Here is a 144,179-nt window from a genome sequence, read left to right on the forward strand (position 1 = left end):
TGGCCAAGGTTAATGCTTAAAAAAACCTCCTTTGCATGTTAATGCAGGCAGATCAATGATGTTATGATATGCCTGTGTTACATGCGGTCATATTCGTGAGATGTTGTTTATGATGTTATTATTATTATTATTATTATTATTATTTTTTTTTTTTTGCATTTCCTTCTTTAAGTCAGTTCTTTAACAACAGCCAGAGCACCATTCTATCAATTTACCTGGATGCTATGGATAATGTTATTTCGTCTTGCCAAATGCAGCTATTGTCTCAGAAATATCTATTAATATATTATTTTGTGTTTCACAGAAGAAAGAAAGTCATACAACTTTGGAACAGCATGAGGCTGAGTAAATGATGACATGATGAGAGATTTTTCTTTTTTCTTACTTAAGGGTAACTATTCCTTTAAGTGTGTATAAAATCTCTAATCACATATAAATTATATGATGATTTTGTCTACTTTAGGTTTACTATTTCATTAACTATTAATTTAATCTTTCTTGTCAGGTTAAATATGTATGGATCAAATGTAGAAACATATTTTCTACTCTATAGTAAATAGTTGCAGATTGCAGAATGCCAGTTGTTTAAAACAAACTTCAAAATAAAGAACTAAAGACAAATAAGTGTTAGGGTTAAAGGTATAGTTCACCCAAAAATGAAAATTAACCCATGCATGATTTACTCACCCTAAAGCCATCCTGGGTATATATCACTTTCTTTTAGATGAATAAAATTTGAGTTATATAAAGAAATGTCCTGTGTTACCAGCCCCTGCTCTGTCGCTTTTTTTTTTTCTTAATTTCCTGAGTGTAGCTGCTAATTGGATGAGCATAATGTGCAATAATCCAATATTGCGGGGAAGTCGTGGCCTAATGGTTAGAGGGTTGGACTCCCAATCGAAGGGTTTTGAGTTCTAGTCTCGGGCCGGACGGAATTGTGGGTGGGGGTAGTGCATGAACAGTTCTCTCTCCACCTTCAATACCACGACTTAGGTGCCCTTGAGCAAGGCATTGAACCTCCAACTGCTCCCCGGGCGCCGCAGCATAAATGGCTGCCCACTGCTCCGGGTGTGTGCTCACAGTGTGTGTGTGTGTTCACTGCTCTGTGTGTGTGCATTTCGGATGGGTTAAATGCAGAGCACAAATTCTGAGTATGGGTCACCATACTTGGCTGAATATCACTTCACTTTCACTTTCATAAGAGTCTCATCTCCCTTTAAAAGCCTTTTGCCCTTGCACCATGGCGGATTCGCTATTTACATGGTGAAATTTGCAAGAGCAAAGGAGAAAGTGCACGAGCAGACCATCTACAGGGCTCAATAATAACCTCTTACATTGTAATCCTTTAATTTTTAATATTTTGCACGTTTGTGTGATGCTGCACGTCCCTGTGTGTGTATTAAGCAGAGTGTAGGAATGTTGTGCACCCGCCTATAGGCCATATTACTAATGCGCCTAAGTAAAAATAAAAAATAATAATAATAACACTGCACCATTGACTTAAGCCAGGCTTTAGTTGGTTAGTGGCACAATCATTTTCAGTTGCCTAGCAGCGTGCCAACAATGCACCTGAATGCACCTCATATTCAGAACAGATGGGCGCAAGTGCAATATATTTCTTCCACTGTAAAAGTGAAGCCAAAACATTCTCAGGCCCTGTCCCAAATTGCACCCTAATCCTTTGCAGTGTTCCTCTGAGTCCACACTTTCGTGACATATTGCCACTTTGACTAGAAGGTAGAAGTTGGCTGCGAAAATTAATTAAATGAATGCGAAAAGCTAAAATGAGGAAGGGGACACCCTACGGTCTCATAGACTTTACAGATACACACAAACAGCGACCATTATGTCCTCAAGACCGCAATTACACATGAAGTGTGCAATTTGGGACAGGGTCTCAATATGACTAATCACATTTGTCCGCGCAGTAGTGATTGTGAGGTGGAGCCGCAGTGTCAAACTTCTGCAGACCCAATTGCAAGATCACAATCATGACATCACCCCCCGTTTTTATAGCATCAAATAACTGATTAAAAGAAAACATATTAGATAAAAGCACCCTTGAACATACAGTACAAACATGATAAGAACTACCTAAAATTATGTAAACAACCATTAGAATTTTTTTTTTTTTTTAAGTTTAATTTGAGAATTTAATTATTCTCATGTCTCATTAGGTTACATGAAGAGGTTGAGGTTATTTTTAATAAAAGTAATGCTTTCATTATTATTAAAATCTTTATACAAAAATAAAACCTTCATTATAATTTGATTACAAAAATATATATGTTTATATTTTTTTATGCTTTCCCCTTTATTGTTCTTTATTGATTGAAAAATGATTCAAATAATGAATAGGCCTTTTTTAAATGGATTTGAATTTTTTTTACAATCGGTCACTAGATGGCTCCCATTTATTTTCATACTAGTATGAAATGTGACAAAAGGTTAGTTTAGGGAGATTTTGCTACTGCAGGGTGTTATATGAGAATGTTCTCCTTTAAGTATCTTCTGCTTTTGATGTATTTGGAAATAGTGATGTTAACAGTAGGCTAAATGTGATTTCTTTCCACAGTAAAGGAAAAAAGAGCTGACTTTATTTCCTTAAAGGGGGGGTGAAATGCTATTTCATGCATACTGAGTTTTTTACACTGTTAAAGAGTTGGATTCCCATGCTAAACATGGACAAAGTTTCAAAAATTAAGTTGTACGTTTGAAGGAGTATTTCTGTTCCAAAAATACTCCTTCCGGTTTGTCACAAGTTTCGGAAAGTTTTTTTCGAGTATGGCTCTGTGTGACGTTAGATGGAGCGGAATTTCCTTATATGGGTCCTAAGGGCACTTCTGCCGGAAGAGCGCGCGCTCCCGTATAGCAGAGCACTGAGAGCACAACAGACTTCACTGATCAGAGCGAGAGCGTCGCGAAATGTCACAAAAGAAGTGTGTTTTTGGTTGCCAGGGCAAGACAACCCTGCACAGATAACCAAAGAGAAACAGCATTAAGGGACCAGTGGATGGAGTTTATTTTTACAGAGCATCAACGGAGTTGTGCAAGTGTTTGTGTTTGTTCCCCTGCATTTCGAAGATGCTTGTTTTACAAACAAGGCCCAGTTTGACGCCGGATTTGCACATCGTTTATTTCTTAAGGATAATGCAGTCCCAACGAAAAAGGGTCACGATCGTGTGTTGGAACCGCAGGCAGTGAGTAAAACTGCTTCAAATATCTCTGTGTTGTTAACTTAGCTATCGGCGCTTAATCACATCAAGTAAACAACATGCAATGTTGTCATCAAACTGCACTTTCCACATGTACAGCTTAAAAAAAATAAATAAAAAAAAAAAGACGACAAAGTGGAACTTAGTTATTTTCCAAAACCGCTAAGCAAATATATACAGTTTAAGTACATACCACATAGAGACGTCGTTGTTGAGGCTGCTCTTGTTAAAGGGGGGGGGGGGGTGAAATGCTATTTCATGCATACTGAGTTTTTTACACTGTTAAAGAGTTGGATTACCATGCTAAACATGGACAAAGTTTCAAAAATTAAGTTGTACGTTTGAAGGAGTATTTCTGTTCCAAAAATACTCCTTCCGGTTTGTCACAAGTTTCGGAAAGTTTTTTTAGAGTATGGCTCTGTGTGACGTTAGATGGAGCGGAATTTCCTTATATGGGTCCTATGGCACGTCTGCCGGAAGAGCGCGCGCTCCCGTATAGCAGAGCACTGAGAGCAGAGGCATTCACTGATCAGAGCGAGAGCGTCGCGAAATGTCACAAAAGAAGTGTATTTTTGGTTGCCAGGGCAAGACAACCCTGCACAGATTACCAAAAAAAAAAAAAACAGCATTAAGGGACCAGTGGATGGAGTTTATTTTTACAGAGCATCAACGGAGTTGTGCAAGTGTTTGTGTTTGTTCCCTGCATTTTGAAGATGCTTGTTTTACAAACAAGGCCCAGTTTGATGACGGATTTGCATATCGTTTATTTCTTAAGGATGATGCAATCCCAACGAAAAAGGGTCATGATCGTATGTTGGAACCGCAGGCGGTGAGTAAAACTGCTTCAAATATCTCTGCCTCCTTGTTAGTGCGTCCGCCTCCCATGCCGAGACCCAGGTTCGAGCCCCGCTCGGAGCGAGTCGTTGCTGCTGCTGCTCTCGTTCAGTTTCAGCCTCGGGATCTGATTCTGGATCATAAATAAACGGCTGAATCTGACTGTTAGCCATGGTTTGTTTTGGCTGATGGTTTTTTCCTCAAGGTAATGTCACAGCTTCCAAACGCTTTCAACGCAAAAGCCTACTGGCGCTCGTGATTCTTTAGCTCCGCCCACACGTCACGCCTCCAGCCGGTCGTGTTTTTCCGGGAAAAATCGGTACAGACTATCTTTCTCTTATGAATATAATAAAACCAAAGACTTTTTGGAGTTATAAAGGATACAGTACTACTCTATAGGTACTCACGATTAACAGGATATTGAGTGAAAACGAGCATTTCACCCCCCCTTTAAAGTATTTTGCAAATATACCCAGGATATTAAGTAGTCAAATGTTAGTGAAATCTATTAACTATGCAAAATAATAATACCAGATATGGGTATCAAGTAAATATATATATATATGACTATAATGTCTTTTAATGTGAATTTAATACATTTCAGTTAAATTCAATTCAAGTTTACTTGTATAGCGCTTTTCACCATGCAAATCGTTGAAAAAAAAAAAACTTTACAGAAATGTTGTTTTTACAACATACAGGTGAATCTCAATAAATTTGAATGTCATGGAAAAGTTCATTTACTTCAGTAATTCAACTCAAATTAGGAAACTCGTGCATTAAATAAATTCAGTGCACACAAACTGAAGTAGGCTACGTCTTTGGTTCTTTTAACTGTGTTGATTCTGTCTCACAATTAACAAAATCCTAACAATATCAACAAATTAGAATATTTTATAAGACCAATAAAAAAATTTTTTTTTTCACATTTTTAGTGAATTGTTGACCTTCTGGAAAGTATGTTAATTTACTGTAAATGTACTCAATACTTGGTTGGTTCTCCTTTGGCTTTAATTACTGCCTCAATTCAGCGTGGCAACTTTTGGTTCTTTTGGCAGTGTGGACAGGAGCCAAATCCTGCTGGAAAATTTAATCAGCATCTTAAAAAAGCTGGTCAGCAGAAGAAAGCATGAAATGCTCTAAAATTTCTTGCTAAACAGATGCAGTTCAAAAAGCACAACGGACCAACACCAGCAGATGACATTGTACCCCAAATCATCACAGACGATGCTTTCCAAATGAAATACAAAACTTGCTCTCATCTGAAAAGAGGACTTTGGGGGACTGGGCAACAGTCCAGTTCTTCTTCTCCTTAGACCAGGTAAGACACCTCTGAGGTTAACACCTCGTCTGTGGTTCAGGAGTGGCTTAACAAGAGGAATACGACAACTGTAGCCAAATTCCTTGACATGTCTGTATGCAATGTGTCTGTACGTCTGTATTCCTTGACACGTCTGTATGCCTAACATTAGTGTTACGCATTAAAGTTAACATCGAAGCATTAACATTTTCGTGGAGAAATCTGTTACAGTGTAGGTAAGCAAAAATGGTTATATAGTTAAAGGGCGCCATATGACGTTGCTAAAAAGAACATTATGTTGTGTATTGTGTGTAATGCTTTTATGTGGTTTAAGCTTAAAATAACACATTATTTTGCACATATTGTAAACTTGTTGCTCCTCTATGTCCCGACTTTCTGAAGCGCATTGATTTTTACAAAGCTCATCTTTCTGAAAAGCGATACACTGATTGGCCAGCTATCCAGTGCGTTTTGATTGTGCGAATACCTCAAGTGTGTGACGGAAAATGTTAAAAGGCATTTGTAACATCCAGTGGGGACATAATTACTGATTATAATGACCTATACTGTGTTTTAACATGTTGCATTGCGTATCGCGCCACGAAAATATAAAACCATGTCTACATACAGTATGTGATCGAAGAAACAAAAAACAAGTTCTACTCTACATTGCTAAAAATTCATGTTTGAATCATCAGTGGCAAATTATTTAAAAATATAAATTTACTTACAGTCTGTGAGTCAGAAGTGCCAGACTGTCCTTGCAAAGTTGGAACTGCCCCACTTTATAAAACAGCCTTCAAGCACAGACCCATTATAGGCTATTCTGCAGGGTCAGGAAACAGTCCTACATAGAATGTGTCACACAGCATCACACACTGCAGGCTTGAGTGAGGAATGGCCGGTGGGCTATAGAACGGCATGGCCGGCAGGCTTGCGGCAACAACATGTGACGACCCCAGGCTGGACTCCGCTTCATCTATGGTGAATGCCGATTCGGCGATCCACAGTGCAAAGTTGATGTATTTCCTCAGCAGCTAGCACAGATCAGCTCTAGGCATGACAAATCGGATATCTACCTCTTTTGGAAGGCCAAAAAAAGCAGTTTCGCTTTCACAATGAAACACGCAGCATCTCCGCAACATGGTGGCAGCCGCAACAACAATACTACAGCAAGAATAAAAGTTATGCCTTCTTTGTGAGAAAATGTGTGTGGTGTTATGCAAATCTTCCCACACAGTGACATAGACATGTGGGGGTGTGATTAAACAAGCATTTTAGGAGGGTGTTGATGTCTTAACTTTTATAAAGAATATCTCTTTGCATTTGAGACTTTAGTCTTTGCAGCTTTACATATCTTCTTTATGCACCAAGAGCTTGTAACACTCCAAAGAGATTTTTTTTTTTTTTTTATCATATCATATTTAAAATACAATTTTGGACCAGCTCCAACACACCTGATCCAGCTTATCAAGCTCTTCGGGACAGTGGCCCTCCAGGAACTGAGTTTGACACCCCTGCCCTATAAAGTCATAAGAACAATACTGCACATACTGTACTTTACTTTGCAATCATTCACAGCTCTAAAACAACATGAGCCTGGTTTTGTGTGTAGAAGGTCTGTTGTACTGTAGGTCTGTTGTACATGTGAGCTTTCAGTGACATGCATTCTGATTTAAATTAGTAATTACTATGTTAACAAACTGACCTAATGTACAGTTCAGCATGCAGATGATTTATATGAATGTATGATCACAAGCTTGGATCTCAACTTTGTCTTTGATCTGTCAGTGCTTGAGGAATGAAAAGTAAGTGGGGAACTGAAAAAAAAAAATGAGCATAAATAGCACTCTCATATGAGGAAACTTCTGGTTAAGTTTGAAACAAAGCCAACACTGAGCTGTTGCAGGGGTTTGAATTATATTTTCTTTTGATCTGCTGCCAATAACACCAAGTTGCTTCAGGGGTTTGGTTAATAGCTTTCAAAGGTCAAAGTTGACAGAGAAAGTTCATGAGCTCCTTCGTGGCATCAACAATGCCTGATTGCATTGGTTTGGTTTTGTCAAATTAAAACTATTCTTGAAACCCTGAGTTTGTTCAGCTACCTTCTTGGTATAGGTCATTCAGCAGTTCAGCAGTCCAAGTCTTATTTCCTAGCATTTTAATACTTTAAGGGGGGGGGGGGTGAAATGCTCGTTTTCACTCAATATCCTGTTAATCGTGAGTACCAATAGAGTAGTACTGCATCCTTGATAACTCCAAAAAGTCTTTAGTTTTATTATATTCATAAGAGAAAGATAGTCTGTACCGATTTTTCCCGAAAAACACGACCGGCTGGAGGCGTGATGTGTGGGCGGAGCTAAAGAATCACGAGCGCGAGTAGGCTTTTGCGTTGAGAGCGTTTGGAAGCTGTGACATTACCGTGAGGAAAAAAAACATCCAAAACAAACCATGGCTAACAGTCAGATTCAGCGTATATTTATGCTGAAATTTAACAAAAGCAGCATCAGCAACGACGTCTCTATGTGGTATGTACTGAAACGGTATATATTTGCTTAGTGGTTTTGGAAAATGACTAAGTTCCACTTTATGTCGTCTTTTTTTTTTTTTTTTAAGGTGTACATGTGGAAAGTGCAGTTTGATGACAACATCGCATGTTGTTTACTTGATGTGCTTACGCGCCGATAGCTAACTTAAGTTAACAACACAGAGATATTTGAAGCAGTTTTACTCACCGCATGCGGTTCCAACACACGATCGTGACCCTTTTTCGTTGGGACTGCATTATCCTTAAGAAATAAACGATGTGCAAATCCGGCGTCAAACTGGGCCTTGTTTGTAAAACAAGCATTTTCGAAATGGAGGGAACAAACAAAAACACTTGCACAACTCTGTTGATGCTCTGTAAAAATAAACTCCATCCACTGGTCCCTTAATGCTGTTTTTTTTTTTTTTTTTGTAATCTGTGCAGGGTTGTCTTGCCCTGGCAACCAAAAACACACTTCTTTTGAGACTTTTTGCGTCGCTCTCGCTCTTATCAGTGAATGTCTCTGCTCTGCTATACGGGAGCGCGCGCTCTTCCGGCAGAAGTGCCCTTAGGACCCATATAAGGAAATTCCGCTCCATCTAACGTCACACAGAGCCATACTCGAAAAAAACTTTCCGAAACTTGTGACAAACCGGAAGGAGTATTTTTGGAACAAAAATACTCCTTCAAACATACAACTTAATTTTTGAAACTTTGTCCATGTTTAGTATGGGAATCCAACTCTTTAACAGTTTAAAAAACTCAGTATGCATGAAATAGCATTTCACCCCCCCTTTAAAAAATATATATATTTATAGGAATAGTCCACCCCAAAGTGAATATTTTGCCATAAAACACTCCACACCAGCATAGAGCCATTTTGGAGAATCTGAGCTGTACACAGGCAGAATACGCTCTTTTGTGTGAGCCGTGCCACAAGAATACACTTTCTAGGTATATTTACAGTTTGGTTTGAAATAAAGCAGTGCATCAGAGCAGCGTGGCTGACATTGAAGAAGGTAAGGTGCCTGCGTACTAGTCACATTCTCCAATAAAAGCTAATTTTGTTTTCCAATGATGGATTTTGACAACAAAGGTCTGTATCTTAAACCTGCACGGTTTTTTAACGCATATTTCACATGTATTTAAAATGTTAAGCTGATTTTTCACACGCAAACAACATTTATTTAAATGTGTGAAATACACATATTTAACGTGTTTGTTGACGTGTTAAAATTCACCTGTTTTTGGCCCTTTTGGCTTTCCACAGTGTCTGCTCTGTTTGAATGGTACGATGCCTTGTACCATGATCAAATATATACCAAGATTTAGCATTTTAACTAAAATGTATTTAGAGTTTTTTTATTATTATTATTATTTTAATTCAGTTATTTATGATTCAATATCTATTTAATATTTAAATTATCTGCATATATTGTACACTGTTAAATACTATTTTGACATTTTCCTCTAGTCCATACAGTATACTCAAGTAATACTAAAACCCCTTCCTCTAACAATACACTGATGAAGCACCAAATGACCAATGTAGACTTTAATGTCTTTGACGGTTTCCTGTTTTGCATCTGAACGTTCGTCAGCCAATCCCATACTGCATACTGTGTACTGTGTTACCTGAGTATATGCACTCGAGTAAAAAAAGTCAAGAGTCATTTACAGTGCACCATATTTGCAGAACACCCAAGTTAATATAAGGCCATTTCCTGATATCCCCAGGGGAACCAAGAAATACACAATGCACAAAATTAGAGTCAGCAATCTCCTGTTTAAGAAGAAAAGGATATATATATATATATATATATATATATATATATATATATATATATATATATATTCATTTATTCATTTATTTATTTTATTTATTTTATTTATTGCATTTTTTTTTTTTTTATCATACAATCTCAGAAAAAAGCCTTCACTTGGGCAGTACCCTAAGTTACTAAACTAAAAGGTTCAAAACCCCTAAATGTACTTTAAAAGTACATATAGCTTTCGAAAGGTACTGCCCCAGGGACTGTTTTTCTGAGTGTACTTTCTGAACATGTAAATGTGTTGATAGTTTGAATAATGCAATCTTGCAGATTTTTATTTAGGTTTAGGTTTAGTTTGCATAGATATGTGCCATAAGTGATTTATTTTTTTATTTTTTTTATTAGTTTTAATAATTACAAGGAAGGCTCAGGAATTTATGACTCATGCTTTATGTGCTTCTTATATTATGGAAGTGCTGATTTAGTCACAGAATTTCACCATGAAACTGAATTTGCCTCAGTTGACTGGAGGCAATGTATAATTAACTTTCACTTTCATTTCAGGAGAAAATATCTGTTTTCAGAATCTTGCAGGCACTTGAGTCACAATATTGAGTTAAGCAACAATAAATGCACAGACAAAATACTTTAATACGTGTTCTTTTCTTCACATGTTAACGTAGGCTGCTTCATTTTCCAAGGCATTGTGAGATGAGAATGGTATCAGATCACACTACTTAAAAAACAAAAACATACTATGTTACAGACATCTTAAACATTATACATTTATTGGTGAAATATTTTCTTTTAATTGTAAATGTTAAGGCACATGCAGTCTCCAGAGTGTTTTTATCAGTTTTAATAGCTACTGTAGCTGATGTGTGAAGATTCCTGTTATAATGAAGTATATCCAGGTTATTGAATTGCCCCACCAGAACCCATCGCAACTCTGCATGAATATACTGTCAGTTATCAAATCAAAGGTCTGAATAGCAATGATGACATATATCTTGTATAAACAGCCCTGCAATAAGTATTGTCACAATGTGTAAAATTAGCTGTTTTGTTCTAATTGTTGTGCCATTTAAAAAGGCTTTTCTGGATTGTAAAGTATGGTTTTGGTAATTGAAATGTAAACTTGCAATGACATTTGGCTTTCTCTATCAAGATTTATTTATTTTTATTTATAGTGTTGTTTTAACATGTTTCTGTATTTTCCATGTTATTGATATTCTTGATCGACAGAAGATCAGCACAGAATACTTGTTGATGTACCTCAGCAAGTTATTTTATGGTTGTTTACATCAAAGTGCTATGCAGGCATAATGGGAATGACTGTAACATTGTGGAGCTTGGACAAATTGTAAATGAATTTATTTACTTTATAAGTGCACATTTATTTGAGTTCGATAACTGTTAATACTGTAAGACATATTTTAACGCTTCCCTTTGTTTTGATCAAAGCACACAGGTTCTGAAGAGGAATTCATCAAGGACATGACCGCTGGCATTATAGTAGTGGGTGACCAAAGTGAGTACCATCAATCTGCAGTGATGTGGTCCTGGTAACAGAAGAATAAAATCTTGGTTATCTGTGGTTGTAACACATTAGTATTCAATATAGTACATAGAACGTACTGTATGTCATGATACACATTACATTCACAATACTAAAATAAAGCCAAAATAGTGTGAAAAGGATAGTCCACCCTAAAATAAAAATTTGCAAAGTGTAAGTGGATTTTTTTGCCTGAAATTGTGGTACTTGGTGATTCATTAAAATTCATTTTAATGTCAATTTATATAAGATATTTTATTTATTTTATTTTATTATGATTCATGTTTAAAAGTTATTTCACAGTTAAACTGATAGTTCAGTTACTCATCCTCATGTTGTTCCAAACCCATAACATTTTCAAGGTAGAGGTCTTCACAGTGCACCCGAGACCCGACACCCGGGACCAGCAAGGGTCTATATTTTAAATGAACAGCCGGGTCCGGGTCGGATCTGAATCTATTACTTTGGGTCCGGGTCTGTTTAACATTGTGTGTAATACCTGTGTGATCGGAGTCATCGGACTCGGAGAACATTCGGCCGTGATCAGACACTGCTTGTGTTCTGACGTGAACTGTCACATGAATGTTTTATATGACACTCAAATTGCGTTAAAAGGCATATTTTAGGTTGATCCAGCTAGCACGCATGTGCAGTCTCAAGCGCATGTCATGTTTCTATGGCAACCAGTGAGAGACACAATGACTTTGACTGCCAAATCGTGCTTTACATTTTCTCCCATTTTCCTAATATTATAAATGAACCGTTTAATCTTAAAGTTTTAGTGGTCAGATTCAGACTCGACGCAGAGCAGAGAGCACAGAGATGATAGACAGAACGGCCATGGAACTGAAAGAGCAATCGTTATTACAGTTCAAAAGGTCAAACAGTCAAAGTTATTATGCGAGTTAACTCGAGTCAGAATGTGCACAGTTTCATTTGTCATCCGTCACCGTGACATCAAGTGGACCTTTGAAGCTGAAATTGTCACGGTTCATGAATGCACCATCTCCTGCTGTGTTCATGTTAAGTCATGTTAATTGTTTCATGTGGGTGTTACCGCTGAGGTGCAGCTCATTCCAACAGCCTACTTAATGCCCTGTCTTTCGTCTCTTGTTTGTCAGATCGTTGTTTGAGGTCCTTGTGGTTCATTTCTGTTCGTCCTTCATTGTTCCTGCCCTTGCTTTATTTCCTGTTCGGTCGATTCTGGATTATCACCACCCTTCACGGATCTACCACCACCATCATCTCTACCAACGCACTCAAATCACCCACTCATCTGTCTGTGCTGCTGTCGAGGTCCCTGCGTCAATCTCCAGCATCCATTCATCACACCTCCATTCAATAAACATTGTTTACTTGCATTTGCCTCCTGTCCTCCATTAATAGCATCACAGAACGATCTGATCAACATGGAGGCAGTGAGTAATCAACCTTCCGCCCTTGAAGATTTTCTCAGCGCCAGTGTTCGGAGGATGGAGTCCCAGGAGAGGAATCTTAACGACACTGGTCGCGCGGTTCAGGCTTTGGTGACGCAGGTGTCCGAGCTCACCCAACAGTTCCAGCTACTACGAGCTCCCACTGCGCCACTTACACCGCCTGTTCCCCCAGCACCATCAGAGACCCCCTCCCAGCCGGTACCACGTCTCCCGATTCTGGAGACTTACTCGGGTGAGCCCAACTTTTATAGAGCTTTCTTAACCCGCTGTGACATGCACTTTTCCCTCCAACCCAGAACCTTCGCCAATGAGAGGGCCAAAGTGGCCTTCGTGTTAACCCTGCTCTCTGGGAGGGTGGCATTATGGGGAACAGCGGTGTGGGAGAACCAGGACCCATGCTGTGCCTCGTTTCAGGCACTCTCCGCCGAGATGAGACGGGTCTTTGATCGGGCCCTCGCCGGGAGGGAGGCGGCCAGGAGGCTTGCGGAGCTACGTCAGCATGAAAGATCCGCCTCAAACTATTCCATCGAGTTCCGAACCCTTGTGGTGGAGTGCCATTGGAACGAGGAGGCGCAGTGGGACATCAACCGAATCTGGTGCACACCAAAAGTGCTAGTGTTAAAGCACCCTTACATTCGTGAAATAACAGTACTTGTTGCAGTTTTTTTTTTTTTTTTTTTTATTAGTTTTTTTTTTTTTTACTGTTCTTCTTTATTGCTGCATGTTGCTTGTCCTTACCGATATCTATAATGTCCTGAAAACATTTATGCTCCTGATGGGTCTTCTTTACATCATTAAATTTTACTACCCAAAACACAGTACAGGTTAGGGGTGTCCAAAAAAAAAAAAAAATCAAATTTTGAATATTCATCCAATTTAAAATAAAACTCCACTTTTGAATGCAAAAACGTTGCTTTCGAATTTTAGGTGTGCGTTAAGGAGGAAGCCTTATAAGTGTTCCACGAGATGTGATGACGATATAACGTTAAGTGTCATTGCATTTTAATGTTTTAGTCAGCCAGTGTTGAAGCCACATCTCGCACCAAAGAGCCACACTGAAGTTTAACTCATAGTTTTAAGGCAACCGTGTAAACTTCTTAGTTAATTGTTACAACAAACGATATGTAGTTGGTGCACAAGTTAAAATCGTTGGTTTATATAATTTGGGATTACATATTGCATCAATTTATTCAAGCAATCAAAGGGATTACGATGATTTACAAATTAAAATTCACTCAATTTAATATTATAATATGTTTAATTAAGCTGAGTGAACAAATTTTTTTTGTTAATTACTTTAATATCTTTGCTTAAATGATACAATACAAAATAACATTAATTTAAAAAATATATTTAATTCTTAGAACAAAATATCAACAAAATCACTTGTTGTAATAACTCACATTTTTAGTTTCAATGAACTCTACATTTTAAGGCAATCAGGTAACTTACTTTTTTGAGTCAAACTATGATGTGTAGCTTATGAGAGAGTGACCGAGAGAGCGAGATCGTTGCCAGCGTTTTCTCACAACATACACTAAAATGCAGACTAAAACAACTAGAACAGATGCAACAGCAATGTGTATCATAATGCCTGTGAAACAAACACATATTTACAATGAATTATTTTGCAATAAAACAATGATAGAGTGTTTTAAAAAAGACTGAATATGAATTCTCACCATTTTGAGGAGCTTCTAAAGTTATGTAAGAATTTCCCAGAGTGTTATTGGCGAAGCACTGGACAGTCTCAGGGAAACCCAGCCAACCCTGGAGGGTGAATATGGTAAAAGACTCAGTTTGTTTAATGCTGGTGCTGGAGAAGGTTTCCAAGGAATCTGGACCAAACCACTTGACTTCACTGGGGGGGTTGGAGTCCACAATGCAGTCACAGACAGTCAAAGTCTTAGTCTGGCAAGAAGATTCACTTTTAATCTCAGGAGGATCTAGATAGATAGAATCAGTATTAGCTATCATAAATCATGATGATCTTCTTTTCACTAACGGTACCAATCTAAATGGTTGAACTGAGGCCTTTCACTTATACTTACACAGTATATTAAGTTTCTGTAAACCAGAACTGTTTTTTCCCTCTGTGTTAATGGCGGTACAGGAAATGGCCTCAGTATGTCGGGATACTCTCTCCAGTTTGTAAAAGGGGCTCTTTGCTAATGTTGCTCCATTTGAGCTGAACCACTGGTAGCTGTTCGCAGGAGGGTTGCTGTTACTAGAGCAGGTCAGTTCAACAGAGTCATTCTCCTTCACTGAAGGTTTAGTGACCACGTTTACATTATATGGAGGATCTGATTGGCATAAAAGATTGATAAAATTTCAAACATTCAGTCCATTTAATATGTGTTTTTACTAAAAGCCATTTAAGTTAGTATGTAGAAGTTGTTTGTGGCCATAAATGCCAATGAAGTTTTATTTATTTTACAAATGTAGCAGCCTTTTACTGATTCAAATGCTGCAATGAACACACCTTAAAGGAATATTCCAGGTTGACTTTAAACATTTTTTGGAAGACTGAAAAGCAGTATATAAAATGAAATAAAATAAAAACTGAAAAAAAAAAAAAAAAAAAAAAAAAAAAAAACTGTTGGTCCAGCTCCCACTCACAATTTCAACATTCACCTCACTTTGTTGCAGCAAGCAAAACGGAGGTGCTTTTTCCACGCTGCTGTGTTCAAACGAAAAACATTGAAAATATCCAGAACTGCGTATGTCAACTGTTTATTTTCTTGCACAGTAGACAGATCACTGATAACATTACATACATTAAAAACATAAAACGTGACCCTGGACACAAAACCTTTTTTGTCTTAGATGGAATTTTTTGAAAATTGAGATTTATACAGCATCTGAAATCTGAATAAATAAGCTTTCATTACACATGACGCTATTTGTCCGAGATTGAAAATCTGGAATCTGAGGGAACAAGAAAATCAAAATACTGAGAAAATCACCTTTAAAGTTGTCCAAATGAAGTTCTTAGCAATGCATATTACTTATCAAAAATTAAGTTTGAATATATTTTTGGTAGGAAATTTACAAAATATCTTCATTGAACATGATCTTTACTTAATATTCGATAATTTTGACCCATACAATTTATTTATTTATTTATTTGCTTTTGCTATTGCTATTGCTACAAATATACCCCATTGACTTAAGTTTACCCGAGTTTTGTGGTCCAGGGTCACATATTTGAGTAACTTCTATTTTTCAGTTCTTTCTACCACTTCCTGTGCACTTGTGGGTCCAGTGGGAACACAGACCACTAAAACAGATTTACAGATTAAATCAAGATGAACTTTGACTTAACTAATCAGCTGAGTCTGAAATATTTCTTTAAATTTGACTTGTATCTTCTTCCATGTAAAAAATATTTTCTCAAATCAATAAATTGCCAATCACACACACACACACACACACACACACACGCTCTACTTACACAGCACATTAATTTTCTGTGGACCAGAACTGTTTTTTCCCACTGTGTTAATGACTGTACAGGAAATGGCCTCAGCATGTCGGGAGACTCTCTCCAGTCTGTGAGTATGTTCGTTTCCCAACAAAATCCCATTTGAGCTGAACCACTGGTAGCTGTTTGGAGGAGGGTTGCTGTCACTGGAGCAGGTCAGTTCAACAGAGTCATTCTCCTTCACTGAGGGTTTAGAAACCACTTTTACATCATATGGAGGATCTGATTGAGACAAAATGTTGATAAAATGCTATTTATTACCTCAACAATGGTCTCATCAGGATTACCCTGTGCCAAACATTTATTTAATTTCATAAGACTGTGGTTTTTAACCAGGAGGCCTATGCAGGCTTTGCATAATTTGGCCACAGGATAATTTAAAAGTATTGATATTAATATATCAAAAGATACGAGTAAGCATCTGATAATTTATTTGTCTTAAACTCACATAGTCGACTTACATTTAACACTGAGTGTTGTGTAGTTTGTCACGGTCTTCCCTATAAATTCTGCAGAGCAGCTGAGATATTTATTATGGTCTTCTCTAAAAGGGGTGAAGGTCAGGGTGTAAAATGTAAGCCTCAACTGCCCTGGAATTTGCGGCTGTGATCGACTCGAGTGTGTGCCGTTGTGGTTCCAGGTGACACGGGGCAGGTTTGAGGGACAGGAATGATACACGGCACAGGTGGCAGTCACTGGTTTCACTGATGTCACTTCCTCTTCCACAGAGATAGGGATCTCTGTTGTTTCTGGTGAAGACACACAATAGTTTTTCCACCAGTTCACATACCTGACACATTGATTGAAATATTAATTTGGATAGTACACAACAAATCATTGTGATGAACCCTCATGTTGTGATCCAGTCATTTTGATCCGGAGAGGACTTTGTTCTTCCAGAAAATTCTAGTTAATGTTATGACGGGCCTCCAAACTAATTATTTATAAATGACAGATTATGCTACAGTATATTATTACCACTTACCATTTCCATTTAATCTTATCAAATAGTTTTCTTAAAGTAAGCACAGGTTTTGTATTTCTTTTTTGAACTGATTGATCATAGACCTAATTTTTCCTTCCTGTAGTTCTTACAGTAGAGCATGGCACTAGCATTAGCTAGGTTGTAGGTTTGATTTCTAGGCAATGCATAAACTGAAAAAAAAAAATAATAATACCATAAAAAGTATAGCATTGAAAGCAATGTAAGTTTTTTGGATAACAACATCTGCCAAATGCATAAATGTAAATTGGGTGTATAGATTTTGAGTGAATATTGCCCAAAAAACTGCCGATGCACAAACTAAGTTCCAAAAAATAAATGCAAAACCTGTTCTAATTGAATGAAAACATTGGCAAACAATTGGACACATTTCTCTTACCGTTAACTGTTACAGAAGTTATGTTCTTGACATAGGTGTACTTGTCCAGATCTTTAATCTCAATCCGGAACATGAATGATCCAGCGTCACTGCTGCTCAGAGAGCTGATTTTTAAAGAACAGTCGTTTTCACTCAAATCACCAGTGAGACTAGTGCGACCTTGAAATGCGTCACTGATTTCTGAGGCGTCTGTATGGTATACTGTTAATTCATAATATCCTTTGTACCAAATCCCTGTAAATTCTGTGTATGTTTTTCCATCTGCGGGGTAGCTGAAAGTACAGGGAATCACCACACATGATCCAGACAAACCCACCACTGATTCTGGCATTTCAGCACTCCATTCTGCAGCAGTCTGTGACACTAAAAGCAGAATTAATACATTTTTTTTTTTTTTAATTTTTTCCTTAATTTAATTGGTCACTAAATTGTTATTTTATATGTTACAAATTTCAGTGTCATACCAGTGATATTACATCATAATAATTTATTATTTATTTATCAATTATTTATACCTAAATTATTTTTCAAGACACTGTCAAATTCACTACATAAAAAGACTAAACATTATTTACAACATAAAACTGTCATGCATAACCATTTTTATGTAGTTAGATTTTACTAACCTCTGAGCCAGAGAAAGAGAGACAGTAAACAGCTCCAGAAAAGCATCTCTGCATCAAAGTTCAGCGCCTGGGAATAAATGTTGTCATTATTATGGGGCTTCAGTTCCTAGTAATCACTATGTAATGTTTTGGAATGACAGAGCATAGTTTCATTTCTCGCTGTTTACCGAGCATGTGCAGTGCAACATTTGCAATAAAGTAGCTATTTAATAAGGGATTTACAGTCACTGTGTAGAAAATAAAATAAATGAGTAACTAACTTAATGTTGTGTCCTCTAATGGTGCCTGAGATCATTAAAAGAAGACTGATGTGCTAAACATCCTAGAGCCTCTTTCTCCCTATATCTGGCTGAACGTGATGCTTGTGATAGTCTGGTCACTTCCAGGGCGGTGCTAGAGGTGGGCTAAGGCGGCTGAAGCCCCAGATATTTTTATTTCCATGACTTGTGCGCATCAAGACTGAGTGTAAATGCAGTGTAAATGTATGCAAGAGCTCCTTTAAAATATGTGTAGAACCCTGCCTCTATGCAAATGTAACTTTTAAACATATTTTATTTAAAGTGTATCCCCTGTATTCTGACACATGCATGGATTTCTCTCGACTCAGTTCCTATTTCAAAAACTGACTGTACACATTCAGCATAAAAGTGTCCAGAAATGTGTGCGTGCGTATGTGTAAGCCATATATATATATAAATATATATATATATATATATATATATATATATATAAAATATAGAATTTTTTTTTTTTTTTTTTTTTTTTTGAGTGAATGCATTTGCTAAATGTAGATTAATACGTTTTTTCAATCAATCAATCAATGGATTCCATTTAAAGTAATTGCTACCAGAATCATGAGGCATTGTGTTTGCATATAGGTGCCAAGATTTTGCTATTCGGTTGCTTAGGTGTACCTATTGGTTTTTACTACATGCTATGGGATTGCTAAGGTGTTTTGGTTTGTTGCTTGGTGTACACACAATTTGGTTTTTAACGCATTGCTGATTGGCAAGAAGGCTATTTCAGGTGTTTGCTAGGGATAGTAGCCTTAGGAGATTGCTAAAGTCTCTCTATAGATAGAAAGATGAATGAAGATGCATGGCATTTCCCTGTGTTTTTATTACACACTGTTATGTAATTCTACAAAGGTCAGATGAAATATATTGATTAAAACACCATTGAACAAAAACAAGATGTGTAGCCTATACTGAGGCTAAAACAGTATGTATCTGATAGAACACAGAAGGTAAATCTGAAGGTTTTTTTTTTTTTTTTATATATGCATCACGGTTTTAGTTTAACCACTGTGTGGGCTTGAACTTAACCTTTGTCTTCATTTTAACAGGATGTGGACTAAAAATGATATCTTGTCATGTGACGGTATTTAATGTTTGTTCTTAAGATGTGCATTATCCAATGGCCATAAATTGTATTTGCAACACTTAAAGACTGAATTTGGTATGTATTAGAGATATCAAACAAATTAATTTTGTAATAATAATTACATATTTAAATGTTTAAATGGAACGCACGTTTCTGAATATTTCCAAAAATATTTCCAAATCACATAGCCATGTAAATCTTTTAAGAGTTTCCACGAGGTCCTTACATTTCCATTAGGCGTCAGTATATTCACTGTGAACTGAACAAGGTCTGTCAGCTTTGTGGATTTTTCTCATCTACAAAGGCAAGGTTGCACTTTTCCCAGCTCTGCTTTGAAAATTGTTCCAGGTTAGACCGTGCTGAAGATAGAGGGCAGTAACGGATGCGATTGCTTCTTGGAAAATTTAATTTAACCAAACTATTGTCTTTCGTGGATGTCCGTTTGTCTTTCCGCAGGGCGTCCGCAAAACGAACTTCATCATCTGGGTCATGCTTAGTGAGCTTTTTATTTCTCCTTCTAATATTTTTTCTTGAGTCCTGGGTCATCAGAGGCCTTGATTTTCCATTGCCCATGATATATTGTGAAATGTAATGTTCTGAGAGAGAGAGAGACAGAGAGAGAGAGACAGAGAGAGAGAAGGAACACAATAAAATAATTAAACAGTTAATTTAAATTCATTCTTGCACAGTGATTATAAAACATGAACATACATACATTCAAAAGTAAAAAAGTAAAAGTGACTTTACCTGATTTTATTTTGAATTGATGTCTCTTTTGGTTTGCAGTCGGTTTTGGATTTATATAGTGTTGAGTAGGCTACCTCTGTTTATTCTTTACTTCCTGTATCAGCCCTCAGTGAGTGATTTGAACAGCTTTGTGTTAGATATGTTGTTTCTGCTCTTTGACAGAATTGTGAAAATTAAATGAAGAATAGGATTAAAGAGCACAATGGATCTTCTGATCGTTTACGTCAACTGGTCAGTGATGAAGCATTATCCTCACAACCATTGATACTGTAGTAACATTCATTTGAACTGACACTGATTTAATAAGCTCTGTCTAAACATTGACTGGCTGATGTGATTGCGTCTGAGTTTTCAGAGATGGTCTTATTCAGCAGTTACATGGTGTCTACTAACCTCAACTGAGCTGAACAAGGGAAATTTAGTGCAATTTCTTGCTCAGAAAACCTTAGATCAAGAGTGTATTTAATTAACTAAACAGTTTCTTATGAATAAATAGATGTTTCCTAATATTTCAATGTTTTTATTGTATATAATTCACTAAAATGTACAACTTGATTTACAACTTAAAGCAGCGGTCATGCAAACATAACCAATATCTCGTTTCATTTACAGTAAATAACTTCTGAGCCAGAGAAAAACAGACATTTATGGCAATTCAGTTGCTACTGTACTACAATTTCTAATAAGCATTGAGTTTCAGAATTCCATTGTTTTCATTTTTGTTTAATTTCTCACTGTTTATAGAGCACAGTGCAACAAGTGCAATGCATAAGTTGCTTATTAAGGGATTTGTATAGACACTGTGTAGATAAAATGTGAAATATTGTCAATTAATGCTGTATCCTCAAACAGTGCGGTTCAACAGAAGATGACTGATGCTCTGAATATTTGAGAGCTTCCTTCCTCTTGTGTATTGCTGAATATGACACTTGTGATCATTTGTGCACTTTCTATTTCAAAGGCTTCTGAAAGACTGGATGTACCCATTCAAACAAAAAAGTGCCATGAAGGGTTTAATTAATTCTCTAATAATACAATAAATTAATTAAATATATAGAGGAAGTTTATATATCCCATTAAACTTAGCTTTGCATATAAATAAACAATAAATATAAAAAATATATTGAAAAAATAAATAGAACTGTTTAGTGGTATAGTGGTTCTTTCATTTGGCACAAAAACTTTAACTATGTCTACTTAGGCCTTTGGAACTTCTAATGTTAGCAAAAACAGAGAAGCAAAATTTAGAAATGGTGTTCATTTAAGAAAACTGAACCTACAACTAGGCTACACATAATCATAATGCTTTATGTATGAGCTTAATATGTCTCCTTAATTAAATTTAAAGTTAGATCTGTACATGGATGGATTAAATTTACAAAAATAAAATGAAACTTTATGAACTTTTCCGATCTGATCCTGATTCACAGCAGTATAACTATAGGCAATGTGTCAAGGAGCCCATTGATACAGAACTGCATGATTTAGCAGCTGTAACTGTCCAGCTGGACAGAGCAAAAATACTTGAAGGGTCAGTCCTCAATTTAATCTTAATTATATTTTCTGAAGTAAATGTCGGTACGTAATTTCCAGGGTTTTGCATGAATTTCAATGAAAGTAGATTTTAAACTTGTATGTTGAATATAATTTCCCCAGCTGCAACTGTATCCTGTTCAGACTTCACTTTTTTTTGTGCTGTCTTATAATATATTGCCTAGAACACCAGAACATGACTAACTTTCATACTGATCTTGCCTGATCAGTTGGTTTCTTTTTTATTTTTCTACAGTATATTTCATTTATCTTAAAAACATTTCTGCTGTTGTTCACTGTGTGTGTCGTGGTCAGAGTGAAATTGCACAAAAATGGGTGGTACTCCACAAAACATGACTTGACGCTGATTGAACTGTAGACCCAGAGGCAGAACAAACAGTGATAGCTAGCATAACACCATGGCTGAATGTGATAGAAAAAAAATAACAACCTCTTTTGCACCTGGGTGGTGTGTCACCTTGTCGTCCTAATGAAGAAACTGCACAAGTGAAATGTTTTAGCATACACTGTAAAAAATTACTGATGCAAAAAGTTGTACAAATGAGGAAATACATGTTGGCTCAACATAATGGTTGTGTCAAAAAAGAAAAATATGTTTGGTCAATGAATGCATGATTTCCATGACTGTACTAAAAAATGTTCATCAAGAGAAAATAAATAATTGTGTTGGCAGAACTTTTAACGTTGCACAAAAAATATTATGTTGGCCGAGCAAGAGGGAGCGTCAAACGTCTGAGCATGCGCAAAGGAGTTCTACCAGGCAGGCGCCTCTTGGAATTCCCCCCACCACGAGTCACGACTCACGACATTGCAGCGGTGAGTGCTTTTTTGCTGCGAGGTAATGAGCAAATTTAGGTTAAGAATATATCAATTGTCTATCAACAAATTTGAAATCGCTTTATTGTGAGTACCTACAGTGATTAGCAGTGCTGGAAAATCACATGTTTAACTCATAAAGCTTAGCGTTCCTTTCCAACTGGCATGTGATTTTAACGTTGACCCTGACGGTTAAGCATGACATGTTCCCATTTAATATTTTTAATTGTCAATATTTTCAAATTCCATTTGCATTTTTGGCTTATGATATGTATGATAATTGACTGTAACAGACAGTTAGTCCTGACAACTTGCGCTTTTGCTATTACAGAGTTACTGATAAGTTAGGCTGACGTTAGTTCAAACAGTTAACGTTAGTCGGCATTCAAAGCACGTGTGCCTTCGTATTAGCAGGTAGTACTTTGCACAAAGCGCTCCTTTTGCAAGAGTGAAATATTTCAGTCCTATAAAAATAAATACAAAGTTGTGCTAACACGAAAACGAATAGCTGCTAATGTTACCGGAGTTGTAAGCTGTTTAACGTCATCAGTTTGCCAACGGTTAACGTTAAGCATTACATATTTCCGTTTAATATTTTTAATGGTCAATATTTTCAAATTCCATTTGCATTTTGGCTTATGATATATATGATGATAGACTGTAACAGACAGCTAGGCTTGACAACTTGTGCATTTGCTATCACAGAGAGACTGATAAATTAGGCTAGTTTTAACAGTTAGTTGGCATTCAAAGCACGTGTTCCTTCATGTTAGCAGCTAACGTGTTACTTTGCACAAAGCCTCCTTTTGCAAGAGTGAAATAACATTTTAGTCTGATAAAAAAAACAAAAAAACAGTTAACACTGTTAAACAGTGTTAACATGAAAACAATTGTTGTTAACCTCACCTGTTAAACCTTATCAGTTAGCCTCACCAAACCCCGTTAGCCTGGTACTCAGCTATATTTAGCCTACATTTGCTATATATTTAGCTATATTTGCGCCATTGTTAGGTTTAAGAAAAGCCTAAAAAAATACTTAAGTATGGTCGTTCTGTGTATAGAACTATGAGTTATTTATGCACTTGTCTTTGTTTGTATTTCAGGTATTTTTTTTCAGGCTTAAAGCTATGCAGTGCCGATATTGTAAATTTTCACATCTGCATCAAGACATTCTCCTTAAGCACTACAGGCTTCATCATTGGCAAGCAGGTAAAGGTTCTTTTCCCTGCATTCATCCAGACTGTGTTTGTATTTTTACAACAACAGGGGCCTTAAAAACCCATTTATGGAGAGCACACCCTAAAATAGACAGGCCCACTCAGACAGATACTGACCATGCCAGTTTTCGGTGTGAATTATGTGAATTCTCAGATATTTGCTCACTTACTCAATTTCTGAAACATTTAGGAAGACATTTGCAAAACCATGAGCGAGTTCACTGTCCATTCTCCAACTGTGATTTTAGCAGCAACAACGACACAACTTTCAGAGCTCACAAGTCCAAGAAACACAGAAAACAAACTTTGAATGACCTCTGCACATCTGTTTGTACAGTAGAGAGTGCAGGCAATGAGTTTGACACAGTCTCAGTTTCAAGTCCATCAGATCAAGCTGATGACATGCAGGCAGATTCTCATATTTCAGATTCAAACCTTGAGGAATGTCAGCCAGTACTTGAACACAAACTTGCTGCCTTATTCTTGTGTATGCAGTCACAGTTGCATGTGTCCCAAAGTGCCTCTCAACAGATTATTGATAATGTAAATGACATTCTGTCAATTGCTAATTCAAATACACTGTGTGCAATTCAGAATATTCTGCTGAAGCACAATTGCAATGTTAATGAGTCAGTTGTTGCTGACATTACTGACACATTACAAAAAACAAACCCGTTTCTGAGTGCCACCACTGACAAAGGTCCCCTTTCAACTAATCACAAGCGGAACATCTACTTCAAAAACAATTTTGGCATAATTGAACCTGTTGAATATGTGTTCAAAAGGGTACAGAATCACTCATTTGTTTATGTTCCTCTTTTGAAGACTTTGAAGTCTTTGTTGGAGAGACCTGACGTACTTGAGAAGACATTTCCCATAAAGCAGGGTACACCAGGATTTTACACCTCACCTTTTGATGGTCAGTATTTCAAAATAAACAAGCTTGTTAATGATCAAGATTTCAGACTTTCACTTGGGTTTTATATTGATGATTTTGAAATTGCCAATCCATTGGGAACTTCTAGAAAGAAGCATAAAATTACAGCAGTCTATTGGGTCATTTTGAATTGGGAATCACAGTACAGATCGAGTCTCCACTCTATCCAATTGGCACTGCTTGGGAAAAGTTCTGAAGTGAGACTGTATGGTTATGAATCATTTTTTGAACCACTTTTATGTGACTTAAGGAGCCTAGAGCAGGAAGGCTTGTATGTTGAACAGATAGGTGAGAATGTCAGGGGAACTGTGCTTAATGTGTCTGCAGACAATCTTGGTGCACATGGACTTGCAGGTTTTCAGGAAAGTTTTCGTGTGGAAAAATTCTGCAGATTTTGCTTGGCATCTTTGAAAGACATTCAGACCACAGAAGTTAAGCAGGGACTCTTTCCACTCAGGAGCACGGAGCAACATGATCAATGCATTGCTGAGTTGAAGAGCAATGAGTTTGTAACAAATGTGCATGGTGTGAAAGCTGAATGTGTTCTTCAGAAACACCTATCCTTCTTTCATGTCATCACTGGTTTTCCTCCAGATGTTTTGCATGATCTGTTTGAAGGGGTTATACCTAGGGAATTGGCTCTGTGTCTGCAGAAACTGATTGGTGCCAAGTACTTTACATTTGATCAGCTCAATAACATTATCCAAACATTTCAATATTCATATTCAGATAAAGTGAATCGTCCTCAAAGAATTCCAAAGACCTTTCACTTGAAAAAAACAGTTGGAGGAAATGCACATGAAAATTGGGCCTTAATTAGACTGCTCCCTCTCATGGTAGGTGGTATGGTGTCTGAGGATGAAAAAGCATGGCAACTTTTAATGGACTTAAAAGACATTGTGGAATTAGTGGTTAGTCCAAAGCTATCAGAAGAAGCTCTCTGTTATCTAGAGAGTAAAATTTCTGATCATCGCCAGTTGTTCACTGATGTTTTTCCCAATGAAAGCTTGCTACCTAAACACCATTACCTTGAGCATTATCCAAACTTGATCCGCTGTTTTGGCCCTTTGGCTGATTTGTGGACAATGCGGTATGAAGCGAAGCATAGCTTCTTCAAGAGGGTGGTGCACGACACCCGCAATTTCAAAAATCCCCTCAAAATGTTGGCAAGTAGGCATCAATCAATGATTGCTTTTGCTTTGGACGCCCAAAATTTCTTCAAAGCACCATTGCATGTTGAAAAATTGAAAGTGGTCAAATTGTCAGCTGTTGAACCACGGCTGCGGATAGCTGTTGAAAACAAATATCCAAATCTGAGTTCCTTGTCCCTGGCAAAAAATGCAACATTGCTTGGGACTTTGTATAGTAAAGGAATGATTCTTCCAGTTGGACTTAGTGATGGCTTTCCAGAGTTTGGTCGAATTCACAGCATTCTGGTTGTTGGCACAGAGGTCTCATTCATAGTGGAACAACTGTCTTCATGGTACTTCGAACATTTTAGAGCATATGAAATTGTTGGAAGTACTTACTGCAATGTAGCCATTGTCAACCCACAAGATCTCATTGATTTCTACCCTCTGGCATCATACAACGTAGGTGGAAAGACTATGGTGTCTGCTAAGAGATTTTTACTTTGCTAAAATTGAATCTCTTCATTTTCTTTCCCAGGAAACAATGTTATTTCGAGTCATTCTCTCACCTGACAACATCAGGAAGTTATCAATACCCACACCATCATCAATTGAAGAACTCTCTGCAGTTCTCTGTGAAAAAATGCAGATAATGGGAAATTTTGTTATCCAGTATGAAGACCCTGACTTCAACAATGAACTTTGTACTTTACATGACATCACAGAGCTTCCAAAAGACAAGGCTACTTTGAGGATCCACTGGGAAGTAGTTGTAAGCCCAGTGGTGGACGATGTTCACGTTTCAGATTTCACTGTGGATACAGCAAGCATGACATCCACTCAGTCATCAGCTTTATCACCCCAATCAGTTTCTCCTCTATCTACATCCAGATCTGAGCAGTGGCCAAGCATGTTTCCAGTGCCTTCATTTTCATATGATGTGGAGTTGAGGCTGAAAAAAGCTAATGAGGATCTTCAAGCAAATGGAACAGCCCTGATTGTTCCAAGAGACATGAAAATGCATATCTTGGAGAAATTGGCTGAAACTGTGTACTCTTACAAAGCCTACCCAAAAGACTCTGAAATAGAGAAAGTTGCATCTGCTCTGGTAGAAAAACACCCCAGTCTCAAAGACCCAGGATCTGACACAAGTGGATGTGAAGCATGGAAAGTTAGCCTGAAGTTTAAAATGGCTAATTATCGTCAGAAACTCCGCAATGCAGGATGCAGTGAGATGATTGTAAATACCCACTCTAGACAAGGTTCATCTCGAGGATCTCTCAAGAGACCCAGAAGATCTGAACTAAACTTTCTTCCCGACCATCCTGTTGGTTTGGATGAAGAAGAATTGGAGAAGGAAAGGTCATTGGTGGAGAAAGAAGTGAAAAAGAGAAATTTGAGCTTGACCATTTTGAATGCAAAAATGGAGACAACATTTTCCTTGAGGAGAAAGGAAATTGTGCAGGATCAGCCGCTGGTGTCAACAATCAAGCAAAGATGGCCAGGACTGTTTTTTGAGGAGGAGGTTAGTAATTTATTCCTGTCACCATTGGAATTGAATGTCTTGAAATAATTTGCTTTGCTTTTAATTGTTTGCTTCTGAATCTTTAATTACCCACAGGTTTGTGCTGAATTCTTCCGCATCAACCGTATTGACCTGAAGTCAACATTCCTGACATCGCTGGACAATCACACCCAGGGGTTGCTAAAGATGTACAGAGCCAAAGCAAGACAGGGAAGGTGGAACAACTTGGATGAACTTCTGGAACAACTGGATGCCCAGGTATGTTATTCATTTCTTTGTATAAAATATAACACTGTTAAACAGTGTAACATAATTTTCTGATACCTGTGTAAGAGAAGAAACTGCCTACAGCTCACTGCTCCACAAAAACTTAACTGCAAAACTCAACATTTTAATTTCAAGGTCTTTGTCAGTTGAGTTGATACTTTGTCTTGTGACATTTATCCATTGCTCATAATGTGAGCAATAGAATTACATTTATATGATCAGAATTTGTCAAAAATGTTCCATGTATACTTGATGTTGATGATCTACAATACATGTACAAATCCCGCAAATACATAATATAATGTATGGCATAAATGTTCAGAGATGATGGCTTATTTTTTGTATGTGGGATGTCACACGTATTGTTTATGTTATCTTATTTACATAGGGTGTACATGGAACCTCAGTGAGATTTTGATTATGGTGCTATTTTATTGTTTTAATTGGTATGGATAACCAAATAGGCAAAGCAGCCAGCTTCCCTGATTTAGACCTTGAGATCAACATGGATGCATTAGAGAGAAATATTTTGGTGTAGTATTAAGCTGTTTTTCTCCTATCATATAGCTCCATTTGACCAGCACCTACATACTGTGCAAAATTGACCAATTTCACCATTGGTTAATCTTGACCAACCTCATGAAAGTCACCTGACATGCTTGTGGTCAATATGACTGAACAAAAAACAGCCAACGAGCGCACAGCATGTTTGAGATCTGTTTTAGGACTGTTAGAAAAACCACTCTCAGTATCTAACCTAAGTAGACTCTGGGAATGTTATTCCAACAGTCTTAAAGGGATACCCCACCGAAAAATGAAAATTGTCATCATATACTCACCCTCATGTCGTTTCAAACCTGTATGAATTTATTTCTTCTGCTGAACAGAAGAAAGAAATTCATACAGGTTTGAAACGACATTTTTCGGTGGAGTCTCTCTTTAAGGGATCTGCGGACTTGCTGCACTTGTTAGCTGATTATCCCTCGCAGATTGTAATCTTAATGTATTTCAGGTAACTATTTCATGAAGTTGGTTGTAATGAAGCCCAATGGTGAAAAGAGTAGGTGATCCTAAACTGTTGGTAGAGTAGATGTGTAACCTCTTTGTTAATTAAGTGACTTAATAATGTCTTATTAATGACCTGTCTTTTTGGCAGACAACAGATCTAACTACTCATAGAAGGTCTGCTGTTCTTCGTGGTCTTCCCCTGTACTTGAGAGAGACAGCTTCAATTTCAAAGACTATTAAGGTAATTAATTTGAATATCTTTATTATGGTATTACTGTTTGTGATGCAGTAGTGATTGCATAAGACATTATGCTTTCAGTCTGACACTAAAAATCATTTATTTTGTTTCACAGGATACTGAGGCACTGGGGCCACACACAAAGGCCATGAAAATGGGGATCCTGGAAGTGACTGACAGTTTTACCAACTCAGGGCCATATCCCGCAGTAGTCAATGTGGCTGTAGTACTGGAGGAGGAAGTTGTCATGGACAATCTGGGAGACTTCACAAATGCCCTCATGATGCTCTTTGGTCTGCTGTATGCTGTAAATATGGAGTACCCTAAGGACTTAAGGTACACATTCGAGGCAGTCCAGAAGATTTTCTTAAACCTGGGAAAAGAGTGCACAGCAAGGATACAGTCCTTGAAAAACAAGTTATTACAGGTGTAATGGTCATGACATGTCAGTCATTAAGGTATTTTGAGGTATCAAAAGTTTCATGCAAAAGTTTCTGTTAATGCCAGTGACTTTTTTTGTTGTTGAATTTTTGTAACTGCTCAGGAACTTGATTACTTTTCCCCCACACAGTTTATTTGTGGGTAAATAGAATTTCAGTTCAAAAGTTTGTTTCAGCAATATCTGAGTGTATGCTGATATTTGATTTGTAAAGCAGTCATCCCTGAGAAATCGCAGAATATTTAATTTAAGCAGAGATTTTTTTTTTTTTTTTTTTTTTTTTTTTTTTTTGCCAATAGAACTGTTAAATAGTGACCATTGTAACCTGACAGTAGTGGGCAGTACTGTGTATTTTATTTTTATTAATTTTTTTTTTACATGTAATTGCACTTAGTCTTCGACTAACAGACAAAAAATTTCAAATGTTTACAGGCAAAGCCGTTGTCATGTTTTACATAGTTTCATTTTGTAAAGCAGATTTTTATTTATTTTTTTCCAGTACAGCAATTGACTAAGAGTGATATGTCATGCTTTCTTGAACTGGCAGATCTTGTTTCGGCACTGGTTGAATACTTGTGTAATATTTTACTTGAGCCTAACAGGCAATTTCATATGTATTTAATAAATGCATGAAATGTTCTTTATCAAAGCAAAGTGTGTAATTTATTTGTAATAATGAAAAATAGACTATTTTGACCAACGTTAATTAAAAATATACTTATTGGCCAACATTAAATATTTCATACAACATTTTATTTCTATTTGAGTCTGCTTGTTGGCCCACAAAGCTATGTTTAGTCAACAGAAAATATTTAATTGACACAACATTCTATTTCAAGTTCCGTCTACATGCAGGGGTTGTCAGCCCAACACAAAAAAGTTGGTTTCCGCAACTTAAATTGGGCCAACTAAAAATTTTAGGTGCAACGGGTCACTAGAAATTTTTATGTTGGAGAGGCATATTTTTTTTTACAGTGTAGTGACAAACATAGTGTGAGAAAAAGCAGTTAATCAGATTCATGGCTACTGCACAATGAAAAAGAGGAAGTTCCATTTTTAAGACAAACAGGAACTTCTCAGGATTGATTAAAAAATTTGAGTGAAATTTTCTGAAATTTATATTACACCTGACTAAATCTACAGCTTCGAGAGCTCCTCTGTATACTCATTGCTTTATGCATTTTTCTCCTTTACAAGGGCAAAGGGTTGCACATTTCCCAGCTGTGCATCGAAAATGGTTCCTGTTCAGTCTCTAGTGTTGATTTATATATATATATATATATATTAGAGGTGGGCATTGATTTATTTTTTTAATCTAGATTAATCTCACTGTGATCTTGAAATTAATCTAGATTAATCTAGATTAAAATGGCTGATTCGAATTCTGCCGACGGCATTCAGAATATGTGTGTTACCCAAATAAAATAGACAAACAGTAAGTCTTTGAGAAGGGGTTTATCAAGCTAGATGGTGCATTAGAAATGTACATCTCCTGTTTCCAAAATGCATCACAAACTGCTTGAAAAAGCTGTAAACTAATTCCACATTGCACAAGCGGGACCCGGTGAAGGTTGTACCAGTGGTCCCTGTTTGAAATTGTCTAATTTGTATGTTCGTTTATTTTTATTTATTTGTGCTATTTACACAATGTTTAAGGTTTTTTCAAGTTTGTAGGTCAAGGTACAGAAACTAAATAATTAAATGTAAAAAAGCACTGGATAGTCTTCAATGTAAAAATGAAATATACAATGAAACCTACATTTATTCAGACACCTTCAACATTTCTCACATTATTACAGTTTTGCTATATATATCAAAAAATATATCTAGTGTCTGAATAATTTTTGGTTTGAGTGTTAAAACTACAAAGTAGTCAAGAGCAGTGAGTGATTTTCATTTTCATTTTCTTGGATTAACATTACAGCAGCCAGTCGCTAAATTAGGCGCGGTCACTTTAAGAAACGATGAACGCATCCAATATAATACACATCCCATTTTTTTCCTCAACTGTTTTTTCGAGAATAATTTCCAAGGTGGACATTTTGACATATTTCGTATGTATTTGTCGGCACTAGAGCTAAAATAAGCAAATTCGATGTTCAAGTGTTTTGATCAACACACTTGAAAACGCTTGTTTTTAGCGTCTAGAGACGCCTTTCTCTGCGTGAGACTTGAACACCAGAACACCGCGAGTACTGAATCGCAGGGGCGGAGCCAGAGGGGTGGCTTGGGGTGGCCCACGCCACCCCTGAGATTCGATTGGCCACCCCAGGTGCCACCCCAAAATCCTACTCTACGATTGGCCATTAACGTGGTCAAAGGCGGAACCTTTGTTGACGCACTTTGCTGCCTTTAAATCAGCGCGGGAGCTTGGACAGTCAGACAGACACCAGAGCTCAGAAATGTAAGTAGCAAGTGTTTGATATAAGCTAACAAAAGATACACGACTTATTGTTTTTTAGCATGTGAGTTTACAGCACGCAAAGATATCTATTTACCTATCACATCTGCCTTGATATCTAATCACACACACAGCCCAGTATCACGTCTGTCGAATCACGTCATGTAGGCTAATTTATCTACTGTAAGTTACTTCCCTATTCTGCCTACTCAGTCGACATTTGCTAGGTCATTAACTGTTAACTGTAGGTTACTTTTGTAAAAAGCATTTAAAGATTTATCATTAGCAGATTAGCAGACGCAATTTTGTGCAAAAAAAAAAAAAAAAAAAAAAAACCGTAGCCTACATTATATTTTAACCAAATTAAACACGCCATAGCTTGCCCCTACCTTCAGTAAGTTAGGTTTTATTCCCAGATAAATTCCACGCAGGGTTTCGTTTTTGTTCGTTCTAATGTTTTCAAGCCCTGTGTTGCTAACATACCTTTGCTGTGAAATTAAGGTCTAGCCTACTGGTGGGTTTAGTTGAATTTGAGTAACGTTAATAGGATATGCAACCATTTACATCTGGAGATAGTTATTTGTGCTCGCCAAAATCATAGAAATTATCATTACAAGACACTTACAGTATCTCCTGTAATCCAAGACAGATTTTCTTCGAGTTGTTAGGCTTTAGAGCATTTATTTTAACAAATGACATGGAAAACATAATTTAGCATAACAACAATTTAGCTTAAACCGTGAGAATCAAGCAAACCTCACGGCCGTCAGGGCCTTAAAGTGACAGGCACTGAATTCGACTTGCACATCACCAATGCAGAAATGACATGAAAGAGTAGTCTATATCGTTTAAACTTTATAAATAGTAATAGTTTAGCTCACATGTCAGATGTGGCCTTTGATTACGCTTTAATTTTGTGTAATTAATTGTAAATAATACGTTCTTTGTTGTGCATTGTGCCATTTCATGTTTGTTTCATTTCAATTTCTAATAATAATGTAAGTAATAATTGCTAATAATGTAAATGGGGAAAAAAGTATTTAATTGGTGTTTATGTAGCCTAGGGGTTGGTTGGACTGTTCTGAAGGAAATCTGACTTCTTTACAGTATTAAAAGGAACCAGAATATCCAACAGTTCTTCATTAGCAAGAAAAGCAAACCTGATGAAGACAGTGAACTGATCAGAGCAGCTGAAGTTAGCAGTACCAGCACTGGTTCAGATAATGTTAGTGAGTCAGATCAGGATGATGACAGGCAGGGTGAAGCGACTGAGCTAGCAGCTTCACCTGATGACCTGGGTATGTAAAATCTAGAATTCAATTTTATGGTATCATTGATTAAATAGGCTATGTATTTAAAAAAAAAAAAAAAAATAGTAACAGCATTTTTATTTAGCCTACACAAAATAAAAATGTTTAGGCATCTAAGTGAAATCATGTGAAATCATTCTAAATGCTATTTCAGATTCAGACAAGGTTGCTGGAGACACTTCAGATCCTTATAAGGGTATGACATCTCAGCTATATCTGATTGAATTGCACTTGTTTTAGTTAATACAACAAAATGTATTTTACATTTAAATTTAGGTCCATCATCATCATCTTGTCTCACTGGTTGTCCACGTGCAGCTACAAACCCAACCCCTGGACCTCATGGTGTGTACTGTATGTTTTATCCTGGTTAAAATGTATACAGAAAACACGTTTGTATGATTTGCTGAATTGCTTTTGTTCTTTCCAGACATCTCCCAATCAAGGGCAGCAGATCCAACTCAACCTGTGCTGAGGATGTTTCCCAAGACCACACAAGGTCAGAAAAGAAGGGCATTCAACCCGCAGTGAAATTTGATGTAAGAGTACGGCCTTTGTCCTTCCATTTATGAGTATGGTGTTTGATGCATGATTTTATGATGCCACCCTTGAATTAATCAGTGCTCCACTAAGGCCACCCCTGTTAAAAAAGTCTAGAATCGCCACTGCTGAATCGGGCTCTTTCGCATCTTGTTGTTTGTTTCAAACTGCGATTTGTATTTGTTCGTTCCGGTGCAGGAGGGACTTTGAGGAGAACTTCGCAGAAGAGAGCTCGGTTCAGTGTCGCTGTCCGTTAGGCTGGCCTCAGCCAGTCGGTTATATAAAATATCAAGGTGAAAGTCATCAGAGCTTGCTTAGTATAGACCCAGCCCCCAACCCAACTTTGAGAATAGATTAACGGCGATATTTTTTTTATCGCCTGATAAGAGTCTCGCGTTAACGCAGCACGTTAACGGCGATAACGGCCCACCACTAATATATATATATATATATATATATATATATATATATATATATATATATATAGCTTTACTTGTTTTCTTGTTTCCTGTCTTTCTACAGGGTTTCCTCATAAGGGAATTATTTTGACACTCTTGGTGTGCTTTTCATTTGTTAAACTTATTCCTGGGTAATTTGTTTCATTACCCTTGATGTATTATGAAATATGATGCTCTAAAAAAATTACACAAAAAGGAGTATGAGTTCATTTATTTCCTTGCACTGTAATTACAAAACATGGACATGCTTAAACCATTCACTATGACCACACACTCATTAAATGCAAAAGTAAATAAGTAAAAATTATTCACTGACTATTTTAACATGGACATTTGCTTTTAGATTTTAAATAGTGTTGAGCATCCCAGTCGTAAACAGTGTCAGGGTTAAATGTCATTAAAAAAAAATGTCATTAATGATGAATGATCTCTATGGTACATATTTGCCTTTGCTAAACAATATTAAAATTTTCACACAAACATATATATATTTGCAGGCTGCAAAGAAATATAGAGCTGTGTATCATCAAAATAACAGTGTAAGCTAACACCTTGTTTCCTGATGATATCTCCCATGGGTAACATGTAAAGCATGAAGAGTAACGTCCCTAGTACTGAGCCTTGAGGTACTCAATACTGCACTTGTGATCGATATGATACCTCTTCATTCACTGCTACGAATTGATGGTGGTCATATAACTATGATTTGAACTATACTAATGCACTTCCATTAATGCCAACAAAGTGTTTTAAGGAATGTTGTGGTCAATAGTGTCGAACGCAGCACTAAGATCCAATAGCACTAATAGAGAGATACAACCATGATCAGATTATAAGTGCAAGTAATTTGTAACTCAAATAAGCAGAGCAGTCTCAGTACTATGATACGGTCTAAATCCTGACTGAAAATCCTCACAGATACCATTTTTCTCTAAGAAGGAATATAAGTGTGAGACTTCCTTTTCTAGTATCTTGTATCTTCTAGTATCTTTGACAACATTCGTGCTTACAGCTGTGATTCTACCAGTTTGCTATAGCTTATGCTCAAATAAGCACTACCTTTGCGACAAAAATGACAAGCACACATATATGCCTACGGTCATTGCTTACTATGTTTGCTTTGCTAGGACTTTCCAGTAAATATATTTGTGTGTTTTCTGCATTAAACTTGACCAATGTTTTCAATAGTTTTCCAACTAGATAAAAAAATTTGTAGACAAACTTTGAAGTTGGCTCTGACAAAGCCTAGCCAGAAAGTACTGTAGCCTAGTTTTAAGAGCTTAAAGTTTGAAGTTTTCAGTTTGAAATAGTTAAGTTTTAATTTAGCAGTTTTAAAAGATAACAAAAAAAAAAAAAAAAAAAAAAAAAAACTGGTGAAGCCAGGTAATTCAGCAAAATAACAATAATAATAATAATTAATTGTTATAATATTAATATTTATTATTTAAATTGTTTCTTTCATTGTTTCATATTCTCTTCATTTCAAAGTTTGTCAAGTCAAGTACACATTCATTGACTCTTAGATCTGAACTTATAAGCTCTGATGCTCTTCAGCACAGCATCCTCAAATACGAGAAATGAAATAAGGGTCTTAATTCTCAGAGGTCTGTGGTATTAAACGTACTTCCTGTTGTTTTTTCAGGCAGTTTATATCTCTGGTTTGCGTTAAAGTTCAGTCAGTCATTCAGTCAGTCAAGGCACAATAGTCACAATCTAACAGGTAAGGTAAGCTCTCTTTCTTTTTAATACTTTATGTATTAATTATTATCATGCTAAAATAAATTGAAATTTTCCTGATAGTAAGGATATAGTATAATGCTAGTTAATGCACTAGTTAACATGAACTAACTATGAACTAACAATGATCATCTCCACTTTTCAGGATTCAGTAATGTTTTGTTAATGTTAACATGTTACACATTTACTAATGCTAATGTGTACTAATGTACTAATGTACTAATGTGAATCTCTTCACATTCACAGAAAGTGTTACCAATAAATTATAATCTAGTTTAATTAATATAAGATGCATATTTATCATTCCTGCTTTTTCTTTGAAAATTATTGTTTGCTCACATACATATTTCTAGAGAACTAAAAAAAAAAATTATTTAAAACAAATAAAAAATAAAAAATCAGACTTGCTCTCCCAAGGGAGGCCCATATCTATCTTTAACCTGCTCTTGAATGGTGTTAGACTTGTACAGACTGTCTGACTCATTAGATCTCATTGGTATTCTCTGGATTCACTTCACATAATCACTGATTACTATTATTGTTATTCTTATATCTAAAATATCACTGGTCAAAATATTTTATTATCTACTGATTCCACTTGCATCATTACAATCAATAAATTATAATTCTTCAATTCCAATTTTTATCTCCAGGGAACCCGTTTTCTTTCTTTTTTTTCTTCTTTTTTTTATGTATCATTGAGACACTATTGTAGTTTTGAATTAGTTTAAAATAATGATAATAATAATAAAAAATATGTTCCATAATTTTGAAGTTACCGTGATAATAGTAATTTATGAATACATAGTTTTAATGAAGTTTTATGAGTTTTTTTTTTTATATCATTTTAGTTTAGTTAGCAACTGTGAAATCTTGCAAAATAACAACTAACTGAAATAAGTTAACCCCTTAACTGTCACTCACTCACTGTCACTCACATTTTTGAACATAGACTTTGTAGTGCACGATCCAACTTAATTTTTATAATTCATGAATTAATTCTTTTTTTAAATATGATATTGATGTACCATTTACATGATAATGCAATGTCTGATTTTAAAATGAGTTTTAAAGGATGCATTTTGAGATTTTAAGTTTTCAGTTGATATATAATTTCTAAAATGTGATAGAGAAAAAGTCAACAAAGAAGTCTTTTTTTTTAACAAAGGTCAAAACTCCTGTTATGATGTAGATTTTTGAGGGTGCACTCTTGTCATAAATTAATCGATTACTTTTCCTACATAATTTTTAACAAAAAAACATTGGTAAAATATATATTTGGGAGTCTTAGACCTTTCCAACAATATATAGTTTGTCAAGATTAGATTAGATTTAATTGTAATATAGTGAAGTAAATATAGGTGTGGGCACAGAGGGGACGGGTGACAGTTAACATTAAATAAAAAAGGATATGATATATAATATATGTATATAATTATATATAGTTCATAAGTGTATATTATTTATGTAGTAATAATATTTATTATTAGTTTTAGTTCACTATAGCGTCCCTGTTTAACTCAGGTTCAAGTATATAAACTCTATATAATTATCTGACAGGATGATTACTGTCTCTCCAGTGCCCTAGACAAAAATTATTGCAAGTGCAATTAATATCAATACTGTTTTTTTTTTCATCTTCAGTTTCTAGAGTCCAGTCCATCATGGATGTGCGGGCAGGAATTTTTCTCTACTGGCTTCACAGTATGTTAAAGCTTTCTTTCCATTCATTATATGAATAAATTATTTCAACAACTTTAGAATGTTATTAGAAATATTTTTTCTATTTCTTATTATTTCAATGAAAATGTTATATCCTTTACATGTTTTTTTTTTTTTTTTTTTTATTAAAGGAATATTTCACCCAGAAATGGAAATTTACTGTTAAATTACTCTCATTAACCCTCAGGCCATTCAATATTAAATTTTTCAGTGGAACAGTAAAGAGGATTTATTGTGCAAGTCCATGGCTACCATCACTTTAGAATAAAAAAAGGCAGATACAAGAACAATAAATGAATCCCCTTAACTCCATGAGATTTATTGAGGTCTTATGAGGCAAAAGGATAATTTTGTATGAGAAACTGAACATTATTAACAACATTGTTACATAATCCAGTCTCAGGCAAACGGTTCTGCAGGCTCTCACTCATTATGTACTGTACAGTACGTTTTGCATATGAATTTTTTTAAAAAAGAAATCAAAATATTGTTCTGTTTCTTTCTTCAATCAAAACAATCAAACTGATTTTTTGCTTCATAAGACAAAGTGACGGTAGCTCTGGACTTGCTGTTGTACTGAATGAAGAAAGTCACCTGCATCTTGTGTTGATTAGTAAATCAAAAGAAAAGTTGTTTTTTGGGGGGGATGAAATATTAGAAATCAGAAATTTTCACTAATTTTAAACTTATTATTTTGCAGTTTTTTGCGCTGGCGTGTTTGCTGATGTCTGGAAGGTAACTGTAGAGCCTGAAATGAAGGCTCTGGTCTCATCTTGTGTCGTGTTGCCCTGTTCATTCAAATACCCTGGTCAAGAACAGCCCTCTGATCGTATTAGAGCTATATGGCACATGAAAGACAACAGGAATGATATTATCTTTCACAAAGACTCCCCGAGTGTTAAAGACAGTTTCAAGGGTCGTACAAAACTGATTGGTTCACTGGGTGGTTTCAACTGCTCCTTGGAGATTGATGAGGTCAAAAACCACGACAACGGGCCGTATTGTTTCAGGGTGGAATTACAAACATCTGAAAAAGACAAGTACTCCTTTGTGGGAAACTGTGTGTCGATTAAAATAATCGGTAAGTAAGTGATCTTTTGAGCTCTCAACCTGTGACTACAACAATTAAATATGGCACAAAAAATAAGAAAACAGCCCAACATGTAAATCATTCCAAATGCATTTACAGAGCAAGCATCAAAACCAGAGCTGCAGGCCGAGCAGTCTGTGCAGGAGGGTGAACCTGCAGTCTTCACATGCTCTGTCTGGCACACCTGTCCGTCCCACCAGCCCACTCTCACCTGGAACCACACTGGAAAAGTCATCATGAGCTACAAGAACATTGGTCATGGAAACTGGGAAACACAGTCTGTACTGACCTTCACCCCTAAAAAAGAGGACGATCACAGCGCTGTCGCATGCACAGTCAAACACCATGGGAATGTCAAGGGAGAAATGACAGCGACTCACCGTATCTTTGTGAAAGGTATAACAATAAAACTATTCTGTGTAAATAATGTTTATATTAGTCGAAAATTATTTCTAGTTTTTTATTATTATTATTATTATTATTATTATTATTATTATTATTATTATTATTATTATTATTATTATCATTATTTCTTTTAACCAGAACAAGCAACTCTCAGTCACATCCTCATTCCAACCATCTCTGGTCTTGGAGCTGCTCTTTTGGTTGGAGTACTGTGTTTCCTCATTGTCAAGAGATACAAGTGAGTCTGGAACCGACTTATAAATAGCATAAATATCAGTTTATGTATATAAAAAAACACATTCTTAAAACTGTTTTACACTGTGAATGAAAACAATGTACAAATGAATCATTTCTGTTAAAATACGTCACTTGTATGTGAGGATTTGAGAATGAATTATGACATTCTTGTATGTTTCAGTGATTTTATTAATTCATTTATTATTATTATTATTATTTTTATGTCTTAAATCATTCCCAGGAAGCGCATTGCAGATCTCGAATCCAGAAATGAGAATGGGTGAGCATTACTAGCGGTTCTTCCTTGGAACATTATTGTTCCTCAGTCCGACTTTAAAATTCTTTTAAAATGAGATTGTTTTTTTGAGTCAATGTCGGTGAACTTTGATACACCAGGAAATTTATATATGATCACAACTTATTTTTTTTTATAGAAAATTAATAGAAGATACAAAGGAAAGGAATATCGAATTCATTGGTTTATTAATACCTGTTACAATAAAGCAAAATGTATTAGTATATTATTTTTCTGTTATAAAAATAGATAAAGACATATATTAAACTACGTTCTATGGTGGTGTGCTATTTTGAACGGGGTGGAGAGGGGAAGTACATTGTTTAAAGATGCTTCCTGCTGATAAAAGCACACAGATCTCTTTTGAAAATCTAATAACACAGTTCCTAATTAAAATAGTTAAAACACAACAATAAAACATGACAATAAGACACTGTACGTTTACAATGTGACTTAAAGTAAAATTCATCATTATTGTTTTACTAAGTCTTAAATGTTTTTTTAGAATGTGGGGTCGACTATCAAGACTGTCTCGCAGGTAAACAGTTTATATATGATTGTTTTTAAACTGCATTGCATTGAGCAGCCTCCATCAGTTATGAGTGATCTTGTCATCTTGTCATGTGATCACCAGGTTTCGTTCAGGTGACAGTAGCAGTGTTCCTGGTGGCAGAGAGCAGAGGCAAGTACACCACAGCTTCTAATGTGTTCTTCTGCCAAAAAGAAAAAAAAAAAGAAAAAAAGAAAAGAAAAAGAAAAAACTGGTTATAACAGATGCTCTCAAAATTCAAAATCAAAATATCAAAAATACAGAATCTATGGCATGTTTTGAGTTTTAGTTATGGTTGTTTTATACAAAGACATAGTTATGTGTTATGTTGAAAATTATTAGCAGGAGTTGAAGGTGCAGGACACACTAATTATTTGAGATTAATCTGTTCAGAAATTTCAGAAGCCACAAATTTGTGTATACAACTTTTGAGTTGTTCTGATGACAGGTGGCTTTAGAGAGAGTGAGTGATAATGTAATGTGTAATGTAATATTGATCAAATGTTATTACAATTATTTGCTTTTAATGTTGACATGTTGTAATTTTCAAAAGTAATAGCGCTTAAAATTTAAAGGGCTAGTTCACCCAAAAATGAAAAAAATGCCTTGAAGTCATCCTAGGTGTATATGACTTTCTTCTTTCATGCGAATCCAGTCAGAGTTATTTAAAATACTTGTCTTAGATATTTCAAGCAGTTTGATGCCACTCAGGGTGTTGCACTGCATTGGTCCATGGGAAGTTTAATAGAAAGCACATCCATTAAAAACCAAAGTGTCTAACATGGCTCCGGGGGGTTGGGGGGCTGAACAAGGACAAGGGCCTCCCGTAGAGAATTGATATGTTTCTGGGAGAAAAATATCCCTATTCAAAACATAATAATCACGTTAATCTAGCTTGCCCTCACTGTTGTAAAATGGAAGCAGTTCTGAGGGAATGACGGATGAGGTCAGCGCTGTGCATGCGAAGGTGAGTGCCGTGAAAACCAACATTGGTTAACAGGAGCAAAAAAGGCAAAGTTTCCTTACTTTAGCAAAGGAAAACAAGTCTCCTATTGGCTTATATCGTCATCCTCCAACATTCCTCTTTACAAATCCTCGTTTTGAGCTTCTATGTTTTGATCTCTCCGCTGTTTTTGTGTGTGCGTCACTTCTGCGCAAAGCTGACCTCATACGTCATTCACCAGGAACTGCTTCATTTACAACTGTGAGCGCAAACTAGATTCAAGTGATTATTACATTTTGAATATGGATTTTTTTTTTACAAAAACTCATCAATTCACTACAGAAATCATTTGTTCACACCTCAGAGCTGTGTTAGACACTTTTTTCTTTTAATGGATGAGCTTTTTATTAAACTTCTCATTGACCAATGCAGTGCAACCCCTGCTGGGTGGCATCAAACAGCTTGAAAGATCAAAGATATATATATATATATATATATATATTTTTTTTTTTAATTACTCCAATTGGATTCGTCTGAAAGAAGAAAGTCATATGCACCTAGGACGACTTCAGGGTGACTGATTTATGGCTTAATTTTCATTTTTTTGGGTGAACTAACTCTTTAATATTATATCCCATGTCTGTAGAATTAATCTATTTCTAGTAAATGTAATTTTATTATGAACATAGTGTTTATATCTGTGTGCAAAAGATTGTTTTATCATTAAATTTGGCATACAAACAGTTAAAAGCTGTTGCAGTAACACTTTATTTGAGGGTATCTTAATTAGTTGCTTTTAAGCATGCATATAACTAGAATATTAGCCATTTATTAGTCCTTATGAAGCACATATTTATGCCTCATTCCACATGACCTTATTATACATCCCTAATCCTACCCAATACCTAAACTTAACAACTACCTTACTAACTATTAATAAGAAGCAAATTAGGAATTTATTGAGGGAAAAGTGGTGATAAATAGTGAATGTGTTCCTTGTTCTAAACTGTTACCCGTGCTGCTTACAGTATTTTTAGTTATTGAAAAAGTCTCCCCAGTGCTGTTCTAAAGAAGTCTATATACAGCACAGAATACAGCATTAGTTTTTAAATAGATATAGAAATGTTTCACTACTGTTTCACAAGCTGTTAAATTAACACTTTTCGATGTCTATCATTGTAGCTGTGCGTGGTAGCTGTCAAACATTAATCTGTAAATGATGATATGACTAGATAAAATATAAAAATGCATATTTTTTTCTTTATTTGCATTTTTCTGTTCCTCTTTTCGATTTAGGAGGTCTATTTGGAGTCGATTTTCAAGGTACCCACATACTGTCAATGTTTCCAATGCCTTATATATATATATATATATATATATATATATATATATATATATATATATATATATATAACTGAAATCAGTTGTCATGGAAATATATATTTAGCTTATCATGAAGTCTAATATTTATTATTTTCAAGGAGAGCTCAAGGGCATCAAATTGACAGGAATTTTGACAACAAGTAAGTTTCTCCATAATTATTATAGATGACTATTTGTAAATGATATACATTTTTTCAAGAATTATTTACCAGATTTGATTTACCATAGTATTATTTGTTAATAAAAATGAGGTCTGGTGCCAATAAATGTTTTTGTGAATGTTGTGTAAAACGGTAAAGCAATGTAATGGGTTCGCTTCTCAGAGAAGAATGCTCTGCCTTTAACTCATCCAAAGTGCACAATCACAGCAGTGAACACACACAAACCGTGAACACACACCCAGAGCAGTAGGCATCTATTTATGCTGTGGCGCCTGGGGAGCAGTTGGGGGTTCGGTGCCTTGCTCAAGGTCACCTAAGTCATGGTATTGCTGGACAAAGACTCAAACCCACAACCCTAGGGATAGGAGTCATACTCTCTAACCACTAGGCCATGACTACCCTCCCCCCACCCCCCAAAAAAGCATAAACTAATGAAATGGTATATAAAGGACATGTGTGTATATATATATATATATATATATATATATATATAGATAGATAGATAGATAGATAGATAGATAGATAGATATTTATTTATTTATTTATTTATTTATTTATTTATTTATTTATTTATTTATTTATTTATTTATTTATTTATTTATTTATTTATTTATTTATTTATTTATTTATTTATTTATTTATTTATTTATTTATTTATTTATTTATTTATTTATTTATAAACTTCCTTATTTTTTGGTTATGGATAGTTACTTCAGTATACCCAAGTATTTTTTGTCATTCCTGGAGTATGACAGAGGTTTCTGAATCTTAACAGGGCAAACAACGTATGTACAGTGTCAGGAAACAAGCCTTTCTCCAAAACTCGAATGCCATCACCAAAGAGGTATGAAGCATCTCTTACTTATTGGAAAGAATCATGGCATTAAATGACTCATATTTGTACTCAGTACTCAAATATTCTCTTTAATACAACAGTCCAGTATCTTGTTTAAATTGATTTTTATCAGCATTTTATTTTTATTTTATTTTTTAAACACCCAACTGCTGTGATCAATGTATTTATTAATTTTTTTTTACAAATTCCTTTTCATATGATTCACCGCAGTGAGGCCAAATCATATTCTGTGAGTACATACTTTATCATAATCATTCCATTACTAATCTTTTTAGTATTGTTAATATCTGTTGTTTTACGGCTTGATTTCTTCTTGGTCATACATATAATCTCATTACTCTTAACTGTAATATGTTAAGTCCTATTAAATCTGATTTCTGTATCTCTCTTCTCCATTAAGGAACCCAGTTACGATGATGATTACACCAATACAGCAGACCTCAACTTATATGGAAATATCTGATGAATATGACACATTTTAGATGAACACAGTAGACTTGACATCAGGGGAGGAACCTGTTGTATAACTGAGTGTTGGATTTTTTACTTATTTTTATGATGCTTTCATTGCAAAGTTATAACAATTTACATAATAGTTATATATAGTGCTTACATACTTTTTAATATGTGAGAAACATTGGAACTTTTAGCTGAACTTAAGATGAAAGTTAAAGGTATCACCTAATTTCCAGTTGGTCTTTTGATATATCACAACCCAATGAACTATAAAAACATCCTGTAAGTTTCAGAACTTAAAACTTTCTCATTAGCTCAAAAACAGCTCTTATTGAAACATCATATAGTGCAAGGAAAGATCTCCTCTGCAGAAGATCAACAGCAGTTTCTATATTATTGCCTCTTTACACCCATGTAGTAAGAGAAGAGGAAAGTCTAGAGAGATGAAGACACAGGATTACTCCAACAAAACCATAGAGAGATGCCTTTGTGGATTACACGATGCTTTGTAGTGTTAGTTGTGAGAAAAAAAAGTTTTATTTTATGTTATGTATTTTATAAACTTCTGTGTGATTCTAACAGCATATTTAGCCAATCATACCAGCGAGCAATTACTTGAATGTCTTGAATGTCTATAAAAACAGACTGCTCTACAATAGCCTATTACTTCTAAATAGTTTTTTTTTTCTTGCTAACAAAATAAGTAGACCCTATTGAAGCCTTTTTCCGCCAATAAATGAACAAATATAAAACAAGGTAATTGCACCTTTTTTATTTCAGAATTGTGCGATGAAATTGTGAGTTATAAAGTCAAAATTGTGAGTATAAACTCTTTAAATCACGCAACTCTGACTTTATAACTTGTAATTGCTTTTTATAAAGTCACGATTACCTTGTTTTATTTTTTTATTCAGTGAAAGAAATGGGCTTATAGACCTAAATGAACTTTTAATTAATAGTTTATGAAACATATCGTATTTTTATTGTTGTTTTTTAAAAATCATTTGTGGGCCCTATTAGAACATTGCATATATGTTTTGGTGTGTTTATTTTAGTTAATTTATGGACTAAACAATACTGATATATATATATTGGCTCACAAACATCTTTACATTTAATTTGTACCATGTAGTCTAAAGGTTTAATAAAGCATGATGCAATATATTCACTGTTAATCTTTTTTTGAAAGATTTCTCTTTCAATTTCACATCTTCGGTTCATTTGGTTCGAATCTAAGGCAAACAATTATACATTGTAGCATTTTCCAGCTTTTTTGGTTCCTTTTCACACCACACTGATTGCTTTGGCCCGAACCAGTTGAAAAGACCCAAAATGCAGTCACATGACAACATCCACATCACTCGTTGGCCATGTCGTATTTCCTACACTGCTTTTTGATTGGTCAGAATTTACATGTGGGAATATTCCAAAATAAGAGAGAAGGCCAGCAAACAACACAGAGACAACACAACTATGGAGAGACGACTGCGCGGGGTGGTTTTGTCCTTGGCCATAATCTAGTACATTGTTCGTATACACCACAATATGCAAACAATACATTTCTATAATGAAGTGCGGATGCGGCTTGAAAACAACGTTCTAATGCACTGCAAACGGCGAGTGGGCATCGCTTGTAACTTCAAATGGGGGTGTGCATTAATTCTTCTTAACTCTGACATATTCATGGTTATCTGACCAAATTTCTATGAGGCTTCGCACCTCCTCACTACTCCAAGTTTGTCCACGAGCTGCCATGTTAAAGTGCAAACTGTCCATAGACAGTAAAAGAAATGGACACAGAGACCCCATTGGAACTCAATTGAGACAAGTGAAGCCCATTTTTAGCGTTTTTTTAGCTCTTCCGTTTCTGACGCGCAGACTCAAACTAAGCTTGATGACGTCAGCAACCTGTCTGACAGATGTATATCTTCTAGTAGCTGTGCGTGCAAACTGCCATCGTTAATCTTGCAGAGACAGCGAGCTTGAGTGGGGAGTTCTTGGCGTGAGTGAGCAGGAGTAAGTATTCGGATTTATTATTTTGTATAGTATTTTAAAATGTAACGCCAGTACGCCATATTAAGTTAATTGCCTGCCAGCTTCTCCTCCTGTCTGTACGGTAATGCGACTGAGAGTTGCATGGTTATGACGCAGTCGTTAGCCTATTTTTACAAAAACTGTTTCTACGGGGCCATAATGTAACATAGAAGGTACTGGAGCCCTTTATAAATTGTCGTGTATCTTTAGAAATAAATAATGGACAAACGGAGTCTTTAAACGCCTCAGATGTAAAGTTATTCGCTGTCAAAATGACACCAAAATGAATGGGAGTCAATGGGAATGCTAACACAAGTGAAGTTCTGCTACAAGATGGCGGCACCCGGCCGACTTCAACTTCCAGTCGACTTCCTTGCCGCCTGAAACTATTAAACAACAACTTCCTCATCCCATAATGCACAGCGCAGCTGGCTGAGGGGGCTTCTCTGGGTTCAGTTCCTGGTAGCAGGGGCGTAAGCTATAAATATGTGTATATGTTTTTGTAATTTTGGACACACCTGAAACGTCATACCATTGATATTACCTAAGAAGTTAAAATAAATAGGCTACATTAGAAAGCTGCCCACTTTCAAGGACGCGCATCTAATACATGGGCGGAATGTAGTCGCACACCAGAGAAGCGCCGCTCATTTAGAACAACTCACATGTATTGCACCCAATTCAAGAAAGTAGTCCAAAACAGTAGTTTACTTCAGGAATTAACAAAGTTGCATCGATGAGTTTGAAGTACGGTTATTGACAACAGAGTAAAGGGAAAGAGAAAGCGCAATCTTTGGCTATTATTAGCTCCCTATATGCCTAGAGCACGTACAGAAAAAGGTTGTGCGGAAAGATTCACAATATCTTCCAGCCTATGATAAAGTCATTATGAACATTACAAATAATTTGGAACAAATAGGATTTTATGATAAAATATGTAGCCTAAGTGGCACTCTGTGGTGCAGATTTGGAACAGTAGCCTATATCCTTAGGCGCCGAGGAAAGTATTTAACCTTAAATTAATGTTGTTCAACTGAATGTACAAATCAAACTGTTAGCTGAAATATCCAGAAAATAAAAAACAACAACACTGAAATAGCGTGCTGTTCATCGTTCAATCAGTTCTGCAAGAAAGTGTTTGTTACTACAGCAACAACGTGTCCTTTCAGAATCGCTCCTGGGTCCAATTCGATATTAAAATAAAGTGATAAGTGATAAAGACTCCCAGCTCTCTGATGCTGATGTTGGCTCACAAAATAAAAATTGTGCAATTATTGTCTGTTGAACAAAATTATTATTGTTTTTATTGTTATTATTATTATTATTATTATTATTAATAATTATTATTAATAATAATAATAATAATAAAACTGTTTAGGAGTTAGGAATGTGTTGGCAAGCATACATGGGGACATTTGGTGACGTGAAACTATGATCAAAAGTCTATAAAAAAATGTGAAAATGAAAAAAAAATGCGAAAATGACTGGGTGTTTAGTGGGCGGTGGGATGTAGGCGGAGTGGGCGGTATTTGGGGGTACTTGGGTTAATGTCCTCTCCAATGTAAAAAAAAAAAAAAAAAAACTACGCCCCTTGTTTGGTAGTTTAAGGCTTTATGGTGGACGGTTTTAGTATGACTGCTTTTTAGGAGCACGTGTATTTAATATAAAATACATCCGTGGGCGTTTGTGGAACTAGTATAGTGTGAGTCGGAGCGTGACCGTTTTTTTTTTCTCATCTTTACGGTCTGTTACTTTTCTTTTTTTTATGTGCATATTGTTGTTATATCTTGTTGTTTTGGTGTGTGAGTGATTTCTCAAGGGAAAGGCGGGTTTGGCTGGGTTACACAGTTATTTTTAGCCATTGATAGCTCAGTGGAAAAAGTTAGTATAGCCATTGGAAAAGCTGTTGGATAAGTTATATGGTCTGCATCAAGGATGCAGCATGCCTGTCTTCATTTTAGCAAATACTGACAAAGTAAATTAGGTTGTTGAAAAAGGAAGAACATTGAACGATAGCTATGTGAAAGTAATCCTCTTCTTAATCCAGCAAAGAAAGTTTTGTTGTCAAATGTCCTTTCATTATAGAAAGGAAACTTTCAAGACATGGTCTGATTGTCTCAGCCATAAAAAGATCCCTTTAATATGGCTGTAAATCGCCATTATTGAAACGTTGTTTCGTTTAGAAGACAAGTATACATGGTACTGAAGAGTGGTGAAGTGGTGATATGATGTTTTGAAAATGAAAAATCTAGCATTTGTTTAAAAACCTCATAGCACAACAGATAATGTAGTAGAGTGGCAAAAAGAATGGGATGGTCGTATCTGTCTTAGTCATAAAAGTGTTTTTACTGTAGGAGTTGGAATTGCATTTTCAAGGAAAAATAATAGAATGAAGATTATTAAAAGTGACAGTGAAATATGAAAAGATGACACTTAAATTGATTAATGTGTGTGCACCAATAATATGAATATTTTTTTTTTTGATTCACTTGCTAACACAACTCAGCAATGTGAAGATCATTATTTGATACCTGGTGGAGATTTTTAAAGGTGAAGAATGTTACAACTCATTGTATCAAATGAATTCTGTGATATTTGGAGAAATTTGCATAACAATATAAGACAGTATACACATGTAAGAGAAGATCGGATAGATTCTATTGTTATAAATTACCATATCAGTGTTTAAAAAGTCATATGTTTTACAGACCATTCTTTGGTGATTTCTTCTTTTTATATCGGTTCTATAAGAAATAAAAGTGCATATTGGCATTTTAATTGTGATCTTGTTGAAGATTTTAATTTTGAGTCAGAGCACAAGGGGCAGCTGTGGCCTAATGGTTAGAGAGCCAAATTCATCTTGTTCAAGTTTCGGTGCCGGCAGGAGTTGTAGGTGGGAGGGAGTTAATGAACAGTGCTCTCTTCCACCCTCAATACCCATGGTTGAAGTGTGGCACTTAACCCCCATTTGCTCCCGGGAACTGGATCTATAGCTGCCCACAGCTCTGGGTGTGTGTTCACTTCTCACTGCTCTGTGTGTGCACTTGGATGGGTTAAATGCAGAGCACCATTTACAAGTATGGGTAACTTTCACTTTTCACTTTCACTTTCACAAGGGGGTTTGGTGAGATCAACGTAAAGAAGTGTTTTGGACAGATTGTAAGAGAAATGATTGGAAAGAAATTTTTTTATGAAGGAGTTCGGAAATCATGGTGTTTGATGAAAATAACAAGGTCTATTGATGTAAAATATTTACATTGGTTGTTAGAACCATTTGATTAATGGGTCTAGGTTGAATATGTCTTGTGAGATACCATCATGGTTTGAACAAAAAATTAAAAATGCACAGATAATAATAATGAAGGACTTGGTGGAAGTGGCTGGAAAGGATTTAAGTAATATTTTTGCATTGACTCATGAACTTGGACTTCCTTCTGAATTAATAGATTGAGAGATGTTGGACAAAATGTTAAGTTCCATATCTGAAGAATGGATACTTCTATATGATTATTCAATATTACAACAAAGACCAGAAGCAGAAGACAATTTTCCAGCAATGATTTCTCCAGACTTACCATACACTGAAATTAACTGTCCTTTGACAGTATCAAACAATTTGCAGGATATAAATATTAAACTTATATTTGGGAAATAAAGTATGTTTAAAGTTGTTGAACAAAAAACAGCTGGCACTGTATATCATTCTGATAATTCATTGTGAAAGACATTTATGTGTTGCTTCTAATTTTAAACCAATGTGGGGTACACTTCAAAAAGTTTTTCAAGCAGTACGTCATGCAATTAATTATTTGTCTTTCAATTAAATTTACCATCATCTGTATGCAGCGGACAAAACTGCGCTTGAACCCTGTGTAATTGTTAAGTTAATTTTACTCATACAACGGAGGCGAGACGATGGTGGCATTAATATGGTGAGTGCAATAATGTAACGACCATGTTTAATAGGCATGGCTATTGTTTGAAAGTAAATTTAAAGTAATTAAGGGTATAAATACAAAATGTATAAGTATACATCTGTTCTATCTAGGTTCAGAGGCCTCTTAACGACTTTTTTGATTTAGAAGGAAGAAATGCTTTGGTAGTGTAAGTATGGTCCTCATAACTGTGAAAAGAGAACATAGCTAACGTTATATTAAAATTATCCCCCGGTTTCACTGACAAGTTTCAGACTAACATGCATGTTCAAGCTGCCTTAAATATCTTGTACTGGCACAACTTAAAATATGTCTGTGCTATTGTCGTTTTTCAAGATGCACACCAGTAAATTCTTAAGGCATTTTTATAGAAGTTATTTAAATATCCTGATATAACTAAGACCTATTCCTGGCTTAAGCTAAGCCCTGTCTGTGAAACCCTGTTTCTATGTTCAGACATGGAATTTATAACAATGTCATTGTTCACATCAGGCATGTTCATACTGTACATTTAAATTACTTGCCACCTCACAGCAGAACTCCAGATCAGCTGTATGTCGTGTGGGTGGACTGAGACCTGTTCTGAGCAGGATCACCTTATTGAAAGCTACACTGCACAAATAAATGTAAACCCTTCAGTCGGATGCTCTTATAAAGACTGTAACTTTCAAGTTTTTTTTTTTTTTTTTTTTAATTTGGGAATTTTCTGATAGTTTCTACATGTGGTACAACCACATGACCACTTTACCTGACTGTTGCAGATTAATTTAGGCCTCAATAGTGATTCCATAGAAACACACAGTTCCCGGTCCAAGGACATAAGCTGCTTTAATTAGAACATGGTGTGAACGGCCGCAGCATATTGTCTTGAGTATTTGCCAGCAGCATTATCTAACTGGCTTGATAATGTCTTTATCAATCTGTTTCTTCCATTGTTAGGATGCAGCTGAAAAGACAGACTCCATGTAAGCGTCCATCCTCAGCGTTGATCAAGCAAGTCCTCATCTAACACATCTAGAGTGGGAATCATCTTAGAAGAAACTTTGTAATGGATCAACCGACCGTTCTCAGGCCTTCTATGTCCATGTTTTCAGACTGATTTATGCCCTGCACCTGGACTAAGTGTTTGAAAAGCACTTTTATTCAGCAGGTATGCTAAACCTTGGAAAAGGTAAGTTAGCACCTAAAATTCAGTAGTGACAATACTGTGGAATAAAATCATATGGTTTTTGATGCCGTTTGATTCTGATTCTGAGATAATCTCTTTTATTTTAGTTTGTTAAACATTCTTTTTTTTTCATGTTTTATGGGGAAATGTTAGGGCTGTGCAAAAAAGGAGTCTTTTTTTTTAAGGAGTCTAAAGTAAAGAATTAAACAATTTATGAAAAAAAACTACTGGATTTTGAAATGATTTGGACAAATGGACTCTGTAAAGTTGAAAAATTATATTTTAATATTTAGTGATATTATAAAATGATATAATAAGTGAAATAATTTAAATGTATAATAAAGATTTTATTTTGTATAAAATAAATCTCATTCCTGCTCTGTTTTGACAGGTGGTTTCAGGATAGGATTTTCACCTAGCAGAATGTCATAAAATCTTAAATTCTGGACATTTCCGAGTCAAAGATTGTACCTGCTTTTTTAAAATCACAATTAAAATGAGTTCCAAAAAATAACGCATGAATAAACAACCAATCTATCATTTGTATATTCACAACTGTCTAGATCAAGACCAGAACATTTTATCTGTTTGATCATGATGCAAGACTATGTGTGACAACCTTATTTGGAAGAAAATAAAATATTCCTCTCTCTGTCACTCTCTGAGTCATAGTAAAGAGTGTTCACACCTCCTTTTATAGGTTCTTCTTCATATAACTGTAGTCTTTTGTCTTTTACAGTCTCCACATTCTGCAGCGCTTGGTATAGATCTTTTCTATCCAATCCATGTGTTTGTGAATAAGACTTCAATAAGAAGGTAAGAATGAAAATAAAAGTCTATTACATTTTATTTAACCAATGTTTTAAGGTTTCATTTTCCACACATTTTAACCCAATTTGTCTCAATTTGGTGGCTCCACTTATAGCATAAAGTGACGGAAAACAACAATTTAGCCTTGGGGGAAATTTGTTATAATCTGTTGGTCAGTTTTTTTTCTTTCCTTTGTTTTTGTACAAGTCAAACAACAGTTGTTTTTGTTTTTACTTAAGGGTTAACCCAGGAACGTGATGGGACCTCTGCTACTTAAATTGCTTTTGCACGGTATAGCATCAGTTTTCCCTCTCTTTTTCTTCATACATGTAGATGCTGTCGATAATACAGTACATAAATCTAAAAAGGCAATTTAAGAAATGTATTTAAAGGGGTGGCTTTTTTGTGAAGGCTTTTGTTCTTTTTTTCCCAAGTGCTGCCTTGTGGTAATTTAACTGTTTAAGATTGTGCATAAAATCTATGTTTGCAGATAAGAAGATAAGCTATTTACATTAGATAAGGCAAGGAATTTGACTTCTCAGCTTCTCAGATATTTCCAGACTGCAGACAAATGCTGATTCAACACTGGCAAAAACAAGTGCCGAGCAATGCCACCAGTTACTGATGAGGAAACAAACTGACACAACAACATCTGAAAAAAAGTGTCTGCTGCTGTTGAATTGACTTAAAATATTATGTGATGAATGCTATAATACTGATTAAATGTTGGGAAGTGTTCAAGATATAAGGTGGCATGCAATAACCAGTATAAATATAAATGCAGTAGTAAAAATTTAGTTTTGACCGAACCAGGCTAATAAGGTCATACTTCCTGGTTCTAGAGAGGACTGTAGCTGCTGTATTTTGGACCAGTTTATTAAGCATGCAGGGCAAATCAAAATGAGTAAATAAATGATTTTCTTTTTTTTTCAGGTAATTTTCAACCACCACCTGACATTTGTCATTTTTTTCTGTAATAGTTTTGGATGTGCACAATATTGAGAACTTGTGATTAAAAAACTACAAAGAAATACTTTTGAAAAGTTAGTTTAATCTCCCTGCCATTAATGTTCTCCAACTTTTGTTCCACAGGTGTTCTGCTGTTTGATACTTTGGCATGGTATGTGAGTATGCCATCGGAAATTCATGGCCTCAGAGGTTCTTGTCTGGTCATACCATGTTCTTTTTACTACACATCATACCCACCCAATGACCCACATAGGGTTGTGTGGTATCAGTGGGTCTCTAGAGGTTATCCTTTAGTTTATGATCCATGGTATCCAAATGATGTCATTGAGAAGTTCAGATGGAAAACTGATTTATATGGTGATCCATCAAACAGGGATTGCAGCCTGTTGATTAAAAACCTAGACCTGTCTCACCATGGAGAGAAATTATATGCATGGATTGACCCTGAAAATGTTGGATGGCGCACCTACGCATTTTATGATGTCACCTCAACTATTGTTGTTGACAGTATGTAAATATTCTTGTGGTGGTCAATAATAATCATAACAATAGACCCATTGACTTTCTTCTAACCAATTTTTGGGTTTAAACTGATTTGATTTTTTAATTCCAATATTTCTGTCAATTGTAGCACAGCCACAGCAGCCCAGCATTTATATTTATGGAGGTGAAAGGACGGGTGACAAAGTCACAGTAGCATGTTCAGCTTTCCACACGTGTCCAAACAGCAAACCAACAATAACTCTGAATGGTGTAGAAGGATCTGACAAAATCAGCGATGAGTCTATTAAAAACAATCTGTGGAAAATCACTCTGACACGCACAGGTGTCATAATGACAGAGCACTCGACTATTAAGTGTTCAGTAACACATTATGGTGGCATAACAGTGACAGCTACAGAGGACAAAAATGCAGAATGTGAGTAAACAGAAATTCAAACTGTTCACTATCAATGTCACAGTGGAACCTATTACAAGTTTTCAGTTCAATTTCAGGTGTTCATTATAAAATAACGATTGAGCCTGAACTGGCAGATGTCACAGAGGGCATCGCAAAAAACTTCATTTGTAGCGTCCATCATTCCTGCCAGAAAGAGAATCCAACCATCACATGGAACTATGAGAACATGCAGGTCACGACGAGGAACAAAAAACTCTCTGGTGTAAATCAGATCAGCTATTCCAATATAACCTTTCTGGCTGCAAAAGAGGACAATAGAAGTCAACTGATTTGCACCGTAAAATTTTCAAAAGCAAACTTTAACACATCTGTTGTTTTACGTGTACAACGTGAGTAATCTTACATTATGTGTCTTGTTTTGTTTTTTTTGTTTTTTTATTGATTCATTTTGAATATTATAAGGCCTGAAAAAGATATGCCAATGCAAGTATATGAACACAGAGGCTTCAAGCTACTGTATGAAAGCATATGTGCAACCAATTGTTCACATACTTGCATGACATACTGTATGTTTCTAGCCTAAAGCACAAATACAATATTTTATGTAAGAAGAACTCAACAATAAGTAAAACTCTATAAACCTAAGGCTATTTTTTCTACTAATTGTCTTACAGAGTATCAAAAACCAGCCAGTCCAATGCAGAATGAAAGTATGTATTTATGTACATTCCCAGATTTACAGTATGATTAGAAATTTAAATTAAAATTTCTGTGTAAACCCATTAATCCACTCATATCATTTTAGCCTATTTTCGACATGTGGCAGAAGTGATACCCAAGATCACTACACTGCATCGTTCATGTGTGGTAATACCGTGCAGTTTCAAGATGGAGGAATATGTCACTCGTCTTCGGGTTCTTTGGGTCACTGATGTAGGTGGCTACATGTTCCACACCGACCCAGTCGATGTCTTGGACAACTTCAAAGGACGCACAAGGCTCCTCGGAAACCCAAATGAACATAACTGTACTGTGGAGATGGATAATGTGCAATATCATGATAATGGGCCATTCTGCGTCCGAGCAGAAAGAGAAAATGAGAGATACAGCTTCAACAACAGCTGTGTGTTCCTAATAATCCGGGGTGAGGAAATATAAAGAATCACTTGGGTTCAAATACTGAAAGTGTTTTTCATCCATCACATTCCAGAACTAATTTAAACATTTTGTGATTTTTATTAAAAAGCATCTCCTGACAAACCTGTGATGTCATCCCTCCCTGAAGAGATCGAGCCCGGGACACGAGTCCCCATCAAATGCTCAGTCAACCACACATGCTCCTCTCACCCTCCCCAAATCACCTGGAGCGTCCCAACAGCCCGAGAAACTATCAGCCACCGTCACATGGGTGGAGGCGTCTGGGAAACAGTGTCCTCTGTGACCTTTATTCCAACTGGATATGAAGAGAAAGATGAAATTGTCTGCACTGCCAACTTTTGGGGCGGTAGAACACAGGAAAACACAGGCTTCCTCAGTATTAGACGTAAGTACAGACTGAGTAACATCCAATATGTTTTGGAGGATCTTTGCATGTTCAAAATGTTGATGTTACCGGCTCATACATGTTTTCATATCACTGGTCAAAAAGAAACTGTACTTCATGATTTGTAAGAAATGTGACTTTTAACATTTTCAAAAATCTAATTATCATAGGAGTTCAAGGGGTTGGAATTGGGCCTTATGTTATTGGAACGTCACTTGTGTTCATCCTAATTTGCATATTTGCTGGAGTCTTCATTTATAAGAGACAACACAAGTAAGTTTACTTATTTATTTTTGGCTTATGCTTATTCTTCAAAATATCTGTTGTAATTGATTCTGTATCTTAAAAAATCTAGCACCACTTATATTTCAGAAGTGCACCGTTTTCTGCTTATTACTCAAAAGTACACAGAGACCAATTTTACTACAGTTGTGCTTAGTTTCTGTTTTTATCAGTCAGCATTGACAACTTCTCGTTGTCTTCACATTGTCATTATCGATTGTAGACGGCCTCATCAGGATATGCAAGGTTCACGAACACGATCTGAGCCAAGGTATGTATGACATACTCATTTAATTAGTTTTTACACATTGATTCGTGTTCATGAAAGTCTCTGTATGAATGTCAACAGTAAAGATTTTCTGATTTGTAGTACACTAGCAATTTTAACCCTTTTCTTTAAAATAGGAGATCAATGTGGAACAGATTCTCAAGGTTGGACTTTACATTTTCTCAGCTTTGCATCTATATCTTTTATTTTCTTATCCTGAGACTATTTTAAAATTCTCCCCCAGTCGTTTTAGTATGCCTGAAGGGAGAGCACCTTGGATTAACAGGGGAAACAGGAGTGATACCAGGCAAGCAATTTATGAAAATATAATAGAAATAAAGTCTGGTTAATGTTGGTTCTCTCCAGTGAATTAACTAGTGTTATCTACAGGTACACTGGAGATGCTCCAGGAAGACCACCAAAGCCAGAGCAAAGGCAGGTTGAAAATGTATTTAACGTAACTAAAATTAACCATAAATTACGTTAACAATTAATCATATTATATAGTACATTAACTGATTAAACATTACATCACACACACATCTCAACAGACGGAGCATCTGGAGCCGATTTTCTAGGTAATCAGTATTCACCTTTTTTTAATCATTGTGTTTCAACAAAACCCTCAAATTTGTTCATTTTTTCTCTCTTTTTGTTTTAGACACCAATCACCCAGAACCAATACAAATCTGAGAGCAGAATACAAGTCAGTATTTTATTCTTAAAAAATGCATAATAATATCAGTTATATTTTACACTATAGAGTTTTAAAAATTAATGGTTGTCATTGTATATTAAACAGAGATGAGAAAGTATTTTCCCAAAGTGGCATTACTGATGAACCTTCTCTCTTCACAGGGCAAACAACACACATGCAGTGTCAGGAAACAAGCCTTTCTCCAAACCTCATATGCCATCACCAAAGAGGTACAGTGCATTTCAACCACATACAGTATGAATCCTTCAGTATTTACATCACACCACAAAATAATACTGAATAAAGTCAGAGTGTCAAATTAAACATCAATGCCACTTCAGGATTCCTTCCACTTGAAAACCTATCTTTATAACTAAAAAAAAAAAAAAAACTGATAGATTTTCTTTAAGCTGCAGTTTGGTCATTATAAATGTACCAAATGAACACAGTTTATTGTAATATCAATGTCTTCATACATTATAATACATAAACACTGTGTGTGCCGGTCTATGAATAGTCTATTAAATGCATATAGCTTAACGGTTGTTATAATTCAAATATGATAAATGTAAACATGTGATTTTTAAATTCTTATTTTCCCCATGCACTTCAGTGAGCCAAAAACCTACCATGTGAGTACATTTATTTATGTTTGCATGAATTTACTTATGTTTACAAACATGCTTAGTTTCTTTGATTTATATGCTATTCAGTGACTTTAAATTTTCCTTTAAGGGTCATGATTATGATGATGGTTTCACCAACCTATATGGAAATGTCTTATGAAAATGTTACATCAGGGCTGTACATGTGCTCTGACAGGTGGATGACATGTCCAGATTGCATAATTTCCTCATCCTGTTTCCACTGTTCAACATTGTTTAAACACAAAAAAATATTCTGAAATTAAAAAACAGGAAAAGTCTTTTTATTGACTTTAAAATACTTGTATGTCTTAACCACTAAACAGCTTGATTGCTAAATAAATAAATAAAAATAATAAATAAATAGATAAATTAAAAATCTTGAGCACTTAATCAGTCAAACTTAGAATAAAATAACTTTTCGGTAAAATGGCCAGAAAGTATAAAATAACCTTTGTTACTTAACTTTTCCAAAATACATAATTTTCAAAGTTTGGATACATTTATTTTTCAAATTAAATAAATTCATTGAATTACTTAAGAATATGGAATTCTAAATACCACAAGAGAGTCCCAAAATAGCCAAAAAAACTAGAGATGTAACAATCTTTATTTTTTTATATTTATTTTGCCCAAGCGTCATTTCATGTTGATTATGTGCAGATATAGTCCTGATCTGATGTTTGTATTTTCGTAGGGTTGTCTGATAACAGCTTTGTAATTTCAGGGCATTTAGTGGTAATGTAATGTCTTTTTGATAAAATGTGTTATTATTTTTTTCATTTGACATTTGAAAACTCATGTCTGAGGAATCAGTAATGAATTATTGTGTTTAACTGTATTGTGAACAGAGTATTGATTTTTTTTTTTTGTAAATACTTTGTGCCTCATTTGAAAACAAGGCAGCAAACTTTTTGTATCATTAAAATCAAATGTTATTGTTTTTGTGTAAGAATCTTCAGTGTGTTCATAAGCGACTAACACAATGTTCATTTATTTCTAAATGTTTCACTACATTTCTCCAGCTTGTGGTTCTCTAAATGAATGCTCATCGGAGCAGTTGTAGGAGGTGGTTATCACACATTCATCTGTAGAAAGATAGCTATGATTAAATGTCAAACTGCAATATTTACATTTTTCAGTTCCTCGTTTTGATTTAGAAAGTCTGTTTGGAGTAGATTAAAGTACACACACACTGCCTTGTCAGTTTGTTAAGGGCATTGTCTTGCTTGTGTCATATGCAAGAAAAGGCTTTCTATGTGAACCTGGTATCTGCTTCTAGTCTGAAAAACAAATAAATAAATAAATATTAAACACCGGGTCACTATTGTACCAAAAATGTATTTATTTAATTATGTTTAGAAATCAAATTAGATTCTAAAGCATGAACAATAAGCTATGCAGGCAGCCCAATGACCCTACCCGGAGAGTAAAACAAAAAACAAAAAAACTAATATAAAATATTGGTATAATTGAGCGAGTCTGATAACAGTAATATCAGTATTTTCCTCATAAAAAATATTTGACTTAGTATAGTTTATATATATATATATATATATATATATATATATATATATATATATATATATATATATATATATATATATATATATATATATATATATATATATATATATATATATATCACACTACTGTATGTACATACATATAAAGTCTTACATATGAGTTTGGTTCCAAAACATTTCATTTTGGAAATTTTGTGTTCTAATGTGACATGGCTGTTCATGTTCTTGTTCATGGTGAGATTGTCTTTTACTGCTATAATTAATTTATAGTATTAACAAGATGACCCGTTTAATTCATTTTGGAAGCGATGACTGATGGATGTATTTTTAGTCCAGTATCGATTATGATATATATATATATATATATATATATATATATATATATATATATATATATATATATATAATCAAAGGTAATGTAGAACTAGAATAAACAGTTCTATTGTATTAGGGTCGAGTGTGGAAAAAAGTGTCTTTAGCCATTTCTTGAGGATGCTGCAATCAGATCAGGCTGGTGGGTCAAGCCACCATCAGGGAAACAAACGTTTCACCTCAAAGCCTTCCTCAATGTCCAAAGCAATTGAAACCCTCCACCCCCTTTTTAAATCACTAATTATATTGATGTCATCATTCATTAGCCAATGTTCAATTACTAAAATCATTTAATCATTTCATTTAAATATTATACAATTTATCGATTATCACCTCCAAAATTACACCACACAATATATCTGTAATAAAAACTAACAATATCTGGGATCTTATATTTAGAACTATTGTAAATAAACAACCATTAGTATCTACTCCACAAATTGATTTTAATATGAAAAATTCAATGATTTAAAACTTTAGGGCCCATATTCATAAAGATTCTAAGAATCCTCTCAAAAAATTCTTAATTTAGCTTAAAAACTTTTACGTAGGAGTCTTAGGTTAAGAGCGATTCGTGGCTGATCTGAGAGCAACTCTGAGTAAGGAAAAGACAAAAACTTTCATCTTAGTGAGGAGGCGGGGTTTACACCGTTGCTATGTACTGTATGACACAATCTTTTGAAGACTGTGATTGGTTGGTTGTCCAAGCACTTTGAATTTACATGCATAATTTTTCCTATTTGACAGTTCTCTCTTTCTCTCTTTCACACACACACACACACACACACACACACATTATATGTGTGTATATAAATCCTTTTTTTTATTTAACATGCTTTTAATTTCCTATAAGTTATTTGATTGGCTTAGAATGATAAAAAATTTTCCACTCTTTCCAAGAAGGGCGAGAAAACCGAACTGGACAGAGGAACAGTGTTTACTGTTAGCCCAGTTAGTGGATGAACACAAGGCCATTCTTAAAGGAAAATTTGGGCCGGGTATTACAGCAAGGGACAAGAAGCAGATATGGGAGTATATAGCACAAACTATTAACGGTTCGTTCCCCCTGCTTGTGTGCACCTATAAGCCTGCTATATTCATAAATGCAGTTTTTTGGGCCTGCAAGGTGGGAATGTCCAGTGGAAACTAAATGAACTGCGACACAATTAGATGTTCTGAAAGTGCTGTAATTTTTTGTGTGATCACTATGCTTACAGAAGGTTGTGACAGACCCAAATCATCACTATTGCATTGTTGCATTTTCCCATTTGCCAAATATCGTAATGTAGTGATTACTTTAATTTCTGGCGCCATGGCATTTCTGTGCTATGTCGGATGTTAGCACATCTCTAATAAGATCAGTCACAAACATAATCCCTGCATGATCTAATCTATAGCGTCTTATTAACTCACTGTCATCCATTGTCTGCAACACATTTCTTCCGCCTCTTCGTCTTTCTGCCATTTTCTCCTCTGCTAAAGAAACTCTTAAGCCTCTTAAAAGTCCTCGTCTGTCCTAACAAGTTTGACCTTAAGACCTCTTTTAAGGGTTAAGATGCTTTCTGAATTACTTTTTTCTTCACTAGGATTTTTTCTTTAATTTTAAGAGTAAACGCCCACATTTCTAAGAATTTTCTTAGAATTTTGTCACTAGGAGCTAATTTTTGCATTAAGATTCTTTATGAATACGGGCCCAGAAATACATCGTCATAAACAATCATTGTTTTCCATGCTGCAGTAGACACTCAAGATTTATTGTACAAAATATTATTGATGAATTCGTCCAATTATAATTCATTAAAGGAAGACAGAGTTCCTCAACAGTGCAATTTGGGGTCAGTGACCTATAAGTTTCTGAATACAAAATGCTTCTCGTTTCAATAGTCCTTTATTTATATTAGCTGATCTACATGACCCCAAAACTTCCTTGATTCCTGTTTTGTTCAGTCCTTAAAATTTCTCAGTGCAGTCTTAACATGTCTGTCTCTTATTCATCTTAATAACAACCCAAGTTTGTTTTTCTTAAACCTTAATTGCTATGTATCCAACATATAACACATAACACAGTGTCATCTTGTGGCATCTTAGAGTAAATGGCACACTCACTTGATAGCATTACACCCCCCTTTTTTCAAAAAAAAAAAAAAAATATATATATATATATATATAAACAGTAGCCTTAGTACAGTATTATTTTGTAACATCTTATGTTGCACTCAGTATAACATTTTAACTCGAAGTTTATGTTTGCACATTTTATATAGTTAATACAAATTATTAATTACCAACATGAAATTCAGCTTTTTCTTACAGATTTAATTTATCTATTTTTTTAATGCCTCTTGTAGATCTAAGTGTGAATGAATGGCAGTTTGATGTTTGTGTGCACTGTATATGTTCGTATCAGTTTTGCAGTCATTTGTTGTGTACAATGCAGTTGATTCTGACTTCACATTGCATTGATTCGGGTCATTCACTTCTTTTTCAGTCTTTTAAAGATCACATCTATTCTGTCTATTTGTCCATCATCTGTTTTCACAGTGTAAAATCTTAGAGCTACTTCTTGCATAAGTGTGGCCTTCTTGCTCCAACTCTCGTCACTTTTGATTCTGTCAACATCATCCCTCACCAATGGCTGTAGATGCTTTGCAGCCCTGTCATAGTAGAACTTTTGTCACACTTCAGTTGCTTGAGTTCCTGCTTTACTTTCACATTTGCTTTTTATTTTGAACAAGAGGGCAGTGTAGTGCGAAGTTTCTGATTCACCATCATCTCGGCTGGGGCCATACCACACTCTACAATTCAGGGCAATTTGAGTAGTAATCAATCACCACTAGGTAGTTATTGACTTTCGGATGGAAGAGATCCATTCCCACCTTCTCCCAAGGTGATGTTGGTAAATCTGCTATTGTAATTGGCTCCTTAGTTTGTTTTTCAAAATATTTAACCTGTGTCTCACCATCTTTTTGACATCTTTGTTTCTTTCAGGCCAAAAGACTGTATCTCTTGCTCTCCTTTAACATTTTTCTACACCGAGATAACCTCATGAATTCTGTGTAGTATGTCCTGTTTTAAGCTTTGTAGAATAACAAAACAGATTTTTTTTTTTTTTTTTTTTTAAGAAGGATTCTATCCACCACACATAGATCACCTCTGATGTCTTGGAATCTTGGAGATGAACTTGTCGGCAACTTTTTGGTTTCTTCAGCTATTTGTTTTGACTTTGCATCTGAAACAGGAAACGCAGTGCACACCATTCTCACGTGAATCTCAACATCCCCTTCTGTTGCTTTCTCATTATTTCTTGTGGGTGCTCGTGAGAGGACCCTGCCAGAACTAAGTATTTGCCAGGCGTATATACCAAATTTAAATCGTACCTCTGCAATTTCATGATCAGTCTTTGAATCCTTGGTGTCATTTCATTCAGATTATTTTTTTATTATTGCAATTAATGGACAATGATCAGTTTTTGCAGTAAAGGGAAAGCCATATACTGTACATAGTTATGAAATTTATCCAGACCAAAAACTAATCCCAAGCACTCTTTCTCAATTTGTGCATATCGACACTCAGAATCAGTCATGGATCTGATTGCATATGCTACTGGCTTCCAGATCTCTAAATAAAACTGCACCAAGACCATTCTTGGAGGAATCTGTGGAAACTTTTGTAATACAGGTGCAGAGGTTAATGCTATTTTCAGCTTTTGCCATTCACTCTAATGTTTGTCTGTCCATACAAAGTCTGTTTTCTTTTGTAGATGTTCTCGTAGGCATGATTTTTTTTTTTTCAGAAAGATTCAGAATGGACTTTCCTACATAAATCACCATGATGCGCTGCACTCCTTTCCTTTCTGTGGGACTTTCCATTCTTAAGAGAATGACATTGATCTTCTCACCATCTGAATGTATCCCTAGAATTGACAATTTTTCCCCAAGAAATATACTGTAAGTTCTTGCACACCAAACTGACATTTGTTTTTGTTTAGTTTCAGTCCACTCAGTCTGATTTTCTGCAGCATTCTGGTCAATCTGCTGCTGTGCTCTTGAAGCAAAGATCCCCATATGATGATGTCATCAATATATGCTCTAACACCAAGTCCTTCAATGATGTTTTCCATCACTCTGTGCAAGATTTTAGAAGCATTAACAATTACAAAAGGCAGTCTAAGAATGTAATATCTCCCAAATGGGATGTTGAAGGTACAGTACTTTGTGCTATCCTCATCTAGACATATCTGCAAAAATCCCTTGTGAGACATCAAGCTTAATGAAATATTTGGCACCTGACATGATTTCATTCATTATTTCTTCGCGTTTTGGTACTTGATAGTGCTCACACTTTATGTTTTCATTCAGATCTTTCGGATCCATGCACACTCTTAAGTCTCCATTCTTTTTCTTGACACACACCAAGTTCACCCAGTCAGTTGGTTCTTCTATTCTTTTGATAACTCCTAATGTGTTCATTCTAGCCGCGTTTCCACCGGGAAAGTTCCGGGTAAAAAAAAATCCATCTTTATTCCACTCCTTGGGAAGCTCTCCCAAGTTCTTAAATCAACTTTTCCTGATAGCCTTTCCAAGGCTGTGTTCATCTCTGTTGCTTGTGAACGTTTTCCTCCCACACTTTTTTCATTCCAGTCAACTTTCAATAAATATGTTATAGCACTCTGTGAGCATCCACTTCTTTTAGAAATGACCTTCTGCAATAAAAAAAAAAAAAAAAAAAAAAAAAGTTCCATGAAGAACCAAAAAGGGGGTTACGCGTTGATGCCATAAAATAACTATTTTTGGTTCCCTGAAGAACCATTTTGTGAAAGGTTCTTTAAACTGCATTTCATTAGCTCTGTACTTGTACTCTGCATAATGACAATAAAGTTGAATCTAATCTAATCTAAAGAATGGGTGTTTTTCTTGGTGCCATAAAGCAATTTTTCTGTTACGACAAATCCTTTTTATAGGTTCTTCAAAGAACAACTGATGAATAGGTTTTTTATGGCCCCATTTCTTCCAGATCGATATCCTTACATTTATTATATTATCAATTATAAATTAATAATAATAAAAATACAAATATAAATCCAGAAGTAAGAAGACTTGACAAGATGTATGATTAAAATGTTCATTGTATTTACAGTATATATCAATGCAGTATATATCATATCTCAATACTGTTTATATGTGTTTAATAGGGATGTGCACAAGTACTAGAGTACTCAGACTTGACAGCAATAATTCATCCTTTTTTTAAGTCACTACAATCACTGGTTACTTGATCAACCATCACAGTCAAGTCTGAGTATTTGATGATAACCTGTCTTTATATATTTCTCTTTTTCTGACTGGCAATGGCAGCATTTTGGGTGGTACCTGTGCTCTGACTAGTTCGTGTTAGAACAGCATTTCCAAGACCATTTCCTTCAGAAACCTAGAAATTTTGGAGCTTCTCTTCTGTTGTAGAGATATTATATTATCACTCCTGAAACCACAAAACAATTTTTATCAATATTTGTTCGCCATGAAAGATAAAATCATACTTCATGCAAGTATGTGAACATTTGGTTGCACACATGCTTTCACACGTCAAAGTCTCTGTGTTCATATACTTGAATTGCATATCTTTTTCAGGCCTTATAATCTTCACCATCTTCATGGCAGTCAGCACATCATTTGTTTCTTGCTTTTGCAGATTCAAAATAAATTTTGAATTTTGTACTTGTTGTGACCTGCATGTTCTCATAGTTCCATGTGATGGTTGGATTCTCTTTCAGGCAGGAATGGTAGACACTACAAATGAAGTTCTTTGTGACACCCTCTGTGACATCTGCCAGTTCAGGCTCAATCGTTATCTTATGATGAACACCTGAAATTGAACTGAATACTTGTAATAGGTTCCATTGTGACATTGATAGTGAACTTATAGCTACATAATGGTGTTTACTCACATTCTGCATTTTTGTCTTTTGTAGCTGTCACTGTTATGCCACCATAATGTGTTACTGAACACTTAATAGTTGAGCGCTCTGTCATTATGACACCTGTTCGTGTCAAAGTGATTTTCCACAGATTGTCTTTAATATACTGTATTTCTACACCATTCAGAGGTATTTTTGGTTTGCTTTATGCAGGGTTGCCAACTCTCACGCATCTGGCATGACACTCACGCTTTCAGGATCAATCTCACGCTGGAGTCCAAGTGTGGGTGTCACGCCAGATGCGTGAGAGTTGGCAACCCTGTGTATGGACACGTGTGGAAAGCTGAACAGGCAACTGTAACTGTTTCACCCGTCCTTTCACCTCCATAAATATAAATGCTGGGCTGCTGTGGCTGTGCTACAATTGACATAAACATTGGAATTAATGCATCATATCAGTTTAAACCCAAAAATTTGTTAGAAGAAAATCAATGGGTCTATTGTTATGATTATTTTGACCACCTGTAACACCAAGCCAGCAGAGGGAGCCCTCACCCAAGTACCAACCGTGCTCCACTCCCTCTGCTTTCACTTCCTGTTTGACTCTCATTTAAACTGAGACCTGTCCATGTCCGAATCACAAATTATTTCCAGTTCATCTGCCTTACCAAGCGTTATTCTACCACTGTTACTGATTGCTTACCTGTGTATGATGTCTAACCAAACTCCAGAGTCTCTGGAGTCTCCACCACAATAATATATACATACTGTCAACAACAATAGTTGAGGTGATGGTATAAAATGCGAAGGTGCACCATCCAACGTTTTCAGGGTCAATCCATGCATATAATTTCTCTTCATGGTAGAACAGTTCCAGGTTTTCAATCAACAGACTGCAAACTAAAGGATAACTTCTAGAGACTGATACCACACAACTCTACGTGGGTCTTTGGGTGGGTATGATGTGTAGTAGAATGAACATGACCTATGACATGATCAAACAGCAGAACACCTGTGGAACAAAAGTTGGAGAACATTAATGGCAGGGAGATTAAGCAAACTTTTCGAAAGTGTTTATTTTTGTTTCTAGCCACATATTCTCTGCACATGTTCTCAATATTGTGTACATCCAAAGCGATTACAGAAAAAAAAAAAAATGTTGAGTGGACAAATGAGTATGACCTTATAAAATGTATGGATATTTAAACCTTAAAGCATTTTTTAAATAAAATGTAATATACTTTTATTTTTATTCTTATCTTCTTAAAGAAGTCTCATTCACAAACAAATGGATTGGATAGAAAGGTACTTTGCCAAACGCTGCGAAATGTGGAGACTGTAAAAGACAAAAACTCTACACAGTTATATGAAGCAGAACCTATAAAAGGAGGCGTGAACGCTTTTTTCTATGACTCAGAGAGTGTCAGAGAGGAACATTTTATTTTCTTCCAAATAAGGCTGTCACACCTATTCTTGCATCACATTTTAGTCAGTCTGCTAATTAAAGCTAAGACAAACCCTTTAGATGCAAATAAAGAATAAAACAACATCAGTCATCACTCTGGTTAAGTAAGTTTAGGGATGTATGGTACATTTTACATGCTAAACTTTGACAGTTGTTAAATTGATTTGATGAGGTGTTATAAGTAACTGAATCACAAAAATCCCCTAAGATACATGTAAATACTTTTTAGTTGTGTTTAGAAAGTTGTAATGTGGTGGTATTGCTAAATGAGGTAACAGATCAAATGTTCTGGTCTTGATCTAGACAGTTGTGAATATACAAATGATAGATTGGTTGTTTATTCATGGGTTATTTTTTGTAACTCATTTCAAAAGTGATTTTAAAAAGCAGGTACATTCTTTGACTAAGAAACGTCCAGAATTTAAGATATGACATTCTGCTTGGTGAAAATTCTATCCTGAAACCACCTTTGCTTCCATGGGGTCCACTTATTTTGTTATCAAGAAAAAAACTAACAATTTAGAAGTAATAGGCTATTTTCGATCCTGGTTTTGACCCTCTGTATAGCAGTCTGGTTTTTTTTAGGTGGGGCCCATTCAAGAAATTCAAGTAAATGCTCAATGGTTTGATTGGCTAAATAAGCTGTTAGAATCACACAGAAGTTTATAAAATCTCCACAGAGGCATCTCTCTATGGTTTTGTTGGAGTAATCCTGTGTCTGCATCCCTCTAGCCTTTCCTCTTCTCTAACTACATGTGCATTTCAGAGGGTGGATGTAAAGAGGCAATAATATAGAGGTAGCTGTTGGTCTGCTTCTGCAGAGGTAATCTTTTATTGTAAATATGTGATGCCATAATGGGACAAATTCCAGGACAAGAAAATATTAACTCCAGCTAAAAGTTCAAATTTTTTCTCACATATTAAAATATTTAGCATTATAACTATTATGTAAATTATTGTATGCAATGTAAACATCATAGCAATATGTAAATACAGCAATACTGTAGAATATGCATGTGTAGGCATTTTAGGTCAGGCTTAAAAAGCGACACTTAGTTATAGAACAGGCTCCTCCCCTGATGTCAAGTCTACAGTGTTCATCTAAAATGTGTCATTTTCATATAATTTCATATGAAGGTCTGCTGTGTTGATGTAATCATCATCATAATTGGAATCCTTAATGGAAAAGAAAAATACAGAAATCAGATTTAATATGAAATATCAAATTACAGTTAAGAGTAATGAGATAAAATGTATGAACAACAAGAAATCAAGATCTAAACAATAGATGTTAACAATACCAAAAAGATTAGTAAGGAAAAGTTATGATAAAGTATGTACTCACAGAATATGATTTGGCCACACTTAGGTGAATCATGTGAAAAAGAATTTTTAAATAAATAAATACATTGATCACAGCAGTTGGCTTATTTTTATTTATTTTTTAGTGAAGGAGGGTACAAAGACATTCTGAATGTAACTAAAATAAAACATTGATACAAATCAAATTACACAAGATGTTATAGTAAATTCTTTTCAATCAGTAAGATATGCTTCATACCTCTTTGGTGAAGGCATTCGAGCTTTGGAGAAAGGCTTGTTTCCTGACACTGTACATATGTTGTTTGCCCTGTTAAGATTCAGAAACCTCTGTCATACTCCAGTAATGGCAAAAAAACAACAAAAAAACTAAGGTATATTGAAGTAATTGTCAGATGTGGAAGGAAAAGAAATTTTTATATATTCATTCTGTTTATATAATCATACATTTCCATTATATACCATTTTATCAGTTCATGCTTTCTCTGAGAAGCGAACCCATGACATTGGCATTGCTAGGGCCATGCTTTACTGTTTTACAGGATAAACATTCACAAAAATTTTTTTTAAAAACCACTTTTATTGACGTATAATACTTTGATAAACCAAATCTGGTAAATAATCCTTGAAATATATATATATATATATATATATATATATATATATATATATATATATATATATATATATATATATATATATATTTACAAATACGGTACTCATCTATAATAAACATGCAGATACTTACTTAACGTAAAATTTCCTGTCAAATTGATGCCCTTGACCTCTCCTTGAAAATAAAGGAAAAAGTAGACATAAGTGTTTAGGATCAGCAACATATTAATACTTTGCTGTATGTCACGTCACTTTCACTTTTTTTTTTTTTTTTGTCACTTTATAAAAAAATTCATTGTTATATTTAATCTAGTCATATCGTCATTTACAGATTAATATTTGACAGCTACCAAGCACAGCTCAATGATAGACATTGAAAAGTGTTAATTTAACATCTTGTGAAACATTATAGTGTAACATGTCTATCTATTTAAAAACTAATGCTGTATTCTGTGCTGTATATAGACTTCTTTAGAACAGCTATGTGGCCACTCTTTTATTAATTAAAGATACTGTAAGCAGCACATGTACTGTAACACATTATAATAGGGAACACTCATTCACTATTTTTCCCTCAATAATTCCTAATTTGCTGTTTATTAATGGTTAGTAAGGTAGTAGAACAGAGGTAGGAATATGGATGTAGAATAATGTAGAATAATAGTGAATAAGTGTAGAATAGGGCTGGCCGATATATATAATGATATGATCATGCGCACCTAGTCAGTAAATCCGGTTCCCTGATTATCGCTAAATCGCCATCACCTGCTTTCAAATGGAGCGGCATTTAATAGACAGAGCCATAGATCACTGACAAGCTACACAATATCGCGTTCATTATCGAAGGCAATTCATCTTGGATAATGAACGTAATATTACGTAGCTTGTCAGTGATCTACAGCACTGTCTATTAAATGCCTCTCCATTTAAAAGCAGGTGATGACGATTTAGCGGTAATCACGGAACCAGATTTACAGACTAGGTGCACATGATCATATCGTTAGATATATCGCCCAGCCCTAATGCAGAACAATGCATAAATCTGCTTGAAAGATCAAAGACCATTTTTAAAATAACTGTATTCTTTCATAATCATATGAAAGAATAAAGTCATATACACCTAGGATGACTTCAAGGCTAATTTTAATTTTTGGGTGAACAAACCCTTTAAACTTTAAGTGCTATTACTTTTGAAAATTACGTCAACTTTAAAAGCAAATATCAAATAGATCTGTTATGTTCTGGTTTGTTGCAGAAGAACACATTAGACGCTGTGGTGTACTTGCCTCTGCTCTCTGCCACCAGGAACACTGCTGCTGTCACCTGAACGAAACCTGGTGATCACATGAAAAGATGACAAGATCATTCATAACTGATGGAGGCTACTCAATGCAATGCAGTTTAAAAACAATCATATATATATACTGTTTACCTGCGAGACAGTCTTGATAGTCGACTCCGCATTCTAAAATACATTTAAGACTTAGTAAAACAGTTATGATGATTTATACTTTCAGTTACATTGTTGACGTATGGTGTCTTATTGTCATGTTTTATTGTCGTGTTTTAACTTTTCTAATTAGGAACTGTGTTATTAGATATTGAAAACAGATCTGTGTGCTTTTATCAGCAGGAAGCATCTTTAAACAAAGATGCTCTTGTTTAAAATATCACACCATCATAGACCATAGTTTAATATCTGTCTTTATATCTTTTTATAATAGAAAAAAAAAATTTACTAATAGATTTTGTTATATTGTAACATATTAATAGCACAATTAATTTGATATTTCTTTCGTATGTATCTTCTATTCATTTTCTATACAAAAATTAAAAATAAAATAAAAAAGACTCAAAAAAGCCTCATTTAAAAACAATTTTAAAGTCAGACTGAGGAACAATAATGTTCCGAGGTAGAACCGCTGGTAATGCTCACCCATTGTCATTTCTGGATTCGAGATCTGCAATGCGCTTCCTGGGAATGATTTAAGATATAAAAATAGATAAATAAATATTTAAAATCACTGAAACATACAAGAATGTCATAATGCATTCTCAAATCCTCACACAGAAGTGCAGTCTTTTAACAGAAATTATTCATTTGTACATTGTTTTTATTCACAGTGTACAACATGTTTGATAATGTTTATGTTTGTGTGTGTGTGTGTATGTATATATATATATATATAAAAGTCAATGATATTTATGCTATTTATAAGTCGGTTCCAGACTCACTTGAATCTCATGACAATGAGGAAACACAGTACTCCAACCAAAAGAGCAGCTCCAAGACCAGAGATGGTTGGAATGAGGATGTGACTGAGAGTTGCTTGTTCTGGTAAAAGTAAATATTAACAATAATACAACTAATAATAATAAGAATTGTAATTATTTTGTTATTTTTATTAATATAATATTTTTATCATAATAACCTAGAAATAATTTTCTAATAATATAAACATTAATTACACAGAATAGTTTTATTGTGATACCTTTCACAAAGATACGGTGAGTTGCTGTCATTTCTCCCTTGACATTCCCGTAGTGTTTGACTTTGCATGCGACAGCGCTGTGATCGTCCTCTTTTTTAGGGGTGAAGGTCAGTACAGACTGTGTTTCCCAGTTTCCATGACCGATGTTCTTGTAGCTCATGATGACTTTTCCAGTGTGGTTCCAGGTGAGAGTGGGCTGGTGGGACGGACAGGTGTGCCAGACAGAGCATGTGAAGACCGCAGGTTCACCCTCCTGCACAGACTGCTCGGCCTGCAGCTCTGGTTTTGATGCTTGCTCTGTAAATGCATTTGGAATGATTCACATTTTGGGCAGTTATTTTGTGTCCTCTTTAGTTGTTGTGATCACAGATTGAGAGCCCAAAAGCAAACTTACCGATCATTTTAATCGACACACAGTTTTCCACAAAGGAGTAATTGTCTTTTTTAGATGTTTCTAATTCCACCCTGAAACAATACGGCCCGTTGTCGTGGTTTTTGACCTTATAAATCTCCAAGGAGCAGTTCAAAGCACCCAGTGAACCAATCAGTTTTGTACGACCCTTGAAACTGTCTTTAACCCTCGTAGAGTCTTTGTGAAAAATAATATCATTCCCGTTGTCCTTCATGTGCCATATAGCTCTAATACGATCAGAGGGCTGTTCTTGAACGGGGTATTTGAATGAACAGGGCAACACGACACAAGATGAGACCAGAGCCTGCATTTCAGACTCTACAGTTACCTTCCAGACATCAGCAAACACGCCAGTGCAAAAAACTGCAAAACAGTAAGTATAAAATTACTGAAAAATTCAGATTTCAAATAGATAAATAATTTTTACAAAAAAAATGCTGTTGATTTATTAATCAACACAAGATGCAGGTGACTTTCTTCATTCAGTACAACAGTAAAGTATTTTTTAGTTGAACCCAGTGGTACTTAGTAATTCATAAAATGCAAGTCCAGAGCTACAATCACTTTGTCTTATGAAGCAAACAATCAGTTTGTGAAAGAAACATTATTTGAAATTTTCTTTTTCTTTTTTCATATGCACAATGTACTGTTCAGTACATAATGAGCGTGAGCCTGTGGGACCGTTTGCCTGAGGCTGGATTATGTAACAATGTTGTTAATAATGTTCAGTTTCTCATACAAACTGATCCTTTTGCCTCATAAGACCTCAATAAATTGCCAGGAGTTAAGAGGATTCATTTATTGTTCTTGTATCTGCCTTTTTGACTCTGAAGTGATGGTAGCCATGGAAATCCTCTTTACTGTTCCACTGAAAAATGTCATCTTGAATGGCCTGATGGGAATTTAACAGTAAATTTTCATTTCTGGGTGAAATATTCCTTTAATAAACTTTTAAAACATTTGAATAGAAAAATATTTCAAATAAATTCATTTATTCATATAATGGGAAGAAAACTTTAACATCATACTATGAAGCCAGTAGAGAAAAAGTCCTGTCAGCACATCCATGATGGACTGGTCTCTAGAAACTGAAGAGGAAAAAACAATATTTTTTTTTTTGCATTTACAATAATTTTTGTCTAGGGCACTGGAGAGACAGTAATTACACTGTCACATAATTATATAGAGTTTCTATACATTAACCTGAGAGTTAAACAGGGACACTAATAAATAATATGCACTTATGACCTATATATATATATATGTGTGTGTGTGTGTGTGTGTGTGTGTGTGCTTGAGAAAGCTGTAAACTAATTCCACATTGCACAAGGTGCAAACAACCTTATGCCTGTTACACACATACTCCGTCTGCAGTGCGCTTGCATTTCATATTTTTTTTACGCACCCATGTTAACAGATTCCAGCGTTCACGCGGTTACAGTTCGTCAGTGCGTTCCAGGAGTGGTGCATCTGCAGCAGTGCAGTAATCGTTTACGTACCGAGTAGCGGACTGCAAACGCGTCCTGTGTGAAAGCACAATGAGTATGAGTCCGTGCTGCTTCTGCACCACATACGTAACGCACACGGACTGCATATGCACTGCAGACAGATTATGTGTGATACAGGCATGAGTCTTGTTGAGGTTTCCATTGGGAGGCTTCTTAAACAAAACAATTTCCCTGATGCAAACCCGGCGCCTTCAGCTGCATCCATGTAAACATATATATATATATATATATATATATATATATATATATATATATATATATATATAAAATAATAACAAAAAAGTAGATTCTCGCAGAAATTTGTAGATGTCATGTATTTATTGGCTTTTTCTGTTTTCTGAGATTTTCAGAAATTGCAATAACCCCTAAATTAAACTCCAAACTCCACCTGATAATCTCTGAAACAATACTATCGCTTACTTCATTAAATAAAGTAAGATGGATCAAGACAGGAAAGGATGTAAAAACACGTAAAAAAAAAAAAAAATCTCCATTCTCAAATTCAGCCTCATCAGGCTCTCTTTTTTATGTCCAACTCCAGAACATTCAAACTAAATCTGTGCTGGACCCTCTCTTCGTCAACGACTTTTGGTTCCAAAAACCCTTATAAACTGATCCTTGCTCAATCAGGCTTACCCGCAGAAAAATTTCCCAGCCACTCATTTCACATCGGGGCAGCAACTTCAGCAGCTCAAAAGGGCCTCTCACAAAATCAGATAGAGGTCATTGGTCATCAGACATTTAAAAATAAAAATAATAATTTCAGCGTTTTAACCCATGTTGTTTACTTGATTAATCAGAGGCTCTCCCTCCCAATGCAGCCAGTTATCGCTTCTCTGGTCAAAGTAAGGGCCCTCCGGCCATCGTTGCAAATCTCCTTGCCTATTCAGCATCGGACAGGCTCTCCCTTCTGGTGCAGCAGGGAAGTAGCTCCCTTCGGTCGCAGTGTGATCCTTTCGTGTGTTATTGAGTTGCACTGCATGCTCAGTGGCAGACGGGGTTCTCCCTCCCAGTGTAGTAGAGCCACAGGCCCCCTTCGGTCGTTGTGGCAGCCCTCCATCCGATGCATCAAATCACACCTCATATCTAGTCGCAAGGGGGCTCTCCCTTCTGATGCAGCAGAGTCGCAGCTCCCTTCGGATGCAGCGAGAGTCCCTCCATCAGTCGGGTTTCTTGCTTACTCAGCATCGGACGGGGCTCCCCTACCAGTGAAGCAGACCCACGGCTCCCTTCGGTCGCAGGGTGAACCCCCCGTCTGAGTTATGTTGCATGCTCAGTGGTGGACTGGGATCTCCTTCCCGGTTGAGTAGAGCCGCTGGTTCCCTTCGGTCCCAGTAGGAGACCTCCATCCAACGCATCAAACCACACCTTGAATCTTCTTGCCTATTCAGCATCTGACGGGGCTCTCCCTTCCAGTGAAGCAGACCCATGGCTCCCTTTGGTCACAGGGTGAACCCCCCGTCTGAGTTATGTCGCATGCTCAGTGGCGGCCAGGGATCTCCCCCCCGATGAGGTACAGCAGCTGGCTCCCATTGGTCGCAATGGGAGACCTCCATCAGTTGCATCAAACCGTGCTTCGTACTCCGCCACAAAGGGACTCTCCCTTCCATTGCTGCAGAGCCGCAGCTCCCTTTGGATGCAGCAAGAGTCGCTCATTTTTGATATCCGGCATTGTGCTCCTCTCATAGCGGCACGGAGGGCTCGCCAGTAAGACTTTGCGAGCCACAGCTCTCGTCGAACTCTGCACGGGCTCTCCCTGTCGCTCTGTGCTTTTCTCTGCATGCATATTTTGGGGGGCAACTAAATTTAGCTCTCTGGCTGTTGTCTTATGCATTTTAAGTTTCTTTTCGGGAGTTCTTTGGGTTCAGGCTATGCTCCGGGCCCGGACCCCTCCCCCAGGACAGCATGCCAAAATATGATTACTATTCGCTTTCAGATTAGATGTAAGGATGAACTCTTGAACTAAAAATAAAATAAAACTCATAAAACTTCATGAAAACTATGTTTTCAGATTTTTGACATTCACAAATGACAAAAACACAACTAACATCACTATAACTTTAAAATTATGGAACATTGTTTATTATTTTTATTATATATAAAAAAATGAATAAAACACTACAATAGTATCTCAATGATACCAAAATAACAAGTTTGGTCATGTTTCCTGTTCCTGTCCTAAACTCTGTTAGTTCCCCGTTTGGTTAATTTGGTTCCAGCTGTGTGTCATTCATTTGTTCATTTTTTCCCAGGTGTGTCCCATTGTGTCATGTGTTTAAATAGTGTTTATATGAGAATAACAATAATAGTAATCAGTGGTTACTTGAAGTGAATCCAGAGAATACCAATGAGATCTAATAAGTCAGACAGTCTATACAAGTCTAACACCATTCAAGAGCAGGTTAAAGATGGCTTGGGAGGGCAAGTGTTATTTTTAATTAATTTATTTTTTGATTCCTTTATTATTTTCAGTTCTCTAGAAATATGTATTTGAGCAAACAATACTTTGCAAAGAAAAGGAGATGATAATTAAAGAAAGAATGATAAATGTGTCTCTAATATGAATCACACGCTAGATTATGTTTTATTTATATAGCACGTTTTTAAAAAAGGGAACGTTGACCAAAGTGTTTTACAAATCAGATAAAACATAACTGCAATAATCCATAAGCAATCAAACATGAGATAAATGAAATGGAAATTAACTGTATGATATTAATGTGTTTAAATATATGAAATGACTGCTATGTTTATTTAGAATTTTCTCATTCATCACATTGAATTACTCATAAAATAAAATAAGATAGATAGATAGATAGATTCATATATTCTTATTATCAGAACAAATGCCGATTTATTTTACCACAATTTTAATAATTATTACACAAAGTATTAAAAAGAAAGAGAGCCTACCTTATTTGTTAGATTGTGACTATTGTGCCTTGACTGACTGAATGACTGACTGAACTTTAACGCAAACCAGAGATATAAACTGCCTGAAAAAACAACAGGAAGTACGTTTAATACCACAACTCTCTGAGAATTAAAACCCTTATTTCATTTCTCGTATTTGGGGATGCTGTGCTGAAGAGCATCAGAGCTTAAGTTCAGATCTAAGAGTCAATGAATGTGTACTTGACTTGACAAACTTTGAAATGAAGAGAATATGAAACAATGAAAGAAACAATGCAAATGGAGAACAAGAAGACTGAGTTTGTTAGGTCTCTTGAAGCTGCACACATACAGACTTGCTATTTCTTTGTTATTTCTTGGTGGCGAAAGAGATATTTTAACAAAAATTTTTTTTTATAATTTACACATCCTTATATCGTTCCAAACTTGCCTGACCAGCTGGTTTTACCAGGTTTTAGTAGCTGTTTTCTCACAAAATCAGCTGGGTTTACCTATATATAGATGTTTTTTTTTTTTTTTTTTTTGCTACATTTATATTTTATCTTTTAAAACTACTAAATTAAAACTTAACTATTTCAAACTGAAAACGGAAAACTTTTAAAACTAGGCTACAGTACTTCAAACTTTCTGGCCAGGCTTTTTCAACCCAACTTCACTATTGAGAACATTGGTCAAGTTGAATTCAGAAAGCACACAAATATATTTACTGGCAAGTCCTATCAAAGCAAACATAGTAAGCAATGTTTTTTTTTTTTTTATTATTTTTTGGGGGGGGTTTATATGTGAAAATAAAGATGTATCGTTTACATTCATCAAGAAAATGTGTTTTAGGAGTAATTTTAAAAGTTTCCACACAGCTCCCTCGGTAGTTCAAAAGCTTTTGGAAAATAGAGCAGCTGTAATAATCATCAAGAATGAACACTTTATTGCTATAGTCACTGTCAGTCTACATGGGAATAAAAAAACAAACTAAACTAAAAGTGCATTTATAAAAATTTATAATTTGGGATGCTCAACACTATATAAAACCTAAAAGCAAATGTCCATCTAAAATAATCCCAGGTAAAGTCAGTGAATACCTTTTTTTTATTTACTTTTGCATGTAATAAGTGTGTGGTCATGCTGAATGGTTTATGCATGTCCATGTTTTGTAATTATAGTGGAAGAAAACAAATGAACTCATAGTCTGTTTTGTGTCATTCCTTGATTCTCAGAGCATCCCATGCCATCATGGGTAATGAAACAAAGGCCTCTGATGACCCAGGAATAGGTTTTAAAAATTAAAAAGCTCACCAAGAATGTCAAAATAAATCCCCTTTTGAGGAAACCCTGCAGAAAGACAAGAAACAAGAAAACAAGAAAAGCAAGAAAAATAAATAAATCTGCACTAGAAGCCTGAGCAAGAACTATTTTCAGTGCACAGCTGGGAAATGTGCAACCCTTTACCTTTGTAAAGGAGAAAAATGCTTTAAGCAATGAGTATATTGACTGTTGTAGGAGCTCTTGAAGCAGTAGATTTAATCAGATGTGATACAGTTCAAAAAATTATGTTTCACTCAAATCTTTAAATCAGCCCTGAGAAGTTCCTGTTTGTCTTAAAAATGAAACTTCCTCTTTTTCATTGTGCAGTAGCCACAAATCTGACTTTTCCTCACATGTCTGTCAATATGCTAAAACATTTCACTTGTGCAGTTTAGGTGACACACCATCAGGTGCAAAAGAGTTTGTTATTTTTTTTCTATCATATTCAACCATGTTGTCATGCTAGCTATCTCTGTTCTGCCTCTGGATCTATAGTTCAATCAGCGTCATGTCACCTCCCCTTTTTGTGCGATTTAACTCTGACCAAGAATTGCCCAGACTGTTCTCATAGACTTCCATACAAAGATTGATTGTTTCTTTCTGAACTGCAGGCCCTGCAATGAAATCTCTATGGGTTCCGGGAGGGCTAGCACTGACATGCTTTCGTCATCATAAATAACCTTAAATTGTGCAGCGATTGGTGGGAACAAAGGACCTCTATTAATCATTTTTAGCAGGAGTCCTCAAGTTTAGGTCCTTGTCCGACAACTTATCAAAATTCTCAGGCTGAGTCTGTCTGGAGCCTGTTTCTCTCTCTCTCTCTCTCTCTCTCTCTTTTGCAGAAGATTAGAAGATTGTCTAGTGGCCGTGAGTGTAGTTTGTCTGAACTACGCAAGGTGAGGATGCCTGTTGGATGTTTTCAGCAACAGTGAAGTGGAGATTGCTGAGATAGCGGCTTACGAAAATGACATGCCCGTAATCACGCAGCAAGAGTTGAGTTCAGAGTAGATTAATGTAATAGAGGTCCATGAGGAAGGGTTTAAAGTGCATGGGGATTTTATTGGGAAAAATCGTTATATGGAGAAAAATTAGGAAGGTTTAATTGACAAAGTGTCTGGCCGTTTACATAAGTGGAGGAGGATTCTCTTAAATCTCATATAGGGCTAGAATGCTTATTATTAATAAATTGGCAGCATCTATGCTGTGGCATCGGTTAAATGTACTCGATTATGTAAATCCAATAATCGAGACAAAATGATTATTGTTCCCCATTCTTTCCCATTTTACAGCGCTGTGCTTTCGTTCCTCCATAAAAGCCCAATTTCCCATACAAATCAGTAAAATCAATCTGTTTTTTTTTTTTTTTTTTTTGGTTACGAAAACGTCGCCAGTGAGTGACGAAAACTTTAAATAGACGTGTATGAGTTGCGACTGATGGTGACTGAATGAACTGTAGGAGAGTTTTTATTATGCAGAAGTAAATAAATAATTTGTGACTTCTAATTATTGGGGGATTAGCCCCCATCAATGTCTATGGCAGTTATCGTCCTGATCAGACATATGCTGTGGCACTATCATGTAGTCTGTGATATGACGTTAGCAAATATTAGAGATTTTTTGCAAACATTTCTTTGAGTAACATAATCGTTAATATGAACTCACAACTGAATGTAACATAAAACAAATGATTACTTTTTAAAATCTTTACTTATGCCAAAAAAGGTTACATTCTGGTGCAATGCATTAAATGTATAAATTTTATGTTAAAAATTGAGCATGGTCCCTTTATAAATAAATAAATGAATAAATAAGATAAATTTATGTGTCTTTTTGTTAGCTGTGGCAGCCATGTTACCGAGATAATTCATACCCCTTCGTTTAGAATTGTGGGGTCTTGAAAAATCTTCGTTTGAATGGCTATCTGGCCCTTACCCAGGCTAAGGGGTAGAATTGGGATTGGGCCTTAAAGTCATCTTTAAGCTAAATCGGTCAAGCACATGCAAAAATGTGTCAAAATGCTGCGCTTGGTGTTTATTCATGTATACATTCGTCGGTCATGTAATAAATGACTGTAAAGAGTTGAGAATGAAAATACGCTTGTAACAGTAATTTGGATCCGTCTCGCTCTTAAAGTCACAGCAGGCTATATTTTATTTTACATTTGATTATTCATTTCCTGTACCACCCCTTACGAAAATTAACCATTTTACTACAAATAAAACTAAAAAACCATGGTTACTATAGTTAAACCATGGTAACTACAAATTAACCATGGATTTGCTATATTAACCATAGTTTAACCATGGTATTTGTAGTAAATCTGTAGTTATACAAATGGTAGTCAACATGCCAAAAAAACATGGGTTACTACAGTTTTACTTTAATAAAACCATGGTTATTTTTCGTAAGGTACGCTACATGAATCTTTTCATATGAACTGCAATAAATACAAAACTGAAGCCAAACTTAAACTGATATAAGACATTAATAATAAATGGCATTGTAAATAAATGAAATAATCATACCGCTTGAGACTTGCATAAAAAAAAAGATAAAAAAAAACATTAAAGCACAGTTTGTTTAATTTGTATCTTTTTATTCTATTGTATTTGTTCCTTTGCTTTTTTTATTACTGACAGTTTATTTATTTTCAATAATTTTGAGGACTTTTTGTTTGTTTGAAATTCTGCTGGTCCCTACAATGTAGTCAAGTCAAGTCTGCTTTATTGTCAATTCTTCCACATGTACAGTACATACATACAGAGAATTGAAATTGCGTTACTCTCAGACCCTTGGAGCATAAAGATAACACTAACAGTAGAACATTAAATACAGATAATAAAATATAAAGTACAACTATACAAATAGGTCATGTAAAAAGAAAGACAAGTAAAGCAGCACATGGTAGGTAGAGTGCAAACCAGTGAAGTAAACAGTGCCGATATAATGTAGCAACCTTATTTACAGGAAATACATATTTGATATGTATCACTATCTTTAAATAAATCACTCATATAAATGATTATTATATAATGATTACAATGTTGACCAAAATAATTGTGATTATGATTTTTGCCATAATCGAGCAGCCCTACATCTAACATCATTGTTAAAACATTTATGGAGAAGTGTTTGACAAAAGTTGCACATCTGATTGATATCGATTCCAGAAAATGGAGACCAACAATTGAAATTTGTGAACAAGTGGGATTTAGGTCTGTGAGGATCGTGGAACATTTAATAAACGGTCTGAAAGCTGCTTTTTCTTCTCAATTCCTACATTTTGTATGTTTTTCTGGTGAATTGTTGCAATGTTCCTTCCCTAAGTTATTTTTGTCCCCAAAGGGTTGCACAGACAGTGACAAATAGGGGAAGTTGTTGAAGTTCAAGGGGATACAAGAGCTTGATTTTCAAGCTGTTGGAAAAAAACTGAGTTTTATAAGATGTGTGTAAATACTGATTATTTTGAAGATATTACTCATAGATGTGATACAAAATGGAAGGAACAGGTCCACTTCCCAAATGCTCTGGAGATTTGCAGTGGAGAATATTGCACTGTGTGTTAACTACAAATAGTTTTGTTTCCAAGTTCAGAATGTTTGTTTAATCACCCTGTATTTTTTGTACCAAACCAGACACTGTGTTTCATGTTTTTGCTGAATGTTCCAGGCTAGTGCCACTGTTTACAGTATTTGAAAGAATACTTGGGATTTAGGTTTTTGTTTTAATAAGATATATTTTTGATTTATTTATGGATGCAAGTATTCGAAAACAAACAAAGAACAGTGTATTTTGGCAAATTTTATATATTTGTATTTTGGCTAAATTAGCCATTTTGAAGACCTATATAATGGCTCTTGAGAGGAAAAACATCAATGACTGCAAATGTTTACTGCTTTAGTTGAATAGCGGATCAGGGTGGAAAATAAATGTTATCAAATGACAAAGAATTTACTTGAATTTGAGTTTTAATGGTGAGTGAATGGTGCTTTATTGTCAGTATGTGAAGATGAGACTAGAATGTTTAATTGGTAATGTTTGTGTAACGCATGGACACTGGGGCAGAAGGTAAAAGCAAGTTAAAGTTTATTGTGGGTGTTTTGAGCAGAGTACGGGAGAGATGCAGAGGATATGGTAAACTGATGAAGCTGGTTCCGGTAATATGAATAGGATGGGGATTTCCAGAGCCATCGGTGGGGTGACCAAGAGAACAGACACGTTGCACACACCTTGGAGAATGGGTCACAGGAGACACTCGGGAGAGACGCTGAAGAGACACTGGAGAACCACAGGGGTCGAGGAGAAGGAGTCAATGAAAGATAAGTAGCAAGGTTTTTAGTGAGTCAATACAGGTAGCTTAACAACAGGAGAGGTTCCGCTATGCACCTACGAGATCGGACAACTGAGTGACTGAGGTGTGTGTTTTTATGTGGAGGTGATCTGATGGGATAATTGTGCACAGGTGCCAGTGTTTAGAATTCTGCCGAATTTTATTTATTTATTTTATACACATATGTATACATAAACACATATATAGCTACTATTGTTGCAGCCATGAAATTATTATTATTTTTTTTTACAAAAATGCTTGGAGCATTTTTTGTTTAAGGGGGGGGGGGGGGGGGGGGTGAAATGCTATTTCATGCATACTGAGTTTTTTACACTGTTAAAGAGTTGGATTCCCATGCTAAACATGGACAAAGTTTCAAAAATTAAGTTGTACGTTTGAAGGAGTATTTTTGTTCCAAAATGTATGGGTCTTTTGTTTGAGTATGGGTCTGTGTGACATTAGATGGAGCGGAATTTCCTTATATGGGTCCTAAGGGCACTTCTACCTAAGGGCACTTCTGTTTGTAAACTTGGCCTTACAAACAAAGCCCAGTTTGGCGCCGGATTTGCATATCGTTTATTTCTAAAGGATAATGCAGTCCCAACGAAAAAGGGTAATTGAGATTACATTCAAATAGTTTTCCATTTCTTTTAGTAAAACAGAGAAGACAGGTTTACAGTTTGAGAATTTGCATTTGTGAATGTGACATTTGTTTAGAAAAATTTTAATTAATAACAAAACTGATATTTTCATTTGTGGGGTCAGAGTCATAATACCCAAATATAATGTTTTTCATATGTACTGAGAAGCCTGGTAACATCTCACACTATCAATATTGACAAACACCAATATCATCCCAAAGTTTCTGAGTTTAGTGACATGACCAAATTAAGTATACATTTTCTTCAAAACCAGAACATAAGATCAATGTCAGATTTAAATCTTTGTATAAACTTCTTCACAGGGTAGAACCTGTGTATAAGCTTAAAAGAAATTAATTTCACTTTGTCTTTGAAAAAATTTTTTTGCGGTAGAGACCAGATTTTATGAACGCGAGAGCTTTCCAATATGCACGCCACTGAGTGGCATCTGTACTTCCCGGTCAGAGAGCACCTGTCCATCAAAAGCTCACTATCCAATCAGAGCAGATCACTGTTAACCCCGCCCCCACGAGAAGTTTGTGTCAAAAAAACAAACAAAAAACTGCGAACCGTAAGCAAAATCTGTGGCAATGCATTCAGAATCCACGATTAGCGAAAACAAATCTTTGGAAAACATTAACAAAGAATAAAGCATATTTGAAGAGCCTGTTAAATTTGTGCGACTGAGTTCATTTTTTTTTTCATTTTCATTGTGTTTTTCTTCTTTTGTAATGACATATTTTTGATTGTTTCTGAAAAAGTTACGTTCAGTTTTATAAAGTTTTGTTCATTTTTATTGAAGCAAATGTAATTCCATAGAGGCCATGGCCAACAGTGAGTTGACAACATTTGATCTATTAAACCTCTCAAATCAACACTTGACTTGCCCAAAGAGGGAGTGTAAGGTGTGTACGTGTCAATCCCTCCACCCCCTTTTCAAATCACTAATTATATCGATTGAGTAATAATTTATTAGTCTTCCTCTACTTTACCCAAATACTGGGTCTGTGTAGCCTATACTCTGTCCAGCAGGAATACATTTTTCCTAATTAATTTCTCTTCCCATTGCTAATGATGGCTGATTTTTTAATCTTTTGTATTCTACGTTCTTACCCAATTCATTTATTGAGCAGGGAACTAAGAATGGTAAAAAAAAAAAAAAAGGGAAATTCTGTTAAATTTAAGCAAAGGACATGAGTAATAATTTATTTTGAAGCCACATTCACTTCTCAGTATTTGCAGTTTCTGATGGTTACAGAGAACAACTGGAGACCAAAATAAAACCGAAGATAGACAGAAAGTCCCTGCAATTTAATTGGTAAACCAGTGGTTCTACAGGCGAACATTTCCATTCTTAAGACAGCAATTCTGAGAATGACAGGACATTTGTTACTTTATTTAATTTATCAAAGTAGAGTCAGTTTTCTTTCACATTTACATTCAAAAACTTTATTTTAAGGTGTCTTTATTACACATTACATGCACTTACTATTATGATAACAATTCATTATGCATAAAAAACGCAAGTAAACCTAAGACAAACCCTAATCCTAAGTACATGTATTTAATTCATATTACTCTGTGCTTAAATGTATAATTTCACTGTAACTTTACATTTTAGCTTCTGTACATTTATTTATCCAATTAAATGATAACTAGAATGATAAATGCCACATAAATAAGTGCAAAATAAAATGCAATAACGTTAATAACAGTTCAGAAAACAATATAAACTATTCAACTATTCAAGACTGCTGTCTTGAATTAAGAATTCATTATAATAATTACACTCTTGAAACTTTGTGTTTACAGTGGTCACTTTTCAGTTTGCTATTTTTCATATTGTAGTGTATTATTCTAATAATAAAAGTAGTTATAATACAAATGTTATTAAACTGAATGTAAAAACAGACAGCTGCCATTAATGCTCTCCAACGTCCCACATGTGTTCTGCTGTATGATGCTTTGGGATGGGAAAAAACAATGGGAAAATCACGGCCTCAAAGGTTCCTGTCTGGTCATACCATGTTCTTTCAGCTACACATCATACCCACCCAAAGACTGTTGTGTGGTATCAGTCTGTCTCTTATGGATACCCTTTAGTTTGTGATCCATGTATCCAAATTATGTCATTGAGCAATTTAGAGGAAATACCTATTTATATGGAAACTCAAGTTGAGATTGCAGTCTGGTGGTCAAAAACCTGGACACGTCCCACCATGGAGAAAATATGCATGATAATGAAATGGACAATGAGCCTATCGAAAATCACTCTAACATGCACAGGTGTCATAAAAACAGAAAGCATTAACATTCAGTGTTCTGTAACATATTATTATGGCATAACTGTGACAGCTACAAAAGACAAAGATGCACAGTATAAGTAATGTATGAAAATACTGTATGTGGATTTTTGCTGTCAAAAATCCACTATTAGGCATGTGTGTTACATTGCTCCATCACTTGTGTTCCTCCTCGCTTGCTGTTTGTGTTTGTATGTTACTTTAGGCTAACATTATTTCTTCATTAATTGAGAGTTAAGTAAGTAAATAAGTATTTCTCTTATTTATTATTTAGCTTCTCATATTGCATTTATTGATTGTAGACAGTCTATTAATGATACACAAAATTCATTAGAACCATTTGAACAGAGTATTGCATTCTCTTCTTATTAAATTAATTTACTTTAAAACCCATCAATCAACAACCTACAATTTCCTAAAGTCATACCTATTTGAAGTTATCCTAACAGGAGTAGAAAGGCAGTTGTTGAAGCATATTTTATAAATTAATTGTTTTCTGAAGCACAGTGTAGAAAACTTGATGTTTGAAACTGCAGCTGGAATCGCTTGCCAGGTCATTGCTGAACATGGTATGGATATGTCTCGGACTGAAAGCGCTCTCTGCAGTAAACAAGTTTCTCATCAGCAGAAAAAAATAAAAGGCACAGTGGAACTAGATCACACCAGCACAGTGTGAGAAACTAGTGATAGCCTGCGGCCGCAGATGTCCTTAGGTCATTCAAAGCAGGGGCCTCCCCTTATGAAACAAAAATACATTGCAGTATATTGGACAATATCATGTAATATATTAGGCATATATTCTTTTATATATTTATTTTTTCCAATATATTGCAATATATTGAAAGTGGCAATCATTTGTATATTTTGCAATATATTATATAATATATGTTTCATTAATATATTATTAAATGTTTTCAAATATATAATATATTAGGAAATAAAAAGGGAAAATAATATATTACAATCAGGGTTTCCGTTGTCCGGTAATTGCCGGACATTGGCCGGAAAAAAAATGAAATGTCCGACAAAATTAAATCTCTCCGGTCAAATTGTCCGAATGAAATTGCCTAATAATCCCGCCCCCCTAACACAATCTGAATTTGAGAATAAGCCTAAAATGTATAAAGCAAAAATACACCGAACTTTGGCTATGTTATGAAGGAACAGGCTCGTTTGAAAGTTATTAAACATTATTACATGGCTTTGTTGAATTCCAATGTGGAATGCGGTCTGTTATTTCTTGATATCAGACCGCTGCGAAGCACTAGCGGCGCCAGGATTTTGATTGTAGGTGGGCCTCCAGAAAACTGGATGGGCCAGTTAAAATAAGCCAAAAAAATAAAAATAAAAAAATAAAAAAATAAATAAAAACGGGTTCCCCTTTCATCTCGGTTTCAGCGCTTTTCTGGGCACTGAGGACAGCGACTCAGTAGCCTACTTGAATTTAATGTGTAATTAGCATAGGTAAAAAAAAAAATTCGTTTTAAATTGTTAAAAAGACATTTCAAGCTTTCTTAAGATATATTTCATGTCTGTGAGGCCTACGCTGAGTTTCGTTAAATTAGGATGAGATGCACTCCAGTTCACTAGCAATGCAAGTGGCCGCGAGGGCGCCTGCATGATTAGGCCTGTCGTCTGCTATATTTGCTTCTTATGTATTAAATCCAGGCAATTGGTTTATAAAAAAAATTACTAAAATTAAGATACAATTTATACAAAACGAAATTCACTTCAAAAAAGTATTTCTACTAAACAAAACTTAATTAAGTGGTCAAAATCATGTCTGACCCGCTCCATGTCTCTCGATATTGCGCATCTTATCTTACTCGTGCAGTTCACTTTTCATAATCAACATAAATTAAAAAATAACATTATAATATTTTAACAAATATTAAACTAAATAAGCTTATTTAATGGCTACAACATGTATAGTAGACCTAGAATCTCTATTTGTACAAATTGCTGCACATTCATTTCATTCTGAATTTTGCACACATAAGTTGAAAGGCATTTGTTTGTGCATGCATGTAAAACATATCTGCAACTTTTATCAAGTTAACTGATAATTATGCGTGCATTTATGAATTATTATCTTAATGAAACAAGTAGAGCTGAAGATCTTTGCCCGAACGGGTTCGGTCGGGTTCGGGCTTAATTTCTATCATCTTACGCGGGCTCGGGTCGGGCTCGGACTTGCGCTCCGGTTTGCGAGGTAAACGAGCGGTCATGTGATGTGTTTCGATTAGCGCGAGAAGGATGCGAAAACGAATGCTGAGCAGGTGTAACGGAGGCTTGCCTCTAGTGATTACGTTTTGGTTGCACCAGCAACTAAAGCAAACTCTGAGCGAGGTGTGGAAAAGTTTTGACCATGTCTATAATGAGAATAATGAGTGAATAATGACGCACCATCAGTGAGCGCAGGAACGCGGTGAAGACATCTACAGTGGATTCAATAATTTTCTTCCACAAAAACATGTAGACCGAGCCTAATCTCTGTGAGTAAAGGTTTTTCAAATGATAACTAAATATTCATTGAGTCTTAAATGCATAATGTTGACAGAGTATTTACGCTAATGTTGGCATTATTCTTTTATTAAATAAAGCAAATCCGGCGGAGCCTTTATCTTAATTTCGTTATTGCCAAATACCCATCTTAATTTAAAATGTATCTTAATTTAATTTTTTTTCAATGACTCGTTTTTATTGGTGCGTTGGTCTATTTATAGGTTAAATGAGCCTATGTCTAGAACGTGACACAGGACTTATTTTATTTCTTTATTCCAACTTCCAAGTGGTCTAGTCTACGTTAGTTATGAGTAAATTATGTTAAAACATGAATAAATTGCTCATTGTTGGCAAAAGGCAAAAGAGCTGTGTGCGTGCGCACATTTGAATAATGTCGGGCTGTAAACGGGTTCGGGCTTTAAAAAAGCTGTCAATCAAAATGTACCTGTCGGGCTCGGGTCCTGTCGGGCCTAACTTTTAAGGCCCGATTACAGCTCTAGAAACAAGACGAAACATATGCTTTGTTTGTTTAGACTGGAATGGATCGCAAATACATCCGATTGAAGAAATGAACCATAGTAGAAAATGTTTTTTTTTTTTTTCGTCTATTTGAAAGTTAGGCTAATAAACATGTTGCATTCGGCGGCCTGATTATGTCATTTTTTACGTTACATAGCCTGCCTCCAGTTTTCCTCACCTTGACTAATTAAGAGGCGATACTTGACCGGCATATCATCAAAATGTCCGGAAAAGGAAACCTCTGCCGGTCACTTTGACCGGCACCATTTTTTTCTAGCGGAAACTCTGATTACAATATATGACAATATATTTGAAGAAATATATTGGTAAATATATTTTCCTTTCGTATGGGTCTACACTTTCTACTAATTTCTGACAGCGCTCCATAATTGTAGTTGTAATCTTTTTTCGTGCTACAGTGGTTACTGTTTTGTAGTTTTGATCACTGTTTCTTCCACAAAACAAATATTTTTCCAGATTTTTTTTATTTTATTTTATCAAACATGTTAGTGGAACAGTGGTATACCAACAGCTAATATTCCTTCAAATTTTGAGTGATTGACATTAACAATATGGAGTTAATTGGTATTAACAAAAGTTCGGAGCAAACAATCACCTGACTTCTAAAAACCTCCAGATATTGAGAGTGAGGAGTCACGTGCCGATTTGGGTTGATTTGGGCAGGGTCTGAGCCGGTCTGCCATGACCGTAGGAGATGCTTTTGGTTGCCTGGGGCAACTCCTTCAGAACTTCACAGAGACGTGATTAAAAATTCCAGAGCTCTTGGGTGGACGCAATCACTGAGATTCCAAACACAGTATATATTTGGGAGCGGTAATGGGGAACACCTGGTGGTGATTAGCCCTAAGCATGGGATTATGGGAAATGGAGTTGGGAATGGAAATACAAGAGTCCTGAGTGGAGTGCCCTCTACTGGAGTTCATGGGCACTCTAGATGATGATCGTGACATGGCCCACCAGGGTGGAGCAGAGGACAACCCCAGCTGAGCAGCTTGGCCAGAAGCCCACCAGGGTTGAGCAGAGGACCACCACAGCCGAGCAGCTGGGCCAGAAGCCCACCAGGGTGGAGCAGAGAACCACCATAGTGGAGTCGATGGCACAGGAGAGCAAGTCTGGTCAGGTACGACTGAAACGGAGAACATAAACAGATTAATGACAGCATCCATGACCATTAGAAGGTGATTAGAGAGCTCCCAAACAGCCTCCATACGAGCTTTGCCACGATTTTAAAACTAAATGATTTTCCAAAAGACTTTGTTGAATAAACATGGCCACGTACTGGACATTTAATAATAATAATAATTCCTTACATTTATATGTTTAAATATCAAAACGAGGCACAGGTGTTTTTTATATCACTGTATTTCTGAAGTAAGACTTGCATGTTATACGCCTGATAAAGCAGCGTTTGTGAGCTCAGCACTGCTTTGTTTACAGCGGTTACTGGTTACTGGGAAAACCTCTATTTCTCACTCTTTAAAGCATCTCCTGCTTAACATTTCTTCCATGTTTTATTTTAATAGTAAATCCCCTTTGTTTACCAAAAAATAAAGTTTGCTTTATTTTCAATATTTAAAAGAGAATCTAAATGAATGTTTTATGCCTTCATTTGATAACCAGAAAAATGTAAATACACAACAGAATTTCTGAGAAAAAAAAATACATTTCATAAGGCTATTTTAAGAAAGATTGAATAAATGAAGTTGTTTTTATTCATTTAAATAATGACACATTCTAATATATATATATATATATATATATATATATATATATGGTGAAGAAAAAAAAAACATTTCATAGGGCCCTAAACATGTAATTTTTATTTTTTTTTTACTTTTAATAAATAGCTGTGAAAATGTATAAGTGTTATGATTTAAATTAATACAATTAAATTTAACCATTAAAAAGGACTTGATAAAATAAAACAGAAAACGATTGAATCCAGAATTTTTTTTACGGAAAACGGAATTTGGAAAAATTTAACGGATTTTATAGGGCCCTAAAAAAAGTAAAGTAATGTAATAAGTAGTGAAGTTACTTTTCAAATGCAGTAACTAGTAAAGTAATCTCATTACAATTTACCGAAGTAACTAGTTAAATTTTTTTAGTAACTACCCCAACACTGTCCACTGTCCAGGGATCAGGTCCGAAACCAGACAGCAGGAGAGCGTGACGCAGGGACTGAGATGGGCAATCCTGAGGTGAGTTGAGGAGGTGACAAACAACGTTTTTCTAAACATCATATGTCATCACCAAAGAGGTACAGATGCATTTGAAACACATTTGTTACACGGCAAAATAAGACTATTACATTTTAGTTTTTGAACCGTTGTAATAAAAATTATTGTACCACTTCAAAGATTCTTTACCATAACAGTTGCCATAATGATTTTTTTTTATATATATTTCACCATGCACAGCAGTGAACCTAAATCCTACTCCGTGAGTATCCCATTATTAAACAGTCAAAAACTTATTCTGATTATATGATTTCAAATGCTGCCATAAAATATATTATTGGCTGACCTCTGTATCCTTTTTATTTTCACAAATATATTAATGGTTATGATTCTGATGCTGAATACACCAACATGGATGGACTCAACGAAACGTCTAATGATGATGAAGTGTGTCACAGTTTTGTTTATGCTCAAAATACATACATACAGAAGATGATTTTTTTTTTCAAATAGCCAGTCTGCTTATCTTACTCTGTCAAGATGGTTGTATTGAATTTGTTGTTGACTTGCGTTGATTTTACATCGATGTTGTTGTCTCTGCTCTTCGCTGCTTTTTATCAATGTTTTCCAGCATATTTGTGTGAGAACATAACCATGAGCATAACAATAAAAACAGATAAGAACTTTCCATCCATTATTACACCTTGATGATTTATTTGCGTAAATGATCAGTGGGTGGACATATTCATTCTAAACCAACACATTTGATTAGACAAAAATATGTAGTGCAGGTTAAGTCCTATTATACTATATAATATTGTTATACTGTACTTGCTGTATATCATCCATATAATACCAAAGTATGTGGTAGGTGTATCGATGTGGAAGCTCCTGACACCAAGACAAATTCCTTGTGTGTTCTCTTTTGTCAATCAAAAATGGTAGTGTTCTTGTCATGAAATACTATATTTGACTGAGCTGTCATAAAACAAGTGTGCTGGTGTAATATTTTTGGAAGCTTGATAAGACCAAGGAAATATTTTTCATCCTGGGGGTGGAACTCTCATCAAAATACCACAGACACACACAGACACACACATACATACATATACAGAATGGTCTTTCAGTTTGGTTCACTAGGCTACACAATTATGGGGAAGACTGCTGATTTGACAGTTGTCCTGAAGACAATCATTGACACCATTCAAAAGGAGGGTAAGCAACAAAAATTAATTGCCAAATAAGCTGGCTGTTCAAAGAGTGCTGTATTCAAGCATGTTAACAAAAAGTTGAGTAAAATGTAAAAGTGTAGAGGAAAAAGATGCACAACCAACCGAAATAACCACAGCCTGATGAGGATTGTCAAGCAAAATGTATTCAAGAATTTGAGTGAACTTCACAAGGAATGGACTGAGACTTGGGTCAAGGCATTAAGAGCCACCACACACAGATGTGTTAAGGAATTTGGCTACAGTTGTTGTATTCCTCTTGTTAAGCCCCTCCTGAAACACAGACAACGTCAGAAGTATCTTACCTGGCCTAAGGAGAAGAAGAACTGGACTGGTGCCCAGTGGTCTAAAGTCCTATTTTCAGATGAGAGCAAGTTTTGTATTTCATTTGGAAACCAAGGTTCTGGAGTCTGGAGGAAGGGTGGAGAAGCTCATAGCCCAAGATGCTTGAAGTCCTGTGTTATGTTTCCACAGTCTGTAATGATTTGGGGTGTAATGTCATCTGCTGGTGGTCCATTGTGTTTTTTTAAAACCAAAGTCACTGCACCCATTTACCAAGACATTTTAGAACACTTCATGCTTCCTTCCGCAGACAAGCTTTTTGAAGATGCTGATTTCATTTTACCGCAGGATTTGGCACCTACCCACGCTGCCAAAAGAAACAAGAGACCAAAAAATCCAGATGAGCTGAAGGCCACTGTCAAAGAAGGGCTTCCATACCACCTCAGCAGTGCCACAAACTGATCACCTCCATGCCACGCTGAATTGAGGCAGTAATTAAAGCAAAAGGAGCCCCAACCAAGTATTGAGTACATGTACAGTGAATCAACAACAACAGAAGGCCAACAATTAACTAAAAATGATTTTTTTTTTTTTTATTGGTCATATGAAGTATTCTAATTTGTTGAGATAGTGAACTGGTGGGATTTTGGTAAATGTGAGCCAAAATCATCACAATTTAACGAACCAAAGACTTAAACTACTTCAGACTGTGTTCACTGAATTTATTTGATAACAAGTTTGACAATTTGAGTTGAATTACTGAAATGAACTTTTCCACACCATTCTAATATATATATATATATGGTAACACTTTAGTATAGGGTCCAATTCTCACTAAAAACTAGTTGCTTATTAGCATGCCTATTATTAACATATTGTTAGTTTATATAGTGCAGTCAAAATCAAATTATTGGCCTGCATGTTAAAATAGTTAGATTTCATGTTCCGTTTTAAGTCTTTTGGCCCCATCTTCTTAATATATAAACAGTGCACACTGACACAGTCAAATTTCACACGCTCCGTTTAAAGACTCGTGTTTCAGTCCATCTTCCATCGTATGTCAGATGAAGCTGTGGTATTCATTTACACAGACACAACATGCAGACTTGTTAGCAACATACACTGACTGGTTGTCGCTTTTATTTATGCTGTTTACTGTTAGAACAATTCATAAAGAGTAAAAATGTCAAAAAGTTTATAATTGTTATTGACAGTTTTACTGCGATTTCAATATATCGATTTTCACCCAGCCCTAGGTCAATTAGAGTAAATTTGCAGCAAAACTTCATCCACCACTGGATGCCTTCATTGAGGCAGTTGGGTGGACCATAAAAGAGCATAACTTTTCACTTCTTCTTGTATTCAATGCATATTCAATGTGGAAATTATGTTGTGCAGTGTCAGGAAACGAGGCTTTATAACCTTATATGTCATCGTCAAAGGCCTTTCTTGTAATATGTATAGCTTCTGTCATGAGTAATTTTTTTTTCAGCAGTTCTAACACCCCAGCCCCAGATAATAATAAAAAAAAAACACCAACAAACCCCTTCTCTATTTTCTGTTTCGGAGTCTATAGAGGTCACACTTCTTAATATATTTTCTCACATTTTGCAGTAGATGTTTCATCCAGTTGACTTATTTGCAAGTCAGACTGCCAATAAGGTATGTATAAAAAGGATAAGAATATATTACAATTGATGTATCATTTTAAAAGTGATTTTTGGATAACGTAGGATAAAACAAATTACTTAAGATTTTACTTTCTATACATTTTAGCATCCTGTTTTCTTGATTTTGTGGTCAAAATTCTATTGATAGCATTCAAAAATTGAAAAGAACCATTTAGGATGTGCACCAGACAATGTCTCTTCTTTACATGTAAAACAACAATTGTTTTTGATTTCACCTCAGGGCCAACCTGCGAACATGATGGGACCTCTGCTACTTCATCTGCTTTTACAAGGTATAGCATGTTTTCCTCACTTCTTCATATAATAAAGGCAGCTGACAAGTGTACACAGTATTAAAAAGAATTTCACTGTAGACTAGCAGACTAGTAAGTCTGTGGCTAAATTTAAGGCCATGCATTTTTAGAGCCTTGTTGAAGTTGGTTGGTAAAACAATTCTGTATTTATGTGAGATCAGCCAAGGAATTCTTAGCCAACATAATTTTGATTTAACATAATAAAACTGTACACTCTTAAGAAAAATGGTTCTAAACAGTACCAGAAAATGTTTCTTCAGCTTGTAACAATAGCAGAACCCTTTTGTGCTAAATAGAACCCTTTTTATAGGCTTCCATAAAGAACAATGATTTGAAAGTGCTACAAAGAACCTTAATGGTGCAATAAATAACATTTTTAATGATATTTATTTTCATTAATATTAGTATATTAGTATATTTATATAATTAATATTAGTTTTATTAATAATATTTGAATTATTTTTATTTATTACGATTTGTTGGTTGTAGGATATGACAGCATCTGAAATGCTGAGTTTAGAAAAACTGAGTTTAGAGTTACAATGTGCCTCCTTCCATTTGTTTATTTAAAAACAATTGTTTATGAAGGCCAAAAGTAGCATGTGAGCACTACACAATGTTGTGTTTATGCAAAAATAAATAAATACATTCAAAATAAATATATCTAACAATATGGACCAAAAAATAAATATAATTGTTACTTACTGGAAATGGAGAAAGAAATAGCTATCCTTAACTGAACAGAGCTGGTCACAATTACACGATATTTTAAACAAAAAAAGAGAAAAAGGCATGATTGGCAGGAAACCTGTTACAGTTTAAATATAAAATAATAGACATTTAAAGAGTTCATTTGATGCTTTTTAAAAGATCATTATTTTGTGTATTTAGTGTTATAGAATATATTGACATGCTTTAATGTAAAAAAAAACAACACACCATTGTCCTTAGTTTTACCATCAGCTCAAGCCCGAAAGAGGAACAGAGTTGTGTGAAAGACACAGTGATGAAGCTCGTACTGTATGTGTTTGCAGTACACCAGCCACAGACATTTAAGACCACTGATTCTACTGTGTGACCCTTTCTCTCTCACACACACACACACACACACACATGCACAAAACTCTGCATTTGAACATTCAATAGCAAATACTAAAACTTATAACAAAACATACTTACAGTAGCTGATTCAGAAGCGCTAGATTGTTTGTAGCAAAGTCAGAATGATCTCCTATTAGGTTCACGAGAGGGTTGTCCATAAAATATGTTGCTGTTCTGTTGTAAGTAATTATAAAGATTCCTTTCAGAGGCAAAATAAAGTGCTTTTGCTCTCACCCTAACACACAGCATCTACCTGACATGGCTGCTTCAACACTCACTGTGGTTACTGAAACCACATCTTCTTTCTTTGCGTGAACATTTGGGTGGTATTATGCAAATATTTCCACATAATGAAGCAGACATGTGCGGGTGTGTTTGAATGAGAAAATTTAGGGGGTTTTCCATCCTTGAACCTTTGTACACTGATGCCGAAACCCGGGAAGGAAGAAGGGCCACCGCCGCCATGCAAAACCCGTCCTCCACGCCACTCGTGGACATCATCGCATCCCTCGCGGTCCTGCATCGCGAACAACATCCAAAAGTCAGCGGAAGCGTACTGGTGGCCCCGCGAACAGTGGCCAGTGCGCCTCATCCCCCTGCTCTCGGGGGATGAAAAATGTCTCAGCTCCCGGTGGCGAAACTCCTGGTCTTCGACGACCGGAAGAGGGCCATCATCCAGCGGGTCCAACAGCACCGGGACTCCTGTCGCAAGTGACTGCTGGCCAAGGGAAGTGACGTGGAGCACATTGTCGACCTGGTGGTGCTGGAGCAGTTCATCGCTCGGCTGCCAAAGAAGATCGCTGAGTGGGCCCAGTGCCACCGTCCCACGTCGCTGGACTCGGCCATCCACCTTGCAAACCCCAACACTCTGTCTCTCTCTCTTCCTCTCTCTCTCCCCCCTCCTTCTCTCTCTCGCCCTGTCCCTCTCCCTAGGTCCCGGCCACCCGGCCCACCTCGGACAAGGGGTCCTATGCGGGTTCAAGAGCCCCGCCCAGGGGGGTGGGACTGATGGCCGCCAGAGGGGACAGTGCTTTGGTTTCTCCGCTCTCTCCACTCCAATCGTTCAACCCACTCCCTGTCACTGGGGCGGGGGGAAGGTCTGGGCTGGCCTGTTGGTGTTGCAGGGATCCGGACCATTTTGTGGACCGATGTCCAATGAGGGAGGTGGGGACAATGATCCAGGTCCCGCACGTCCTGCAGGTCACCCCCGGTCAGGCCGGCGAATACCAAATACCTGTGAGTATCAAGGGGGGTATATATCCAGCCTTGGTGGATTCAGGATGTAACCAAACCTCGATCCATCAAAGCCTGATTCAACCGGGGGCATTGGATACCAGTCGCGTGATTAAGGATGCTTCTTGGGGAAATAATCCCCGGAACGGGGGCGCGCAGGTTCAGGTGGGAGAAACTGAGCCGGGACCACTGGGCTCTGCTTCAGGGGAACAACGTGAATTCAAGAGACGGGGTCTCTCGGAGCGCAATGACTTTCCCCTGGAGCAGTCTCGGGATGAAACATTGAAACATGCGTTCCAACAGGTCCGTACCATCGACGGCCAGCTTCTCCGGCCTACCGAAACGCTCTCCTATACGTATTTTGCTATTTTAAAAGATCGGTTGTATCAGGTGACCCAAGACGCTCGGACAAAAGAAGATACAACCCAATTGTTAGTTCCAAGGAGCCGCAGGGAAATGCTTATCCAAGCGGCTCATTCTAATCCAATGGCGGGCCACCTGGGACAGGCTGCCACACTAAATCGCTTCATGATCCATTTTTTTTTTGGCCGGGCATTCACGAGAATGTGTGCAGGTGTTGCGCGTCTTGTCCTGAATGCCAGTTGGTAAACCCACCGGCCAGCCCAAAAGTGCCATTGCGCCCCCTCCCATTAATGCAGGTCCCCTTCGAGAGAATTGGCATGGACCTCATCGAGCCATTAGAGTGATCCGCAAGGGGACATCGTTTTGCATTAGTCATAGTCGACTATGCAACACGATATCCTGAAGCAGTGGCCCTCGACAACATTTCGGCTAAAAGTGTGGCGGACGAACTGTTTCGTATACTCTCCCGGGTGGGGGTTCCGAAAAAAATCCTTACCGATCAAGGCATGGTGTTTATGTCACGTACATCACGCGAACTTTACGAATTATTGGGCATTAAATCGATTCGGACCAACGTCTATCACCCACAGACCGACGGCCTGGTCGAACGCTTTAATCTCACGCTTAAGTCAATGATTCGTAAATTCGTGCAGGAAGATGACAAAAATTGGGATAAGTGGTTAAAACCCTTGTTGTTCGCCGTGCGAGAGGTCCCGCAAGCCTCCACAGGGTTTTCCCCCTTTGAGCTTCTCTACGGACGGCAGCCCCGAGGGGTGCTGGATGTCCTGAGAGAAACTTGGGAGGAGGGACCGTCTCAAAGCAAAAATTAAATTCAGTATGTCCTGGACTAGAGAACAAAACTCCACACTTTGGGGCTGCTATCAAGGGAGAATTTGTTACAAGCTCAGGACAGACAGAGCCGGCTGTACAACAGGGGCGCTAAGTTACGCAAATTTGTACCGGGAGAGAAAGTACTTGTATTGCTCCCAACATCAAGCTCCAAATTAATGGCAAAGTGGCAGGGACCATTTGAGGTCGCACGACAAGTCGGAGAGCTCGATTATGAGGTTATACGGTCAGATAAGAATGGGGCACGTCAAATATATCACCTCAATCTCCTCAAAAAATGGAAGGAGGTGGAGCCAGTGATGTTGGCGACGGTGATTAGTGAAGAGGAGGATCTTGGGCCGGAGGCAAATGTCAAATCTCAATCCCTCCCCCTGGCCCCAGGTGGAGATCACCTCTCGTCGTCCCAGCTCACTGACGTAGCAAGACTGCAGGCTGAATTTGGCGATGTGTTCTTGCCCCTACCCGGCCGTACCAACCTGATTCAGCACCATATCGAGACAGAGCCGGGCGTGGTAGTTCGCAGCCATATTGCTTGCCTGAGCATAAGAAAAAGGTAGTTCAGGCTGAATTAGGCGCCATGCTTGAAATGGGGTAATAGAAGAATCCAACAGTAACTGGGCGAGCCCGATAGTTTTGGTTCCAAAAACGGACGGCTCAGTCCATTTCTGTGTGGATTACTGCAAGGTGAATGCTGTGTCGAAATTCAACACGTATCCAATGCCGCGGGCTGACGAGATACTTGATCGGCTCGGCACGGCTTGGCACGGCTCGGCACGGCTCGGCACGGCTCGTTTTTATTCTACGTTGGACCTAACAAAGGGTTATTGGCATTCCCCTTGTCTCCTTTATCCAAAGAAAAGACAGCTTTCACAACGCCGTTTGGTTTAGACCAATTTGTTACCCTTCCATTCGGGTTGTTCGGGGCTCCGGCCACCTTTCAGCGGCTCATGGACAAGATCCTGCAACCCCATGCTGCATATGCGGCTGCCTACTTGGACGATATCATTATATTTAGTAATGATTGGCAGTGGCATATGCAGCATTTGAGGGCGGTCTTGAGGTCACTGAGAGGGGCTGGACTCACGGCCAACCCGAAAAAGTGTGCGGTTGGGCATGTGGAAGTAAGGTATCTGGGCTTCCACTTGGGGCATGGGCAGGTACGTCCCCAAATTGAAAAGACAGCCGCAGTTACGACCTTTCCACATCCCAAGACCAAAAAGGAGGTGAGACAGTTCTTGGCGCTGGCGGGATATTATAGACGTTTGTGCCTAATTATTCGGACCTCACCAGCCCCTTGACTGACCTTACTAAAAAGGAGGCACCAGATACAATCCAGTGGACGGAGCCGTGTCAGCAGGCCTTTACCCAAGTGAAGGCTGCTCTATGTGGCGGGCCGTTGTTACACGCTCCTAATTTCTCTCTCCCTTTTCTGTTGCAGACAGACGCGTCGGACAGGGGGCTGGGGGCAGTCCTGTCTCAGGAGATCGAGGGAGAGGAACGGCCGGTGCTGTACATTAGTCGTAAGCTCTCTAGGAGAGAGACTAAGTACAGCACCATTAAGAAAGAATGCCTTGCCATCAGGTGGGCCCTCCCCACCCTCCGCTACTATCTCCTGGGACGGGAGTTCACCCTCTGTTCGGACCACGCCCCCCTGCAATGGCTCCACCGCATGAAAGATACCAACGCGCGGATCACTCGGTGGTATCTGGCTCTACAGCCTTTTAAGTTCAAAGTGATCCACAGACCAGGTGTTCAGATGGCTGCGGCCGACTTCCTCTCTAGGCCTGAGTCAGGCAGTGGGGGTATGTGGAGGTGGAGGCGTGGTTTAGCAAAGCCTGCAGCGTGAGAGAGAGTCGGGAGACGAACCGTGAGTGAGCGGGTTGAACGGAAATAATCAACACCTGTCTCTTGTTTTAGTAATTGGCGTGGAGAGAGTATTTAACGCCAGGGAAACCGGAGTAGTTCAGAGAGAGAAGGACTGCTGACGAGCGCACGAGCTGGAAGCCGCAACCCGGAAGTCTGAAGAGTTTTTGTTGTTGCCGGTGTGAGTGACACCGTTTCGATAATTGTTTATTTTAATAAAACCGTAAGAAGACAAGCCGACCCCTCGTCCTCTTCCTTTCCATCCTTAAACCTTTGTACAATAATAATTAATAAAAACAGTTAAAATGACTAAAGTTTAAATTAAGTAACATTAAGTAAAAATGTGTTAATTGTGTATAATTACAGACCTCTGGACGTTTTCTTCATGTTAGCAAGTCCTCTGATAACATAGGCCTTAGTGTTAACCAACATTAAAATCTGACACAGATCTAAGGATCAATAAAAACCCAAAAACGCAAGTACACAGTTTAATAAGAAATTATTTTATTAGTAGAACAGTTTGATAGCTCAGTGTGACATACCTTGGTGAGGTTTTTGTGGATAAAAGCAAGCAGTCTGTATCTGCATTGACCATCTTGACGTCTTCAGTTCTGAACTCCAGTAAAAAATAAATAAATGTGCGCTCATTTCCAGGGACGTGACCGGATTCACTCTGTGACTGTAGTTCCCGCCCATTGAATCCGTGCCCAGGCTGGATCCGTGTTACAGTGATTGTAACGTGGATTTGCCGGTCTGAAAATGTATCTGGCTCAGAGTCATCTGCTGTCTGGATCGAAATAAATTGCTTTCAAACTCTCTTGTGTGTTTTTGTGTGCACGCTCTAGTTTTAAATGATAAAACCAAATGTTTCTATTTACAACGTGTTTTTGCAGCATTGAGTATTGTAGCCAATCACAGGCATCTCTGTTGAAAGTACTGGCCAATCAGAGCTGATTATATCAGAAGTTTTCACGTGAGTGAGCTCGGCCATTTGTGCTATAAAGGAAGTGCCTGCTCAGTGTCTTTACATACTTACTACTAGAGTTTGAAGAAGTTTTGTTTGTCTAGGGGCCAAACGTCAATGTATACTGTTTCAGGAATGACAAATGCGAGTGAAAAAAAAATTGCAAGTGTATCTGCTAAATTACACGGCTAATCATTTCTATGATTGACAGTGATAACTAGCAATGGACGAAATGGAACATCTGACAAGCCGATGTCAAAAATAGAGCTGTGCATTAAGGGATATCAACTTTTTCACCCATGATGAGTCCATGGATGTTTCTAATCCATTCATTCATAGCCTATAATAATTACAGAGAGAGACATGCTGCATTTATGCCATTGTAAAGTGTTTTAAGTGGGCCTCACCCTCTCTATGTATGAAGCATTATGATAGAACAAGTCCATCTCTAAAAACCTAGACATGTGCTAGTCAAATCACTTTACAGCAGATAATGCACTTCTATGAAGTACTTTTGTGATTGAAAGCAAAAAATATATTGTTTGAAAACAATAAAGAAAAAATATATTTTTATAAGTTTTCATTAATCTACCACACAGCCATTAATGCTCTTAAACATTTGTCCCACAGGTGTTCTACTGTATGATGCTGTGGGATGGGAAGTGAGAATCCCAAAGGAAATTCACGGTCTCAGAGGTTCCTGTTTGGTCATACCATGTTCTTTCAGCTACACATCATACCCACCCAAAGACCCACGTAGAGTTGTGTGGTATCAGTGGGTCTCTAGAGGTTATCCTTTAGTTTACGATCCTTTGCATGCAAACAATGTCATTGATAAATTCAAAGGTAAAACTGATTTATATAGAAAATCAGGTGAATGCAGTCTGCTGATTACCAGCCTGGAACAGTCCCACCATGGAGAGAAAATATATGCATGGATTGACCCTGAAAATGTTGGATGGCGCACCTACGCATTTTATGATGTCACCTCTACAGTTCTCGTTGATGGTATGTAAATATTCATGAATTACTTACACAATAAAACCTGTGACTGTTGCGAAATATTGTGTGGTCAGTAACAACTGACATAAGAAAATGCTTCTTCCAAGATTATGTATTTTCAAAACATCAAACATACCGTTATAACACTTTATGAAATTAATTTAAAATGTAAAGCAAAATATGGTTCAAATGAATACAAAGAGTCTTGGATACTTTCGGGCTGTACAGCTTTGTAAAATATGTTCATATGTTGATTAATAGAGGAACTAATTTCATACATCATGAAAACTGACCTCAAGACTAGCTGGTAAAAAAAAAAAAAAAAAATGAAAAACGTGTCTAAGAAAAGGGAAGTTAGTTCTGAGAAAATGTCTAGCCAAATGTATTTATTTATTTATTTCTGGTAGAATGCGGTCAGTCTTGTATCTAATGCAGTGAAATTCAGATATGTGTCTAAATACTTGTTGGGGCCACTTTTTAAAAATGATATAATGTTCCAATATTTCTGTAAATTATAGCAAGTCCACAGCAGCCCAGCATCAGTATTTATGGAGGTGAGAGAATGGGTGACGCCATCACAGTAGGATGTTCAACTTTCCACACGTGTCCATACAGTAAACCAGCAATCACTCTGAATGGTGTAGAAGGATCTTATCAAACAAAGGATGAACCTATTAAAAACGGCCTGTGGAAAAGAACTCTGACACGCAGAGGTGTGATAAGGGCAGAAAGCTTGACTATTATGTGTTCAGTAACACATTATGGTGGCATAAAAGCGACAGCTACAGAGGTCAAAAGGTCAAAATGTAAGTAAGCACAAATATGAACTGCTTTGTTATGTTAGTTATAAATTCACTTTAAATGTAGCAGTTGGACCTTTTACAAGATTCCAGTTCAATTTCAGGTTTTCATAATGAAATAACGATTGAGCCTGAACTGGCAGATGTCACAGAGGGTGTCGCAAGGAGCTTCACTTGTAACGTCCATCATTCCTGCCAGAAAGAGAATCCAACCATCACATGGAACTATAAGAACATGCAAGTCACAAAGGGGAACAAAAAGAATCAGAACAGCTATTCCAGCATAACCTTTCTGGGTGCAAAAGAAGATCATGGGAAGAAATTGATTTGCACTGCAAAATTTTCTGGAGGAGACGTTTCAGCTTCTGTTGTTTTACGTGTACAACGTGAGTAATTTAGTCTTTGTAAATCTGTCTTTGTTTTCTAATTATTTTGATTTCTACTTTTATTTTTTAAAAGATATAAAGAACTAAATGTCATAGTCTTCAGCTGGTGTGGCCTAAATGGCCACCAGAGGACACTGTCTTTGTGAGAGCACATTGTTTGTTGTGTGTTTGTTTGTGCCACATGCTCTTCTGTCTATTATCTGACCCTGCCTATCTTGTTACTGTACCTCATCATTGTTTCAGTGATTCCATCTGTGTCTCTCTCATTACCCTCCGCGTTAGTCTCCCTATTTATTCTCTTTGTGTCTGCTGTCCTGTGCTGGTTTGTTAATTGTTGACTGATGTATGAGTATTGATGTTGCTACCTGTTTGGTGCTGCTCTGCCTGATCCTGCTTTGTTGTGTTGTGCCTTATTTCTGACCTGCTTACTTAAACTATAACACATCTGGTTTAATGTCACAGACATTTAAAGGAAACTCTTTCGCCCTCTTGATTATTGATGCTTGTTAACTGTGTTCACATACTTGTGTAAAGTATGCTTTCTAAGGTTTAAATAGGACTATTTTCAGAAAGCATGGCCCTGCTAACATTTTTTAGGAAGCATGGTTTGTTCCATTGCTTTGCAGATGATACTCAAATCTGTTTGCCCTTAAAAACAGAGTGGTATTGAAACACAAATTACTTGCCTGTCTGATGTGAAAGCTAGGCCGTAAAACTGAAATAATTTTCAATAATGTCTAGTCTTGTCTCTCCGGTCATCCACCCAGAGATTGTTATGTATCCCAAAGTCGAAGCTAATGTGCAGGGCTGACCGCGCTTTCTCAGTGGAATGCTCTACCCTTCAGGATTAGATCTGCATCATCGCTATCTGTCTTTCTTTGGTTTAGCATATTATTTATGATAATTACCTTTTTTTTGTCAGTATTCTCTATCATCTGTTATGTCTTTTTCTCTGTTTTATCATATTCTTTTTCATTGTGCATCAACTTATGTTGTGCTTAATAGTGCTATATAATTAAAATTGACATTGACATGACAATTCATTTGCGCCAAAACCATAAATACAACCGCCTCAGAAACCTTATTGTTACTTATTGTTTTCTACTGATTCTCTCACAGAGTATAAGAAACCAGTCCAGATCCTGAATGAAAGTATGTGGGTTTTTCCCCCTGGCACCAAATTTTCTTATTTATATTATTGTCCTGTACTCATAGGTCTTTTGATAATAAGCAACAATAACTTCAGTTCTGTAATAATATTTATTAATCCATTATAATATACATCATTTTAGCTCATTTCCACTATGAGGCAGATGTGATTCCCAATATCACTGCACTGCCTCATTCATGTGTGGTAATACCGTGTAGTTTCAAGATGGAGGAATATGTCACTCGTCTTCGGGTTCTTTGGGTCACTGATGGAGGTGGCTACATGTTCCACACGGATCCAGTCGATGTCTTGAACAACTTCAAAGGCCGCACAAGGCTCCTCGGAAACCCAGATGAACAGAACTGTACTGTGGAGATGGATAATGTGCAAAAATCATGACAACGGGCCGTTCTGCTTCCGGGCAGATAAAGGAAACAGGAAATACAGCTTCAACAACAGCTGTGTGTCCATTATTATGCAGGGTGAGGAAATATAACTAAACATTTAGGTTAGCATACTTCTGAAAACGTAACGACAACCTTTAGAATAACTGTATTTCATGCATCACATTCCAAAAATAATATAATGTCTTTGTGTCTTTTAATATAAAGAATCTCCCGACAAACCTGTGATGTCATCCCTCCCTGAAGACATCGAGCCCAAGACACGCATCGCTGTCAAATGCTCAGTCAACCACACATGTTCCTCTCACCCTCCCCAAATCACCTGGAGCGTCCCAACAGCCGAGAAACTATCAGCCACAGTCACATGGGTGGAGGCGTCTGGGAAACAGTGTCCTCTGTGACCTTTATTCCAACTGGATATGAAGAGAAAGATGAAATTGTCTGCACTGCCAACTTTTGGGGCGGTAGAACACAGGAAAACACTGGCTTCCTGAATATTAGAAGTAAGTACAGACTGATGTTAATTGGATTGCCTTGTGCATGTTAGACGCTTTGGTCCATTTATAATATGATTGGTCAAATAGAAACTATATTCCATGATGTGACTGTTAATTGTTTTAACAATAATTGTATTATAGGAGTTCAGGGGCTTAGATTGGAGACTATTGGGTCTAGTATCATTGCTCCCACACTTGTGTTCGTTCTCATTTGTGTACTTGTGGGAGTCTTCATATATAAAATGCGACACAGGTATGAATTATTTATTTTATTTTTTTTACTTATATTTCAGAATGTTCTTACATTTTTAAATAATTTTAGGTCTCTATAGCCTTATCCAGATGGGAATAGTTTTACATGGAAAGGTGGGGTTGAACAGTTATTACTAGAGCTTCTAAGATGTGCAATCTCAGTGGACCTAACTGATATAATGAGCAATATATTATAAACATCCTGTATTATAAGCAACTTAGTATATACAGGAAGCAATGTGGAATGCACATGATGACAGTGAGGAGACGGCGGTGCACATATGAAGTTACCCCTCCCACTTCTGGTAGTAAGAGATTTCTTAACCTTTGTAAATTGGTTAATAACATGACAGACAGTAAAATTGCTGCATCTACCATTGTAAAACTAATCTCCTCCAAATGGAGCTTAAGTCAAACCATCTAGAGCCACCAGCAGGTCAAAGTTGCACTGATTTCTGCTTGTAACTTACATTTTGTCAAAGACATACTTTTTGGAACTCTAGATACTTTATCAGATCATCCTGAACTTTGGGTCAAAGAATGTGAGACAGTACCAGGAGGTCGGTTTGGAACAGATTATCAAGGTAACTAAACTTATATTTTTCTCTTTGTATCTTTGTATTTGTTCCTGAGACTAAATTTAACGTTTCTCTCTCAGTCGTTTAAGAACGTCTGACAGAAGTGATAGAAGGTAAGTATACCAGAGAAAGGTCAGAAAGGTTAGTGTCAGTATTTATTTCAAATGAACTAACTAGTGCCATCAACAGGTACACTGGAGAAGCTACTCGAAGACATATGAGGCTTGAACAAAGGCAGGTTGAAAATATAATTCTACATATAATTATAATTTGTATTGCGTTTGTACTCAAATGATGTTTTATTAACAAAGTTCGGGAGAAGCACGTGCAGATAATTAACACAGGTGGAGAGCACTCAGCAATCAATGGTAAGAGGTATATATAGTTGAGCATTGAGCAGTCTCACCTCAATTCATTTGACAGTCTCGCAGCATCCCCCCACCACCCCTTCTCCACACTTCTAGTCCTAAACCACTTACATAGGGTAGGGGGGAGTACTCTGGGTTCGGGCCGAACTCCGAGCTCGGAGCCCTCCCTCCGGACAGCATGCCAAATACGCATTAAACTTTACCCTCTCAATTGTATGTAAGTGTGAACTCGTGAAACTACTTAAACGTCACATCTTTCATCAGACGGAGCATCTGGAGCTGATTTTCTGGGTTATGAATATTCATATTTTTGTATTCATTTCATGCGTTTCATTATTAAAATCTTCAGGACAGTATTTCATTAAAAAAATAGGAACAAAAAGGATTTCCATAAGAAAGTAGTTTTTACACATATGACTGATAATTAGCATTAATAAAATGTACAGGTGAATATTGATTCAGTTATTGATTGTGCTGTACATTTAATTAACTACGAAAATTATTTCTCCATTTTCCTCGCAACATTACACTTCAGCCACTCAGGCCATCATTTTGCACCACAGTGTTGAAATATTAAGAGGAAATCATTTTTTTAAATGTTCTACAATTGCATTTGCACACTGAACAGAGAAAGCATTTAAACATGTTAAAAACAATTCCTCACAGCATCACACATTTTTTGCATCTATCCCCCACTGACTAATGAAACTCTCTTCACAGAACAAGCAACATTTGTACGGTGTCAGGAAACAAGCCTTTCTCCAAACCTCTTATGCCGTCACCAAAGAGGTCAGTGCATTGAACCACATCTATGTTTCTTAAAAGGGTCTTGAACTGCATTTTTTCTTCTACATTTTATAATGTTCTTTGAGGGCCAATTACAATGTAAGCAAGATTTTTACATCACTTAGAAGTAATTTAGAAGTTCTGTCCGGTTTTTGAATCTGGATGCCAGTAGTGCAATTCAACACAGCTAGAGACAGAACCAATTACAATCATGATTCTGTCTACATTGGATGCAGCGCTGCAAATCTCCAACAGTAAACTGATGCCCTGTTCTACTTCTGATGCTCATGCTACTGTACTTAGAACATAAAGAAATAGATTCTGCACTAATGAGGAACTTTGAGTTCTGAAACTTACTGATGTTTTTATATCACAATGACCTCTGATGTGAATTGATTTCTCAATTCATGACCCCTATAAGGCCTAAAATCATTACACAGCATGTTACACTGCAAAATAATACTTATTCATTTTCTGAGGAAAATCATACTTTAGTTTCTTCCTGATAACTTTAACTCGACAGTTGCCATGATGATGAATACAGATATTTATGTTTTTTTCTATTCTTTTTCACCATGCACCTCAGTGAGCCAAAATCCTCAGTGAGTATACTTTTATTTAACTGGAAATTATTTCTATGATTTCAAATGCTGCCCCAGAATATGTTATTGACTGACTTCTTTGTCCTTTTATTTTATTTTATATTACATTAAGGGTTATAATTATGAGGCTGTTTACTCCAACATGGAAGATCTCAATGTGTATGGAAATATCTGATGATAATGAACAACACAAAGTTCAACAGTTTTTTTTTTTTTTTGTCCTACTCTGCCATTTATTAACACTTTCCAGCATTTTTGTGAAAAAATAACTATAAATATAAACATTCCATCCTATTTAGCACCTTGATGATTTATCAGTTCATTATACTTATCAATATCATTCTGCATGTTAACTTTATAAAATGCGCTGCATGTTGTGAAACAAATTTGTTAGCAAACAAGCAAAACAACTGCTTTTGTTTATGAATTATATACCTGTATGTAATATTATAGGCTACTGAATTTTTTTTTTTTTTTTTTTACTACTTTTGTACCTGACTATTAAATATGATTGAATCATATTATTACGTTCAGACAGTGACATACCAAACAGAAAGTTAGGCTGTATCTTAGAAATGATTTTATTGTATTGAAATAAAATGATGTGAATGTTGTCACCAGCCTGAGAGTAGCAGTATGCGGATAGCATCACCTACTGGTCGAGAAATCATATAAATTGGACATTCCGTGTAAATTAAAAAACGGAGCTGACACCTCTTTTTCGGTTTTCATCAGTCATCATGGCCAGTGAATTATTTTTAGTTATTGTAGACACGTCATTATATGGAAGGCCACAAACATAATCTGAATAGAGGTATGCCTATTGCCTAGATTCATGTTAAAACCTTTAAATGTCTAACAAAGCAGGTATATATAAATGTATATAAATGATAGCAATGTAAAATTTATACAGAAAAAAAGAAAACGTTCTGGAAATGTAATTTAAAAAATGTAAATAAATAAAAAGTCTGTTACTGACTCAGTAGTTTGTATTAAATGGGCCCATAACATGATTTTATCATACATGATTATGTACCTTTTTTTTTTCTTTTTTTTTTTTTTTCTGGTGTATCTCTTGGCAGGTTGTGGTTAGAAGGGATGTAGCAAAAACCGGAAGTATATAATTATCTACCTATTGGATTGTATTTGATGAACGTCTAAACCTACCACAAACCTAAACCTACCCCTTAAAATAATGCAAAAATTGTAATTGTTGTACAATGTGAGGAAAATTACACTATATTGATGTGCGCATGCACAACAGTTTTTGTTGTATGCACTGTAAAAAATTGTCCTGTAAATTAACGGTAGTATACTGGCAGCAGGGTTTCCAGCAGTGTACCGTAATTTTACAGTTTTATTACCGTTTTCTGAATTACGGCTTTTTTGTAAATTAACGGTAATATACTGGCAGCAGGGTTTCCAGCAGTGTACTGTAATTTTACAGTTTCCAGAATTACAGCTTTTCTGTAAATTAACGGTAATATACTGGCAGCAGGGTTTCCAGCTGTGTACCGTTATTTTACAGTTTTCTGAATTACAGCTTTTTTTGTAAATTAACAGTAATATACTGGCAGCAGGGTTTCCAGCGGTGTACCGTAATTTTTCAGGATCATTACTGTATTCTAGTTTTTTTTTTTTTCTAAACCGTAGAACTGGCAATTTTGCCAATCATTAACTTTATTAAAAATATCTGTATTTTAACAAATTCACAAACTGGCATTTCATTTATACTAAAAAGTGGCAGCAAATAGACAGAAAAAAGAAGACCAAGGGGGTATTTCTTATAGAACAATATTTATTTAAGTGCCCAACCAATAATTCAAATGCTTTCTCAAAAAAAAAAAAAAAAAGCAATCAAAATGGAAGAATCAGTCTTTGTATGTGTTAGAGAAAGATGAGATGAAGAGAGAAGAAAATTAACCAATTTACAAAACAGACAATGTGCAAAATGAACCATGCAGAAGTCTGTGGACATTTTTTTTTTTTTTTTCTGGTGTATCTCTTGGCAGGTTGTGGTTAGAAGGGATGTAGCAAAAACCGGAAGTATATAATTATCTACCTATTGGATTGTATTTGATGAACGTCTAAACCTACCACAAACCTAAACCTACCCCTTAAAATAATGCAAAAATTGTAATTGTTGTACAATGTGAGGAAAATTACACTATATTGATGTGCGCATGCACAACAGTTTTTGTTGTATGCCATCTAGCCTTTAGAGGGCATGTCAACTCATTCTAACGGAAAAGAAGAAAAAAAAACTTTTGAAGTCTATTACATCCAAAGTTTACAACCAAACAGAGAAAACGAACTTGTTTATGCTGTCTTCATTTATTTATTGGATTTCATTTTGATGGCGTAACCGGGGAAATAATAACATTTAGCATCAATTCAGTTTTGGTTTCGGTTCGGTTCGGTTTTGATTTCAATATACTGATTGAGCGCAGTAGACCCTCTGATTTACTGTTGACGTGGACGTGTGTCAAACAGTCTTGGAACGACATAAAGGTGAGTAAAGGAAGACAGAATATTAATTGTTGGTTAAACTACTTCTTTAAAGAGATTTTTCAACTTGTTGGTCTCTTTTGTATTTGCCCCTCTCACATGCAAGTATAATTCCTAAATACAAACCAGAATATCTTGACCTGCTTTATTTGTGATTCTTCTTTAGGCCTGTTTTACAGCAAAGCTTGTCCGTCGACCGCTTGGTAAATCCGCTATTCTGTAATATGAAAAAAAGGGCGTTCTTCCAAACTTTCCCAGCAAAGAGGGAAGGTTAGCATTTGGTCCGATTTGAAATTATGTACAGCCATGGCTAAAAGTTTTAATAATGAAACAAATATTATTTTTCACAAAGTATGCTGTCTCAGTTTTTTTTTTTTTTTTTTTTTTTTTTTTTTGGCAATTTGCATATACTAAAGAATGTTATGAAGCGTGATCAGATGAATTCCCTCTTCGCCATGAAAATGTATTTAATCCCAAAAACATTTCGACTGCATTTCAGCCCTGCCACAAAAGGACAAGCTGATATCATGTCAGTGATTCTCTCATTTACACAGGTTGATAAAAGACCTAGAGATCACTCTGTCATGCTGATTGAGTAAGAATAACAGACTGGAAGCTTTAAAAGAAGGGTGGTGCTTGAAATTATTGTTCTTCCTCTGTTAACTATGGTTACATGCAAGGAAACATGCAGTTATCATTGCTTTGCGCAAAAAAATAATTCACAGGCAAGGATAATGCTGCTAGTAAGATACTTACATGAATCATTTATCGAATCATCAAGAACTTCAAGGGGAGAGGTTAAATTGCTGTGAAGAAGGCTTCAGGGCACTCAAGAAAGTCCAGCAAGCGACATGCAGGAGGACCATCTCCTAAAGTTTATTCAGCTGCGGGATCGGGGCATCAGCAGTGCAGAGCTTGCTCAGGAATGGCAGTAGGCAGGTGTGAGAGCATCTACTCACACAGCGAGGAGAAGACTTTTGGAGGATGGCCTGGTGTCAAGAAGGGCAACAAAGAACCCACTTTTCTCCAGGAAAAACATCAGGGAAAGACTGCTTTTCAAGAGTGTAAGACTGCAGTTCAAGACCTTGTCACTGAGAACTTGCGGCCAATCCTCAACAGATGAGTGGACAAACAAAAACCCACAAATTCTGACAAGCTCCAAGCACTAAATAAAGAATGGGCTGCCTTCAGTCAGGATGTGGCCCAGAAGTTGATTGACAGCATGCCAGGGCAAATTGCAGAGGTCTTGAAAAAGAAGGGCCAACACTGCAAATTTGATGTCTTTGCATAAACTTATTGAACTAATTGTCAATAAAAGACTTTGACACTTATGAAATTCTTGTACTTATACTTCAGTACACCATAGTAACATCTGACTAAATGATCTAAAAACACTGAAGCAGCAGACTTTGTGAAACGTAATATTTGTGTCATTCTCAAAACTTTTGGCCACGGCTGTAAATGCTAATAGGTTAATATATTTAAACCCTACTGAAGCCTATCCAGTGGCAATGTCCTAGACAAAGACAAGTTGTAAGAAATTAATAGCCTAACACTTTTTTTTAATCCTTTGCTGCTTCAGTTTAGTCCAGTCCAGCATTGGTGTACTATGGTCAGGAGTTCTTCTGTACTGTCTTCAATGTATCTTTTTAAACCATTCTTTTCATATATTATAGGAATAAATTATTTTTAAATAATGTTGTGCATTGTAAAATCTAATTAGTTAATCTAACCTAAAAAAAAAAAAAATCTTCCAAACCTGATTGCCTTATTTTTTTTAAGTCAAATATAATGTATTCAAAACAATCTTTTTTAATTTCAGTTGACTAATGTATAACATTTACTGCGTATTGTAATTTCTTGTATTTATTGATCTGATTTACTTGTTAAACAGAGAGACTGCAGATACTTTTTTTTTCTTTTTTTTTTTTTAATAGGGCTTCATATATTCTTGACATTTGTAGGCCAATGCAGGGTCTTTTTTTTTTTTTGTTTTTTTTTTGTGCAATGTTAACAAAAACATAATAGAACATTAAACACTTATACTAAATGCCATGCCATGAATTAAACTAAATACGCTGTGTTTTCACAAACTGGCAACCTGGGGTGCCAAACTACTATTGGGTAAACTGACTGTGGGTGAGTTTCACAAACTTAAACAGAGACCGACATTCTGACCCCGGAACAAACATTTTGAAAGGAGAATAACTAACTGTAATATTGCTTTTCAGACAAATAAGTATGTTAACTTAAATATCTGCAAACATATTATGGTATTAGTAGAGTCAAAAACAGTGTTGTATAAAGTACCTGAAAGTCATACTCAAGTAAAAGTAAAGATATCTTACCAGAAGATGACTTTGGTAGAAGTTGAAGTCACAGTTTAGTATATTACTTGAGTAAAAGTCTTAAAGTATGTGCTATTTGTTGTACTGAAGTACAAAAAGTATCTTAAAATCTGTGGTGTGGTGGAACAGGAGCTTGGTGGAGTACGCTCACAACTCGTTACCAGTGTCAGCCACGGGCCTCTCTCCATTTCAGTTCAGTTTTCCTAGTCTGGAGTCTGAAGTCGCGGTCCCCTCCGCTCACGCGTTTGTCCAGAGGTGCCACCGCACCTGGACCGCGAGACTCTGCTCCAGATGAGGGAGCGCACTAAGGCCAAGGCCTATCGCCACTGGTCGAAGCCTCCCGTATACGTCGTGGGTCAAAAAGTGTGGCTTTCTACTAACAACATTCCGCTCTGCTCCGTTTCTAATAAATTAGCTCCCAAATTTATTGGCCCGTTTCCTGTCACCAAGATCAGTCCGGTGACAGTCCGCCTCAAACTACCTCCGGCGTACAGGAGGATTCATCCCGCCTTCCATGTGTCCAAAATTAAGCCTGTGTTTTATTCACGTATTAATCCGCCTACCCCTGTTTCCCCACCGCCGTATCTCGTAGATGGGGAGCCAACTTATTCGGTAAATCGGATTCTGGTTATGGTCCAGAGGAGAGGAGTTGGGTACCTGCTAGGGACATACTGGATCACTCCCTTATTGATGATTACAATCAGCAGGTAGGCCCTTCTGTAACTCCAGGAGGCGTTCCTAGAGGGAGGTGGGTACTGTCACGGTTGGTGAACCGTGATCTCAGGGTTTTTCACTATGTGGGTGAAGTCTGTGTGTTACGCGTCAGCACTGATTGTTTCTTGTGGGCGTCTCCACTAATTGTCATCAGCAACAGCTGTCACTCATTACTCATCCCTATATATTGGCCTGTCTAGCGTCTTGTGTTTGTCAGCGTTGTTTCCTGTTTCTCGTCTGATGTTTTGCTCTCTTGTGTGTTTCTGCGTTTTGGATGTCCGTGTCTCCCCGGAACCTCATCTACTCATCACATATCACCATCAGGATCATCACTTACCTTTCGGCTCGCTTCCCTGCAGTACCTGTGTCACCCTCTCCTGCTGCCAACTCATCACCGCCATTCGTATCCTTCACTCACCTGCATTTTCCTGGACTGTGTATCCCTGGCCAATTATCATCTGTGTTTCCATCTATATGTACTGTGTCATTCATTTTATTAAATATTAATTACTCGCACTTGCTTCCTGCCACTCCTTTCACCCAGTCGTTACATGGTCACACTAACATGAAACAATCAGTGATAACGAGACACACACATTACCCTAACCACATAAGATCAAAATGAGACAACTGTTCTACCAACCGTGACACTAATTCATTAAAAGTGATGATTAATTCAAGACCAAATTATTGGCCAAATTACCTACATGCTTTTTAGATAGATAAATAGTTAGATTTCACATGTTCCATTTTAAGTCTTTTGGCCCAATCTTCTTTATATATGAACAGTGCACATTGACGCGGTCAAATTTCACATGTTCCGTTTAAAGACTTTTGTTTCCATCCATCTTCCATCGTATATCAGATGAAACTGTGGTGTTCATTTACACAGACACAACATGCAGACGTGTTAGCAACATGCACTGACTGGTTGTCACCTTTATTTATGCTTTTTTCTGTTAGATTCATCAATCAATCAATCAATCACCTTTATTTATATAGTGCTTTAAACAAAATACATTGCGTCAAAGCACTGAACAACATTCATTTGGAAAACAGTGTCTCAATAATGCAAAATGATAGTTAATGGCAGTTCATCATTGAATTCAGTTATGTCCTCTCTGTTCAGTTTAAATAGTGTCTGTGCATTTATTTGCAATCAAGTCAATGATATCGCTGTAGATGAAGTGACCCCAACTAAGCAAGCCAGAGGCGACAGCGGCAAGGAACCGAAACTCCATCGGTGACAGAATGAAGAAAAAAACCTTGGGAGAAACCAGGCTCAGTTGGGGGGCCAGTTCTCCTCTGACCAGACGAAACCAGTAGTTCAATTCCAGGCTGCAGCAAAGTCAGATTGTGCAGAAGAATCATCTGTTTCCTGTGGTCTTGTCCTGGTGGTCCTCTGAGACAAGGTCTTTACAGGGGATCTGTATCTGGGGCTCTAGTTGTCCTGGTCTCCGCTGTCTTTCAGGGCAGTAGGGGTCCTTTCTAGGTGCTGATCCACCAATCTGGTCTGGATACGTACTGGATCCGGGTGACTGCAGTGACCCTCTGATCTGGATACAGACTGGATCTGGTGGCCACGGTGACCTCGGAACAAGAGAGAAACAGACAAATATTAGCGTAGATGCCATTCTTCTAATGATGTAGCAAGTACATCAGGTGTTATGTGAAGTGTTTCCGGTTCCGGTTTACCTAATTAATGCAGCCTAAAAATCCTTTAACGGATTTGGATATTAAAAGCATATTAGTATGTTATGTGTAAGCCAGGTTAAAGAGATGGGTCTTTAATCTAGATTTAAACTGCAAGAGTGTGTCTGCCTCCCGAACAATGTTAGGTAGGTTATTCCAGAGTTTAGGCGCCAAATAGGAAAAGGATCTGCCGCCCGCAGTTGATTTTGATATTCTAGGTATTATCAAATTGCCTGAGTTTTGAGAACGTAGCGGACGTAGAGAAGTATAATGTAAAAGGAGCTCATTCAAATACTGAGGTGCTAAACCATTCAGGGCTTTATAAGTAATAAGCAATATTTTAAAATCTATACGATGTTTGATAGGGAGCCAGTGCAGTGTGGACAGGACCGGGCTAATATGGTCATACTTCCTGGTTCTAGTAAGAACTCTTGCTGCTGCATTTTGGACTAACTGTAGTTTGTTTACCAAGCGTGCAGAACAACCACCCAATAACGCATTACAATAGTCTAACCTTGAAGTCATAAATGCATGGATTAACATTTCTGCATTTGACATTGAGAGCATAGGCCGTAATTTAGATATATTTTTGAGATGGAAAAATGCAGTTTTACAAATGCTAGAAACGTGGCTTTCTAAGGAAAGATTGCGATCAAATAGCACACCTAGGTTCCTAACTGATGACGAAGAATTGACAGAGCAACCATCAAGTCTTAGACAGTGTTCTAGGTTATTACAAGCAGAGTTTTTAGGCCCTACGATTAACACCTCTGTTTTTTCTGAATTTAGCAGTAAGAAATTACTCGTCATCCAATTTTTTATATCGACTATGCATTCCATTAGTTTTTCAAATTGGTGTGTTTCACCGGGCTGCGAGGAAATATAGAGCTGAGTATCATCAGCATAACAGTGAAAGCTAACACCATGTTTCCTGATGATATCTCCCAAGGGTAACATATAAAGCGTGAAGAGTAGCGGCCCTAGTACTGAGCCTTGAGGTACTCCATACTGCACTTGTGATCGATATGATACATCTTCATTCACTGCTACGAACTGATGGCGGTCATATAAGTACGATTTAAACCATGCTAATGCACTTCCACTGATGCCAACAAAGTGTTCAAGTCTATGCAAAAGAATGTTGTGGTCAATTGTGTCAAACGCAGCACTAAGATCCAATAAAACTAATAGAGAGATACACCCACGATCAGATGATAAGAGCAGATCATTTGTAACTCTAAGGAGAGCAGTCTCAGTACTATGATACGGTCTAAATCCTGATTGGAAATCCTCACATATACCATTTTTCTCTAAGAAGGAATATAATTGTGAGGATACCACCTTTTCTAGTATCTTGGACAGAAAAGGGAGATTCGAGATTGGTCTATAATTAACAAGTTCTCTGGGGTCAAGTTGTGGTTTTTTTATGAGAGGCTTAATAACAGCCAGTTTGAAGGTTTTGGGGACATATCCTAATGACAATGAGGAATTAATAATAGTCAGAAGAGGACCTATGACTTCTGGAAGCACCTCTTTTAGGAGCTTAGATGGTATAGGGTCTAACATACATGTTGTTGGTTTAGATGATTTAACAAGTTCATACAATTCTTCCTCTCCTATAGTAGAGAATGAGTGGAACTGTTCCTCAGGGGGTCTATAGTGCACTGTCTGATGTGATACTGTAGCTGACGGCTGAATGGTTGTAATTGTATCTCTAATAGTATCGATTTTAGAAGTAAAGTAGTTCATAAAATCATTACTGTTGTGGTGTTGGGAAATGTCAACACTTGTTGAGGCTTTATTTTTCGTTAATTTAGCCACTGTGTTGAATAAATACCTGGGGTTATGTTTGTTTTCTTCTAAAAGAGAAGAAAAGTAATCAGATCTAGCAGTTTTTAATGCTTTTCTATAGGATATGCTACTTTCCCGCCAAGCAATACGAAATACCTCTAGTTTTGTTTTCCTCCAGCTGCGCTCCATTTTTCGAGCTGCTCTCTTTAGGGTGCGAGTATGCTCATTATACCATGGTGTCAAACTGTTTTCCTTAACCTTCCTTAAGCGTAAAGGAGCAACTGTATTTAAAGTGCTAGAAAAGAGAGAGTCCATAGTTTCTGTTACATCATCAAGATGTTCTGAGGTTTTGGATATGCTAAGGAATTTGGATACATCAGGAAGATAACTTAAAAAGCAGTCTTTTGTGGTAGAAGTGATGGTTCTTCGATACTTGTAACAAGAAGTAGAATTTACAATTTTGGCTATATGAAGTTTACACAGAACTAAATAATGATCTGAGATATCATCACTTGGCTGAATAATTTCAACACTATCAACATCAATTCCATGTGAAAGTATTAAATCTAGAGTATGATTTCGACAATGAGTAGGTCCTGAAACATATTGTCTAACACCAATAGAGTTCAGAATGTCTATAAATGCTGATCCCAATGCATCTTTTTCATTATCAACATGGATATTAAAATCACCAACTATTAAAACTTTATCTGCAGCCAGAACTAACTCGGATGTAAAATCACCAAACTCTTTAATAAAGTCTGTATGGTGCCCTGGTGGCCTGTATACAGTAGCCAGTACAAACATAACAGGTGGTTTATCATTAACATTGGTTTCTTTGGATAATGTTATATGAAGCACCATTACTTCAAACGAGTTATACTTGAAGCCTGCCCTCTGAGAAATCCTGAAAACGTTGTTATAAATTGAAGCAACTCCTCCCCCTTTGCCTTTTAGACGCGGCTCGTGTTTATAACAGTAATCTTGGGGGGTGGACTCATTTAAAATAATGTAATCATCAGGTTTTAGCCAAGTTTCTGTCAAACAGAGCACATCTATATTATGATCAGTTATCATATTATTTACAAAAAGTGTTTTCGTAGAAATGGATCTGATATTCAATAAGCCAATCTTTATTATTTGTTTATCCATATTGCATTTGTTTTTTATTTGTTGAACCTCAATTAAATTGTTAACCTTAACTTGGTTTGGACGTTTTTTGTATTTTCTAGTTCGGGGAACAGACACAGTCTCTATAGTGTGATATCTAGGTGAAAGAGTCTCTATGTGCTGAGAATTAACTGACCTCTGTGACGGGAGGCAGCTAGCAGACGGTCGGTTTAGCCAGTCTGTCTGCTTCCTGACCTGGGCCCCAGTTAGTCAAGTATAAACACTAAGACTATGTGCCATATTTCTAGACAGAAGAGTGGCGCCACCCCAGGAGGGATGAAGACCATCTCTTTTAAACAGGTCAGGTCTGCCCCAAAAGCTCGTCCAATTGTCTATGAAACCTATGTTATTCTGTGGGCACCACTTAGACATCCAGCCATTGAGTGATGACAATCTGCTATGCATCTCGTCACCACGGTAAGCAGGGAGGGGACCAGAGCATATTACAGTGTCTGACATCGTGCTTGCAAGTTCACACACCTCTTTAAAGTTATTTTTAGTGATCTCCGACTGGCGAAGTCGAACATCATTAGCGCCGGCATGAATAACAATCTTACTGTATTTACGTTTAGCATTAGCCAGCACTTTTAAATTTGCCAAGATGTCAGGCGCTCTGGCTCCCGGTAAACATTTGACTATGGTGGCTGGTGTCTCTATATTCACGTTCCGTACAATAGAATCACCAATAACTAGAGCACTTTCATCAGGTTTCTCAGTGGGTGCATCACTGAGTGGGGAGAACCTGTTTAATGTTTTGATCGGAACAGAAGAGCGGTGTTTTGACCCACGACTACGCTGCCTCACCGTCACCCAGTTGCCCTGCTGCCGGGGCTCTGTTTCCGGAACCGGACAATGTACAGGAGTCCCTGAGCTAGACGCATCCAAAGCCGTATCTAGAGCCCTAACATTCTTACTGTCCTCAATTAAAGTTTGGATGCGTGTCTCTAATTCTGAAATCTTCTCTGTCAGCCTAACTATTTCCCTGCATTTATCACATGTGAATCCCTCATCAGCGACAGAGATAGATAAACTGTACATGTGGCAAGAGGTGCAAATAACGATAGTAGGCGAAGCCATTACTCACCGTGCTTGATGAAATATTCTTACTGCGGTTGTTTGATGAACTTGTGAAAAACTGCAGCGTGAGAGAAGAGAGGAGAGGAGAAAAGAAAACGCTAATGACAAGCTAATGAGTGCTAACGCTTTGCAGGTGTACTGCAGTCACGGAAGAGTGAACGATCAAAGTTAATCTGATAAGATTGATCTATAATATCAGAAATATAGTGTGAATTAAGTTATATTTTACAACTTAAAAAACAAACAAACAAACAGACAGTGATAGTAAGAAAGATTATAGAGAAAAAATATAAAATAAAAACAGCTACACGGAGCTATGATTAGCTACAGAAGGCCAACAGGAAGTAGAGAAAACACTGTCCAACAGCGACACTCTTCATTCATAAAGAGTAAAATGTCCAAAGTTTATAATTGTTATTGACAGTTTTTATATCGATTTTCACCCAGCCCTAGGCCGATTAGACCAAATTTGCAGCAAAACTTCATCCCCTACTGGATGCCTTCATTGAGGCAGTTGGGTGGACCATAAAAGAGCATAAGTTTTAATTTCTTGTTGTATCCAATGCATATTCACTGTTGAAATTATGTTGTGCAGTGTCAGGAAAGGCCTTTCTTGTAATATGTATAGCTTCTGTCATGAGTAACTTTTTTTTCAGCAATTCTAACACCTCAGCCCCAGATGAAAAAAACACCAACAAACCCCTTCTATTTTCTATGACTCGGAGTCTATAGAAGTCACACTTCTTAATATTTTTTTTTCTCACATTTTGCAGTAAATGTTTCATCCAGTTGACTTATTTGCAAGTCAGACTGCCGATAAGGTATGTATAAAAAGGATAAGAATATATTACAATTGATGTATCATTTTAAAAGTTATTTTTGGAGAGCGTAGAATAAAACAATTACTTAAGATTTTACTTTCTATAAACTTTAGCATCCTGTTTTCTTGATTTTGTGGTCAAAATTCTATTGATAGCATTCAAAAATTGAAAAGAACCATTTAGGATGTGCACCAGACAATGTCTCTTTACGTGTAAAACAACAATTGTTTTTGATTTCACCTCAGGGCCAACCTGGGAACATGATGGGACCTCTGCTACTTCATCTGCTTTTACAAGGTATAGCATGTTTTCCTCACTTCTTCATATAATAAAGGCAGCTGACAAGGGTATACAGTATTTTTAAAAAAATGTCACTATAGACTAGCAGACTACTAAATCTTTGGCTGAATTTAAGGCCATGCATTTTTAGAGCTTTGTTGAAGTTGGTTGGTAAAACAATTCCGTATTTATGTGAGATCAGCCAAGGAATTCTTAGCCAACATAATTTTGATTTAACATAATAAAACTGTACACTCTTAAGAAAAATGGTTCTAAACAGTACCAGAAAAGGTTTCTTCAGCTTGTAACAATAGCAGAACCCTTTTGTGCTAAATAGAACCCTTTTTATAGGCTTCCATAAAGAACAATGATTTGAAAGTGCTACAAAGAACCTTAATGGTGCAATAAATAACCTTTTTAATGATAGCTTATTTTCATTATTATTAGTATATTAGTATATTTATATAATTAATATTAGTTTTATTAATAATATTTGAATAAATTGTTTATTACGATTTGTTGGTTGTAGGATGTGACAGCATCTGAAATGCTGAGTTTAGAAAAACTGAGTTTAGAGTTACAATGTGCCTCCTACCATTTGTTTATTTAAAAACAATTGTTTATGAAGGCCAAAAGTAGCATGTGAGCACTACACAATGTTGTGTTTATGCAAAAATAAATAAATACATTTAAAATAAATATATGTAACAATATGGACCTAAAAATTTATATCATTGTTTCTTATTGGAAATGGAGAAAGAAGTAGCTGTCCTTAACTGAACAGAGCTGGTCACAATTACAAGCTATCTTAAACAAAAAAAAGAGAAAAAGACATGATTGGAAACCTGTTACAGTTTAAATGTAAAATAATAGACATTTAAAGAGGTCATTTGATGCTTTTTAAAAGATCCTTATTTTGTGTATTTAGTGTTATTGAATATATTGACATGCTTTAATGTAAAAAAAACAAAACAACAACACATCATTGTCCTTAGTTTTACCATCAGCTCAAGCCCGAAAGAGGAACAGAGTTGCGTGAAAGACACAGTGTGTCACTGTGTGACCCTTTCTCTCACACACACACACACACATGCACAAAACTCTGCATTTGAACATTCAATAGCAAATACTAAAACTTATAACAAAACAAACTTAAAGTAGCTGATTCAGAAGTGCCAGATTGTCCTTAGCAAAGTCAGAATGATCTCCTATTAGGTTCACGGGAGGGTTGTCCATAAAATATGTTGCTGTTCTGTTGTAAGTAATTATAAAGATTCCTTTCAGAGGCCAAATGAAGCCAAATTTTGCTCTCACCCTAACACACAGCATCTACCTGACATGGCTGCTTCAACACTCACTGTGGTTACTTAAACCACATCTTCTTTCTTAGCGTGAACATTTGGGTGGTATTACGCAAATATTTCCACATAGTGAAGCAGACATGTGGGGGTGTGTTTGAATGAGCAAATTTAGGGGGACTTGGCAGAGTCTTAACCTTGATAAAGAATATCTAGTATAACTTTCTATGAAGCCTGTATTTATAATACATTATACGGGTATTCTTAAGACATTATAATGAATGCATAATGCATTATATAAAAAAAGTATAATATGTTGTAACACCTTATAAATATTCAAGGACAGTTGTAATATATTATAATATTTACTTATTTCTGTTTATAGCTTTTAAGAGTATGATGATTTATAACACAATGGACACATTGCATCCACTTTTACAATGGATTATATTTATCATAGCTATAATGTATTATAAGTCTCATATCTTGCCATTTTCTGATGCTACTTTACTTAAAACAGTCAAATACCACTTATAAGTAGTAGTAGTAGTAATAATTATAATAATAATACTTTTTTTCTCGCTCTCAAACAGCCATAAGATTAGATATCAGATACCAGATTAATGTGTGATTCCATATAAAATATAGCTTTTCTTCAGTTGGAGTATTAAGCTCTCATCAATTAATTAACATTAGCTCCACAGAAAACCCTCAAATAACACTCTAACCACCCACCATTTCCATATCTTTCTGAAGACAAGAAGGGCAAACAAGTTGCACTGATTAATAAAAAACAAAGGTCAACCAATGTGAAAACTTCAAAACGTAAGAGATCTCTGCTGTCTGTCTCAGGTGAGGGTGGCGCTAAGTGGTCATCGCCCGCAATCAATGTTTAAAAATTCTAATTTCAAAGCATTTATTCAATAAAAAGTAATGTATTTAACAATTTGTGATAACATAATATTCATTTCATAAAGGCTGTAGTACAGTGGGAAACATAAATTAAATAGAAATGTACGTTTTTGTTGCTCTAGTCGTCTTCCCTCCCAAGCTGCAGTCTTGAAGTATAACTTGCCCACCATCCATTATGGGTGCACCTAGCAAACTTACTCAAATCTTACTGAAACAAACAGCGGATGGGTCTCTGTCTAGATCGGGGGTGAAAGAGGGAGACATAATGATGACACCGATATATAGTTTATGTACAAACTGGAATTATTTATTCAGCAATCTGTGCTAAAATGTCACCTGTACGGAACATTGTTGTGTGGAACATGGTTAGTCTACATTACCACACAGCAATCTTAAATGATAAAAATGAATAAAAACAGTTAAAATGAATAAAGTGTAAATTAAGTAACGTTAATTAAGTAAAATGTGTTAATTGCATGGGCGTAGGTTTAGGGGGGGACGCTAGGTACTAGTCCCTATCAATATTTTGATATGACAAATTTGTCCCCACCAATATTTAGCAATTAAGCTCCTTCGAACTGCTATTTGGATCGATTCTAACGGCCAGAATGATGACAGTACAACAAACGCCATAATTTGATTGGCGGGGTATCTGACAGGCTACACGCGCGGGCCGGGACTTCTTTTGTGCTTGCACTAGCAGCGAGCGAGTGTTATGTGTGTGTGCGCTCGCACGCATGTTGACGACGCCGACGGTAAATTACCAGGGCTGTCTCTTTGCCACATACAGGCCAGAGTAAAAACATTTTAATATTCCGTTTTTTTTTTTTTTTTTTGCCCCTTTTTGTACTTTGTAGATGCCACCCAAGAAGAAGGGGACATAAAAAGCTTTTTCATAAAGCAGAGTCAGAGTGTAAGTGGCCAAAATAACTAGCTAGCTACAGAAATAGCAGTAGTGATTGACCAGGCTTTCAAATGCAGATTATACTGTGGAAAATAGTATTATCTGATAGTATATGTAACCCAGGATGATAGAATACTACGTTAGCAAGTAACTGAATGTCAATTAGCCTGTAACTTAACTTAGAATCTTTCAGTCAACATAAACGGTGGATCTGGATTATGCTCCAAAAATTCTCATAGTCTACCTCTTGCAACAGTGTTCTTTTTTAAGTATAAATAGGCTACTAACATACATAGTAAATTATAATTGTTTGTTAATAAACCGTATGGTAACCGTGTACTGGAGGGTAACGTTATTGTGTTTATCATAGAAAAAGTTTATTATATTTATTTATTTAGATTTGTTTCCTTGAGTATTTTTTTGTTAGTGTAAATACTAATGTACATAATAATTTATGTTAATAAAACGTTTGGTTGTTCAGCTTTACACAGTCTCAGGTTTTTATTTGTATTTTTTGAGAGTGCATTTTTGAGATTATACAGTTAAACTAACTTAGCTCTTTAGCGACAGTATACAGGATGGTATATCGGGGTCAGGATCCAATATAATGAGATTAATTAGATTCACTTCTGTATTGTGATATTCTGTATTGCCAACAGTAACAGTCTGAAATAAAAAAGGATATTACCATTAAATCACTGGTATCTTACAGGGTTAGGGGCTGGGTTATGGGGTTGTCCCCACCAAAGCTGAGACCAAACCTACACCCATGGTTAATTGTGTATAATTACAGACCACTGGATGTTTTCTTCATGTTACCAAGTCCTCTGATAACATAGGCCTTAGTGTTCAACAACATTAAAGTCTGACACAGATCTAAGGATCAATAAAAACACAAAACCATTAGGTTATCAAGTACACAGTTTAATAAGAAATTATTTTATTAGTAGAACAGTTTGATAACACAGTGTGATAAACCTTGATGAGGTTTTTGAGGATAACAGCAAGTAGTCTGTATCTGCATCGACTGTCTTGACGTCTTCAGTTCTGAACTCCAAAAAAAAAAAAAAATGTGCGCTCATTTCCACGGACGTGACCGGATTCACTCTGTGACTGTAGTTCCCGCCCATTGAATCCGTGCCCAGGCTGGATCCGTGTTACAGTGGTTGTAACGTGGATTTGCCAGTTTGAAAATGTATCTGGCTCTGAGTCATCTGCTGTCTGGATCGAAATAAATTGCTTTCAAACTCTCTTGTGTGTTTTTGTGTGCATGCTCTAGTTTTAAATGATAAAACCAAATGTTTCTATTTACAACGTGTTTATGCAGCATTGAGTATTGTAGCCAATCACAGGCATCTCTGTTGAAAGTACTGGCCAATCAGAGCTGATTATATCAGAAGTTTTCACGTGAGTGAGCTCGGCCATTTGTGCTATAAAGGAAGTGCCTGCTCAGTGTCTTTACATACTTACTACTAAAGTTTGAAGAAAAGTTTTGTTTGTCTAGGGGCGAAACGTCCATGTATACTGTTTCAGGAATGACAAATCCGAGTGAAAAAAAATATTGCAAGTGTATCTGCTAAATTATGCGGCAAATCATTCTATGATTGACAGTGATAACTAGCAATGGACGAAATGGAACATCTGACAAGCCGATGTCAAAAATAGAGCTGTGCATTAAGGGATATCAACTTTTTCACCCATGATGAGTCCATGGATGTTTCTAATCCATTCATTTGTAGCCTATAATAATTAAAGAGAGAGACATGCTGCATTTATGCCATTGAAAAGTGTTTAAAGTGGGCCTCACCCTCTCTATGTATGACGTGATATTATAGAACAAGTCCATCTCAAAAAACCTAGAAAAACACATACAAAAACAACACATAATTTAAAGTAGGTTTGCATGGAAAACATGTGCCAGTCAAATCAACTGACAGCTGATAATGCATTTCTATGAAGTACTTTTGTGATTGAAATCAGAACATATATTGTTTGAAAACAATAAAAAAAAAAATTATATTTTTGTAAGTTTCATCAATCTACCACACCGCCATTAATGCTCTTAAACATTTGTCCCACAGGTGTTCTACTGTATGATGCTGTGGGATGGGAAGTGAGAATCCCAAAGGAAATTCACGGTCTCAGAGGTTCCTGTCTGGTCATACCATGTTCTTTCAGCTACACATCATACCCACCCAATGACCCAAGTAGAGTTGTGTGGTATCAGTGGGTCTCTAAAGGTTATCCTTTAGTTTACGATCCTTTGCATGCAAACAATGTCATTGATAAATTCAAAGGTAAAACGGATTTATATAGAAAATCAGGTGAATGCAGTCTGCTGATTACCAGACTGGAACAGTCCCACCATGGAGAGAAAATATATGCATGGATTGACCCTGAAAATGTTGGATGGCGCACCTACGCATTTTATGATGTCACCTCTACAGTTCTCGTTGATGGTATGTAAATATTCTTGAATTACTTACACAATAAAACCTGTGACTGTTGCGAAATATTGTGTGGTCAGTAACAACTGACATAAGAAAATGCTTTTTCCAAGTTTATGTATTTTCAAAACATCAAACATAATAACATTTTATGAAATTAATTTAAAATGTAAAGCAAAATATTGTTCAAAATGAAGACAAAGAGTCTTGGATACTTTCTGGCTGTACGGCTTTGTAAAATATGTTCATATGTTGATTAATAGAGGAACTAATTTCATACATCATGAAAAATTACCTCAAGACTAGCTGGTAAAAACTAATAAAAAATGAAAAACGTGTCTAAGAAAAGGGAAGTTAGTTGTGAGAAAATGTCTAGCCAAATTTATTTATTTATTCATTCCTGGTTGAATGCGATCAGTCTTGTATCTAATGCAGTGAAATTCAGATATGTGTCTAAATACTTGTTGGGGCCACTTTTTTTAAATGATATAATGTACCAATGTTTCTGTAAATTATAGCAAGTCCACAGCAGCCTAGCATCAGTATTTATGGAGGTGAGAGAATGGGTGACGCCATCACAGTAGGATGTTCAACTTTCCACACGTGTCCATACAGCAAACCAGCAATCACTCTGAATGGTGTAGAAGGATCTGATGAAGAAAAAGATGAATCTATTAAAGATGGCTTGTTGAAAAGAACTCTGACACGCAGAGGTGTGATAAGGGCAGAAAGCTTGACTATTATGTGTTCAGTAACACATTATGGTGGCATAAAAGCGACAGCTACAGAGGTCAAAAGGTCAAAATGTAAGTAAGCACAAATATGAACTGCTATGTTATGTTAGTTATAAATTAACTTTAAATGCAGCAGTTGGACCTTTTACAAGATTCCAGTTCAATTTCAGGTTTTCATAATAAAATAACGATTGAGCCTGAACTGGCAGATGTCACAGAGGGTGTCGCAAGGAGCTTCACTTGTAACGTCCATCATTCCTGCCAGAAAGAAAATCCAACCATCATATGGAACTATAAGAACATGCAGGTCACAACGGGGAACAAAAACAATCAGACCAGCTATTCCAGCATAACCTTTCTGGGTGCAAAAGAAGATCATGGGAAGAAATTGATTTGCACTGCAAAATTTTCTGGAGGAGACGTTTCAGCTTCTGTTGTTTTACGTGTACAACGTGAGTAATTTAGTCTTTGTAAATCTGTCTTTGTTTTCTAATTATTTTGATTTCTACTTTTATTTTTTAAAAGATATAAAGAACTAAATGTCACAGTCTTCAGCTGGTGTGGCCTAAATGGCCACCAGAGGACACTGTCTTTGTGAGAGCACATTGTTTGTTGTGTGTTTGTTTGTGCCACGTGCTCTTCTGTCTATTATCTGACCCTGCCTATCTTGTTACCTCATTATTGTTTCAGTGATTCCATCTGTGTCTCTCTCATTACCCTCCGCGTTAGTCTCCCTATTTATTCTCTTTGTGTCTGCTGTCCTGTGCTGGTTTGTTAATTGTTGACTGATGTATGAGTATTGATGTTGCTACCTGTTTGGTGCTGCTCTGCCTGATCCTGCTTTGTTGTGTTGTGCCTTATTTCTGACCTGCTTACTTAAACTATAACACATCTGGTTTAATGTCACAGACATTTAAAGGAAACTCTTTCGCCCTCTTGAGTATTGATGTGTGTTAACTGTGTTCACATACTTGTGTAAAGTATGCTTTCTAAGGTTTAAATAGGACTATTTTCAGAAAGCATGGCCCTGCTAACATTTTTTATGACGCATGGTTTGTTCCATTGCTTTGCAGATGATACTCAAATCTGTTTGCCCTTAAAAACAGAGTGGTATTGAAACACAAATTACTTGCCTGTCTGATGTGAAAGCTGGGCCGTAAAACTTAAATAATTTTCAATAATGTGTAGTCTTGTCTCTCCGGTCATCCACCCAGAGATTGTTATGTATCCCAAAGTCGAAGCTAATGTACAGGGGTGACCACGCTTTCTTATTAGCTTCCACCAGACAGTGGAATGCTCTACCCTTCAGGATTAGATCTGCATCATCGCTTTTTGTTTTTCTTTGGTTTAGCATATTATTTATGATAATTACCTTTTTGTCAGTATTCTCTATCATCTGTTATGTCTTTTTCTCTGTTTTATCATATTCTTTTTCATTGTGCATCAACTTATGTTGTGCTTAATAGTGCTATATAATTAAAATTGACATTGACATGACAATTCATTTGCGCCAAAACCATAAATACAACCGCCTCAGAAACCTTATTGTTACTTATTGTTTTCTACTGATTCTCTCACAGAGTATAAGAAACCAGTCCAGATCCTGAATGAAAGTATGTGGGTTTTTCCCCCTGGCACCAAATTTTCTTATTTATATTATTGTCCTGTACTCATAGGCCTTTTGATAATAAAAGCAACAATACCTTCAGTTCTGTAATAATATTTATTAATCCATTATAATATATATCATTTTAGCTCATTTCCAGTATGTGGCAGATGTGATTCCCAATATCACTGCACTGCCTCATTCATGTGTGGTAATACCGTGTAGTTTCAAGATGGAGGAATATGTCACTCGTCTTCGGGTTCTTTGGGTCACTGATGGAGGTGGCTACATGTTCCACACGGATCCAGTCGATGTCTTGAACAACTTCAAAGGCCGCACAAGACTCCTCGGAAACCCGGATGAACATAACTGTACTGTGGAGATGGATAATGTGCAAACTCATGACAACGGGCCGTTCTGCTTCCGGGCAGAAAAAGGAAACAGGAAATACAGCTTCAACAACAGCTGTGTGTTCATTATTATGCAGGGTGAGGAAATATAACTAATCATTTAGGTTAGCATACTTCTGAAAACTTAACGACAACCTTTACAACAACTCTATTTCATGCATCACATTCCAAAACTAATATAATGTCTTTGTGTCTTTTAATATAAAGCATCTCCCGACAAACCTGTGATGTCATCCCTCCCTGAAGACATCGAGCCCAAGACACGCATCACCGTCAAATGCTCAGTCAACCACACATGCTCCTCTCACCCTCCCCAAATCACCTGGAGCGTCCCAACAGCCCGAGAAACTATCAGCCACAGTCACATGGGTGGAGGCGTCTGGGAAACAGTGTCCTCTGTGACCTTTATTCCAACTGGATATGAAGAGAAAGATGAAATTGTCTGCACTGCCAACTTTTGGGGCGGTAGAACACAGGAAAACACTGGCTTCCTGAATATTAGAAGTAAGTACAGACTGATGTTAATGGGATTGCCTTGTGCATGTAAGATGCTTTGGTCCATTTATAATATGATTGGTCAAATAGAAACTGTATTTCATGATGTGACTGTTAATCGTTTTAACAATAATTGTATTATAGGAGTTCAGGGGCTTAGATTGGAGACTATTGGGTCTAGTATCATTGCTCCCACACTTGTGTTCGTTCTTATTTGTGTACTTGTGGGAGTCTTCATATATAAAATGCGACACAGGTATGAATTATCATTTTATTTTTTTTACTTATATTTCAGAATGTTCTTACATTTTTAAATAAGTTTAGGTATCTATAGCCTTATCCAGATGGGAATAGTTTTACATGGAAAGGTGGGGTTGAACGGTTATTACTAGAGCTTCTGAGATGTGCAATCTCAGTGGACCTGCTTGTAACTTACATTTTGTCAAAGACATACTTTTCGGAACTCTAGATACTTTATCAGATCATCCCGAACTTTGGGTCAAAGAATGTGAGACAGTACCATTCTTAACCATTGTAATGTAACAGCAAGAACGCCAAAGTAAAACTGTATCTCACTTTTACATTCTCATTACTGATTGTAGACAGCTTCATCCAGATATGCAAGGGTCACAATCTGAACGGAGGTACTGTATGTGCAGTATGACATTTAATTGTTAATTTTCACTTATTAATTAATATTAAAACCTTTTGGATTTATAACACACTAGCAATTTTAACTCTGTTCTCTGATGTAGGAGGTCGGTTTGGAACAGATTATCAAGGTAACTAAACTTATATTTTTCTCTTTGTATTTGTTCCTGAGACTAAATTTAATGTTTCTCTCCCAGTCGTTTAAGAACGTCTGACAGAAGTGATAGAAGGCAAGTATACCAGAGAAAGGTCAGAAAAGTTAGTGTCAGTATTTATTTCAAATGAACTAACTAGTGCCATCAACAGGTACACTGGAGATGCTACTCGAAGACATATGAGGCTTGAACAAAGGCAGGTTGAAAATATAATTCTACATGTAATTATAATTTGTATTGCGTTTGTACTCAAACTACTTAAACGATACATCTTTCATCAGACGGAGCATCTGGAGCTGATTTTCTGGGTTATGAATATTCATATTTTTGTATTCATTTCATGCGTTTCATTATTAAAATCTTCAGGACAGTATTTCATTAAAAAAATAACAAAAAGGATTTCCATAAGAAAGTAGTTTTTATACATAAAATACACATATGACTGATAATTAACATTAATAAAATGTACAGGTGAATATTGATTCAGTTATTGATTGTGCTGTACATTTAATTAACTACGAAAATTATTTCTCCATTTTCCTCGCAACATTACACTTCAGCCACTCAGGCCATCATTTTGCACCACAGTGTTGAAATATTAAGAGGAAATCATTTTTTTAAATGTTCTACAATTGCATTTGCACACTGAACAGAGAAAGTATTTAAACATGTTAAAAACAATTCCTCACAGCATCACACATTTTTTGCATCTATCCCCCACTGACTAATGAAACTCTCTTCACAGAACAAACAACATTTGTACGGTGTCAGAAAACAAGCCTTTCTCCAAACCTCTTACGCCGTCACCAAAGAGGTCAGTGCATTGAACCACATCTATGTTTCTTAAAAGGGTCTTGAACTGCATTTTTTCTTCTACATTTTATAATGTTCTTTGAGGGCCAATTACAATGTTAGCAAGATTTTTACATCACTTATAAGTAATTTAGAAGTTCTGTCCTGTTTTTGAACCTGGATGCGAGTAGTGCAATTCAACACATCTAGAGACCGAACCAATTACAATCATGATTCTGTCTAGACTGGATGCAGCGCTGCAAATCTCCAACAGTAAATGATTGCCATGTTCTACTTCTGATGCTCATGCTACTGTACTTAGAACATAAAGAAATAGATTCTGCACTAATGAGGAACTTTTGAGTACTGAAACTTACTGATGTTTTTATATCACAATGACTTCTGATGTGGATTGATTTCTCAATTCATGACCCCTTAAAGGCCTAAAATCATACTTTAGTTTCTTCCTGATAACTTTAACTCAACAGTTGCCATGATGATTAATACAGATATTTATGTTTTTTTTATATTCTTTTTCACCATGCACCTCAGTGAGCCAAAATCCTCAGTGAGTATATTTTTATTTCTACTTATATTCAACTGGAAATGATTTCTATGATTTCAAAAGCTGTCCCAGAATATGTTATTGACTGACTTCTTTGTCCTTTTTCTTATTTTTATTTTTATATTACATTAAGGGTTATGATTATGAGGCTGTTTACTCCAACATGGAAGATCTCAACGTGTATGGAAATATCTGATGATAATGAACAACACAAAGTTCAAAAAAGTTTTTTTTTTTTTATGCTCAAAATAATATTAATCAGACTGTATGCTTTCAAATGTAATCACTCTTTTTGACTCTGTAGCTTGTGTTGACTTAACTGATTTTATTAATGTTGTTGTCTCTGTTCTACTCTGCCATTTATCAACACTTTCCAGCATTTTTGTGAAAAAAATAACTATAAATATAAACATTCCATCCTATATAGCATCTTGATGATTTATAAACTCATTATACTTACCAATATCATTCTGCATGTTAAGTTTATAAAATATGCTGCATGTTGTGAAACAAATTTGCACCAATGTATAAAATTCTTAAACTGTTAGTATTGACAGAAATCTGCATGAACATAATGTGATTAAACCAAATGTTTTTAGAAATAATAATCGTTGTTACCATGATTGTAAAAGGAAACAAGTATAACCCCATCAGGCACAATAGCAGCTCCAGAATGAATGAAAAGTAGAAAGGCTAGTGAGAACAAGATTAGAAACAGGTTTGCAACCTAATCAGGAATGACAACAAATCAAGGACAAATGAAACAGGAACGAAACATGAGAAACTGAAGGATGTCAAACGTGCTGAAGTGCTTAAGAAGAAGACTGAAGGGGTGAGAGAAAGGGATAAAGTATAAATGACTATGGAAATCAGCAGTATCCACCCTGTTCCAAAAGAGTGTGTTTTTAATTATGGGTGGCACTTCCTGTTTACAGGACTTCCATAAAAAAATTACTGAAACAAATAATTACAAACCAGTCCCAATTCAATTCAACTTTATTTCGCCATGTATACAGATACTAGGAATTTGGTTTGGTCTTCTCCATGCAGGCAACACAGTAAAAGCGACACAGTTTTTAACAGTTACAAAAACACAATACAAGGACAAATAGAGACATTATAAGCAATACGTTAATATGAATGTAAAAAAGTGATGAGTTAAATAATAAATAAAGTGCCATGAATTCCAAGATTTAAGAATCATTTAGGAGGGCTATTGCTTGGGGGAAAAAACTGTGGCGGTGGCGTGATGTTTTGGGCAAAGAGGCCCTATACCGCTTTCCGGAGGGGAGAAGATTAAACAGACTATTGGCAGGATGAGAGGGGTCAGCCGCAATCTTCACAGCTCTGTTAATGGACCTGGAGCTGTACAGGTCCATAATGGGGGGCAGGGGGCAGCCGATGATCCGCTCTGCTGCTCGGACGACTCTTTGTAGCATGGCCTTTCCGCGGGCTGACGCAGAAGCAAACCAGACCGTGAGGGAGGATGTTAGCACACTCTCAATAACCGCTCTGTAGAATTGTACCATGATGGGGGGACTGAGTCGTAGTCCTTTCAGGCGGCGGAGGAAGAACAGGCGCTGCTGGCCTTTCTTCACTAGTTGGGAGATGTTATTGTCCCATTTGAGTGTGTTAGTAATGGTTGTGCCCAGGAACTTGAAGTGCTCTACCACAGACACAGATGAGTTATTGATGACCAAAGGAAGATGAGTCGGGGGCTTTTTGCGGAAATCCACTATCATCTCAACTGTTTTGTTGATGTTAAGCTTCAAGTTACTGACTGCACACCAGGACACCAGGAGACTGACCTCTTTGCGGTAGGCTGACTCGTCCCAGTCCAGTCCCAGTGCTCACCGGAGTGGAGACTATTGGTCTTTACATCGTAACGCCATCACTTGTGTTCCTTCTGGTTTGTATACTTGTTGGAGTCATCATATACATGAAGCGACGAAGGTAACTCTTTGTGCATGTTTTGTTAGGCCAGGCACTCCTAAACTTTTATTTTATTTTATTTTTATTTTTATTTTTTTCAGCTGAACCCCTTAGAGGTAAAATATTAAATATTTTTAAATATTTATGTCTGTTTCTTCTTTTAAAAGTTATCATTTAACATATGTTTCAATAACTTTGAGTAATACTGATATGATGATACTTGATGATTACTTTTAGTCAATATGCAAACAATCATGTGGATGTGGAGCAGTCAGGAATGAAAGGCACACATATCATCAATTCTCACATATGGCATCTGTTTCCAGGTCAGAAGATGCAATGTCAGGAAACGAGCCTTTCTCCAAATCTTATATGCCATCACAAAAGAGGTACAGCACATCTGAACCCATGTACATTATTAATAATAAGATCTTTTTGGTATTTAAATGTAATAGCAACCTCAGTGATTGAAAATCCTGCTCTGCGAGTATATTATTTGCACGGCAGCAAACATCTTTGAGAAATTCTTATCGAAATATGTTATTAACTTATACCTGGCTATCTGTTCTCTCTTTATTAAGCTGAATACACCAACATGGACGAACTCAACATGTATGGACATATCTGATGAAAACAACATCAGAGGTTCAATAGTTTTTTTTTTTAAAAGATTAAAAATAGAAAACTGTAAACATAATTGTCTTTTTTTTTCAGAATTCCAGCAAACAAGCAAAACAACTACTTTTGTTTATGTTTATGAATTATATATCTATATGCAATATTATGCTGAAGGTTTTATTTATTTATTTTGTTACTACTTGTGTACATGACTATTAAATATGATTGAACACTATTATTACGTTCAGACAGTGACATACCAAACAAAGAGTAAGGCTTTATCTTATAAATGCTTTTAAGGAATTGAAAGAAAATTATGTGAATGTTGTCACCAGCCTGAGAGTAGCAGTATGCAGACAGCGCCACCTACTGGTCGGTCAATAAATCATATAAATTGGACATTCCGCGTAAATTAAAAAAACGGAGCTGACACCTCTTTTTCGGTTTTCATCAGTCATCGTGGCCAGTGAATTATTATTAGTCATTGTAGACACGTCATTATATGGAAGGGCACACACATAATCTAAATTGCCTATATTCAAGTTAAAAACTTTAAATGTCTAACAAACCATTTTTCTTTTTTTTTTTCTTTTTTTCTTTTTTTTATGATAACAATGTGAAATGGATACCGAAAAAAGATCTTATCGTTATGGAAATGTAATTTAACAAACTTAAATAAATCTAAAATCTGTTACTGACTCAGTAGTTTGTATTAAATGGGCCCATAACATGAATTTATCATACATGATTATGTACCTTTTTCTGATGTGTCTCTCTTGGCAGGTTGTTGTGAGAAGGGATACAGCAAAAACCGGAAGTATATTCCTATTGGATTGTATTTTATGAACGTCTACACCTACCCCAAACCTAAACCTAACCCTTAAAATAATGCAAAAATAACGTTTTACAAGGTGGGGAAAATTGCGCTATATTGATGTGCGCATGCCCAGCAGTTTTTGTTGTATCCCATCTAGCCAGAGGGCATGTCTCATACGAAGAAAAGAAAAAAGGAAAAAAAAAATACCTTTTGTACGCGATTACAACCAAAGTTTAAAACCAAACAAAGAAAACGTACTTATGTTGTTTTTATTTATTTATTGGATTTCATTTTGATGGCGTAACGGGGGAAATAATAACATTTTGGACCGCTTCAGTTTTGGTTTCGGTTCGGTTTTGATTTCAATAGCCTACTTACTGACTGAGCGCAGTAGACCCACTGTTGACGTGGACGTGTGTCAAACAGTTTTGGAACGACACAGAGGTGAGTAAATGAAGACAGAATATTCATTTTTGGTTAAACTATTCCTTAAAAGATATTTTTCAGCTCGTTGGTCTCTTTTTATTTGCCCCTCTCGCATGCAAGTATAATTCCTAAATGCAAAAACAAAACAGAATATGTATATTTGTGATTTTTCTTTACAGCAAAGCTTGTCCGTCGACCGCTTGGTAAATCCGCTATTCTGGAATGTGAAAAAAGGCGTTCTTCCACACTTTCCCAGCAAACAGCGAAGGTTCGCATTTGGTCCGCTTACTGATCTAGATGTTAATAGGTTAATATATCTGAACATTACTGAAACCTATACAGTGGCAGTGTCCTTGGAAAAACATATGTATTGTTAAGAAATCAATAACCTAACTTTTTTTTCTTTTTCTTTTCCTGCGTTTTTGCCTCTTTAGTTTCTAGAGTCCAGTCCAGCATGGCTGTGCGGTCAGGTGTTCTTCTGGGAGACCGGGGATGGTTGTAACACGGGGAGAGTTGTAACACTACCAATTCCATGAATCAGGGGCAAGATAGGAGTCATGTGACAATTTCAGTTTCATCAGGCTTCCTTTACAATCCCACATGGAGGTTTTCCAGTCTGTGTTGCTATCTCTCCTTAAGCTACAGCAGAAAATCTAATTCTGAGGTCAGAAAGTAAAAAAAATTAACAAGATAATATTTTGTTTAGTACTTCTACCGTTGTAGATAATGTTGTATGAGTTATATCAGGTCAAACTGTAGTTTCTCTAACCTTCTGCCAATTTCAAAGCACCATGCTAATACAGCTTGCTAAACAATGGGTGACAGTGAAGGGGTAGGTTGTAACACGTGTTTTGAAAGTGTTACAACCATCCCTTTACATACAACCAAGAACATTTTTGTGATTTTAACAATTCTACAGAATTACTAGAACTTGTGACTGGTAAAGAATGCATTTCATTTGTTCATTCTCTGGAGTGGGGATAAACATACGTCTGTTAATTTGCTCACACACACACACACATTTTGTGAAAAGTGGGGACATCCCATAGGTGTATTGGTTTTTATACTGTGCAAACTGTATATTCTATGGCCCTTCACCAACCCTACACCTAACCCTAAGCCTCACAGGAAACTTTGTGCATTTTTACTTTCTCAAAAAAACTCATTCTGTATGATTTATAAGTGTTTTGAAAAATGGGGACATGGGTTATGTCCTCATAAGTCTCCCTCTCCTTGTAATACCTGTGTCATACCCATGTCATTATACTGAGTTGTGTCCTGATATGACACAAAAACAAGAACACAGACACACACACACACACATATGAATGTGCACGTACAGACATGCACACACACAAAGGCACACATGCACAAAAACACACAATATGCTCATACACTCCCCATATTCACACATATTTATTGTTGCAGTCATTCATTTAAAATAAAACTGTTTTTGTGTCAAATCACTTGGAGTACCCTTAGTTTTTGTATATTTTGTCTACCTGTTACAACTTACCCCAGTATGTGTTACAACCTACCCCAGTAGTGGGGTAGGTTGTAACAAAGGACCACCTTGTATTTGTCATCATCTCACAAAGTCTGTGATATAGTTGAATACATTTAAATTGTTGCCATTTGTAGTATAAACATGTGGGTACTTTGCCTAGAAGTTTTAGACTTGTAGCCAAAAGAAAAAGGTAATTTTAGGCGTTGAAGAAAAAAGTGTTACAACCATCCCCGGTCTCCCCTACTGGTTTCACTGTATGTTTATAAATCATTCTTTTCATATATTATATTATTGTTAACTGTTGTGCACTGTAAACGCAAAAAAAACAAAAAAAAAAACACTGCTATTCCGATTGCTTTAAACAAATTTTAAGTTAATGTAATGTATTCCAATAACATTTACTGCAACTTGGAATTTTTTAGTCGTATTTACTTGAACTGTGATCAGATTTACTTATTAAAACCATGCAAACCGATTGCCTTTAAAAGACTAAGTAATAGTACACATGCTAACATAACCAACAGAGAGAGAATATATATATATATATATATATATATATATATATATTAAAAATCAACTAATTGTTGTACTTCAAGTAAATTAAATTAAGTCGATTAAAAAGTGTTGGGACATTTGTTAGTGTTATTGAAATGTATTTTATTTTAAGTTTATTAACTTTTATCATTATTATTTTGCAGTTTTTTGCGCAAGCGCGTTTGCTGATATCTGGAAGGTAACTGTAGAGCCTGAAATGCAGGCTCTGGTCTCATCTTGTGTCGTGTTGCCCTGTTCATTCAAATACCCCGTTCAAGAACAGCCCTCTGATCGTATTAGAGCTATGTGGCACATGAAGGACAACTGGGATGATATTATTTTTCACAAAGACTCCACGAGGGTTAAAGACAGTTTCAGGGGTCGTACAAACCTGATTGGTTCACTGGGTGGTTTCAACTGCTCCTTGGAGATTGATGAGGTCAAAAACCACGACAACGGGCCGTATTGTTTCAGGGTGGAATTAGAAACCTCTAAAAAAGACAAGTACTCCTTTGTGGAAAACTGTGTGTCGATTAAAATGATCGGTAAGTTTGCTTTTGAGCTGTGATTACAACAATGATATGGAGTACAAAATAAGAAAATGGCTTAAAAATGGCAAGTGACTAAATAATTACAAGGTGAGCTTGTTTCTGCTTTTGTTTACTAAGTGAAATATGTGGGGGGGTTTTTTGTTTTGTTTTTTAATTCCAAATGCATTTACAGAGCAAGCATCAAAACCAGAGCTGCAGGCCGAGCAGTCTGTGCAGGAGGGTGAACCAGTGGTCTTCACATGCTCTGTCCGGCACACATGTCCGTCCCACCAGCCCACTCTCACCTGGAACCACACTGGAAAAGTCATCATGAGCTACAAGAACATTGGTCATGGAAACTGGGAAACACAGTCTGTACTGACCTTTATCCCTCAAAAAGAGGACGATCACAGCGCTGTCGCATGCACAGTCAAACACTACGGGAATGTCGAGGGCGAAATGACAGCGTCTCACCGTAACTTTGTGAAAGGTATAACAATAAAACTGTTCTGTGTAAATGTTCTTTTAAAGTAATTAAGTGTTTTTTGTTTTGTTTAGTTTTTTCTACCAGAACAAGCAACACTCAGCCACATTCTCATACCAGTCATCTCTGGTCTTGGATCTGCTCTTTTGTTTGGATTACTGTGTTTCTTCATTGCCAAGAAGAGATACGAGTGAGTCTGAAACGGACTTCTACATAAATATCACTGACTAATATTAGAGAAGACATCCCTGAAAAAGGATTACACTGTAATTGTAATGAGTGAAAATTAATTAGTTTGCATTTTTAAATCAAATTCTCAAAGATAAATCTAACAGTAAAATATGAAAATCTATCAAAACAAATTTGGGCTCATCTGGCTACAGAATCGCTGTTGCAAGATTTCTTTAAATACTCCAAAACAAAGACAAAACATCCTTCAAATGGAGGCATGAACTAACAATTAGGATTTACCATAATCAAGGTCCAGACCTGGAGAGTTTACACCTCAAGGGGGACAGAATGTAATCACCAGGAAATCACGGGAAGAAGACACACACTCCACAGCTAAAATATTTAATACCTCGTGATTTACTCCTCTTGGGATGAAGACAGGGGCGGAGTGGGATCAAAAAATCTACTGGGAAATATCGTAGACCACTGGCCCTCGGTGGTAAAAAAAAAAAAAAAAAACTAACTAACGTCATAGAACCCTTGCAAAATTATTTTATATTAAGAAAGCCACTGCTACTGGTCACATCTATGGTTAGATGCTAATTCCCATCTGTGTCTAGCTTTGATGACGTGCTTCAGTTTATTTCACCTGTAGTAGTGTTGTCACGGTACCAAAATTTCAGTATTCGGTACCGATACCAGTAGGGCTGTGACGGTGGTTGATTTTTACCACCGCGGTAGTCATGTACCAACAACCCCCGGTGGTGCGGTGTTGAAAAAAAAAGAAATTATATATATATATATATATATATATATATATATATATATATATATATATATATATATATATGTATGTATAAATATGTTAGTGTCAAAATTTGCTCGTTAACGAAGGCGATAACTTTTTTTCATTTTAACGTATTCAAAATAATAAACGTAGGGGCGGGGATGACCACCCACTGCTTCTGTCACTTTTTCCTAATGACAAGAAGTGAATTTATTCAGTCGCAGAATGACTGAACAGGAGACGTTTCAAATGCGCGCTCCACTTCACTTTATCAGGCGCAAGTTAAGCGAGTACGGACGGTCCTGTGCTCAAAGTCGCCGGTGCGCGCTTCCTTTGTGCATATCCTTTCATATCAAACTGCGAAATAAACAACCCATTCTCACTCCAAAGGCGTCAAAAACCGAAGCATGGTCAAGCGCCCCTAGCGTCACTTTTATGACGCCAAATGTGCCTCTCGGCGTCGACTATAGAAGCACTACGACCTTCATTGCTTTCAGTGGGAAACTTTTGGCGTCAGAATTCGACACGAGGACATGAGATGTTTATCGCTATGAAATCACGTTCAAGAAGTCTCATTCAGCACACATCGCGCGATACTTGCTATCAGTTCCACAGTTTGGGTGAGTAGTCGTATATACGCTCTTTTAATGCCTTTTATCAAATGTATTCTGTCTTCTTTATTAATCAGATTAGTGCCATATGTTTAATCGCTGTATTATATCGGTCATCCGCGGCTGTCTTTGAGTTTCATTGCGTTTAAATAAATGAACACAGCTGCTAATTAGTGTGATTAAACTCTATCTGTCACGTGACGTGCCATAGACCTTCGATCCGTTTTATATTATTATTAATTTCAGGATCAATGATGTAAGTTGTATTTGTAGTAAAATCATGGTAATCACGACACAATAGTAATAAATGAAATGTGAAGTTAAAACACAGTAAATGGGACATTAGTAACTGTAACTGTAGTTTTACTATGATATATTAATAATCAATACAACAATACAATAATCACCAAACCAGCTATGTTTGTATCACTGTAATGCTAGTGTTTTTATGTGCTTTTATATGACAGATATCACAGTAATCATGTGTTCTGTACCATGCTTTTAATACCTTTTAATGTGAATCAAAAAAAAAAAAAAATCAAATTAAAAATAAATAATAAAACATGTATTTTTCCATCTTGCAGTTCATTCATATCAGTTTATATATATATATATATATATATATATATATATATATTTATTTTCATATATATATATATATATATATATATATATATATATATATATATATATATATATATTTATTTTCATATATATATATATATATATATAAATATTTTGCTCACAGATCATTATTAACATTCTGTATATAATTCAATTTTATTTTCTCTCCCCTTTTTTATTATTTATATTTTTAGCTGAAAAGACGTAAAGGCAGTCAGCCCAGTGGTGTTTCTGGAGAGGGATTCCTTCAGAAATGGAGAAGACAGAAAGCTGCGGAGGCAGATATTTGCAGCAGTAAGTCTGTGAAAGTTTGTCTCTTTTATCAAAAATTCCTGCTGTTATAATTTGTACAGCATTTGTTGTTTCTTAAACTGTTGCACTGTCCAAATACCCACACTTGCCATCTTTTCACTTGACCACTTGATTACTTATTTGAAGTCTTTCCTGTATTTGGCCTAGTGTTCGAGTGAGCATGATGACCACAAGTGTGTGTCAAACTTTTCATGACCTGATGACTGTGTTTCCCAATCCTGATCCTGGAGAACCCCAGCACTGCACGGTTTTGGCGTCTCTCTTATCTGCCTTGGAGTCTTCACTGATGAGCTGATGAGTTGAATCAGGTGTGTTTGATCAGGGAGACATCTCAAATGTGCAGTGTTGGGGTTCTCCAGGACCAGGATTGGGAGCCACTGCCTTATGGGACACTTATGTGTTTAAAGAGATTTTTAATATCTAATTATCAATATTTCACATACTGTACATTGGACAGCTTTCCATGACCTCTTGTGAGATCTCGGCAAAAAGTCTGACGATTTATTCCAAAACATGATGCATGATGGGATACACTAAGCTTTGTATAGCGCTCCGGAGCAGTATTGGAGAGGTTTAGGGTGTGTTAAGGACGCTGTGCTTTGGCATTATTAAGACCGGGGACAGTCTTGTGCACACACTGTCACGTACACACACTCTCAAGTGGCCAAGACTGCAAGTGTGGGTATCTGGACAGGGTCAAAGTCTTAAAAATGATCCCTAAACACATCACAGTCTTAATAATCCAGTTTAACACTTGTATGATATTGTACAAGCCCCAGGACGGTCTCATCTGACACTATCAAAAGAATTCATATGACTATAGCTTGTTATTAATTACTTGCTTTCAATAATGGATTCATTTAACATTTAATTATACAGCATCTTTACAGAGGTGTAATGTACAAGCTGCACGTAATTAATAATATTTCCTTCCTTCTGTCTTACAGGATTTTTTCCAGATAATGCTGTTCTTCTTTTTCAGGTCTAAAATATCGAGCTCAACAGCTATTTTAAGAGCCAACCCTCACAAACCTTCCTAAAACCTAAAAGAGCTATTACTGAGTCTCAGCGAATCTTGCCATGATCAGCTCTTCCCAGGTACATTTGTTTAGAATATTTTTTAATCAACATTTACTCATCAAATGCTCTGGTCTGAATCTTACTTTAAATTAACTTAATTATGTTTAATGAGCAATATTAATTGCACAGAGAGTAAGTAGAGATTTTCTTGTTTCACAGAAGAGAAGGAAGACCAAGGAAATTATTTGCTCAGGATGAGAAATGAAGACGGCCATCTTGAGCTCAAACAAACAGAAGTCCTCTGGTATGTGTGTGTTGAAGCAATGTTATACAACATTTTATGATGATCTCTCACAGAACTGGTCATGTCAGCCTTGATTTCGTTTTATACTATTACAATTACAGCATGTTAGCAAAGTGTGACTGGACATTTTTAATATTATGTTTTTAAAAACACACCACCTGTTTTAAAAGCAGACAAGTATCATGAAATTGGTTTAGTTGATATAAACACCAATTGACATTATTTCATTGTTTTGTAAATGTTATGTTATAAATTGTGAATTGATAGTTGATTGGTTTGAAGCCAGGCCTTACACTGCACAGACTAAAACACATTTGTGAGAGAAGTCAGGAACTTTGGAGAAAGATTCTAGAGGAAGAAAACACATTTACTGCAACAACAGATGAATTCTAGAGTCTCTGAGAACTACACATGCTAATGTCTCATGAGCAAGACCTTTGCTTCTGTAACTTTTTCTTAATTCTTGCAGAATGACATATTTATTGCAGTATTTTTATTTGTACAGATGATCTCATCAGCCAAATGAGGGGTTTTGACCAAGTGATGCTCTTGAAAGGAGAGAAAGAAGAGGATGTGGTAAATTCTCTTCAGAGAAAAAGCTTCTCAAAAGGTCTTAAAGCAGCTTGAAGAATGGTAAGTGTACAGTACTACAAGGGTCATAGTTGCTCACCCTGCTAAAACCACACAGAACATAAGCTGCGCTCTCTGTCCATTAAACAACTTCTTCTGCATTGTGTGTTTCACTTTGACCAGGTCTGGGATGTTAGGACTGAGAGATCCTCTGGCTGAGAACAAGCTACACCACATCAGTGCTGGACATCAACCACAAACTGTTTCCAGACACGAGAGAAGAAGATCATGATGGGGAGATGAAACCAGTTTAGATGTGATGATGGGAATCATTATTTTCTGGAACAGTATCACATGTCTTATATGTATCACATGATCTGTATCACAGTTGACTGGATGGGACTGTGTGACTTTTAAGGACATTTCATCACTCATCCGTGGGAACTGATTTATATATGAGGTTAATGTATCTTTGATGATAATTATTTTCATTGAATCTTATTTGTCTTGATGCTACTTTATCAACTTTATAGTCTATGCTTCAATAAAATGAAAATGGTGAATATTGTGTTCTGAAGATTCTTGGTAAATACATCATTTTACTAGGTAGGCTCATATGTGTTTATTTTAGACTTGGAAAAACGACATATTAATTATTGGGATTATTTTTTTATTTAAGACATGAACATTTTTGATCGGATTAATAACATCTGGGACATCAGTACACCAGAAAGTATTTTTTTATATTTTAGTAACAAATATGCACATTTTTTGTGAAATACAGGGAGTTAAAAGGTTAATTATTCTGCATTACAAGATGGTGCCATATATATATATATATAAATTAATATTCTTAGCACTGCATGAATTTGTCCTTGTGTAATAGTGAAGTATCACAATGTGTATACATTGTCCTTGATTACTGCTTTACAGTGGGGAATAGATAATGGCAAGTTGTTGCAGGTTCATCCATTATATTTCTTGCCATTTACTTCAAAAATCAAAGAAATAATCTATTATTTTCATTATTAAATCATTTCATGTTTCATCAGATGGCCTCACAATGTCCTGTCAAAAGGTATAATAGCCATGATGAATAGAATAGAAAACAGAGGACTGTGAAAACTGTCAGATATAAATGTGACTCAGCTCAGTTTGTTGTTCATGATGAGGAGAATGCATATATGTAGGTTTTACTGCCCTGCTACCCCCAGGGGCCCAGTAGCACCCCCCGGAAGAGCCCAAAACTGTACATTTCAAATGGCTGTAAATCAAAGTCCAATTAACATATCAAAGAGAAAATGGGCAGGATTATTACTTATGCTATGCTGATAAAATAATGTTGAGCTCAGTTTTCAGAAATAAGTGGAAAGCTGGCATAAAAGCATTTTAAATATTGCTCACTGTAAAATACCACATTTCAGCCTGCCTCTCAAATATATCACAGATGTTTGCACAATAAACATATTTAGATATCCAGTTTACCTTAAAATAAATAATTTATTTAGTTTCGTTAATAAAAAGTTTTAAACTACATTACCCACAAGCCTCCGTCGTTCTATTTATAGAAAGGCAACACTAGGGGGCTGTTTTTTGTAGTTCATTGAAGTTATGCTTAGGGTTAGGATTAGGATCTCGCTAAAGATGTCATTTTTCTCAAGATAGCAACACTTCATTGTTGACTTAATATATTACTAATGTGATGATAGGAGCAAAACATACTTTTTAACATGATGCGCTGTTTAATATGGGTTAAAAGATAGTCCAACCACAGACTGTCCTGAAAAGTCATAGCCAAGGACATCAAAGCTGAGCAGCGGCGTCACACTTCCTTATCCATGTATGACAGATGTCTTTCGTTTTTCGGCTGAAGGGATAGATTCGGTTAACAATAGATTAAGCTTGCTACTTATAAGATACTGTTTTATTAACGTCTTCACCTTCCTCCGTTGTTCAGCTTGACAAAAATTGGGCAATATTGATGTGCACATGCCCAGCAGTCGCAGTTGTATCCAACAGATAGATTCCTCTCATTAAATATAAGACACATTTTTAAGATTTGTATATTTTTTTTTTGACCAAAGACAAATATATTTACTAATCAAATGACGTGCTTCTAAAATTTACATTGTATATTACATTGTGTTTTAAAGTTAAAATTGTTCACATTTGTGTTTCTGTGATTTACCATTCTCTACCATTTGAACCCTAGGAATAAAAACAGAAATTATAAATTAATGAATGAATGAATGAACAAATAAATACATAAAGCATAATAAACATGCATATTTTTGTAAGGATCTTCCATTATTTATTGATATGTCAAACTCATTTAAAGACAACATGCCCAAATTACTACACTGCATCCTCTGTCACCAAGCTCGTTTTGCCACCATAAAGAATAAAAAGGCAGTTATGTTGTAAACATTAACTATTTTCAGTATGCAAATGAAAATGCTTTTATTAAAAAACAAAACAGTAAATACAGTATGTCTTTCAGAGAACACTGGAAAAAGATCAATTTTATTAAAAAAATTAAATTGACCAAAATGTTATACAACACAATGTAAATGTTTCAAACTCACAAAAAAACACCATGAAGACATGCATGTCAAGTGTGCAATATCATCTATAAAACTCAATCAGCACAGCATCAAATAAACACTGATTGTCTGAACAATGGAAGACAGAGAAAGTGTTCAGGAAAACAAACACCTGCTAGCTTTGACAATAACATCATGAATTCACTTCATGACTGGAGCTAGGGGATGACTGTGTATGAATATCTCCTTTACTAAAACTCTTAATTAAAGTCTAAAAAGTTCACTGTATGAAGCTTGAAAAAGAGAACAAAATGCTTTATCAATACGAAAAATACTATTTTTAACTATTGTTTTCATCACTGGTTCTGTAATGTATTCATTATGAGCTTATAAATAAAACAAAGTTACATCTTCTGCAAAAATCAAACCACTGCAAAGTCTAATCACTGATCCAGGGACCATATCTGTGTGTGGGGGGATAAAGAGTTAACGAGGTGAGTCCTTGTGCATGATGGAGAACTGCAGTGTTATCCTCAAACAATCCTGTAAAACAGAAATATTACATTACATTCAACTTATACATTACACTGTGTTTTGTTTAGACCATAAAAGCAGCCTCTGTAAAGATGCTGTAAAATTAAATGTTAAATGAATCCATTATTGAAAGCAAGTAATTAATAACAAGCTATAGTCATATGAATTCTTTTGATAGTGTCAGATGAGACCGTCCTGGGGCTTGTACAATATCATACAAGTGTTAAACTGGATTATTAAGACTGTGATGTGTTTAGTACAGTAT

At 36.3% G+C, this 144,179-nt stretch overlaps 7 protein-coding genes, 2 long non-coding RNA genes and 1 pseudogene across 11 annotated transcripts; 8 read left to right on the forward strand and 2 right to left on the reverse strand.

The window, feature by feature from the left end:
• Nucleotides 1–11,006: 11,006 nt before the first annotated feature.
• Nucleotides 11,007–14,194, reverse strand: LOC113077779 (uncharacterized). The gene is made up of 2 exons (XR_003281387.1): nt 14,095–14,194; nt 11,007–11,210 (listed from the first exon to the last, which is right to left on the reverse strand). It is a non-coding gene; the product is annotated as an uncharacterized LOC113077779 (long non-coding RNA).
• An 8,403-nt stretch (nt 14,195–22,597) lies between these two features.
• Nucleotides 22,598–29,661, forward strand: LOC113077782 (sterile alpha motif domain-containing protein 3-like). Its single transcript, XM_026250052.1, has 6 exons — nt 22,598–22,634; nt 23,738–23,843; nt 26,457–27,443; nt 27,540–27,701; nt 28,867–28,959; nt 29,072–29,661. Exons 3-6 carry the CDS (start codon nt 26,463–26,465, stop codon nt 29,387–29,389), a joined length of 1,554 nt encoding a protein of 517 aa, XP_026105837.1. The 5' UTR covers nt 22,598–22,634; nt 23,738–23,843; nt 26,457–26,462; the 3' UTR covers nt 29,390–29,661.
• Nucleotides 29,662–35,764: 6,103 nt separating this feature from the next.
• LOC113077786 (sialic acid-binding Ig-like lectin 14) lies at nt 35,765–45,102 on the forward strand. The gene is made up of 13 exons (XM_026250054.1): nt 35,765–35,824; nt 37,486–37,545; nt 38,264–38,644; nt 38,753–39,049; nt 39,197–39,296; nt 39,537–39,575; nt 40,096–40,128; nt 40,225–40,272; nt 42,380–42,406; nt 42,565–42,606; nt 43,403–43,471; nt 43,694–43,712; nt 43,884–45,102. Exons 2-13 carry the CDS (start codon nt 37,506–37,508, stop codon nt 43,944–43,946), a joined length of 1,158 nt encoding a protein of 385 aa, XP_026105839.1. The 5' UTR covers nt 35,765–35,824; nt 37,486–37,505; the 3' UTR covers nt 43,947–45,102.
• A 6,698-nt stretch (nt 45,103–51,800) lies between these two features.
• Nucleotides 51,801–69,760, forward strand: LOC113077780 (sialoadhesin-like). 3 transcript variants are annotated; one of them, XM_026250047.1, is made up of 18 exons: nt 51,801–51,892; nt 52,126–52,177; nt 52,979–53,362; nt 53,487–53,774; nt 53,852–54,145; nt 54,431–54,466; nt 54,562–54,900; nt 55,003–55,299; nt 55,470–55,572; nt 55,805–55,852; nt 55,987–56,013; nt 56,094–56,156; nt 56,240–56,284; nt 56,401–56,427; nt 56,511–56,555; nt 56,708–56,776; nt 57,160–57,178; nt 69,658–69,760. In XM_026250047.1, exons 2-18 carry the CDS (start codon nt 52,144–52,146, stop codon nt 69,727–69,729), a joined length of 2,190 nt encoding a protein of 729 aa, XP_026105832.1. In that variant the 5' UTR covers nt 51,801–51,892; nt 52,126–52,143; the 3' UTR covers nt 69,730–69,760. The 3 variants fall into 3 exon arrangements, with proteins under 3 accessions (XP_026105832.1, XP_026105834.1, XP_026105835.1); XM_026250049.1 differs by lacking the exon at nt 69,658–69,760 and adding an exon at nt 57,282–57,521; XM_026250050.1 differs by lacking the exon at nt 52,126–52,177 and having other exon boundaries at nt 51,824–51,892.
• On the reverse strand, nt 67,006–72,394 carry LOC113077781 (sialic acid-binding Ig-like lectin 14). Its single transcript, XM_026250051.1, has 11 exons — nt 72,335–72,394; nt 71,289–71,669; nt 70,895–71,191; nt 70,638–70,737; nt 70,339–70,377; nt 69,835–69,867; nt 69,689–69,736; nt 68,536–68,577; nt 68,029–68,097; nt 67,813–67,831; nt 67,006–67,643 (listed from the first exon to the last, which is right to left on the reverse strand). Exons 1-11 carry the CDS (start codon nt 72,372–72,374, stop codon nt 67,569–67,571), a joined length of 1,143 nt encoding a protein of 380 aa, XP_026105836.1. The 5' UTR covers nt 72,375–72,394; the 3' UTR covers nt 67,006–67,568.
• Nucleotides 72,395–95,149: 22,755 nt separating this feature from the next.
• Nucleotides 95,150–103,539, forward strand: LOC113077807 (sialoadhesin-like; annotated as a pseudogene).
• Nucleotides 103,540–118,203: 14,664 nt separating this feature from the next.
• LOC113077789 (sialoadhesin-like) lies at nt 118,204–125,903 on the forward strand. The gene is made up of 5 exons (XM_026250058.1): nt 118,204–118,342; nt 118,588–118,639; nt 123,817–124,194; nt 124,701–124,988; nt 125,087–125,903. Exons 1-5 carry the CDS (start codon nt 118,298–118,300, stop codon nt 125,374–125,376), a joined length of 1,053 nt encoding a protein of 350 aa, XP_026105843.1. The 5' UTR covers nt 118,204–118,297; the 3' UTR covers nt 125,377–125,903.
• A 677-nt stretch (nt 125,904–126,580) lies between these two features.
• Nucleotides 126,581–128,440, forward strand: LOC113077790 (myeloid cell surface antigen CD33-like). The gene is made up of 6 exons (XM_026250059.1): nt 126,581–127,010; nt 127,140–127,436; nt 127,572–127,683; nt 128,030–128,071; nt 128,183–128,209; nt 128,276–128,440. The coding sequence occupies exons 1-6, from the start codon at nt 126,755–126,757 to the stop codon at nt 128,361–128,363; spliced, it is 822 nt and encodes a 273-aa protein (XP_026105844.1). The 5' UTR covers nt 126,581–126,754; the 3' UTR covers nt 128,364–128,440.
• Nucleotides 128,441–133,355: 4,915 nt separating this feature from the next.
• On the forward strand, nt 133,356–133,851 carry LOC113077771 (uncharacterized). The gene is made up of 3 exons (XR_003281385.1): nt 133,356–133,401; nt 133,563–133,651; nt 133,818–133,851. It is a non-coding gene; the product is annotated as an uncharacterized LOC113077771 (long non-coding RNA).
• Nucleotides 133,852–134,197: 346 nt separating this feature from the next.
• LOC113077809 (sialic acid-binding Ig-like lectin 14) lies at nt 134,198–136,503 on the forward strand. Its single transcript, XM_026250072.1, has 3 exons — nt 134,198–134,201; nt 135,589–135,969; nt 136,148–136,503. Exons 1-3 carry the CDS (start codon nt 134,198–134,200, stop codon nt 136,486–136,488), a joined length of 726 nt encoding a protein of 241 aa, XP_026105857.1. The 3' UTR covers nt 136,489–136,503.
• Nucleotides 136,504–144,179: the final 7,676 nt, after the last annotated feature.

The sequence above is a fragment of the Carassius auratus genome, unplaced genomic scaffold (assembly GCF_003368295.1).
Source record: "Carassius auratus strain Wakin unplaced genomic scaffold, ASM336829v1 scaf_tig00023221, whole genome shotgun sequence".
Lineage (NCBI taxonomy): Eukaryota > Metazoa > Chordata > Actinopteri > Cypriniformes > Cyprinidae > Carassius > Carassius auratus.

Coding starts and splice junctions, on each gene's coding strand:
- LOC113077782 (XM_026250052.1), top strand. CDS start 26,463: ATGTTATTTCGAGTCATTCTCTCACCTGACAACATCAGGAAGTTATCA. Junction 27,444..27,539: donor GACTGTTTTTTGAGGAGGAG/GTTAGTAATTTA, acceptor AATTACCCACAG/GTTTGTGCTGAATTCTTCCG. Junction 28,960..29,071: donor CAATTTCAAAGACTATTAAG/GTAATTAATTTG, acceptor TTTGTTTCACAG/GATACTGAGGCACTGGGGCC.
- LOC113077786 (XM_026250054.1), top strand. CDS start 37,506: ATGGATGTGCGGGCAGGAATTTTTCTCTACTGGCTTCACA. Junction 39,297..39,536: donor CTCATTGTCAAGAGATACAA/GTGAGTCTGGAA, acceptor AATCATTCCCAG/GAAGCGCATTGCAGATCTCG. Junction 40,129..40,224: donor CTATCAAGACTGTCTCGCAG/GTAAACAGTTTA, acceptor TGTGATCACCAG/GTTTCGTTCAGGTGACAGTA.
- LOC113077780 (XM_026250047.1), top strand. CDS start 52,144: ATGGGACCTCTGCTACTTAAATTGCTTTTGCACG. Junction 55,573..55,804: donor ATTTATAAGAGACAACACAA/GTAAGTTTACTT, acceptor TATCGATTGTAG/ACGGCCTCATCAGGATATGC. Junction 56,014..56,093: donor ATGTGGAACAGATTCTCAAG/GTTGGACTTTAC, acceptor ATTCTCCCCCAG/TCGTTTTAGTATGCCTGAAG.
- LOC113077781 (XM_026250051.1), bottom strand. CDS start 72,374: ATGGATGTGCTGACAGGACTTTTTCTCTACTGGCTTCATA. Junction 70,738..70,894: donor TCACCGTATCTTTGTGAAAG/GTATCACAATAA, acceptor TACTTTTACCAG/AACAAGCAACTCTCAGTCAC. Junction 68,578..69,688: donor CCTGGTGGCAGAGAGCAGAG/GCAAGTACACCA, acceptor TTTATTTTCAAG/GAGAGGTCAAGGGCATCAAT.
- LOC113077789 (XM_026250058.1), top strand. CDS start 118,298: ATGTTTCATCCAGTTGACTTATTTGCAAGTCAGACTGCCGATAAG. Junction 118,640..123,816: donor ACTTCATCTGCTTTTACAAG/GTATAGCATGTT, acceptor TTTGTCCCACAG/GTGTTCTACTGTATGATGCT. Junction 124,989..125,086: donor AGAGGTCAAAAGGTCAAAAT/GTAAGTAAGCAC, acceptor GTTCAATTTCAG/GTTTTCATAATAAAATAACG.
- LOC113077790 (XM_026250059.1), top strand. CDS start 126,755: ATGGAGGAATATGTCACTCGTCTTCGGGTTCTTTGGGTCACTGATGGA. Junction 127,011..127,139: donor TGTGTTCATTATTATGCAGG/GTGAGGAAATAT, acceptor TTTAATATAAAG/CATCTCCCGACAAACCTGTG. Junction 127,684..128,029: donor ATATATAAAATGCGACACAG/GTATGAATTATC, acceptor TACTGATTGTAG/ACAGCTTCATCCAGATATGC.
- LOC113077809 (XM_026250072.1), top strand. Junction 135,970..136,147: donor TGTGTCGATTAAAATGATCG/GTAAGTTTGCTT, acceptor ATGCATTTACAG/AGCAAGCATCAAAACCAGAG.